The sequence below is a fragment of the Eutrigla gurnardus genome, assembly GCF_963514095.1.
Source record: "Eutrigla gurnardus genome assembly, chromosome: 1".
Classification (NCBI taxonomy): domain Eukaryota; kingdom Metazoa; phylum Chordata; class Actinopteri; order Perciformes; family Triglidae; genus Eutrigla; species Eutrigla gurnardus.
The window spans coordinates 25,910,166-26,054,344 of NC_139915.1; the positions used below are offsets into that span (position 1 = coordinate 25,910,166).

Sequence of the window (144,179 nt, forward strand, 5' to 3'; positions counted from 1 at the left end):
AGCCTCTAAGTTTGGAGCTAGCATGGCTGTACACTTTTAGTCTCGTTTCATCAGCACGAGATACCCCCACTTGTCTTGGCACATTCTGAAAGAAATAGATTAATATAAACTATATATATACAACATTTTCAAAACATTTTAAATAACTGTGATGATGCTGGTTAGTGCTGTTGCACCACAGCAATAGATTTCTGTGAGTTTAAATCGTCTTGCCATGTCTGCAACAACAAGACAGTAGTGGACAGAAAGAGATAGAGAAGGCCAACAGCAACTTCCTCACTTCAAACACTCCATCCAATATGGTAGTGTAAAAGAATGTGGTGTTTTACTGGAGTAGACTATCAAGCAGGGAGCGCTGTGAGTCCAGCTGTTAAATACTCAACAGTGCGAAGTGCAGATGCTCATGAATTGACAGAGACAGGTTGAAAATGTGTGTTCTCCATGTTATTCTGATAAATTGTTGCAGCAATATTAAGAAATGCTGAATACCATTTGAATATTTTAACAATTAATTCATTTGTATACATTTGTTTCTTGAAATAAATCCATAGACCATGATCGCACCATCAGATACTACAGCAAATGATGGAGCGAGAACTGTCCAAGTTTCCTCCGAGCCTCGGAGGAGACGCAGCGATCCGCTCTGGCCCGGTGCGGATTATACCTGTGTCAAAATGTTCGACACATCTTCACAGGCCCTTCACAAGTGTGGGCTCTGCCGAACAGTGAGATTTCAAAGAGTTACACCAAGAGCTGTGATAGCACACAAGACTGCCTGTGTAAGTGATGAATCCTTACAAAGAGGCCCTCGGCGTCCCAGGAGGTGTCCTCATGTTTGCGGAGAGAGGTAACACGGAGGACAAACCATTGCAAGTATACAACAACCATCCCTCTAATCTATATTTATAGCACTTCACTTGCATTTAAAAAAAGTTTAAAAACCTATCTAACAATGCTAAATATCTTTGATCTTCTCCTGAGCATAATGCAAACAGATAATCGTGGCTACTTTTTTTCTGCCTATTGATATATACACAGTTTTCTTTATGAATGTAACAAACAGTATCAAAGATACGTCTGCTCCGACAAGGCAGCTTTGTGACTGCTCTCTAGTCTGCAATTTGTCATTGTGATATTTATATTCCCTTTCATATCTCCCCGTGCACTAACGGCTTGTGGTCCAACAAACGAGAAAAACACACTCCTATGTGAATTCATATGTTTTGCTGTGTACTTCCTTTTTTCGTGGTCCCTATGCTTTTGTTTCTTATTATAACATTCTAACAGTTGGAGATGGTCCACAGGTGGGTTCACGGCGAGGTGAGCTCGCCTTAACGAAGTCAAAGCTGCGAAACGATTGATCCGTTAACGCTTTAAACACAAAGCTTTTAGGTCCTTCCACCGGTCGTCGGCGGTGCCGCCGCCCCGTCTGTCTCCTCGGTTCTACCTCTGACAGCTGATCGGTCGCGCTCCTCCTCCGGAGTTTGATCCAATCCCCGCTGCATGCTAGTCAATCATCAGGAACAATAAACCCCGAAGTTGCTGCAGGCGTGATGGCGCGGAATGCGGAGAGGAGAGCATGGCGGCTACTCGTCAGACTAATTAACCATACAGACAGGGCCCAGCGCCATAACCCAAGACAATTCCAATCTGAGGGGCTGTAATTGAAGTGACAAGTTAATTACAGGCTGATATTATCGTGTGTTCCTTGTAACACCCCTCTCTAACCCCCCCTCCCCCGCTTCTCCCTTTTTTCCTCCCGTCTCAGTCTCTTCCCGTTCTCTCAGACCTGCTTCAACTTCCGTCCTCCGATGTGTTAATTAACGCTAGCCCAACAGGTTTGGAGCTCGAGCGCGTGCCCTGCTGCACCCCTGCCCTTTTCACCTACGCCGGATGTATAATTAAACGGAAATAAGTCCACTTTGTCTCATTTTCATTTACAACATTTATGAGCTGCACTTTGTAGACTCGAAACTCCCAGCAGCCACGGCGGCGGCTCCGCCACAGGCCCCCTCGGCTCAGCCCCTCTCTCTGCCGGATCCCACCCAGCACCTCTGTGCACCTCTGTAATTAGCGTTAGCATCTTCTTTAAACAAGCTACATAAAGTTTAGTGGCAGGATTAAATCAGATCATTACCATAATATGGCTGTGCAATTTGCCCCTATCTCTCTGCTTTTCCGCCACATCAAAGCCCGGCGGAGCACTGGTGTAATTGGGCCATGCCGCCTTGTCAAGATGATTCAGCCTGATGGCTGCTCCTTTCCCTGTAAAACCTCCTGGGCATGATAATTAATGGAGAAGAAAGTCAAGTCATCTGGAAGAAAAGAAGAAGGAGGAGAGAAAAAAAGAATACAAAAAAAAAACTTTGGACAGCTCCACATGAATATTTCACACCACTGACTTATTCAAAATTAACATTATCAATTTGATATATAATGGATATTAACTTTGTCGGCGTGGTTTTCCTTTTAATCCAGCGTTTGTTTTTCATGACGTTCCTCATCTGACTCCTTACGCTGTGACCTTATGAGTGGTTCTAATGATGTAAGTGAAGTGAAATCAAAGTTTGTTTGGCTTATTGTACCCCTCTCAGATCAGTGTTGTCATTTCTGACGAGGTGTCGACATGAGGACAGCTGCCATTCAAGGAGTTCACATGCAGATGATTTTGAAGCTGATTTCCCTTTGGAGTTAAGGTAACAAACAGTGCCTTGTGTATCTATTATAATTTTTCCTTCTCAAATAGTCTCGTGAGACCAACGCCAATGGCATTACAACAACCCCGGCGTCTTACACAAAATCAGTTTTTTTTTGATAATTTACATCATTATGTCACCTTGTATGAAGAATGCAAATTACAGGCCTGCTGTGCCTTTGTTGCCACTCTTTGCCAGTACACTTTGGTAATGAATAAGGCAAGGCTTCAAACACAGACAGGTGCTGGGCGTCTAGTAACTTGTCACTATGAATATCCGGAGTAGAAAGTCGGCCTGGGTCACCGTTGATTTGTTGCAAATTAGCACCATATGTTTTATCTCTGCGTTTACATATGAATGACTCGAAAACACAGAGAGGGAGGCCGGAGGTGGGCGAGGGGATGAATATCGATGGTTCCTCTGTATGGTGGCGGTGTTGGGGGGGCAGAATGGTGGCTGCCATTCAAATGTCCGTCATCTGTTCAGCCAGTGAGGGAGGAGAGACAATGCTGGTGACAGTTGGTGACAGAGACAGCTGGTTGTCCCACTATGCCCCTGCCTGTGATCCGCTGTGAGGTGACACCTCGGCCCCCCGGAAAAAAAGAAAAAGAAAAGAGAGAGAGAGAGAAAGAAAAGGAAAAAACATCTTTGACTAATCAAAACAGCAGGCCAGACGCCCTGCCTGCGCCAACAGGACACCAGTGCCACGAGGACGCCCGGGTTGGCATGTCACACAATACCTTCTCTGTCACGGCGTCGCCACAACTCCTTCTTCCTCCTTCCATCTGCCCTTCCCAGAGTCTTCACCCACCGCCGTCGGGGGGCACTGGGGGTTGTCAAGCTAAACCAAGTAACCTTTCCGCTCTTTCATTCCTCCCACCCCAAATTTGAATATGAAAAGGGACTCTCTCGTACCCAGTCAAAGACCATCACTTTAATGACATTTGGCAGTCATTTGATTTATTAGGTTTTTAGAGGGAGGGGAAAAAAGAAATCCACTAAATATTTCATATGCCATGCTAATCCTTGTAATATTGCCGGCTGAAGCCATGTACCTGCACCGCTAAGACGCGAGGCACAAGGATTTCTCGCAGTCAGATGGCTAGAAACGCCTGTGAGTCTACTGAATAATAAAATAGCTGTATTGAAATATTTAGACTTTGATTCCCATTAAAAGAATCTTTAAAACATGAGATTTACGTTTGGGTTGTGGGGGGGGGGGGGGGGGGTTGGATTGTGATAGTAGAGACAGCAATCACAACACACTCCTTACAGAACAACCTTCAGCCAGTCTGGATAACAGCATCTCCCTCTGTACTCCCACTAAAAAAAAAAAAAAAGTCGATTTGGGGGGAAGAAACAGACGCCGCAGGTTCAAACAAAGAGCACGCATGCCACGGCGGAACAAATGGCTCACAAGGAGCAGTTTGCGTGATAGCACGTGTTGTGTTTCCTACGGTTAGATGTTGGGGTTGAAAAGCGCCGAGTGACGAGAGATAGGACGTATACATATATAAGACGTTCTGTGACAAAAGTAGCTTCAGAACCGGCGGAAAGAAAGGAAATGAGGTGTCAGCAGTTTTCATTCCACTAGCGACACTTCTCTCATCTCAGCCCTGTTTGACATTTCCGCAGCTGCTAGGAGCAGCGAGCGCCGCCGCCGAGGATACCGGCGCTCTCCCTTTGTTCGCCGAGCACTTTGTCCATTTGACTACGTTCCAGATAGACTGAGAAAAGGAGACAAAGAGTGACTGAGACATAAACGGAAGCATGTGGTTTACGATCTTCATCCCCGGGCCTGGAGGCGTAGGATGGCTTCGCCGTATAGGCCTCCGATGCGAAGCCGCGTGTAAGCGAATGTGCCACATGGTACCTCCTTGCCTCCCCATCACAGCGCACTTCTGGTTAAATTATTTTCTCCCCACACGTCCTTGGCAGCCCTCGTCTCCCCGCTTTCATATTTGACATTGACCTCGCCGTGACATCGCCCCCTCTGGGCACCGTGGCATCACTGGGAGATATGATGAAAGCATCCAGAGGCAGGCCACCATGACTACACACAAAACAGACACCACTTTGAACTCTCTGTCTCCTTTTGTTTTCGCTGCAGTTTAAGAGCGGGGGTGGTCAGAGGCCAGCGTAGCTCGCCGTAATGTGCGGCTCACATGTGGCCAGAGCCTGAGTAATGCTGCTTCTTTGGGGTCGGGACCATGTCGAGAGACGCGCCACAAATATCCACAGACTTAAAATAACAACAACTGTACGACAGTAAACGCTACAGATCTGACATTTCATTTTTAACCAGGCAAAACCAGTGTGTGTGTGTTTTTTTTATATTCTGTTCCACATAACCGCGCCGCTGTAGGCTATTTGCAATATGCAATACCCAAAGGCTTTGGAGCTGGTGAGGGGAGAATTCATTCTGTTGACTAGAGAAGAAAACTGTGATCTTCTGTTCCCCGCAGATTCTTTTACTTTGGGAATATGTGTCATAGTGGCATGTGTCACATATTAGTATTGTTTGTAAGTGTGATATCTATGCTGAACTGCATTGCCTTTAAGGAGAGATGATGCGCCTTAGATGTGACAAAATATATACATTGTGTTTATATATATGGCTTGTCACTTATTAGCCGATAGCTTCCCTCATCCCTCATTGTGCTCCAGAATGAGGGCCCCTAGGACGCTTAAAGAAGGAGATGAAAACCCCAGAGGAGACATCGTTCTGCACATATCTGTGTTCGTTTATTTGTGTGTTCTCTACGTGTGCAAGTGCATGGGTGCTGGTGTTGCTAGTTATACATGCTAATCACAGCTACCGGGTGTGTAATTGGACATAACAGGCGTCACTCGGGTGGGGTGGGCGGGAAGAGGCGATGTGGCTCCTTCAAGGCCCGGCTGGCTAATTTGCACACAGTGATATTCCCGCGTTGACAACTGGAGGCAAAATAAATGAGCCGGGAGAAAAAGGCAGCCAGACGATGTGCCACTGTGGCACCCGCTGCTTGATTTGCCACCAGGGCTTCTGCACCCAGGTAGCGCAATTACTGCCCATCCTCTCTCCCTAAATTGTGAAGCGGAAGAGAAGTGACACCCATACGGCGTGCATCACTGTAATCGAATCTAAATGAAGGCTGCGCATAACCAGAGCTCCCACCTGAGACAGTGGGAGAGATGTGACCGCGGCAGCCTGTCAACACCGTGTCAACACACCCCGTTCACAGCCCCGTCCGCATGCATAATCACACCGATCATTACAGTGTCAATGGTGATAATGTAAATATAAAGAGTGGAGGCAGGAGACGAAGAGGAGCGGAGCACGGAAACGCCGGGCAAAGCCTCAACTCAGTGACTGTGACCAGGAACAATGTAGTAACGGGGAGAAGAGATGTTTAGTTTAATTTTGATGCAAGGTTACTTTATATCAGGTATCAGGTAGGCCTATATCACGCATTTTCAAATAACTTTTAGCAAACGTGTCAACATCAGGATACAGTCGGTTAGATGACAAAACTACAGCACATCCACTCATGGGTGTTTCCACGAAGCCAATATACCTCGGAGAGTACAAAATATCCTCCTTTATAAACCGACGTACATTAGTAGCGCTAAGCTAATATTAGCGGTAGGCAAATATATGGCGAAGAAAATGTTCAATAATTGACAGGAAAAAGTAGCTTATAATAATGTTCACAGTTTATTGATGTGCATTGTGGCAGCCTAATGATGAATTGTAATTTGACTTTTTTTAAAAACACAACCGGATTGCATGTTACAATCTGAAATAATGAGCTATATGCATAAAATATGTCTGACTGCCGGTGTGACACGCTTAGACTCTGGCATAGCACAGGTCATTGCACATCGTCGTGTCTAAGAGCTGGTTAGCAAGGTAGCTTGTTAGCCCAAAATGCTAAAAAAAAATGAAGGACTCCTGTCACAAAGCCAATTACTCCGCTATTGAAATCCATCCAAAAGAGCAATTCCCGTTCATACCTTCAATATTTTCGCTGTTGGTATGCTGCAGCATGTCAGAGCTAGCATGCTAACTGGCAATAGGCTACTACAGAAAACCATTTCTCACATAGTTTGGCTTCATGTAATTATAAGTCAAGCAATTTATCATTGAACCAATTGTAGCATGCATTTGTTTGTGGTGGTTTAACTGCATTTAAACAGCTCATTGGTTAGACCTGGCAGGTTATGTGAGGCGTCATTGTGTGTGTGTGTGTGTGTGTGTGTGTGTGTGTGTGTGTGTGTGTGTGTGTGTGTGTGTGTGTGTGTGTGTGTGTGTGTGTGTGTCTGTGTGTATCCATATGAACCCGCTCACCATTGCAGGAGTTTTAAATCATTGCCGATGTCAGAAGGGACACGCTCCATGCCACCCGGCATCATTATCAGCACTTCCTGGTGCCAAAGGGGAAGCATTAAATCCTCCGCACCACCCCAGCGATTGAGACTGTCACTGTCATTAACCTGAGGTGACGTCGGCGCAGGCCCCGCTCAGCCTGTTAGCCACTATCCCCGTTGACATCTACACACTGCTAACCTGCCAGCAACACAGAGACGCGTGTCTGTATATCGCTCGAGCCCCGAAAACCAGCCGGTCTCAGTCACTGCTGCCTTCTCCAGCAAAGCTTCACTATCGCAGTAATCTCTATCGGAGTCAACACTGATGATCTCAGTGAGTTGCAGGTGTTGGATTGTTGTCACGGGGCTGTGACAGCTAAATGAACAGCATGTAAATAATGGATCATAACAATGTGAGAGATCTATGAACGTCCAAATCTACATGAATTGTTGATGCTCTCTTTCAGCGTCTTTTATTCCAAAAATTATGACATTTGAAAGGACTTGGCGAAAAAAAAGTGTAATGTTATATAAATAATACCGTGAGGCTCACTGTAACGTGTTAGAGTGTTTTCCTTGACGTCACCTCTGCAGCCCAGCAGCGAGGCGCTTTGGTTTTCAGTGTTTTCATTCCATAATCCCATCATGCTTGTGTTTCAGTCATCCGACTGGCCTCTAAACAGCCTCCTCAGTGAGCGATTTACTTCCCTGTCATGAACACCAGTGGGGGGGGGGCTGAAGGAGAAGAAGAAGAAGAAGAAAGAAGAAGCTATCGACAGAACAGCTCTGGTTAAAAGTGAGGATGGCGACACCCTGTTTAACGACGGTGTGTATACTTTATGACGTGATTTACAGCGCCGGGGATTTTATTTTGAGGGATCCGACTGCCTTTCTCGCGTGATGATGAAGTAGCAGCGCGCGGATATAGGAAGTCGGCCAGTCTCCGGAGGCTTTGACCAGACATGTTTCCCCTCTTTCTTTAGCCCACAATTAGAAGCGATAGTCTCCCACTCCTACGACGGCTCCCTCTCCTCGGCAAGAGATATATTTATCTGAGGATAATTGGCCATTAAATCCTCACTTGACAACTGTGAAAATGCCACCCCAAGAGTAATCTGGCTGCCAGAAAATGACAACGGTTGGCAGAGCTGTCGACTGCTGGGAGCCACATCAGGAATGGATGGATCTATTCCACACACATGCACATGCAACAGAGCCGGCTGTCCTAATCAAATTCTGTCCTGTTCACAGGCTTATTTTTTAAAGGAAACCCCTCATTATGATCCTTATTAAAAGACAGGTCTCAGCACTGAGGATAAAACAGCATCCTTTTAAACCCTTCTGTCACTAAAGAGAGATGCACTTTTTTTTTTAGCTTTATTTATTTTCATTAACTTTGCAAGCTCCCTGCTTTGATCACTTGATCGGCGTACTCTATATTCAATTACGGGTGTCGCACTTCTTTGAAAAGCCCTTATGTAAAAACAAAAAAAATGGATTCTTCTTAGCATAGCGTCTGTCTGACTTGAGCTGATCCTTATCACACGGTTCAAAGAATCTGAGCTTACTAGCTTTTTTTTTTTGAGGCTGTCGAGAGCCTGGCCAAGGCAAATGAGAAGACAAGCGTTGCGCTATGAATTTCTGTCCTTTTTTCCGTCCAAGTGCCTTGGCTGTCTCACAAGCTGCTAACATGAATCAGCCTGAGCGGCAGATACAGTAAGTGTAATCATTCTCAAAGGATGAAGGCAAGACCAGATCTTTGATGGTGTTTTCAAACACTGGCCATAGTTGTTCCCCAGGTTCACATCTTCCCATGTGTGTGTGTGTGTGTGTGTGTGTGTTCCTGTATCACATCCACATCAAACCACTTCTTACATTTTGCATAAAAGGAAGACATCGACAAGGACTTCATAGAAAAGGTGGTTTCAAAAGGTTCAGGTGAGATTTGTGTTCGGGATCAGATGGTAAGGGGTTCCTGTTGTTGACATCTCGGATAAGCGCACGGCATTTGTGAGTTTTATAGTCTGGCAAGAAACCACTGACCATGACCGAGCGTTTGCCATGGGAATGCGAACATTATCTCTCACAGAGGAGGTCGAGAGGGGGGGGGGGTCTCCTTTTTCTTAATCTGGTAAACATGTGTTGGAAACGAAAGGCTGATTGAGTTACTGTATTTGTTCGGGGAAAGTGTGCTGTTGCGGCAGAAGGACGAGCTTCATCAAATAGGCTTTTCTGTCTAAAAGACTTCCCACTCCGATGAGAATGCCGTGTAGCCACTCCACTCCCGATCTAGTCCACAGCGTGACTCAGACACTTACAGCACAGCACCTGTGTATGAGGGGGATGTTGCAGGCTTTCAGACAAAGGTAGCAGATAGAATGGAGGGGGGGGGCACCGTGGTTTAAGTGTAGCCTGTCTTTTCAGATGTCACTTGCGTGGCAGATTCAGGAGGGTTACTCAAATCACAGCGCCCTGCCAGAGCATGTTACAGGAAACACCCATCTCAGATCCCCCCATTCCTGGAAGCTGAGAGCTTTCTCTGATATTATTCAGATGGTACCGGACAACAGGCCCCGAGGATGAAAAGAAATATTACTAATAATACAGCAGGCAGCAGGGAGAAATAAAAAAAAAGGGGTGGATTCCGCTCTAAAAGCTCCAGACTGTGTTGTTTATTAATTCAAAACAGTGTTTTCAGTTTCACAATCCGTGTTATCAAAAATTCCAACACTGGCTTGAGTGCAATCTCATGTCGGGGGAGATAATGGGACAGAAAGTATACGGCAGAGGTGAATAGAAGGTACGCGGCATAAACTATTCACCGGAGCGCATTAGGTATGAGGGAGAGGGAGCCGTGTTTCTGTATTTCCGTACCTCTTACCCACCGGTGACAACACCCAAAAAACAGACGCACTCGACGTTTTAACAGTTTGTCGAAGAAGCTTTTGTTTGTTCCATTGTGTTTTTTTTTTTTTTTTCTCCCTGTTGTTTTTCTACACTCGCTCCGTTCACATCAGTCCCTTTTACTCTGGAGGCTGCCTCGCCGCCCGCAAACAGGCGCACTCTCCCACTCGGCTCTGTTTGATGACCTACATTACATTCTCTTTGCATGGAGGTACAACGTGGCTTACATGTTGTGTGTGCATAAACTGCAGTGTAAATGACTCGAAACAAAAGGGAGGAGCAGCCGTACGGGGAGGGGGGTGGAAATGAAAGTGTGCGCCGTTGTAGGGGACACATTGCATCAAGAGAGCTCGGTGTAGTCTAAACACCGCCACTGAGGGTTTGTGTCACTAATGATGGCTTGGGCGGGAGCGACGCGTGTGTGCGAACGGCGCCTCGTATGTGAGCATGTGCTCATCACGAGTCCGTGCCTCACACATGAAACACGCAGCCAACGCTCCTTTGGGACCAACTGGCAGCCACTTCCTTCCTGTGGGGATTTTTGACAAGTTATATGTAATAACAATCCACAGCACATCTTCTACCTCGTTGGTGTGGGAGGCTTGAAACCGACGTGCATCCGTAGATGCAGGCCTCCCCCGAATGAGTTTCATCTGGATGGATGGTGAGCATATTTGGGTGGGCTTTGATCGCGATGCGAGACCCACATCATGGTTAAATCATGCACTCGCTTCTATTGTACGGTGATTGTGCTCAATAACCCCGGCGTGCTCCCTTAGCAAAAACCACACATGTTCAGCACAAAGTCAATTCCGCGATGTTCATCCAACAACAGCTCCTTTGATTACTGCTTCTTCTTTTTTTCGAGGCATGGGGCAAATTTCACCATCTGAGACCCAACGTCTCTGCAGTGTCTCAGAATACACCCGCGGCACTGGTGCATCTTGTGTAACGTGTCATGCGGACGTCTGTTCACTTGGATGTAAAAGCTCTGTTTTCTGAGAGAGCCATCACAGAAATTAAGCCCCTTCGTTTCCCCTCTCCAAAAAACTAAAAGTTTTGCTGTTATCCCTGATAGCAGCACTAAAGCAGAAAGCCAGTTAAGCTCCATTAGGAGCCCGCGCGCTGTGACGATCTCATTGGAAGTGCTGGATGAAAATTGCCCGGATTAATGTGTTAATCCACCTCTTTAAAATGCTAATGTCCATTTTATGCCCATTAAATCTCAGTGTGCGTTTTCTTTGATGCGTGCAATTTCTATCAATTAAACACAGAGGAGTGAAACAGGCAGGAGGGAGATTAGTTCCCTTTGCTTCGAGCATGAATTTCTCCTTTTGGTTTCATATTTATCTTGAACGGGGGAGGAGGGGGGGAGGAGGTTGTTTGGAATGGGTTTGTGAAATACAGAAGGAGCAACGCTGTGATATGAAGAATTCTGGGAGCCCTGCGAGCCTTTCACAGAGCTTGTAACAAACCCCCAAACATTCACTAGCATTCGGGAATATGTAAACATATTACTGAAGTGATTTTCCATTTCAAAACTGTAACATAACAAAATGCTTTCAATTTATTTTCTCCCTTTTTATCTGTTCTTTCCTCTCCTGATCTTACGTATATTTACCCAGCACACCCTTCATAACATTTTGTTTTTCTATGTTGACAGTTGAGTTAAGGGGGGAAAAGTTAAGTATATTATATTATAATTTATCTACCATTCATTGTTTATTTAAAATATTTTTTGTTGTTGTTTACCACTACAACATCACATAAAAACCTCCCCAAAAACCTTTTATCGAAAATGTCTATACAGTGTATTTTATAGTGAATTCATTTTGAATCAAGTGTATAATTCATAAATAGCTTCTACTTACATCACTGTTTTTGCTTAACAGAAACTTGATGTAATGGTAATAGCTCAATAATATAATGTAATAATGTTTGTGCCATATTGCCCAATGACATTCCTATAACTACCATTATTACTTAATGTATGCATTTCCCTCTGTCTCTACATAGCATATTTCAGCTCATTGTTTTGGTTATTATGGCCCACAACTTATTTGTTCTCAGACGCACCAAGCAGCTGTGACGAATCTCAGATGATGCCCTACACCAAACAGTATACAGAAAAGTTAGCAACTAACAGCAACATTTAGCAGCTAAAGCAGCAGATGTTTCTCTAAGAAGTTGGTGGAGACCAAAACGGAGGCTGAATGTTGGCCGTACACTTGTTAGGTGGCAAAAACACAGCTCTTAATTTGTGTTAATGTTACTTCTTCTCTTCTGAATGTGTTTCATATCTCACTGCAAACGCATATCTTAAAGGAACAGTGCGTAGCATTTAGGGGAATGTATTGGCAGAAATGGAATGTAATAATACTTGTAATGTTTCCAAATAAGAATTATTATGTTTTTATTGCCTTAGAATGAGCTGTTTATATCCACATATGGAGTGTCCTCATCATGGAGCCAGCCGCCATGTCTCTACTGTAGCCAAGAACGGACAAACCAAACACTAGCTCTAGATATGGCCATTAACCATCCACCAGTGTATTTACATGCTTGGCACACGGAAGAAGTTTCAGTTGGTTGCAATCTGTACTATGTGTCACCAAATCCTACACACTGCACCTTTAAATGTGATGTCAATTTTGTGTTTACAACTCAATGCACCCACAGGTGGCAAAAAAATGTTTAAGGTTTAAAATGTGAGTGCAAAGAAAGAAGGAGAGGAAAGGGGAAATACTGACTTGAGATGACAACTAATAGGTTTGCGAAGTGATAGTAGTAGTAATAGTAGTACTAGTAGTTATCGCTGAGGAACAGCTTGTGAATATTCAACTAATGCCATGTGCTTATACTGTACCCTGTCCAAGTCATTCAGATATCAAAAATGACGAAGTCCACAGTTCACAAGCTGTCGTTCCCATGAGTGCCTGAGTCACAATACTAATATACACACATCAGAGTGTTGGTGATGTGATTCAGAGCCATTGGCCCGTAACAATGACAAATCCATTTCCAGATTAGTCAGTGTGAAGCTCCAGAAAGCCATGGGTATTGATTATGGACCACGATCACAAATTACCGAGCTGAATCATGTGTCTGCGACAGCCTGCGGATAGAATAAGCAGTTTGGATAGAAACGAATTGCATGGTGAATCCTGTGGAATTTCTCTTCCCACAAATGGCGGGATGACTCGCGGATGCCCTCGCTGTTGTGCAAAGCCTTTTAAGACCAGGAGTGACATAGCTTGTCCAATCACAGAGGCCTCTGCGGCTGACCATAAAATGCTTCCAGATTTGTCACACACAGACACACACACACAGACTCATTGTTCGGAGTTAAAATGCTTCCAGTAAACTCGCATTTATCATGTGAGCACTATTTTTGAGGTAGAACGCAGGGAATGATTTATGGAGGCATTTCGACTTCTCCCGAGCTCGCCCTCCATCATGAGCAAAATATGCTGCCGTAAAAAGTAAAATACACCCTGCGCTACATGGTGAAAAAGTACTAACTCAAATTTTATTTACTCATGCGCTGTGTGACAAGCCGCTGTGTGCCAATGGAAGGGCCTACTGGCATTTTGGGAGGTCCAGGAAGCGATGGAAATAGATTATTTTTTTATGTGGACCGTAAGCAGTCCATAAAGACAACTGGAGATAAAGCCAACGCCTTAATTGCTCCCGTTTGCAAGAACTCCAAAGTCTCTTAGCTTAGCCAGGAAGTGCTGACATCTCTTATTTCTCCACCTCCTCCACCGCCACTCATCATCAACATCCTTTAATACTTGTGTTTAAACAACTAGGCCTCCCACTGGCAAAAGCAGCCCGCCCCCCCAGCGTAAGCATATGTGGACTATTCAGTGGGATGGGTAATTTATTAAAATCTACCTAATTTTCCGTGATATATCAAATCTCTGCTTCAGTAATCACAAGCCCCATTTCATTGAGCGAATTAGTTGCCCACTGGTCGGTGCGATCAGAGGCCTGGAAAATGAGGCCCGGTCTGGTATTAGAGAGTGTTCACAGCCTGCTAATGGTCGGGGGATGAAATAGACCTCCACAACATTCATTACGGCTGAGCGACAAAGTTGAGCGGCCGAATCACACGCGATCATTATGGAGGCCTCTTTAAACATACATGATGACAGACAATTTGCGATTATGGAGGTGTGTCGGGCTGAGGGGAAGATTATACTGATATATTGTTGCCGTATGATCAGAAACCAGGTTTGGGTTTCATATGAATCTTTCAAATCAGAGAGAAAAATTAAAACATTAAAGAGCTTCTGAATTTCAAGCATTAGCTTTAACTGACAAAACCTAGGGTGATTAATGATGTACCAGGTTCAGCATTTTGAAGTGAGCACGTTACTGTGTGAGCTGGAGGCAATCAGCTAAGATTCTAGCATAAAGAATGGAAGCAGGGTTAAACTCCACCGTCCACAGTTCAAAAACACTCCTACCAGCACCTCTAAAGCTCAGTCGTTAGCATAGTGGGAGTGAGCCTGGCTAGCTGTTTCCCCCTGCTGCCAGTCATTATGCTATGCTACACTAATTTCCTCCTAGCTTGCGCTTCTTACTCAACACACAGACATGTGAGTGGTACCAATCTTTTGAGAAAGCAGTACACATACTATCATATACACATAAAGTTGGAATATTTTGTTTTCAGACACAATTTAAAACAACATTTAAATGCATCACTTAAATCATCATTTTTGACCAGGTGCAATGATTACATTACGAAAAATGAATTCATGCATCACATTTGTTTGCCGCTATAAAAGACAAGACACATTTGTTCCAACTTGATGGTTGACCCTGTATTTGCATGATATCTGAGTGTTTTGATCATTTGGCAACATAAAAACCTGATTTTATGCATGGAAAGCTTCTTGGACTGGCATCCTTCATGTCGCCATTGATCTCTTATAGTATATAAATTGTTGGAATGCGATGGAAAAGCCACAGAATCGGGATCAATTTCAAGATATCAATGGCGGGCAAGACTATATCATTTGACACAGCTGGATGGAAAGACGACTGAGAACATCACTCTTTAACATTATTTCTTCCCGTCTTAACCCCTAATAGAGGATGACAGTAATCTATTCCAGGGTCCTGATCGGCAGCATAAACACTGGAATCCAGTTAGTGGTGTGGTCTCTCACACACTATGGCGCCAAACTGACTTTCAGCTTCTTTATACAAATGACTTACATTCAAATAAAGGTAGAATAACATTTTTACTTTTATTTTGGTCACATTGAATGCAATCATTCTTTTAAAAAAGAGCCCAGCAGAAAGTGGATCTAATTACTAGTATAGTTCTCTTCACATCTAGCCAAACCTCACAGACCATTTTTGCGTGGAAACAGACAAAAAGCCTGGTCATTGTCATGTTGTTCTGCTTGTTTTGGGGTTGAGGCTAAATTAGTTGCAACTGAATTTTGAGGTCACGAGTCGGCACGCTCCCTCGATGTTCGGGCCACCATTTGTCATTATGCAATTTGTCTTGCGCTGTTTTTCAACAAACAGGAAGTCCCCCTAAAACTAGCGGAGGGGCCCTGGCGAGGACGCGTCTCCTCCGACAAGCTCGCAGAAGAGGACTGATGGGATTGGACAGATTCAAGTTCATGTCTGATGGCTGGGACTTATCCCGTCCCCACTTTTCTCTGAGGAAGGAGCCAGCGCACTTGGACAGCGCTGCCAGCCACAATAGCACGTGAGAGATCTATCCCACATAAAAAACAAAAAAACATTGTCATTCTCGTACTCCTTGTGTCTCTGGTTTCTCTCCTGAAACACAAGCATCCACGCATTCCAATAAGTCAAGCAGCATTTTCTGGTTTTTACTCCAAGATTTCCATTACTTCCACTCCCCGTCTTTCCAGTGGTTCCAGCTGGTGTTGTGGGATTGCATATTGCAAGAGTGATCCTTAGGGGGAAAGCATTGTTATGGAAGTTGGGTCTACTGCACTAGAATCTATTCTGACTTCATTCAGCAGCCTCCCTGTCTTAACACCACAGCTGTCAGCGATGTCACTACATGATGAGCCGTGACACCGCCGAATCTAGCAACGCTTTGTCACCCTGATACATTTAAGCATTGGTTACAGAGCTCTGGCTCGACAAAGACATGCTGTCAAGTAAGGGAAGACCATTATCTGCAATAGACACAAACGTACAGGGGATCCCTGCAGACAGAGATGATTAAGGGCTAAGTGTCACACTGTCTTGGTGTACTTTTTTGAAAGAGCTCTTTCTCTTACTGTCCTCTTTACCGTAGCGCATCAGACTTATTCCCCCATCCCCTCGTGGCTGCTCTGAAGGGACGACCATGTTGGCGTACGATCCTCAAGTACTGGACACACACACACACCACTTCTCCATGAAACGACCAAAGATGGGCAAAATAAGGATTAACATACATGTGGAAATCTATCAGCGATGAGCACAGGGACGGCTAAGTGTGAGTGGGATCTGCAGTGATGGGAAAGTATTTGTGGAATTCACACGCAGGAATCAGAGTCTTGGTTCTCGGGGCTAAAATGATGCAGCTACGCCTCATTGACATGGGTCTGGCTGTTGGTATCTGATTTCCAAATGATGATTTCCCTCGCAAACTGCCAGATTTAGAAGTGTGATTCCCTCTGGGGCCTTTCACGGCACTGTGAGGCATTTGAATAAAGATGCCTGATTTGTATGTTGTTTTTTTTCATAGCCTACTGTATGTTTATCTAGGGAAAGATTGCAATCTGCATTCACACTTTTTCAGGATATCATGCCCAGAGCTATGACAATCCTGCTGCTTAAGGAACCGTGGTATTTGAAACAATAGTATTTTGAGAAATGCTTTGCTTTCTTGTGTCTGTCCAGAGCTAGCAGATGGTTAGCTTAGCTTAGCACAAATAATGGAAGTAGGGGGAAACTGCTAGCATGGCTCTGTTGGCAGATAACAAAAGCTCACTAATTAACTAGAAGGGTAAAATTGACAATTTTGCTAAGAGCAGTAACTTCCCGTCTCTGATGGTTGCCCAGCAACCGAAATAATAGTCATAACACCCTGTAAAATAGGACATTAATTAATTTTACACTTTACACTAACAACTAACACACAATAATGTGTGAATGAATTAGATGTAGTGCTGCTGATAGTAAGTTTTTGTGCTAAGTAAAGTTTAAAAATCGTAGCCCTATATTTACAGACACAAGAGTGGTATTGATCTTCTCCTCTAACTCTCCGTCAGAAAGCGAATACACTCATTTTCCAACAGTTTCTTAACGTGAGCGTGATGATTTGCATAACTTTGCCTGCCCCAGATTTTGAAGCCAGTTTGAGTGAGTGGGAAATACTTCAGTAACAAGTCTGCTTCTCCAACCTCGAGGCTACCATGAGCCCACATAACAGTCTGGAAGAGTGGCATTAGTATTCACAGAGACAGACAGACAATCAGGCTCCAGTTTTATCACTCAGCATTTGTAAGGATCAGATCAGAGACACAGCAGCAGTATCAATAAAAGATCTAATTTCCAGCTGCACATGAACAACTGCGTCTCTTTCAACCTACACTGTGGGTATCAATTGTGCACTGAATAATGAAAAGCAATTATGTAGCTAAACAAAGCCACGGCGGTAATAGGCTTTTGTTTTATTTTTATCCACAAAATGAAAATAGATTCTGCGGCTGTGTGGTTTTTCTTTTTTTGGGATCACTGTAGGTCACGCTCAGGACAGGCTCTTCCTAACACCAGTCTGCCTACAGAAATATCGTGATGAGAATCCAACGCAGATGAATTAGACGGCGACTTAGCACGGAATGACGGCGGAGGGAGGGGAAGTGGCAGACGATCTGGCTCAAACGGTGGAGGAAACAGAAGTAGGCTGCCTTGATTGTGTCTCGATTAATTATTCAACGGCCAGATTCTCTATCCAATGACCCTGGTAAAGAAGCACAAATTATTTAGCAAGCTGCCACATCAGCGCTCGGTGTGAGGACATGAAGCGCGGGCTCTCACTGAGGTATCATAGGAGGCATGTGAACCTCCGCTCGGGCTGTTTGCCGCATGACACACGGCCTCGTGGGTATTGATGGCTGCGTCGGGGCACGGAGGTACGGTGTCTCTAACCGGTCAGCCTGATAAGCAGGGTAAAATATACACTGCCATTCTTACCAGCGGTGAATGTTGAGATGCGACAGATGAAAGGGCGTCCTTCCTATCGCGTTTGGAAAAAGTGACACCAACTGCTTCGGGACAACTTGCTTTAAACAAATGTTGCTTGTTACACGGCGGGGAGTGGCACAATTACTCCATGGGCAGCATGGTGACATTGTTTGCAGATCAGATGCGTTATAGTTTAGAGAGGGGTCATAATATAGCATTTTTAAATACTCCAGCATAAGAAAGTGCGGCTAAAAACCGAACCCTACCCCGCATGGTCGTGTCTTTTTTTGGTGTCAGCTAGTCATGCGAGTGCTAAATCCAAATCGGAAAAAAAATGGTTTCATGTATAACAATGAAATATGTTGATGTATTTCTGCAGCGGTGTCACCGAGACAAAGTCCTGAACTTAATGACATACAGTGAAATGAGACAGCCACGTCTGAGAGCGTGATTGTCACCCTGTTATTTTTGTTGCTCTTAAAAAAAAAAAAAAAAAAAGAAGCCATATACTTTCCACAGCCACTCAAAATGTGTTATGATTTCAGAGCGTGCCAGACAGAGGACGAGAGAGAGAGAGTGAGAGAGAGAGGTTGGTTAGAGAGGGAAGGGGGGCAGGCTGTTTGCATACACATGTGCAGGTGTATGTGTGTTTGTACACTGTGCATGTGATCAGGAGTTAGCCTTGATCTTGTTAGTGGTGATTGGGGTCTCTGTGAGACCTCACACACTGGGCTGTGGGTGTAATTGCCCCTGGCAGGGCGGCCTGTAACCATGTGGAAGCTTAGGGAAGAGGAATGGGGAGGAGAGAGTACGGGGGCCTTTGTTTGCGGCAGCCGCCACATGTCTGCCTGTGTGGCAGTGCCGAGCTCCCGGGTGTGGAGGTTTGGCTTTGGGAGATGATTGTTATAGCGCTGGTGTCGGCTTTAAAAATGCCTTTTTAATGGGGGGAATGCATTGCACAGGCAAAGAGCAACGAGGTCTGGGAAGCCACCATCGCGGCGGCGGGGGTACAGAAGTTCAGCATGTGCTTGTGTTGGAAAAGGTTGGTTCATTAGTGGAAACAGCCTGCCATCTGCTGCTGGACACAAGAATAGCATGCTCTCCAGTCTCACGTTCTTAGTAAAGTATTTTATGCGATTCCTGCATGTGAAAGAGAGAAGAAAGAAACCTGAAATTATATGTAAAATGATCCTGAACTCAAATGCATACTATAGACAAAAAAGTAACATCTCTTATAACTTATAGATAAACTTTTTTTGTTTTTGGAGGTCATTATATTGATTTAAAAAATATTTGTATCAACTTCAGCCAGCTCTTTTTCACTTATTGTCTTTCCACACTCTAATACTGCATGTAAACAAACATGATGCATGTGTCATCAGTCGTGTAACTGTGGTTGTAAAGTAGCTTAATTAAAGATCCATTCAATACATGACCTTTTCCCACTTACCTCAAGCACTTCCAATGCTTTTCCTTAATGAACAAATGAATTATGCAGTAACCAAGGCTCCGCCAACAAAAGGCATTTGCTGCCTAATGTGTTTGCCTAAATAGCAGTGAAGAGCAGGCCTACCTTTTAAGTGGATAAGGTACCTCTGTTCAGCTTGCGGTAAGTGTCTAGTTTAATTTAATTCAATAATCCTGATAAATGAAATAAATCCCTTCTGGGACATCCATTCCTTGAGTAGTGAGATAATATAAAATGAGATTCGCCGAGAAAAAATTAGAACATTACGGTTGATTGAGCTTTTACAAAAAGCAGAAATATTAATACAGAGATCTTCTTTATGTTTATAATTTTGCAATAATGAATGAAGGCATCCATGTGGAAAACAATCAGAGCTCGAAATGGATGACAGTGATTGTGAGGCTTAGTGAAAGAAAGCATTAGCATTTCCACACACTCCCAATGCAAATTGTTTCACTTAAACTTTTTAAATACCATTTTGTGTTCTGACTTAATTTTAATAAGTTTGCAGATAAGGAAGCATAAGCATTGACTTGAAAGGCAGATCGTGAGTGTCTGCAACGCATTTTATTCACTATTTGACTCATGAGAGGAAAGGGGAAAATTGCAAAGAATGAAAGAACATGATCTTCTCCGAGAAATAATACATTTCTTGCTGAATCGAGATTATTTAAATATAATTAAAAAAAAATATCCATATCAAAAATTAATTTGAATTCAATATAGATGCTTGGATAATTGAATGCACTACTCGACACAAATTAAAACAGGCCTTTCTGGAGGCTGGCACAGCTTGTATTGAAAGTGTTTTACTGACATGCAGTTTTGCTTGGGCTGAAATCCATTTTTTAAACATATTTTGTGCTGTATATATATTTGTCATATTAAATGGCCAAACTAGCTCTATTTGAGTAATGACTAGGCTAAATTATTGTGGATTTTCAGCACCAAAACAAATATGATTCATAGTTCTTCAGAATGTTTACTTTAATAAAATGATCACCTTTATTTGTATATAACAAAGGGTGAGTTTAAGTAATGAGTTTAAGTTAATTAAGCCTGTAGAAGTAATAATTGAAATGGGTTTAAAGCAGTCTACAGCTAAAATGGCAACACCAAATCTTTTTGGACATTTTATAAACGTTAAGAGCATTTCAATTAATTAACGGTGGGTTCTAATCTTACAGAACCTTTTAGACATTTTACTCTAAATAATGGACCCAGTGTAGGTCTAATTCTGCTGTCCCTCTTTACCTGTGCAGAACTGTTTTTATTTAACCCCCGTCCCCCCCCACCTTACAGACTTATCACTTGTTTCCGCCAACTGCAGCCTCTTGTAAGTCAAATTGATTGAGTCGTCCTTGAACATCTGTTGTTCAGCCAAGCCTCAAAGGTAATCCCGCTAATGGCCCTCTAAGCTATCCACATAAACACACACATAAATAAAAAATGTTTCCAAAGAGATTTGGTCATTGACTTGCTGCTAATCAATTCTGCAGCCACATCTGTTGATGAAGGTTTGGGAAGTACAGAGCAAGATATATGTAGCGATCAATGCCTGGCACTACACCGGCCGGCCAATGAGTGACAGTCACAGCTCCATCGGGAGTCAACATTTACACACAGATGGACCGGGCCCGTCGGATGTCTTGGCAAACGACTTCTGTACACATTCACTCTCTCTCTCTCTCTCTCTCTCTCTCTCTCTCTCTCTCTCTCTCTCTCTCTCTCACACACACACACACACACACACACACACACATGCACACACACATGTACACAACAGTGAAACACTGACCAACAGAATGTTGTCCATCAACGACACAAGGGGGGAAATTACGGGGGCTTGTGTGAAGCGGAGTCAGTAAAGTGAAGAAGTGGCATTCCATAATTTGAGCTCTGGCACAGACTGATATGACTGCTGTTGGATGAATGCCACCTCAGAAAGCTTTTTTTTTCTCTTCTTCTTTTTAAAGGGAAAAAGGGGCTTTTCAAATAGCTGGCCAGGTACATTTAAAATATTTTGTCACTGTCACTTAATATAATTTTTATGGTATGGTGCTTTCTAACTGTATCCAAGATGTACACCCTCAGTTTAACAAGAGGGAGAAATGATGATTACTCAAACTGAGCAGCATTATGCTTAATAAAGACTAGTCGCCATATGGGGAATGATGATGATCACATCATTCCTGTGCAGAGTGAAGTAGCCGACAGTATGGCTTTCTACTTTTGAACGGAAGGACTGAAATACCTACCTCGACACAACCCTGAGAAAGTGTCAGAAATTTCTCACCTGGTCTTACAGGTAGAGAAATATCTGACAGACCGCGTTGAGCTTTTTTTGGGGATAACTCCTACTGCCGAGCAATATTCATAAATTTAATTTCCAATCTGCTCTCCTTTTATTAGTTTGGGTGTTATTAAATGAGATTGCTTCATCTTAATATATTTCCACGGCCCACGAATGTGGCTAGGAGCTGATATTCAAATGCAATAACATGGCCTGTACTTAGTGCATGGCACTAATAAATGCCAATGTATGATGCATATGAAGACGGGGGGCTCAGCGCGGGGAAGTCGCAGTGGGCAATAATAAGGCTGTGAATGTCGTTCGGAGGTGAGATATGCCTCTCTCCACCGCTCCTACTGCTCATATGCACTGAAGAAGCCCAGGTGACCTACATACGGAGATAGGCAGGTTGGGTGTGCTGAAGAGAGGGGAGGTGGCTGCTCATATTTCCGTGTATTTTATTAACTAGACTAGACAAATCCCAGAGGATTGTAGACACTACCTTCGGTGCTGTACGTCAGAGAGAACTATGTAAATCACAACTGTGTGACTGACCTTTAACCCCTCCGTTGGACGCCGGAGGAGCCTGACCTGTGGGATCCATCTTTGAGCAGACACCTGCACTGTTTGGTGGGAGAGAAAGACAAACAAATGATGAAAGAGCTACATGTATGTCGTAGTGTCGCACGGTCGCGTTGTCTCACCTCTTGGCCTCCGCGGGGTTAAAACTTGACGTCTCTCCCTTTTTTCCTATTTTATCGCTATAACCTGACAACTGCTATTGCAAAGATTGCAGCTTAGGAAGCTTAGCTGCAGCAGCGAGTGACCTTTACTTTTTATTATGAATATTTCTATTTCATCGTTATTATGGAGTGAAATCTATGCATATGATCAGCACAATGGATTTCTTTTTCATTAGTTGTGTAAAATGCCACTCAGTGAGCGGAGGGGCAGCCGGCCAGATTACCCCCTCTCCCCCCACTGGAGGGATCTGACAATTAGAATTAATATGCGTGGAGCTTTCCCCTCTCCATTTGTTGGCCGAGGTTTTCCTGGAAACTTTATCAGGGGTAACATTATCGAGAGCTTTGCCAAGAGCTTCTTCATCATGCTCACATCCGAGCCTGCCCAACACTTGTCACTGTCAATCACAAGGTGATAATACACCGATGATTCTCTCATTTGGTTTAATAAAATCTCCAGGCTTATTTGAACTGCAGTCATTACAGCAAATAATTGCTGCATTGAGGTTTTAGCCAGGCCATAGCCTCGGGGATAAAGGAAGACTATTGCTATATGAAGGGTTTGGCTGGGGTTTTTTTTACCCTTTACTCCCTTGTTGTTCATATTTCTAAAATGAATATTACATTTGAATCTAGATTTGACTTTCTTTATTCAAACTAACATTGTTATTGCATATTATCTATGTGGATTCATATTTTTTCCACTTTTTTATGTCTATGCTGTCAAGACAGCTTTCACCAGGGATCGCCAATTGTAAATTTTAACTGTCATTTAAACCACATTGGGGACCTGAATCAGTGGGCCTTAAATTCTCTGAAGACACCGACCGAAAGAAGGGAACATATTTCACGTTAAATTTGAATTCCAGCTTGAAGGTAGCTGGAAAATGCGGCTGAAAGCCACAATCTATAAATCTTTCAGGAACAATCAGATGAAAAAATATCTTATTACATCATTGAGCTACATGGCAAACATAAAAAGGGATATGATGCTGATGCCTTCTATTCAAATGTGTGCACTAGATTTGCTGTAGGGTAGCTTCAAGCTGCACCTTAGTAATGTCAATACAGTGCTTCTTTAAACTTTACTATTATTTTAATCAAACTTAATTGAAAGGGAATGTTCTTTGACCTCCTCCCAATAGCAGTTACTGTAGAAAGTCCAGTATAAAAGACAATCCAGCTCCAACAGGTCACATATTCAATTTGTTAATCCAATCTCCTCAGTTTAATTACATTCATTAGTAGATCTGTTTGACCAAACAAGGTCACAATAGTTGATGGGATAAAAAAAATCAATGTCAAAGACGGGGAAAAAACTCATTACGAAAGCAGTGGTGTGGATATTTGCACCCTTGTTTGTGTCAGACAGTTTATCTCAATGTCGATGAAGGCAAATCAGGCATAAACTTATTTGTTTTGAGGTGGTCTTTGATTTGTACATGTCAAAAGAGTGATGGTGACCTTGTGTTGTTGGCTGCCCCAATAAAGAAGCAGGACACTAATTACCTTTGTCAGTGAAGTGTACTTGGAACAATATACAATCAGATAATAATAATGGAGTCAATAATTTGTATTTACTCTGAAACTTGGACAATGTCATTTCTCCCAATTAATGCAGTCACCCATGCATTAAATTAGTTTTTTTTCCTCACCCAGAAAAATAATTAGGGGTAATTGTTAGGAAATCAATCAATCAGCAGAATGAACTGCCAATGAAGCGTGGTCAAAACTAAAGAAATGTGTGAAACAGATGGCTTGGATGCTCCTTCCCCTCAAGGGACTTTTGCAGTGCAGTACACGGACACATTCAAATTAAGGCAAGAGAAAAGTGTGTTTTATTTTTATATTTATCAAAATGCCCTGAAGCACGTTTGCAGGGAAACTGAACAGATAATGTAAAAGATGAAAATATGCATCAAAAAAGAAATAGAAAAAGAACAAAAGAACACAGTGATCAGATTGACTGAATGTGCAATCCTCTCTGTCAAAAAGCTCTTTTTATAAAATAAAATCTCCTTTTCATACAAGACAGAAAAGATTTCATAGTTAGACTTTAACAGGATATTAAATGTTTTAATTGGTAGCTCTACTGTATATAACACCCAATGAAGCCCATATGATAAAAAAGTGCAATAGTTCAAAATTGACCATCCAGAAGAAAACAGCAAGACTTATTTTTTTCAAATGGGTCAATACAATTTGGGGGAAATTAATTAGCTATTAAAACAGACATAACAGACTTTTAATAACTTAACTTTTTCTAAGCCAATCAATTAAAACATGGTCAACCTGACAGGGTGGTCACGGGGTGATAGATAATAAACCAACAGAACTTTTTCACAGCAGATATCGTGACATTTCATATTAGAAGAAGCACAGGTGTAATCAATAACACCACCAAAACTGCATTCTTCTTAAATGTGCTAGGTTCAATGCCAATAATGTTCAATGTTCAATAAGTTCCATCAGTGTTTTTCCTGCTATTACAAGACAAATGTCTGCTGTTAAGATAAAATGAAATCAAATTTTGTTTTTTCGTTCTTTTTATTCACAAAAACAACGGTACTTTCCGTTTGATTGACAGCAAAACAGTCTCCCATCAGCTACTTTTTTCCTTTCACGTGATGGAATCGGCAGCGAATCAAATGCGAGAATGTTCACCCCGTAGACCAATGAAAAGCTACATTAATACAAAGAAACGCCCATCCAATGTAGATTGACCCAAACTCCCGTATGTGTATGTGTCTGTCAAATTATTTAGCTAGCCCATGTTAGCTGGTTAGCCGGAATGACACCCAAAGCAATGGCGAGCAGCTGAGCAGTTTCTGTGAAAATTACACCGGGACACACGTTAACATCTCTGTTTAAAGGGACTTGTACAGCTATATAACAAACACGGTAAGTTACATCGCAAAGCTTTCTTAAACGCAAGGGCTAAAATTAAAGAATTAACGTTAGTCAATTTGTTTGCAACGCCAAAAGGTAGCATATTACGCTAATGCTATATATAACCTTAAACGAGATAAAGCAAGCAGGTGAGACAACGTCAATGTGTTGGCATTGACTTTAAATAGCCTTACGCCTCGAAGGAGTATTTAGTCAGATATCCAATTGTCAGACAAAGTTAATTTAGTTAGACTTAACTAAATGTAGGTCAATATCGTTTGCTAACGTAACGTTAGCACTGTTACGGTGAATGACACGATAGCTCGATATCCTGTCAGAAATGTCACGATATTAACAGCATTGTATTTAAATTAAAACACCGATCTCTACTGTTGCCACCATATAGCAAGCCTGCATAAATGAACGACCGACTTTTTGAGCGTCAACCACAATACAGCTGCTAGCATAACGTAGCCATGTTAGCATGAAGCTAAGCTATCCCCAAACAATCCCTCGTTTCAGACCTGCGCAGAGTTATAGCTGAACGATTGTCACGTTGTACCGTCAGCGCTTAACGTTAGGACTTTTTAATTTTAAGTGTTGGCTTACGTTAGATGACATTTGATCGACATTAAGAACTTGTGTGTGTGTCTGTTTACAAGTGTGTATTTGACCTGAATTGCATCAGCAGTCACTTCATCGTTTCAAGTGTCTTTTTTTTTTTTAAATCCCCCCTTCTCCATCACAGCAGTGGATGGCCCCGACAGCACTTGTCGTGGGACCTACATAGAAAGAGGGACACCAATCCGAACCTCTGAATGAGTAATGAACCTAAACCCCTTCTGGAGCATGTCTGCCAACACAAGTCGTAAGGTAAAGTTAAACATTGAACCGCAATTTGCACATGACAGACTAAACATTCAACTACTTTTCATTTTCAAGAACATGATCGTATGCTTCACTCTTTCACTGTCCAGATAAAAATATTTTATATTGATCTTAAGATGATCATATGCCTGCTGACTTAGTTAAGAGATTCCTCCAAAGGTCTTATAGCATCATTTGTAAAAATTAGTATGTTTGTTGGAAAAACCAGGGGAGATGAAACTATGGATGGGATGATATAGGATTTTTATCGCGATATAAGACACTCATAATAATCATTAGTTGATTGTGATGAATTTCCGTTGTCAGGGTAGTCTTAAATATCGTCACGACTGACTTCTAACTTATATTTAATCTCGTACATCTTATTTAAGATGATTTCATCCCTTTTAAATCTTATCTGTGATGCAATAAAAATTAACAAAATGTAAAATGATTTCAGAGTTTTAAGCATATTTAGATGATTTTTGGGATAAGATAACATCACGAATATCGCAATTATTTTGGCCAGGATAATCTTGACATGAAATTTCCATAGTGTCCCATGCCGAGATTAGCTGACTTGTGCCACGGGATTGTGATGTTCTCTCTCCCAATTAATCAGAATATTATCACCTTCAATCACACCAAGCGGCCTTAATTATCTGTTTAATACTTTGTTCTCTAACAGTATTTGTTTGAGCACAGCAATTTTATTTGTGAGCAACCTTCATCTGCACCTGTTTCCACTTGTATGTATTTTCCGCGGAAACTCAGTAAATGGGGAATTAATAATTAAGTTGAGGGTGTTCTCCACTTTCTCTATTCTGTCTCTCAGTACAAACTTACTTGTGTTAGTTGTTTAGTACAGTCAAACAGTGCTAGACTGATTTTCCACAAACAAAGGGGAGGGGAGGGACATTTTAGTAAACTTGTGCAACCCGAGTGAGGTAGGGAGGAGGCAAACAATGTACCTTGAGCATGGGTGTGAGTTAATTTTTTTCCTGCCTTGTCACTGGGGCATTTCAAACATTATGTGGGCAAGTCTGACTTCAATGAAAATGCTGGCTACATCTCATGCATTAGCACACAATTAACTGTGAGCATTCCTGGCATACTCGTAGTAGTCATCAGCAGAGTTGTGGCTCTCTGATTCATTCCTGGCATCCAGCTACTGTGTGCTCAGTGAACAGTGACGCTGTACTGTTACTATTACCATTTTGAACAGCACTAATAACATAAAATGATCGCTGTCCTTGGAAGTATTTGCCCTCGTCTAGACATTGCTTCCTGATACACTGCAAACCAGATGGTCAGTGTAACCGGAGAGTTTGGTCACAGCACATGGTGAACTTGGGCACATTGGTCTACTCCTGAGTGTGCATAATGGGTCAAATGGTTAACTTCCCTAATGACCGACATGATGTTTTGAGATTCCTGTTATATTTCTCCTTCAAAACAGCAGAGAACTGACAGCGAGGAACAGAGTGGGCACGGGGAGCAGAGAGCCAGCCCAGCCCGACTGCCCTTTGGCAAAAAGCAGCTCCCACCCATTCCTAAGAATGCAACCCCGATCACCAAACCTGCGTCAATGGGCACCCCAGTCCAGTCAGCCAATGGCACACACGCCTCCTATGGTCCCTTTTACTTGGAGTACTCTCTGCTGGCTGAGTTGTAAGTATTGGACAACTGTCAGCATATGGTTCAAAGTATCACTGTAGTCTTGTACCCAAGAAGAAAATACCTTCCATGGATGTTTCTATCCCTTTTGTATTGGTCTGACTTCTTGTCATGTGACCTACAGCACACTGGTGATCAAGCAGAAACTCCCTGGAATTTATGTCCAGCCATCCTACAAATCGGCACTAAGTAAGGCCCTTCTCTTTAGAAGTACATGCCTTTATGCACTGATAAAAAGCTACTTGTGGATTCCTTCATGAATGTTGAACATCTACTTTGTAAACCAAAATATAACTACATTAAAGCTAATTGTTATGTGCATTTACACTGGTTAGTTATTCTATGTTGATGGAATTAAATATTCTGAAATACCATGTGTCCCATTGTTTAGTGTGGTTTGGGGTCATCTTCATCAGACATGGCTTGTACCAGGATGGAGTCTTCAAATTCACTGTGTATATTCCCGATAACTATCCAGACGGAGATTGTCCTGTAAGTATATTGTATTTCTTTTTTTTTTTTTTTTTTTTTTTTTACTGTTTACAAATCATGTCATCTGGGAATGTGTTCAGTCATTTTTAAATTGTTAAACTACACATTACTTCAAGATAAGTTTGTTGACCATTAAAGATAAAATGATAAGTAGGACTCTTGAAAGTCATAACAAGTGACTGTTGACTTGATCTTTTTAAATAACACTTTGTCTTACATAACGGTCATAAAAATGCGTCAACCATCTCTTCCTTATGCTTTGTTTCAGAAATTAGTATTTGACATCCCAGTCTTCCATCCTCTCGTGGACCCTGTGTCTGGAGAGCTTGATGTCAGAAGAGCTTTCACCAAATGGAGGTACACTCGTTGCTTTTATGCTTATGCAATATAGTCTATATTCTTTTAAAACATGAATTTTTAAGTGGACACCAAAATTTGTTCTGATACATTTCATCAGTCAGAGCAACGTTATGAATGAACACTTTCAGTATTAGTTGTCTCGCATGAAAAAGGGCACAATCAAGTCATGTGATGCACCCGTATTACTGGCAAAAAGGTTTAAAGACGCTGTCAACTGCTTGTGTTTATTCTTGTAGACGGAATCACAACCACATCTGGCAAGTCTTGATGTACGCACGTACAATCTTCTACAAGATCAATACCAACGAACCACTCAACCCAGAGGCTGCTGTGCTGTGAGTGTCTCAAGAGATGAACCATAAAAAAGTGATACTCCTCCACCCTAGTGCTGTCTGAACTTACTGAAGAATAAGGATATCTTTTTAACAATATATAATGCGTTTTCAAAAGATTTTCTTTTACAATCAGAACACACGCATAAATTACCAAGCCTTTCATGAATACCATTTCATTTGTACATTTGTTCATTCAGTTTGTTTGACTAATGAAGAAATAGATTGTATTGATAGCTCAGTTCCATCATGTATCCCAGTAAGCCATGCCAGCGAGCGCAATACCAGGACCCTCAAATAGCTCACCTAAATGGAATGCAGCTGTCGTTGTTCTCAATTTCACCCAAGCCTTTCCTGCTGACATGCCAAAATGTCTGCTGTGAAATACACTCACTTGCCAGTTTATTATGTACACCTAGCCACATGAATGCAGTCTAATACAACAGTCCTGCAATAAATTGTCCCTTCATAAAGGTAATAATCGTCAGCTTTTGCTGAAACCTTTTCAGAGAGGTGTTGATTCACTAGTACAGTCATTGAGACTGCAGATGGTGGTGCTTTTGACTTGTATTGCATAGTTTTTGTTATTCCACCTACCCTCATTGATATGAATGTAAAGAATAATGGACACGTGTCAATATAATGCAATGAGATGGAGCAGCAGTATCACACCTTGTCACTGCTTTTTACCATATAAATTCAAATAAACCACATGTACGATAATTACTGTGTACAGGCCTTTGCGCATGAAATTCTAAAAAAGATGAAATGGTCTTTACTCTAATAGAAAGGGACATATTTCCCATGTTTCTATTTATTTTTCTTTCCGGCTGCCTGCCGCAGCTTTGTACATGTAGCTCTATTTTTCTCTTGGCAATTCATATTCCAGAGGCATATGCACTTCTTTTAACCTCCTTGGCAACAATATTGCTTGGAGTTTCTTTAGGTTGTAATTAGAACCCATTTCTCAATTGTGTCATGAAGCCTAACTGTTTTATTTTCTTTCCAGGTATGAAAAGGATGTGCAGTTGTTCAAAAGCAAAGTAGTGGATAGTGTGAAACTATGCAACAGTCATCTTTTTGACCATCCCAAGATAGATGATCCCTACGCAATAAGGTGGGTATTATTCGAACATTCCACAACCCCTCACCACAACAAGAAAACACACCCTGTAATCCGATTTTGAAAAATGTTCTCTCTCAATCTCATATGGCCACTGGTATCCCTTCCATAGTTTTTCTCCATGGAACCCAGCTGTTCACGAGGAAGCAAAAGAGCGGATGTTCACATACAAAGTAAGTTTATTTATTTGTATTGTCCTCTCAACTACATAACTTAACCATCTCAGTGTGTTTTGATTGTTTACAAGCAAGACGGTGCAGTCTACTGCAGTTCTCCTCTCACAATTAAAACCCGAAAGGTTTGGGTTTACGCTAGAGTGTGTGTGTGACCTATAAGTGTTTTGATTGGCTGAGTCGTTCCTGTTATGCAACTGCTAATTTGCCTTTTGTTGCCGTAGAGACGCCCTGAGGATCACCATAAGGGAACACAGGTGTCGGGGCTGTCTTGGGTGAAGCCTGGATCAACGCAGCCCTTCAGCAAAGATGACAGTCCTCCCCAGAGCTGAACCTGGACTGTCGATGTAGCAGTCACTAGAGGGAGGCCCATGCATTGGAGGCCACGCAACTGGCTTTCCTCAGCTGTTGATGTGAACTGGATCCTTGAAACAGTCGGGAGAACTTTATGTTAAACCTCCACATTAAAGCGCAGCTTTGAAGCTTTGTAGGCATCTCCTCAAACAGCTTTAGGTTAAGGAAACAACATTTTTATTAAGTAAATTGACGATGACAAATGGATGTCCCAGCAACCTCGTTTAGGCTGTGATGCAATCAAAGAGCTTTCTCTGTTAGATATTCAGATCCATGCACATGTTGGGCTAGGTGATACAACATACTGTCCCAAAAGGAGCTGAAAAGTATGAGTAAAGCATTCATGCGGTAAGTATAGTGGACTACATCATCTCTACCACTTGTTGAAATGGGCTCAGGACTGTTTGTTTGTCAGACTTGGAATGTCGTCCGTCACAGCTGTGTGAATGAAACCTCTTAAACATCACCCCGCTCGTTACCCAATTAGATTGACGAGATATGTTTTATATTTGTTTCTTGTTGGACAATGATTTCTTCTTAATCCCACTGTGTAAACTATTGTCTTACATAGTTCCTAATATAAATATATATATATATATATAAAGCAGAGCAGGCAAGTGTGGTTTTAAATGGGATTCTCAATAAGTAAGCTCACGTATTTTATTTTTGGCAGACTTTAAATAATTTTGAATGTTTTCTGGAACCTTATGGCTAATGGTTATTAAAGTTATGATGTGTAAATAATTGATGCTGTGCTAAGCTTTTACTTTTAGAGACCTATGTGCATTGACTTTGGATTTTGTGTATTTTTTTTTTTATTATTATTATTTTTGCAGGCTTCCTTACAGATGTTTTTATCACAAGACAAGTTTTCCCACAAAAGTAAGAAGGAAAATCAGAAATCTATTTTGACAGTTTAGTTATCAACCAGTTTATGTGCAGCACAAAATGGAGTTTTGTCCAGCTTTAAGAACATACCATATATCTTTTCTGTCCGTAGGCAAATGTTTCATCTGTAAAGGGCTCTGGCTAAATGTTGAGTAATGTTGCCCAGCCACTTTCAATATGCAAATATTGTCAAACTAAGGGTCTGGGTGGAAAGGATGGCATTTTTTTTAATGTGTGTGAACCCTAGAAGGAAATGTCTATTAGAATGGCAGATACGGTGCTGGAACCCGTTAGATCTATTTATAGCTGCTGTGAAAGGCAAGGATGTGAAAATTTCAGTGTACATCACAGGCTGACATTTGGGCAGTCCACCTCTTCAAACGTGTGAGTTTTAATGAGTTACATGTGGATTCATTCCTGCTCCGGTTTGCTAAAGGTGTTGCTGCGTAGATGATGAGGTTTAAATGCTTTTCTCTGAAATCAATAAACTGATCAAACGTCAAAATTGGAAGTGTCTTCCGCTTTTGTCAGACACCGCTTATCAGTTGACTCAGACCAACTCTTGCAGTGGAGGTTGTAAGGGGGTCAAAAGTAATTGTTTATATATACTATATATGTATAGTCTACCTAGGACGGTTTCACTTACAGTATAATGTGTAGTCACTATTGCACAGAATCATGTATTATATATTTTACATACAATTAAAAAAAATAATTATAGGAATATTGAATTTAACTATTGAGAATACCTATCCAGAATACCTCCGGTCACTGCTCGTAAAAGCAAGACATGCATTGCATCAAAAATGCATTCAAATTGTTTAGTTTTAACATGAACACACTTTTTTTTTTAATTAAGGACGAGTAGCCATCAAATTGTGCGGTATGTTGCGCAGTCAGCCACCAGAGGTCGCTATGCACCCACAGTGGAGAGCGGCTCTCCCACCCATGTCACGTTTGCATTATGGAAAGACTCCGGTGCATGTGCGAATGTAAAACCTCTCCGGATTGGCTCTGGCTCGTACGCGGCCATCTTATGCACCTTGTCAACACTGGGACTTTACGCACAAAAGCGCGATTTAATCAGCCGCATTCCGGTGCCGGTCGGGAGCGGCATCGCACCAAAAGCGCTCGCGCCGTGGGAACCGGTTCTCGATTTTACGCGGAAATGGTGAAATCTTGGCAACTTGTCGGCGCTCCAATGGGAGGAGACGTCACTAATATGCAAATGCGGTGTTGTCAGAGTCACGTCAGCAAGCAGCGGCAGAGCGGAGCCGCCGCTGCGCCGTGGTCGCCAGCAGGAGTACAACTAACAACACAGTCACAACTTCGCCTATAACACTCTTCGTCTACGTCGACGTCCGGAGTTCGCACTTCGCGGTTGGTGTCGGGTAAGAAATTACACTTTTTTCTTCGAGTAATTCTTTTTTTTTTCGAGGGACCTTTCGGACTCGAGGGTTTCATTTCATTCAGGCAAAAGGAGCTGTCAAATCGCTGACAGTGAGTCAGTGGGGCTCGCCTCAGCTGTCTGATGACACACCGCCTCGCTGAGTGACTATCTTCCCGGTAGAAGAACGTCCACTTAGCAAACTTAGCCCCGCGTTAGGATTTCGCGCGAAGTTTGCGTCTACAAATGACAAACGTCACCGCACTTTGTACACAGTTTTTGCTCGAAAAAAATACGCGCGTGGTTCGAAAAAAAAGTAACGTTAGGTTTCCATTTGGTCATGGTGGTCCTGAACTGACAGCGACCGGCACGGGCTCAGTTAGCACCGCACTTTGCAATGTGGACCCGGTTAAACTGTTAGCAATCACAACACGTCGGTACTTTTTTAAATTAGAAATTCAAACGGAAAGTCGGTAACAAACTAGTTGTATTATCACGGACACCATCACTGTCGACCTCTTCATCCATCTCCGGCCGCCTCCTCCTCCCCCTCCTCTTGCTCAGCGTGGGAGCGTCACGACACCCTTTTTTTTTATTCTGTGTTTTTTCCCCAAAGTGGAGGTTTTTCTTGGGAAGCACGTGTGAGCAAACTCAACAGGCCGCGGCTACCAATTTGAAAATCTGAAAGCAAACGCCCCGCGCTGTGCATTAATCTCGCTTCCACTTGAGCGAGCAGTTTGTCTGTAACGCTACATTGTCGCCTCGCTTGGCTTATCAAACCCTGCGTTCGCGTTGGGGGGCGCGAGGCCATTGCTGGGGCAGAAGATGAAGAGGATGCTGGGAACTTCAGAGGTGAGCCCCGGTGTCTTGTCTTAAATGCAAGACGAGACTCCTCCAACAAACTTATCAGAGCTTCGTGTTGTGTCGAGTGTTACACGAACAACAATTAAAATTCGTAGCGTTAAAATGAGTGGAAAAGTCTTTATTAAATTAAACGCGCCTTCGGTTTCAGCGGAGAAGAATAGCGCCAGGCTAATTTGTTGCCACCAACGTAGCTAACTTGACGAAATACACATCCTCGGGATTAGCTGCAACTTGTTGGTGTTTGTTTGACTGAGGTGACGCAGAAATGGCCGTTGGTTTCAGGATTAAATGGCAATGTCGGGACAGTAATGTACATGGACTTCTTGTTGATATTGGGCATGAGTTGCACGTGCCTGGATGGCATTTGCAACGTCATGATTATAAAGGAAACAGCTGGAAGGCGACTAAGGTTTAGGGGGGATTCGTTTCTGTCTCAGGGCCAGATTGTGTGTGTGGGGGGGGATATGTTGCATGGCACATGGGGAATATGATATAAATGTGTGTACTTTTTTCAAACCCTTTCAGATTACATATGGTAGGTCTACATACAGTTTAAACCCCCGCTTTACTGTTGTAAATCCATTTTAAGCTTTGGCTGTGTCTCATACTTAATTTGAACGTCACCAACAAGATAATATCTGTGTTAGGAAATATTTTTAATGACGCAAAATAGTTTTATCAGTTTCATCACATGTTTTTTTCAGTCACAGACTCTTTAGTGTCATCCCAAATGATTACTGCACATTTTTTAAGTGGGTGTTATCATCAGAAACATAGTACGTACAAAAAAAAAAAAAATTCTATACTTTCAGACCCCTTTTCCCGTTTTTTTAGAGGTGGCGTAATTATCCCTTGAGTATGACTGGGATCCTTTTTATTCTTGCGATAATAATTGCCTCTTGAGAGAGCGGCCTTCAAAGATCCTTAAAAGAAATAGTCACCTTTCGGGACTATCACAGGATTCTTCAATTCCCCCGAATCACTATTTAACAACACAGCCTAAATGTGAAAAGTTGCTAATTAATCACATTTTAGTGTAACACCTCAGGCATGTTTTTTGTTTGTCAGATATGAGTTTCCAGTATTTATGTTTTCAAATTCACAGACTGGATGCATTCTATCGTCTGTTGCCTGAGGGGATGTGTATTTGGTTTTAAGGAAGTTCAGCCACTTATGTAGGAATTTGACACTGAATTTGCCACTACTGACTGTACTCGTTAGTCGCTTTCAAACCTTTAGTGATTTATCCGGCCTGTGATTACGTATTATATGTACAGAAGTTGAGTCATGTTCTAGTTATGTCAAAGTTAACACCCAGTGTATCTAAGAGAATGTTATGCAGAAAACATCACTTTGCTATACGTTTAACCACTTTTCAGACCGGCAAAGATATAAGACAATAAGTATCTCTATGAGTTAGACTTAAGATACTGGCGAAATGGCTTTTCACGTCTGTTCTTTTGTGTGCCTGCTTGTATGCAGAGCAAGTCAGCACATAATGACTGACCTTGGTAAGCTTCTGTCATCTTCCGCTGGTCTGTGGTTGCCGAATACTCACACACACACGCACACACAGACATGCACGCACTGGCACGCTCACAAGCTCAAAGAACCTCATCTGCCTCTGTCCCTAGCTGTTGAAATTCTATCAGCTGTTTGCACCTCCCACACATTCTGCAGTAGCAGGGCAGGCGGCTTCGTTGGTTGTTGGGGGTTGAGGTGTGTTTGTGTGCATGTGTGAAAGGGGAGGGGGGGGTACAGGAAGAGGCACCTGCTGGTGGCTAGCACTTGGTTTGCACCAGCCTTGCTACATACATGAAAGGGAATGCTTATTAGTAATTAACAGTACCAAATTTCCCCATGACTCATTTGACCTAGCCATTAACTGCCTGAATGCTCTTACACTGCATGCGCATTCATACAATTCTACTAGCATCACTGATGATGAAATGGATGATACAAGTAGATATGGTGGAGAAAAGTAGCCCTACTTGATAAATTGTCATGTAGTCTCCGCCTGAAAATGATCTGTGTGTGTAGTAGGGCTTCGGTATGAATATTTTAATGACTAGCTTGAAGTTTTCTTCTATATTGCGATCCGTTTTCCATCTCGACCAGGGGTTTCCAACAACAAGCTTGCACGCTGCCAGTGGCTTGTTACCTGTTTGAGTGGCTAACTTAAAGTTCAAAGAATATCTACATATATTTGATAACAAAAAGTAGTTTTAAATTTATATCCATTAAAATGCATCATATTCGGGCCCTTTTGGACAGAAAATGATTTGCCAATCAGCTGCTTCATAAGTCTGGTGACGTGTGACGCCATAACACAAGCACACCAGATTTAACAATGGCAGCAGAAAACAATAAAAGGCAAAATAGTATTTTCATGAGACACACATTTCACAAAAGTGTTTACTAACCTGACAAAGAAGGCCAATGAAGTAGATGCTTTGTTTAGTTGTGTGCGAACACATACACACACTCACCCACAAATGCCTCTGGCAGGATTGTAATAGAGGTGATTACTGTTGAGGCTGAAATGTTACTAAAGTACCATAAAAGTAAGACAGAAATTATCTGTTATTGCTGCGATGAGTAGCTCTTGGACACTTTTATTTTGTCAAATAAGCATTATACACTACTTAGTTAATAACATACGGTCTTCACCTTCTCATATTAATGTTGTATTTGATTTTTTTTTCTCCTCTGTTTTTTGGAAAGGGACACAATTTAATGGACATGCTGTAGCTCACAGTGACGCTCAGTGGGATCAGCTTGGATCCAGCGGAGTTCCAAAGGTTCCAGTTACCCTCCGGGCTCTGCCATGGACTTCTTTAATGACCCCAACCTCTTTGTTGGAGGTTTGGATGGGCTGGACGAGGATGGCTTCCCCTCAGCACCATCACTTGTGGATGAGCTAAACCTCACAGGTGACTTTGAGCCTCTCCAAGTGGAGCCACTAGTCCCAGGAAAACACCAAGACATGATGCCACCAGTTACTCCCCAACAAGCTATGCCTGCTTACAGTCAGCAGATGGGTCACTACATCGGCATTAAGGCACAGACTCCCATGGGGCAGCCATTTTCGGGTCCTGGGAGCACAGGTGGTGGCATTATTGCAGACCACCATGGCCAGTATCATAATGCTGCCATGAGCCAAGTACCACGATCCAATGGGCTGTTCTGTAACAGTAGCAGTCCAATGTGGGGCAACCAAGACCAGAACGGAAACATGTACCACCCCTTATCTCAACAGCAACAGCAGCTTGGTCATCATCAGCCGCAGCAACTGCACAACCAGCAACTTCATGTCAGACAACAAACGCAGCAGCAACAACACCTCCCGTGTCATCAACAACAGGAGCCGCAGCACGGAATGCAGCAGCTGCAACAACAACAGCAAAGACATCAGCAACAGCTGTTAAACCAGCGCCAGCACCAACAGATTCACACTCAGACTATGCCCCTGCAGCAACAGCAGCATCACAATTTCTCCTTTCACCAGGGAGGTCAATCTCAGAGCCAACAGCAAGTTCACCATACGCCGCAGCAGATTCAACACCAAATAACTCTAGGAGGACCCCGGTTCCATTCGAGGGCTATGCCATGTAAGCCTTATTTGGATCGTCAAAATCCTTCTTTGAGTGGGACTTGCATACAGACACAGCCCCAGCAGGGTAGCTACCAGATGACAAGGGGAGGTCAAGCCTTCTCTGGATCAGGAGCGGAAGACCCTAACCTGCCCTTCCCCATGCAGTCGTCTTCTATGGTTCACTCCCTGCCCACATGCTCAGTCAGTTCTGCCACTGCTTACCAAGCTGCTCAGTACCCTGCCTACCCTGGAGAGCCAGAAATGTCCAGTCTAAGTCAGCAGCCTTTGTCCACAACCTCAGTGTCCATGCCCACAACCACCGCACCCCTCACTTCTACAGTGCCTGAGCTCTCAGGGGCAGTTTGTCAGTTTCCATCCACAGCAGTTATGAGGACCCCAGTAAGCCAGGCAGAGGAATGTCCTTTTCGGGCCCTACGTTGCGCTGCAGAAACCCAGGGAAACTGCAAGTCATCTGAGATGTTTGGTGAGTCTATGAACTGCTTCCCCAGTATGGTCAGCCAGCTGCCCTCTGAGCAGCCACAGAGCTGCAGGGCCATCAACACTAATGGATACCAAGCATTGGGAGAGAATCTCCTGCCATCAGAGGCTCAAGACGGAGACTTGGAGGGTCTGGAGCCTCCCGACCTCCTGCCTGACCTCCTGCCCCAGCTGGAGGCTGCTCTCAGCCAGCATGATGAATCAAACTGTTCTTGGGTCGATTCCAGCCAAGAGAGGAAACCACCACCTGTTGAGTGCAAGGATGAAAAGGTAATGCAGTGTTACAAACTCAAGTGTTTTCCTTTTTCGGTTATTAAAAATTACAAATGCATATTTTTTTAAGCACATAAGTCATCACATCAGTCCATCTTATACACACTGTAGTGGAGCAACTCTCGTAATGTACAGCCTATGCACTCAGTCCTTTACGCCAGTTTATTGTCAGTATGGATTAATGAGGGAAATTGGGGGTGAATGTTGATGCGTTGAAATTAATTGTTATAATTGCAAATACCTGCTATACTAATGGAGAATATTTTGTTGCTGACATTAAGAGAATTTATGTATTTTTCCCCAGTGTGTCATGGCACAGAATCTGGCCACTCGTGTAATGTTTAACTAACTATCCCAGATAGAACATGTGCCTGTCTAGTAGGAAACCTGCAATCAGTGGTGGAGAGGGGAAAGGTTGAGAGGCAGTACCTAGGGCCATCTGAAAGCCTTCTGAAAATGATAATGGTCTGTCCGGCCTGACCTGTCTATCTGCCCAGTGTGCCGACAGCAGGTCAGGCCTGATTAGGCTAAGAGTGGCAGGAGTGTCTTCAGGACTTAGCTGTAAGCATACTTAGGGCTATATCAAGATGTGGGTCAGGGCAAGCCAGAGGCACTTGCACACTGCCTCCATGGAGTGTGGGGGAGGTTGCACACTGTTGTGGTCGCTGCCACAGTTTCTCTGTCTGTGTGTGTGTGTGTGTGTGTGTGTGTGTATATATATATGTGTGTGTGTGTGTGTGTGTGTGTGCGTGCATGCGTGCGCACACGTGAGAGCAGGCGGGAAGAAAAGGGAGGGGGAGGGGGTTTGGTAGATGGAGAGAGCTGTAGCTCATGGAAAAAAAGGAGAGCTTAGGAAAGAAAGGAAGGGAAAGAGACAGCAAGGAAGAGCATGAGAGGGAGAAGAGAAGCAGAGGGGGAGGTTGGGAGAGAATGTATTAGCTGGCTGTAACAGGCTTCAGGCTGTTCCTGGACCTCAGTTGGCTAGTAACTTAGCAGCATCCACACAGCCCTCTTGGCCCACGAGTGACACACGCCCAGCAGCAAAATGATGCAGATGTTTCGTCCTGGTTTGCACATTTAAAAAAATACATCCATGGGTTCCTTTTTGATCATATTTTTGTTACATTTGAGTAATATTACAAAAGCAACATATGTTTTGCTAACAATTAAACAGATTTTGTTGATGGTAGTTCATCTCAAACTAGCATGTGTGGAAATTTCACACATTTTTCACGAGAGCATTTATGTACCCCATGGTCCACTACTGATAGAGCCGAGTCTTCCTCATTGCCACTGACGGCACTTACCACAACCCCACCTTTTCTGCATCTGCACTTGCTGTAGTATAGTAATGAATGCATGAATGATCACCATTTTACCGTAACAGTTTGAGTGACTCATTTCAATCTCTCTAAACAGTGTACTGTTACTGGCAGGACAACCCACTAATTAAACCGTACCCGAGCCCATAAGCCAAAACAGGACAAGTACTGTTTCTGCTATTCCCAAACAGGCAGCAGGTGAAAACAAAAAAACGGGTGGCATGTGCGGATGAGCTATGGTTAGGCGGACCATTTGCCAGTCTGCAAAGGTCCTTGATTGAAATGAGGCCATACGAGTGAGCCTCTCCCTGTCTGTGTCAACATCCAGCCCTGTGTTGGATGTTGGCACTGTGCTATTCATGTGCACTGATGTGTGAAGAGCCTGCTGATAGTGTGTTTGCTGAACAGGCAAGGCATCAGGGGCTAGCTGCCCACTCTTCGCTCCCCCGCGGTGAATGTGGCTAATTAGGATTTTCTATGGTTGTAATAGTCAGCTGCAGCTGTGATGAGCACCCGGGGTTCAAGATTGAATAGTTTTCCCAGGTAGCCAAATTCTTCACAATTTAAATTAAGTTAATATAATGTCTAAGACCCTGTTGCAATTAATCTGAACCTAATTGTACAGATGTGCATAGAACTGAGGAGTTAGTTCAAGCCTAAAACGCGGGTATACTCTCAAACGGATGCAGATGTGCAGACACCTTGGAAGGGTGGAAGTGATGTGCGTTCCACACATTTGCAGTAAATCGCTACTCCACCACTCGTGACCAGTCATGACAAATCGGCAGTACGCGGATATCAACAAGAAGAGCCCACACAATGTACACCCTCTGATCCACGGGATATTGTAAGCAGCTGGTAGAATTAGCCTCAGATTTAACATGTGGTTACATTTCCTAACTGCTAGCTTGTCACTTTTACATGGAATTGAGTGGTAAAATGTGCTCAGTCAGTTTGTCAACTGTGAACATGTGAAATAATGCATTATGTCTTATTTTAGAATTGTGTAATTTTCTGGTTTTGCATCTGTGAAAAGTAGCTCGCCCACCATTCCGTCTACCTTAAACGAAAACGGCACTGGACATTTGATCGCTAGGCTCTGCTCCCCGCTGCTACTCCTTCAAGCTGCCAGAGCTACCGCGAAGCCCGCACTGTCTGCTTGAATATTATATACTTTTTGGAAAAAAATAAATAAAAACGATTTCTAGTTAATGATGTGCTAATGTTAGAGCCACAGATTTTTTTATGTACATCTCCTTCCAACCATCACTTTTACACATTCTCCAGGAACAACCATGACTTGTCCGAATTCCACAAAAGCAGCCTGAATTAGAAAAGCTATTTTGTGATAGTCTATGTGCACAGCTGTATAGTTGTTGGAACTTGGCCGGAAATGGATGCTGCTATGCTATGACTGGCCATACATTTAACATATATTATACTACAGTATTACATATTGCATTTTCTTTCAATATCAACCCCCCATATTCAGTTGTGGGTGATTTCATGTTAGATTTGTATCTTCCCCATTTTGTATTCTTGATCACAAACGTGTCTTAATGTGGATGGGATAGAGCTATATATGGATATGAAATAAACTCATTCCCAAAGGCAAAAATTAAACTGGTTTGGGAGATTTATGGGACAACAGCAGTACATTCAAAACAACCCTCCTAGGTGTATTCAAACTGAAAGAGGATGTCGTTCACCGTGGTATCAGTCATGCATTGTGGTACATAAGGAGACATTATTTCAATTTAAAACTGAGATGGGTCACTGCGGGTTCTTGTGCACATAAGAAACCTGGTTCCTGAGAGAAATAAGTTGGCACAAGAAACCTTGAATGTGTTTTTAAATGAACTGCAAACAGGTGACTCCGAAATGTGTCTACAGTTGGATTAGTTTATTCTACCTCTTACCACATTTAAAAAAAAAAAAGAAGAAAAAAGTGAATTGCTGCAGATAAAACAGCGTGAACAAATTCATTGTTCAGTTTTGTGATGTATCAGCCAAACTGCATAGGGGGGCAATTTTCTCCCTTGCTAGTACAGAAAAAAGATGAACAGACACAGAAGTGGAGACTGACAGATACTGATGTCCTGGGCTGCAATAGCCACGACAGGCCGTGACACTGAGCAGGTGCCTCCTCCCTGCCCGCCTGCTGGCTTAGATTTATTATCTGGTACTGGGTATTGCATGCTCTCTACCCTTCCTTGGCCCCTGAGCTGAATTGCGAGTACGCAGCAACTTATCTGTGCGTGCTTGCAAGTAGGCTTTAGCACGTTTATGTGTGCTAAGTTAGCTTTGTTGCTTTCTGACCCCTTTGATGTTTATATAACTCTTAGCTAACCAGCGGACCAGACTAGACAGGCAATGCCATAATCAGCCCTGAAACTTGACACCATGCGTCACCCCAGCCCTCACCCCACATGTGCTACACATGCACATTTTGCACACTCGCACACACCCCTGGGGAAACCTGCTGCTTCTGTAGCGACATGGTGATAGGCTGTCATTCACACACTTTCCCTGATCACCTCCCCCAACATCCATACGCAACACATACACTCTCTGTCCCTCTCTCTCTGTCTCTCTCCCCCCCCTCCCTCTCCGACTTGCTCGCTGTGTCAAGTGTTCTGACTGTTTGCATCCGGCCTCATCAGCCTGTCTGTTTGGACGCCTGCCAGATAAGGGTGGTGGATAACTATGGGGTCAGAGGTAAACAGGAAGTCAGGCGGTCTTTGCTGTAGGCGGAAGGGGAGGGCTCTGAGGAGGAGGCAGGGGAGGAGCTAGGGGAGGAGAGGGAGGAGGGAGTTCAACTTGGATTGAGCGTGTCAGCAGCATGTGGGAACGTTGCCAGCCCAAACTGTCAGTAGGTCTGAATTTAAATTGTTAAATCTTTTATTCTGCTTTTTCTATCCTCCTTTCTCTCTCTTGCCTCTTTCTCGTGGGATTAAATGGCTTTGAATATTTTTCGGGGGTGAAGGGTGGGTGAGTGTTTCCTCGTTGGTCAGATGTGGAAGTTCTTTTTTTTTTTTCGTGTGTGTGTATGTGAGTGGAATGCAAGGCTTTTTGGTTGTGACGTGAGGCAACCTCCTTGAACTTGTGTTAACCTTTGACTAGCGGAGAAGAGAAGGCTGGGTGTTTTTAGACTACCATGCTGTCTCTGGGTATAAAGAGACTCTAAACTCTTGAGCAAGACAGCATGAAAATCACTTGTAAATTAGCCACAGTGCAGTGTGCCACAGAGGAAATTAGAAAAGGCATGAAGGGGTAATGACCCCTTTGCCCTTGTGTTTACAACTGACACAGTGGTTGTCTTCTTGTGGTCTGCGGTAGGGATTGTCTGAGGAAATCTTGGAATTGAAACATGTTAATATCAAGTAAAGCTTCAAATTAAGAGCTAAAGTTAGTGTGGCTGCAATAAGTTTCTCCTTCCATTCCACTTGATTCGTGGTTTTCTTTAACACAATTTGACTTGCAGAACTTATAGTAGTGTCGGTCACATTGTCCACAGAGACGGCAGTTGGCTTACTGGTTACTGATTTGTAAGTTCAGCAAACAGGTTTGTGTCAGTAGGAAGTCATTGTTGCCATGGACACCTATGTTGCAAGTCCAGTCTGTTGTTTACTGATTGTTATACCTGCATTTTACAACACTCAGAAGAAGAAAGTTCACTCTTGAAACACTCATCACTCACTCTGTTATGAGTCAAGCTACTGTTGCATCGTACATGCTCGTAAAAAGGTCAATATAAATCAACAAAGACAAAGAAATTATACTCATGCGAGATGTGCTTGTCATTCTTGACAGTCTTTCCTGAATGGTCGTTAGGAATAAGTTTCATCAAAAGTGTTTATATTTATCATTTCTTCTTGTTTGCTTGGTTGCATTTTGCAAAAAAGTGTAATACATACATAATATTAATCATAGCACGGTTGTTCTTAAGGTATTCTTGCTGAACAGCTACTACTTATTCAGACGAGGACCTAACACTTGTTTCTATTTTTTCGCTCTATATCGGCAATGATATGTTGTGGTTTCTTTCTTTTGACAAATGTACTCATTGTAAGTATGTCGCTTTGGACAAAAGCGTCTGCTAAATGTAAATGTAAATAAGCATCACACAGCAGTCCAAGAGCCCATCTTGGTTCTCCTGTTAATGTGCAGGTTTCTGTGGTTTAGTGAGGACAATGTGTCTAGACAACTTTACCCTTCATTAGTGGTGCCACTAACCAACACCTACCAAAGCTACTGAAATAAATAAATAAATGACACATTGTAGTTTTACATAAAGAAGATAATTTTACTCTCCTCAACCCTTGTGTATTGTATACATATATTATGAACGCATGTATGCGCACCGCTCTGTTTATATATATGATGTATTTACTGATTTTATGTATCTTCTTGTTAACCGGATCTCCATTTTCACACAAAATGTGTATTTTTACTTTTGAAAACAACCATTCCTAACACCAGTCTTCTAACAGATTTAGTTATCTATATATATATATATATATATATATATATATATATATATATATTTTTTTTATTAGTATTTTATAGAAATACTCATGTAAATGATGTAGAGGTGATCCTGTTAATTATGTATGCCCGTATGCTCGGCCACTGCCATTCAAGTGGAGATTCACTCCATAGACCTGGTCTCACATTGAGCAGGGTGTAGAAACCAGAGCAGGGGGAAAAAATCCTTACTTCATCATATCTTGAAGGCTGCAGGTCGACTGCGCACACTGTGTGTGTGTGTGTATGTGCATGCATGCGTGTTCACATGTAGCTAGTTGCCTGTCTGTGTGCACATTCGTGTGTTCACATGTACCTGTGTGTGTGTGTGTGTGTGTGTGTGTGTGTGTGTGTGTGTGTGTGTGTGTGTGTGTGTGTGTGTGTGTGTGTGTGTGTGTGTGTGTGTGTGTGTGTGTGTGTGTGTGTGTGTGTGTGTGTGTGTGTGTGTGTGTGTGTGTGTGTGTGTGTGTGTGTGTGTGTGTGTGTGTGTGTGTGTGTGTGTGTGTGTGTGTGTCTCCCTTTGCACTGCCCTTATAATGAATGAGTTGTGAAGGTCTGGCAATAAGCCCCTTGCTGGATTCCCCTCATCCTTCCCTCTTTCCTCCCTTTGCTCTCGGTCTCTGTCTGGCTCTCTCTCTCTCTCGTTCGCATCCTAAGGGACCTCCTCTCAGCTCCACTGCTCAGTTTGCACTGATGTTCCCATTAATGAATGGCATCATCCGGCTTGCTTGTTTTGCAGAGTTCAGCTTCACTTCACTGCCTGGTGTCTGACCTGCTGTGCCGTCTCTGATTCAGAGAGCACCACGTCATTACTCAACCGCAGTTAAAAAAAAACAGTAGGCTATCGAGGAAAAAGGTTCATGATTTTGTTTGTGATTCATCCATTTAATTACACAATAATCATGAAGTGTTTAATGTGCAAAAGACAATCATACAACATCTGCAAAATTGTCACTTCTGTGGGGTCCACGTTTGCTTCTTTTAAGTCCATGATATAGTTATTGGTAGAAGAGATACACAGCTTACCTTCCCACAGTCTTAAATACCTCCTGAACAGATTAAATGCTACTTTTGTTCAATAAAATATTAGTATACTTGAGTGTTTACTTGTGTTTGAACAGGAAATTAACCACAACTGGCATGTAGGATTTGGGAGTCGGCTACGAATTGTGAAGGGTGTCCCTCGGTGGATGGATGGCCTCCTGCTTCCTATTTGGCTCACGCTCGGTGCTGACAATTAAGAGATACAAGAAGGGCAAATGTCCTAGTTGGAATCACTGCATTCTGTATTCTGCACAACCCACAAACCTGAAATCACAGCTGTTTTATAACCATTTTTACATGGTTATTAAGAAAATTATCATCATGAGGAAGCCAAAATAAAAAGACACCAAACCGAGGTCACTTTACATAAATATTGATATCACAACTTGACTTATACGAGTGTGAGTCGTTACTTTTCTAACTTCCTCTTTGTATTCTTCTGATGTGACAGCCAGTAAAAGGTGAAGGCAGGCGTCTTCTCTCTTTGCCGTGCATTCCTGTACTTTCTCCTGACAGTCACCCCCTTGTGTTCAATTCTGTCCTAGCAAGATCACCAAGCACAACTTGCTGCACTTCACATGGCTGTGTCTGTGTTCATAAACATTTTGATTAGCTATAGGAATGGCTCTCTTTGCTGAACATGATTAAATAAGGGGAGTCAATTAGCTGACTGCATAATGGCTAATGGGCTGTCTGTGTTTAAGCCTGTTGGCTTGGAGTTCATTGGACGTGCAGCAGGTCCGTACTGGTGACACATGTCAACGGATCAGCTGGATCAGTTAGTTAATTGTATCTAGTGCGCTAATTGCTGTAGCTGCACAGTGTAAATGATAAGTGTGTGTGTGTGTGTGTGTGTGTGTTTAGAGAGGGAATGTGTGTAAAAGAAAAGGAATGAATGAAACGGAGTGCTCACATTGCTCAAATACTGCTGACGGGGATGGTGGGCAGCACCCAGGTGCAAAGGTTTGTAACTGACTAGGATAAATGCCCTTTTAAAGAAAGTATGGAAATATAATTTAGTTGATTTCTTATGATGATATTGCAACTGAAGTGATATTTCTTTTTGTATAGTGACAATTCTCAGTTAGGCTTTGTGCAGCTTCTCTGGAGGGCACAATGCTCGGCCCTGCTACTGTTACTCCTGACCCTGAATAAAGGATCATTAATGCATGGTGCTGTATTTAATTGGTCGAGGAAGCATTGCTGTGCCTCACGTCTCCTTTAATTTGTCAACCCTGCTGCCGCCTCACGATTCAGTGAGGCCGCAAACTGGCCTGTAGCCGTACGCCTAATTAGCAGGGCCTAATCTTTTTGCACCTAGACATAACAGTGCATTCTATGTGTCATTAGCAAAGCGATAAGTATGAGATCTGGTGATGGGTGAGACGATGCATTCTTGGTAAACAGGCAACAGCACTGAGAAATGTTTTCGAGGAAGTGTGAAATGTGAGGCAAAGGTTCAGCCAAGGTTGGAGGTGAAAGTACTTTGTTTACGTCTATGTATTTTGTGGTGGAGTTGTCGAAGAACACCCTGATTTTTGGTGGTTTGACATCAAACACTTGAGTCGGCTGCAACACTGTGTAGCATTCACAACATTAACGGCTAATTAGTGAAGTTATTTTTCTCATCTGTTAAGACCAGAGACTGCTTTCTGGAACCTACCTAACTTCTTTCCTTCCTTTGAGATTGACCAAAGTTCCCAGAATGATCTGACAGGAAAGAACAAACTGTTAATTTGTGAACACCAAGTGTTGGATGTCAAACCACCACAAATCAGGTCTGAACCTGTGAAAAAACTGGTGGCTGTCTGACAGATGTAGTGCTTCATTATTGTGTCAACAAGGGCTATTTTGATTTTGTGATTCATCGATCAGTCTGGAAGTTTTGATTATAAATGTATATATTAATTTGTATCAACTAAAAATAAAATGACAAAGTAAAAGATTTATGACGGGATTAGCTACAGAACAGTATCCAAGATTTTGTGTGTGTTAGATGGCGAGGACAGCAGAGAATCATGTACTAATTTACCTACCACTTAATTGCAAATGTTGAAATTGAAATAACCAATAACCCGATCAAACACATTGTCTGCTGCAGTATACGTGCGTACTAGATCAAACGGCCTGTGGAAAATATTGTCATCAACACTGGGATGACATTATATTCCAGTTTGGCGATGGGTTTTCACCTCCTGTGCAGCCTCAAGTGTAGCAGCTATAGCTGTAGACTGTGAAGCACCAGTGGGTGCTAGCCATCTTGTCGTTTTCAGTTCATTGCTAGCTTTCAGCTCTCATTTCCCTAATGGTGAGTTAGTGGAGACTCTCACGGTGGCACAGGCAAGAATTGAGAGCAATGGCGCACTAATACAGGCCCTTTGATGAGGAAGTAATGGAGTGTTCAGAGACAGACACCTGTGCCTCTGCAGCAACCCTACCCCCCCCCCCCCCCTCTCCCTCTCTCTCTCTCTCTCCCCCTCCCTCCCTCCCCACACACAATTTTTTTTCCCCCACTGCTTCCTTTCACCAGCTCTGCTACTCCCCTCCCCTTCTCTACATCCCTCCCTCATCTGTCCTAAAGGAAGCCACTCCTCCTCGTACAGAGCTGCCTGGCTTGTTTGCATATTAACTGTTTGATAGCCAAGGAGCAGTGGCTTCATGCCATGTGACCGCTGAAGCATGTATACGATGTTATATGCTGTTATTCTCTTTTCTTTTTTTTCGTTGCAGTTTTTCGACACACGCACATAAGCAAACCTTTTCAATGAAGACAAACATGCATTTTTATGCTTTAAATAAGATGTCACTCAGACCCATTCAGTAATTCTTTTGCAGTCATTTAATGTTTCTAAACATAGCTAATTTGTTCCACCTTTTACAGTGAAATGGCCTTTTTGCGTTGTTGCACGGCAGATGCAGTATGCAGGCCACAGTTTTGTTGTCATTTGGCACTGGGATGAGTTTTAACACTCATTGCACTGTTGATGTGTTTGTAGTCAAAGCTTCCCCCCAGGTGCTGTACAGTGTTGGGAATTATCTGACAGTGGATTTGTTTAGCTTGGAAAGGACACTGTTGCTCAGCTCCCAGTAAAGTATGTGTGTGTGTGGTCTCCTTTTAAAGTCCAAACTCCAAGGCCTGGCATGGCAGGTGGATTTGATGCCTGCTGCTGCACACACTTGGAAAGGACGGCCATTTTTAAGCACATAGCATTCGTCTCTGTTTCTATAGGAGATATAAAGCTGTAAAATGTAAAACACATGAGAGAGATAGTGAGAGAACTTCCACCGTCATGCCTGTGTGTTTGTATTGATCTTGTATCCTCCCCCTCCTCTACGTGCACATTCATTCACTCACACACATTTTCAAAAAGGCTTTCCACACCATTTCAGTTGGTCAGTTGCATACATTTTATTTAGATTTCAGGTCAACATAGAATGTAAAGCACACAAAGAACATTTCATATTTATTAACATGTTCATCAACAAATTCCTTGGAGATCTTTGCTTTTTAAGATGTCTTGCTGTGCATGTTGTATTCACTCCTGATAGGGTTTTCTAGTCTATTGACTTGAAGGGATAATACGTGGCACTAAATGCGTACCCCTTCCTAGTCCGGTTCGACTCCTGGTATCACTGGGCAGCTCACATGTCAATGCGTGTAGCTGCATGAAAAGTGAACAGGGTGTTGGCTGGGGAAAGAAGCCTGTTCAGCTGATTTAGCACTGTAAATAAAGATTTAAAAGCTGATTGGATAACGGTCAAACTGAACCAGTAGTGTGGCGTGTACTGTACCTGGCTTCAGGCCAGCCATGTGTCTCTGCATAAAACCAGATACCATGTGCCTACTGGTGCACATGGCCCCTGCATCAGACTGTCGAAGTCCCCTGAAATACCGGCTCGTTCCTCCTAGAGGTGATGGTGCTTAGGAAGGGCTGTATGTCTTGGACAACAGCACCAACATACCAGTTTCCCCTCTTGAATTTTTTTTTTTTTACAGAGCAGGGTCACCAGGCTTTGACCTCACAAGTGCTTGAACTCACCACTGGAGACTCAGACTCAGCTGCATGTTCCTGGTTTGGTTGGGGAGTAGAAAGTCTGCTATATGGTGTTCATTTCTTGGTTGCAATGTTTTGTGCTGCTTGGATAATATTTTGATAACATTGTTAGCCTTTGGAGATTTGTTTGTCTGCTTGTTGATCTAGACTCTTCTGTATGATGCTGTTCTATAAGTACGTCAACATGTCATTGGCAGTAACCTACCTGGGGGAGAAAAAAAAAAGAGCCATGATGTTGACAATCTGTGGTGTAGGCAAAATCCGGTACTTCGGGGGTTAAGTTGTGAAAGTTAATGTAATAACTGCTAGCACCATCTGCTGGCCTACTTCCTTACAAAGAGAGAGAGAGTGAGTGAGTGTGTGTGAGTGAGAGAGAGAGAGAGAGAGAGAGAGAGAGGGAAAAACGAGTCTGGGTTTTAACGACATCTCTAATATTCATGCTGATGCATTTTGCTGCTTTGTGCTTTCATTTTCCGCCGCTCTGCCTGCCAGAGTCTCAAGCTCGCCATACGCGCCCCAGCCAGGGAGAGGTGAGGGCAGCGAGGACGAATGAGGAAAAAGACAAGTGGGGGGGGGAAGAGGAGGAAAAGACAACAGGCCAAACAAGCGAGCTAACACAAAAGCCCTTTTGTGTGTAATAAAAGGAGTAACCTACCTTATCCCAGCTGGTGAAGTACACGAGGAAGAGGCGCAAAAAAAGGGAAACGGCAGAGTGGAAAGACCGAGAGAACGCGTAATAAGAGGGGAGAAGGCTCGGACAGGCAGAGAAGAGCGCGTACCAAAGGCAGGCGGAAAGAGGAATCAATGAGAGGGGAGGAGAGAGGAGCCAGGGGAAGGCAACTCTGACACACACGCACAGAGAGAGAGAGAGAGTGAGGGAGACTTGGGTGAAGCCGGACGACAGCGAAGCAGCGCCAGAGCAGCAGAATGAGAGCTTCCTGGACTGCCACGCACCTCCTCTACCGCCCACAGCGCTGCTCCCTCATCACCCTGTGAAGAGACAAACGAGGGTGAGAGAGAGCGAGAGAGAGGGGGAGAGAGAGCTCCCATGCGCTCCTCTTGAGCCCTGCCTGCTGGGGGAGGAGGAGACGGACGGGTCCGGCGCTCTCACACTGCCTGAGGAGAAGAGCTGACCGGGGAGGAGGAGGAGGAGGAGGAGGAGGGGAGGCAAAACTAGGAGAGGGAGGGGAGAGAGAGTGGGGGGGGGGGGGGGGACGTACGGCGCTCAAGGAAGAGTGAGAGAAAAAGGGACTGTTGAAAGGGGGAAAAGAGTGTTTGGAAAGAGAAAGCGTGAGCGAGCCACGGAGAGAGAAAAAACCCGGCGAAAGGGCAAGGCTTTTGTTAGCTGGTTGGAGAGGGGGAGGAAAGAGGAAGAAAAAAACCCCACCATGTCTACAGTGAAGAGGCCAAGAGGAAGGGTAAGTGAGCTGCTCTGAGAGCTGGGAGGGAGGAGGGACGAGAGGAGGTGGGGGGGGGGAGGAGGAGGGGCCCGGCAGGAACTGAACAACCTCCTCTGCTACTGGCTCATGCTGCACTGCCGCCATCTTGAACTCATTGCTGCTTTATTTTCCTCCCCTCCATACTCATTTGCTTTGCTGTGCTAGACCTTATCAAGCCACACTGGATTTACAGTTTTATCTTCCCCCCCACCCCCACTGTCTGCTCATTCCATACAGCTCTTTCCCACCCGCTCTCCACGCCGCGCTGTAGTTTGCGTGCAGTGTGTGATGTGTGTGTGTGTGTGTGTGTGTGTGTGTGTGCGTGTGCGTGCGTGTCCTCCATGAGTTGAACCTGTCAGTCAGCAAGAGCTCACTACATGTGGAAATAAGGGGGAGAGCAAGGGAAAGCTGGCCGGTCCCAAATGGAGCTTACTCTACCTTTTCATGGACCGTAATGGTCCCCACCAATTTCATGGGACTACGTGCTGCTAGAGAGATTGAAATCACTGCAGTGCTGGCAGGCTGTAATTTCAGTTATTTATAGATGTATTACACAGCTGCAGAGCTCCCAGTATTGGTGCATTTTATCTTTTCTCCCTCATCTCTTTCTCCGTCTCTCTGATACAGGCCTGTTTTAATATTTTTTTGCTGTTTCTTTCATGTGCCGTCATGTTCTTCCGCTCTTGAGCGTTACTTTCAACCCCTCCCCCCTGTCTTTTACTCTTTTTTTACCATTAACTTGAATGAGAACATTCCAGCATGATCCAGTAAATTTCTACCTAATAGCCTCAGCAGCGTTGCACACGTGAAAATTATAATGCAGCTCTTGTGAGTGTGTGTGTGTGTGTGTGTGTGTGTGTGTGTGTGTGTGTGTGTGTGTGTGTGTGTGTGTGTGTGTGTGTGTGTGTGTGTGTGTGTGTGTGTGTGTGTGTGTGTGTGTGTGTGTGTGTGTGTGTGTGTGTGTGTGTGTGTGTGTGTGTGTGTGTGTGTCCCGTTTACTTCCAAATGAATCGCTAGTTATTCAACTCCCTCCCCCCACTTTGTTGGCGAGGTTCAAGCTAATTCTCTTTATTTAGCTAGCAGTGTGGAAAAAATGCAACCGGGCTGCGCCTGGGCCATCTACGCATACGCAACACATTTTTAGATTAGGTCATCCATTTATGGGTTCCCTCTCACCACAAGGAGCTTGTGTAGGCATAACCGCAGTCACATCATCTATTATTCACATATCATCATGTATCAGCCAGACTGGATAATTTATTGTCTGAAGGGATCCCTGTAACCTGCAACATTGAGCCCCTGTTTACCCGTACCCCCTTTTTTTTTTTTTTTTTTAGCTCACTCCACCTAAAAGAATTTTGTGTGTGCTGGACTCGGAGAGTTTCATGTCACATGGTTTCTCCCCCATCTGATCTGAATGAAGTCTTGGTTAAGGCACTGGCCAATCTCACGCTGAAGGTGCGCTGGTAGAATTATAAAGGAGGCTGAGCGTTGAAGTGAGCATCACCCCCCTTCTACCCCAAGCACCTGAGATGGGGATTGCAACAAGCTTTGCTGTCTAAGAAGTTCACAAAGCCTCCAGAAAGGTTTTATTTTTTTTCTGAATGAGTGACTGTTCAACCATTTTCTATAAAGGTTTGCTTGTATTTCTCTCTTATAAGCTGAGCTGTATGACTCTATAATGGCCTCCTATGTTCACATCAGCCACAAATAACAAGTTATTTATAACAAAAATTGGCAATGTGGCAAAAGGCATAGAATGATTTTCGTCTGATATTTTGGTTTTGTTTGCCCACTTCTTGTGAGAGATCCAGTCACGGTTTGCCTTTTGTACAACATCGACTTCAGTCACTCAACTCTGCTTCAAAGGTCAGGTGTCAACTTCATGCGTCTTGGTCCCTCTATAGAACATTTAGCACGGCTTCTAAGTTTAGGGTCACGCCATCTACAGTAGATGTCATAATCTCTGTTATAGTTGCCTTTTAAAGAGGGTCGTAATTCTTATAAAACCTTTTTATTTTTCTGCCTCTTTCCTCAGCCTCGAAAGAACACTAATGGTCCTGGTAGTCAGGTGCGGGTCCTCAGTCCCCCAATGAAGAGCAGCTCATCGTCGTCGTCCTCCTCGTCTTCATCATCTTCATCCTCATCCAGCTCCTCATCGGAGAAGAGGGCGTCCCGGATGACACATCATCAGATGGAGTCAGGTTCACTGGACAAGCAGGAGAAGGCTAATAGGATAATATCAGAGGCTATTGCTAAGGCCCGGCAGCGTGGGGAGAAGAACATCCCCAGAGTTATGAGTCCTGAGAGTTTCCCCAGCTCTTCCTCACAGCACAAGCACCGCAAACGTGAGCACAAAGGAAACGGCAAAGCACGACCTAAAGAGAAGACCTGTAGGAAGGCTTGTATTGTACCCTCCTCCAAGCCCAAGCAGAAGGCCAAGATCGGGTATGTAGTCACAGCCGTTAATACTCTTCTGCAAACCACTGAAATGCACCTTTTTTCACACCTTTAAACTGCTGCAGCATTTAATAAGCCTGAATGAACAAGTGACATATTCTACAGCAGTAAGGAAACACCCTGACATACTTTAGGAGATTTATGCATATGTGACCCAGAAATACTGGACTAAACTGCAGGAATCTATATTTTCCAAATACATTTATTTTTTGTAGTGACTATTTTGGTAAATCATCATAGAATGATCAAATGGACACAAAATGTATGCATTAAATACATTGATATGCATATCCTTGTGATTGATATTTATATCAGTGTGAACAGAGAAGAGTTAAGCTTTTAATTTCTTTTCTGAACATCAAATAATCAACATAATTTCACTAGTATTTTGTCAGTACAGAAAAAGGTTTCTTCGCTGCAGACTTTCCCTTCTAAAAGGACATTTGGATTCTCTCAGATCATCTTCACTTCATCCATTTTCTGTTTAATATGCCAAACCAACCGCAGATTGTTACAAAGTACTCTGAGGACCAGATATTCAAAGTGCAAGGTTAACGCAACGCTTTCACTTGCTCTGATATGTGGAAAATACTAACAAAACAAAACCTGATCCAAGAAGCTGTAGGGGACAGCTGAGATTTATTTTTAAATATGAGATGGTATGATGTGTTTTTTAATGTGCATCTTTAGAGGCCACATTTGCTGCTGTTCATTAATATCTGGCAAGCTGCTGAATTGCTAGGCTGCCTCTCTGCACATGATCTATTGATAGATAGATAGATAAAACCATAAATAAAATCAGAACTATACTATTAATTTAAAATCTATCCTGTTAAGAGTCAAGTTGGGTTGAGCTGAGAATCTAAGCGCTATTACTTGATGATTCAAATAATATTGTCTTGAGAATGCTCATATTAAACAATGCATACATTTGAATATGTTAGGATTGATCAGCTCTGCCTGTGCTGTTGCCCGTTTTCACTTACTGAACCTGCTTGTGTACCGGTTGATTTTGCTGATGCATTGTTTTACTAGCCTACATGTTCTGTCTCTTGCCAAGATGGAAGCTCAAAGTTCAACAGAATTTACAGCACGCCATAACAATAAAGCAGGCTCTGTCATCGGCACAGACATGGGAGGAGCAAACAAAAGACTGCATTTACATGTGAGACAGTGCTGCAGAGTATATTTCAGGCAAGTAGTGCTGATGTTTAGATACCGTGATCTGCCTCCCATCCCCCTGTTTAACTGCTATAAGCAGTATGTAGCTATAAGCCACACCCAACGCAAGCTATTGAAATATCAGCTGGTGCAGATGTGAGGGGCAGAGGCAGGGAGCTGAAGGAAAATGGTTTAGATGGAGAAATGCCAGATTGTGCTGCTGAAAACACCCATGGTGTTAGTTGTAACCATGATTGAGAAAGCGTGTGTGTTTTTTAGACTTGGTGTGAGAGTGACTGACAATGGTCAACAGCATTATCTGGCTGGCAGCTATGTTGATTAATGATTCAATGAGCTAAATGGAGGGAGAAAAGCTGTTGCAGACAATGGATTTAGCTGGGTGTGTGCATGTGTGTGTGTGTATGCTAGTGCGTGCGCGTGTGTTTGTGTGTGCTCGTGCATGCGTGTGTGTGTGTGTGTGATAATGTCAAAGTTGTGGTAGTGCTGATGTTTGAGAAAACGGTGAGATGATGGAGGAATCGCTCATAGTGATACAGCTCCATTGGCTTTCTAGCTTTAGCTGCATGTACGCGCCTGGTGATGCTGCCGGTAACTCGGGCCTCTTAGCTGTTTGGTTCACTAAAGGATCGTTAATCTGGTGGCATCACTGAACACGCTCTGTCTTGATCATTAAATAGAAGCACAGTTTGATCATGTAATTTAACTTTGAGGCAAAACACTTTGGAGAACGGGGCGCTTAACACCCTGCTCTGCACACCCAGATACTTATCCCCCTACTTAACCACCTTTGCAGTCGTGGAGACAAAAGCTGATGAAACAACCAGCATTTAATCAAATGCAATCCAAGACTCAATCTTGAAAGGCAGCTTACAACTGGTCTGCATTCTGTCATTTAAATATGTTACTGATAATGATCCTTGTGGTTGCAAGTAAATGAGCTGTGTAGCCCATTTTTATTAATGTTAACTGTACTTGGCCTGCAGAAAAAGCATCAGCTTAGGCTACATAACCTGCTTATTGTCTTTCTTTTTTTTTAATGGCATTAATTACGTCATGCATTCCGGCCATTTTGAAACATCAAATTTATATTCTTCTTCCTGCTGTTATTCAGCCTGGCCAGGTGGAAGACTGGCATGAAATCTTACATAAACTTTTATATAAGCCATGACCTTTTTATACTTGTTCGATAGCTTTGTTTCTGTATTTGTTTAGTCTCTCAACCAAATCTATTTAAGTTTCTCAACACAGACGAGTGCGTTCTGTTTCCGTGGGCTCAGTATTAATGCCACTATGCTGTGTTTTGTTGACCTCTTTCGAGTGTAATGTAATATTTAGGATGCATTTGAACTTGTAACACTTTGTGATTTAGGCTGAACTTTCAGTGTATTAATGTCATACTCGCACTAGATACTGCTTGAATTAAATTTAGAATATCTCCCACATCTAGTAGGCTTTTAAAATTCAATTACTTTCTCCAATTTTGCCATGACTGTTAATATTTATTTTTTCACAGTCCTTTAGAATGTGGCCGTGATCATTTACAGTTGTAGCACCGGCCCCCTCTGTCTCTCTTGCTCTCTCTCTCTCTCACTCTCTCTCACTCTCGCTCTCTCTCACTCTCTCTCCCTATCCCTCTCCCTTTTTGTTTTAATGAGAAAAGAAGTTCAGATGTGCGGGGCATGTGTGGAAATGTGGCAGTGACGTACAACTCTTGTCTGTACATAAGAGGCTTGTGGGAGTGTGTGAACATTTTGTCTGAGGTGTGAAAATTCATTGCTTGCAAATGCTCGTAGTAGAGCTTTAACTAATTAGAAACTGCGCAGTAAAGACAGAACGGACCATTTGTAACAAATCTTTCTCAAGAGCTTAATAATGATGCTTAAGGCCTCAATAACTAACAGAAAAATATGCTTACTGGAGTATAATGTCCATTTCCCCTTTTTTATTAGAAATGATCAATTATGAAAACATGAAGATGACAAACCTACGTATATCATGTTCTTTCAAAGCACAAGGAGGAGGCTTTTCCCTCTCAATCATAACTTGAAGTCTGTGGCGGTGTCTTCATCTGCAGATGCAGATGCCAGTTGTGCCTCTTTTCTTTTAATTTGACTGTTCTGGGCGTCAACCTCCTATGAAAACCGTAGCGACCAGGTGCCAGATTGTAAGCACGCCTCCTCGGAAAAAATCAAGGCGTAAAGCGTAAGTATAGCGAGGCGAAATGCCAAGCCAACAGAGATTGTTCCAAAACGAGGGTGAATCTGGGGTTGGCTTTCACCCGGCTGGCGAGCACCGTAACCCTCGTTGAGCTGGGGGAGGAGGGGCCGACTTTTGGATGATGTGTTAACAAACCGCAACTGGCAAATCTAACTCATTCTGCCTTTAAAGGACAGTAACGGATCCAGCAAGTTTCACTGAGGCCGGCAGTTTTAGGCCTTGAATCGTCAGAAGTTGGAGCGTGATCAATCACAGGCTCATGGCACTGTAATGTAAACATGAGAACTAAAATGTAAATACTACTGTATTGGCCTGAACACCAGACGACCGGATTATAGCCCCTCTTTTTCAACACTTGCTTTCTGACTTTTTAATGCATCTACGGAAACTGAAGTAAGCAAAGTAGGCAGATGAATAATAAAATGATTAAAATGTGTTTTCACTTTATAAATAAATAAAACAACATCAGATATTGATTACCAGACAGACAGGAGGAAGCTTGCCAGACTAGCGCAACAATCAGTCAAGCCGTAATATAAGACTGACTTAGTTTCACAGGTGTAACTAATAACAGTGTTGCAGTGGCTCACACAGACAAAAGGGGACATGCTTCCCTGAATTTATAAAGATGATTATGAGACATTTGTTATGTCAGTTGTTTTTTTTCTTCTCTCAAACGTAACATCCAAAAAGATTTGAGCCAATGTATTTGCATTAAGCACGCTGCAGCGTTGTAAGTCTACCTTGTACCTGTATTGTGCGTCTATACGGTGACAGTGGGAGTTAGTCTTCCGTTACTAACGTGGCGTAATGAAAACGGCCTACTTGACGAGACGCTCCGGGGAGAAATTCATACTGGAGGAGAGTCCTGATCATATGCACACACACACCACCCAGGATCTCCCCATTAAATATGAATGCAGCATGGCAGCACAAGGTACTAACCTCCTACTAGGTTCTTTACTTCTGTCTCTGCTCTGTTGAGGGTGTGTGAAAGCTTTCAGATGGCTTCAGGTAACACTTCCCACTCTTTCATTGCATCTGATTCTCCTTTACGCTGGGAATGGGGCCTGAGATAACACCTGTGACCCTAATTGTCCGAGTACTTACCGTACATTTCTGTTTCTCTGAGACCACTGTGCTTTTCTGAGTTTCTATTTGAAACTGCTATTCTGCTCAATTCAAGTGTCTTCTGAATTACTTTGCTACTTTACTCTACCAGCTGCTTGGCAAGCGATTTAGGGGTCATATCATCACATGGAAAATCTGTCTCACTGATGAGAAACATAAATGAAAGCAGCTGATTAAAATATGGATGCAGCAGCCGCTGCAGCAGGTGGACTAGCAACATGACACGTATCCAAGAAAAGATGTCGAGTAGTTGTCAGCCATCCTTTTCTTGGCTATTAAAGTGATTTAATATCAAGTAGGGCTCCTGATCAGGGTTTGTAAATTACTAATCTCCCAACGGATAATAATAATACAATTTTATAATAATAAATAATCAAGCTACACATAGACTGTAAGATCCAAAAGCCTTCAAACAAAACATATCGACATGGAAGCTCCTGTGCATTGCTGTCGAAAGAGGACATTACCCTCGGGAATCACTAATCATCCGTTTATAAAATGTTGTTTCAAAAGTAGCGCATGTAACTTCATCATATTCCCTAATGCATAACAAAAATTGTAATTGGCTGTGTGAGATCCATGCTGAACCATAGGCCTTTTCGCTGCAGTCATTTTCACTTGACATAGGCAGGTGTTATTAATAACAGTAATAACCTAATGTTCTCTCAAGAATAGGAGTCAAGTTGGTTTTCCTCACCTCAAATTGAATGATCTATTTTCATTGAAAGAGAAGAAGTCTATGAAAAGAGTCTATGGCAGTAAAAGCATATTACAAATGTCACCTAAGCTCTTTGGGAGGGGGACCACAAGGCCTTCGACTCTAAATCAAAGGAGGAGGAGAAACACGTTTTCAGTTGGGATATTGCTGTAAATTGTGAAAGTTTAGCATTTACATTTTTTTAATTAATTAAAAAAAGGCACTGGTAGATTTTAAGTTTGACCCGCTGTATAGGTACACATTGTGTACCAAAGAATTTACTAGCAAAATCTACCCTTTGGTGAGGCAAGGGTTATTTCACAGGCCAGGCTTGACTGATCACAGCTCTCTCTGTGCTGGAATTTTGCTTTTCGAGGCAGCCTACCTGCTGAAAAATAAGCTCCTATAATCATCAGATGAAAGCACTGTGCCGCTCATTCCCCCCCTTTTTTTTTCTTGTTTCTCCCTCTCCCTCCTCCTTTACATTTTTTTCCCTAATATAAATTTGGTCCTTCCAGCCGTGCATCCAATGTTTCCTGTGAGAAGGCATACTCTAAAAATGCTGATACAACAAAGCAGCAGGATAGCAGGGAAATATCAAACAAAATGGTGCTCGTGAGATCAATTACATGATAGAAAATGGAGGTTTAAGTCTCGCGTATATGCAGCAGCGTATAGCTCTTCATATTTCAGGGCTTGCCTGCTAGCCATCTAATCTCCTTTCCTCACTTTTTCATTAGGAAGAGCTAAAGCTGTTTTATTAATTGTGCGTTATCCTGGTAAATCCCTTGCAGGGTGTGTAGGTGTGCATGTTTATGTGTGCTTGTGTGTGATATATAAACAGGTTTGTGGGTCTATGTTGCTGGTCTTTGAGTTGAAAGTCATATAAAATGTACACAATCTTGTGACTGTGTGTGTGTGAGAGCGTTGCACATTTTTTGAATGTTTGCTGAATAAAGCCAAAAACTCCCCTGTGTGGCCATGTGCACGGTGCTGATACAGTATTTGCCTTTTGAGAGGGGGCCTGATGCTGCTGTGACTACTGTTTCCAGTTGTGTGTTGTGTGGCACTGAGATTATAGCCTTCCATTCATAAGAAGGGGGATTTCCTGACAAGGACCAGCGCTACTGTCTCAATAAGCCCCTCGGGATGAGAAATGCACACACACACACACACACACACACACACACACACACACACACACACACACACACACACACACACACTTAACAGCGGTTTTGAAGGATACTCCATCACACACAATCAGAATTCCTGAGAAAGACGCACTTAAAGGCGATGACTGCCTCTCTGAGACGCTAAATCACCACATTGCGGTCTTGGCCTGCAAAGCACCATCATATCTTGGTTCTATTTTAATCAAACCCTCACATATACACTCTCAGTGGCGGCATGCCAAGTAGGGCAGGACAACACTAGGGGGACAAGGGATGGAGGTTATTTGGCACAATAGGAGGATGGGAGCCAAGCGAACCTCCAACTGCAACCTCTCTATCTCCCTCTGAAGAATAAAGCTAGTGGTAGCCTATCATCGGGGATCACTCTGTAATGTCGGATTGGGGGCAGTTGTAGTCTAATTAGAGATGATTATGTCTGGAGGATGGCCTCTTTAATACTTGGTGTGGAGGCAAATAAATCACTTCCCTCAGGTCAGCCAGCATCATCCAGGTGGAAATGGACCTAAATGTATGATTTTGAAGCAAGGTGGTGTAGGAGAGTGTGCAGTTGGTAATTAGAGAAGATTGGCTTCTATCGAGCGGAGGACATCTGGAGGAGAAAAAAGAAAAAAATGGTGTTTATCGTGGTATCTATTATAATGTAAATGTTATTAATACAATAAGATATTAATTTGTGTCTGGATCAGGGGAGTTGTACTGTGGAAATAATGAAAATAATGGCAGAAAATAAAAATTAAATTAAATTATTGTTTCATTTCTGGTTTCAAAATGATTAAACATAAACCAAGCACAACTTCCCACTCATACCGGAGTGCTGTCAGCACTTCGATCTCCTTGTGTCATTTACTATTTAATTATAGAAAAGCAATCATTTCATTGCTGCCTAAAGTCAGAAAAAAAGTAATTATCACAAAGACATTACTGGAAAGCCTTAGTCGTACACATGTAAAGTTTGATTATCCAAATACTAAGCAATGATAATCCAGCTAACTAAACTGTGTATTTAATTTTCCATTTTTTAAATGTAGGTTTATCTGCAATGTTTTGTTCTTGCACTGTCCCTTAAATGGTGACAAAAACTGGACTGGTTACAATTCTTTTCTTTTTGTCTTCTTTTTATTCCACAAAAAGTACATGGCAGTTGTCGCACAGCTCCCTGCCAAACGCTTTGGCATTTACTTATGTACAAAAGCCAGTTTTAAAAACAGAAATCTATACAATAGCCTGCCTGTTGAATTCTATGTCGAATACATACTGTTGTGCAGGCCAGACATAGCTGGGTATTGTGTCAAGAAAAGTGTTGAGTAACATTTGAGTCGACTTTACGTGTGTATTTCTCTGTAATTGTGTATTGCAAAACATTTAAGGTCCTGAATGTCCAAGACGCGTATACTGTGCTTAAAAAGCCTATGTCAACATAGTTTTATGTATTGATTCTCTTGACATTTACCATTTGAGCTAGACCGTCTGAGAGTTACATGAGGTTTCATGCGTTCAATAGGTTGTCCAGAAGTCCTGTCTTCACTACATAGTTTTGTGCAAGATGGGTTTTCTACTACTTAGCCATATGGTAGGATTACAAGAAGAGACTTATCTAATAAACTGTGTTAAAATAAATAAAAGGCTTCTTGAAATCAGACGCAGGCTTGTTTGATACAATGTTCAGTTTATCATACAGGCAGTGTTCTTCTACAGAAACTAGTGTAAAGCAAACGGTGGTTATTTGGTCAATTTCTCAATGTTTCTTTCGTGAGCTTATTTGAGTGTTACCCTTCTAACCCGCTAACACTTATGTGATATCACTTAGCCATCCGTCTCTTATAATTCAAGGTCAGCCGGTATCGTTGCTATGGAATGTGAAGTGCCTGTGCGAAAGCCCTAAAGAGAGTCCTTCAGGCAGACTTGACTGTGACCCTGAAGAGTAGACATGACTGCTTTTCAAGCTTCTTTCTTCTCAGTAAGAAGTTAATTTGAAAGTCCTCCCTGTCATTTTAGTTGTTATATTTCAGCTTGTGGCGTTCTAGGCAATGGGGGAGCGTGTCCGTCAGCATTGTCGCTAGTAAACCCCTTGGGTGGTCCTCCTCTGTATCTGCCACAGCAGGGTGGAACAGGCTGTAACCATCGCTAAGATGTGGTTTATGTGTGTTTCTGTCTGCTCCAACTATGCCATGTTTCTCGTGTAAAGAGAATGCATGCCGTACAGTATATGTACAATGCATACTGTACAGTATATGGCAGTACCCAGCAGTCACCTCGCCAGCAGTGTTGTCTGTCTGTACCGGCTCATTCGATGATTTCACAGCCGTCAAGTATCTCGTTTCACAGTTCAGGTTTTTGCATATGGGGATCAGAGAGATTCTTAGCCCTGTTATATGCTGTTAACTGCTGAGCGGCTGCCTGGTGATGAGACACTGGTATTCTGCTAGGCCCGTATCCCAGCCAGCTTTTATTTGGTAGAGGAAGAACGTTGTGTTTTGTCCTATTCCCCACAGCTGGTTATTTATTTATTCATTTTTTATCTTGTCACTCTGACATGGCACATTTTTTAACCATTCATAGTGTGAGTGGACGTGTGCCGGTGTTGTTTTTCCACAGGAAGTGATGTCATCCTGAATATTCCCACCCACGTTGTCAAATACACTCCCAAGGGCATGTTGCATGGCAACCATAAGGTGTCATTGTCGAGAGGATTTGTGAAATGCAATACCATCCAGAGGGGGCAGGGACAGCTCTTCAGCCGTGTTTGTCTCTGCTCCACCCACAGTATATACTTAAGTCATGCTCTTATAAGTTGGATAAAAGCTAGATTTACAAATATTTTACAATTCTAGCTCATTGTGCTCTATATAACACAATGTGTATAGCACAGTTTAGTGCAGAGGTTCTCTGGCTTTTTGGGTCCAGGGACCACTAACAGGGGAGAGCATTGTTTAAGGACGCCCTCATAATTGTAACAGTTACTGATTTGTGACAGATCATTCATAGCAGAGGGTCCTGTTGCCACAAAGCTAACGTGGGTGGGAGTAATGGACACATTACGTTTATATTTAGACCCCACTTTGAGAATCACTGGTTTACTACATGGGTCATTCCGTGTCATTTCATCAAATGCCTCCCACCTGACCATCTCAGAATGTCCTGAAAAAATTTGAGTACAAAGACACACTTGTTAATAGGACAAATCCAAAATATTAGGTCTCTACTGTCAACAGTTTCCTCATGAAACGTCATTGAATGAAGGGTAGTTTAGACGGTTTTTGGCATCATACTCTGAAAAGCCATTTTTAAACGGCATTATCTGGAAAACTATCTCACCTGTGGCCTTCAAAATTTCTACAGTGTATATCTGTTACTAATAGCCTCCAAACATGAAATATCAGGGGTGTAGCTCATTGATAAGCTAGTATGGTAGGTACTTAAAAAGGGGCTTGTTGAAATAAAGTAGTACATTTGAAGAGTGGCTGAGCTCCCATTTTTACAGATAAAAGACTTCTATCACTTCTGCCTCTATCTCTGGTGTTAGCTTAAACATTCTACAAAATATGGTCTCTCTTAGATTATTAGTTTCACAGATATTAAGGCTCAAAAATGGAAGTAAACACATCTTTGCCCAACTTCAGAGTCATATTCCAAAAAACTGACAACACGTATCAGGTCTAAACGTACTTTTTTTGAAAGATCATATTCTTGTTAAAATCATATTAAAAAATCAGGAGGGTGTTTTGCCTCATTTTGTCGCAATGATTTTTTAAAATCCTGATATTGGTGGGGGTTTTGTGGCCGGTTGTGGTACTGCATGTCCTACAGCCTACCAGTAAACATCACAGGAGGGCAATTCAAATGTGTTTTTTACCATTTACCAAAGACTTACATGTGACTAAATGCTACTGATAAATTTAGCCTTACGAAAACATTAAAATGTAGCACAGTTGTAGTTACAGAGGCAATAAGTCCTTGAATGTGAGTTAAACATGGTGAAAGCAGCTTTTAATGTCTTAAACCATGAACAAAAATAGCATAATATTGAAGACTGTACATTTTGTCATACTTTAAGTATATAAATACCACAACCAAATCAAATAATAATCTTAATTTGAGCATAAGATTTTACATTACAGTACAAAAGTCTCCAAAGTTTGATATTGAATAACAGTTTGTCTCTATGCTCACTGTGAGGGATCACACATTTTTCATCTTTTAGATCCAATTCCTTCGTCACATTCATTAATTTGGCAGTCACTTTAGAAATTGTCTAATGTACATCTCTGCTCTGTTGTGCTCATCTTTTTTGATGGCATACATGCACCCAGTTACTGTAGAGGGAACGTCAAATCTTGCAATTCTATGCTGCAGTGAGACATTGCACATGTCTTCTCTTCTTGGCCAGTAGAAACTCTTGGCAGGGCCATGTGGGTGCATGAACTGAACCAGTACATCTTCATCTGAAACATCTCTGATACTTCCTATCCACCATTTCTGATCATAACTCACATATTGTCTCATAGTGAGCATAGAGACAAACTGTTATTCAATATCAAACTTTGGAGACTTTTCTACTGTAATTCAAAATCTTTATGCTCAAATTAAGATTATTATTTGGTTTAGTTGTGTAATTTATATACTTAAAGTATGACAAAATGTACAGTCTTCAATATTATGCTATATTTGTTCATAAGACATTAAAAGCTGCTTTCAGCATGTTTAACTCACATTCAAGGACTTATTGCCTCTACAACTGTGCTACATTTTAATGTTTTCGTGAGGCTAAATTTATCAGTAGCATTTAGTCACATGTAAGTCTTTGGTAAATGGTAAAAAACACATTTGAATTGCCCTGCTGTGATGTTTACTGGTAGGATAATAAGACATGCAGTACCAAAAACGGCCACAAAAACCCCACCAATGTCAGGATTTTAAAAAATCACTGCGACAAATTGAGGCAAAACACCCTCCCGATTTTTTAATATGATTTTAACAAGAATATGATCTTTCAAAATAAGTAAGTTTGGACCTGATACGTGTTGTCAGTTTTTTGGAATATGACTCTGAAGTTGGGCAAAGATGTGTTTACTTCCATTTTTGAGCCTTAATATCTGTGAAACTAATAATCTAAGAGAGACCATATTTTGTAGAATGTTTAAGCTAACACCAGAGATAGAGGCAGAAATGATAGAAGTATTTTATCTGCAAAAATGGGAGCTCAGCCACTCTTCAAATGTACTACTTTATTTTCAACAAGCCACATTTTAAGTACCTACCATACTAGGTTATCATTGAGCTACACCCCTGATATTTCATGTCTGGAGGCTATTAGTAACAGATATACTCTGTGAAAATTTTGAAGGCCACAGGTGAGATAGTTTCCCAGATATTGCTGTTTAAAAATGGCTTTTCAGAGCATGATGCCAAAAACCGTCTAAACTACCCTTCATTCAATGATGTTTCATGAGAAAAGTATTGACAGTAGAGACCTAATATTTTGGATTTGGCCTAGTAACAAGTGTGTCTTTGTACTTTAATTTTTTCAGGACATTCTGAGATGGTCAGGTGGGAAGATTTTCAGAAATTTGATGAAATGACACGGAATGACCCACATGTCTGTGTTGATGTGGGTTTTACTCTGTTGTATCTCCACACTGTGTGAAGATTTATAAGAATGATACAGAGAAAATAAAAGAGCATGTCTGTCTTTGATAAAAGCAAATGTCATCAGTCAGTGACAGTCTACGATGGAAGCAAACCAGGATGCTACTGCGAGGAGCTCTAACAGAAACTATTTAAAAATGATGAAGTTTAAAGACATTCAGCCCCTAAATCTAAATACATGGAGTCTTTCTTTTAAATGTCTTGTTGAACAAGCTAATATGTTATGGTAACAGGTTGGCGTCCTGTTCCATACAGTACCTTCTCCTGTGTAGTGGGTCCACTTGTCGTTTGAAGAACCGACTTGCTGTCCAACAGCGTGAATGTTTGCTAACAATAGAAGATATTGGCAAGCGTGGGAATCTTTGTTCACACTCGATACAAGTCTCTAATGTACTCTCATATGAACAAGCCCTACAGGGACATCCTTCTCACTGGAGACATACCTGCTCATGCCACAGTCTGTTTGAGTAGGCCTTTGATTGTGAGTGAGTGGAGAACAGAGCATGTGTGCCTTTTTGGAGCAAGGCTTTGTGGGTTTCTGTCTATGCAAACCCATCGGAGAGTGAGCGAGTGAAGATCTGGTTGTGCGTCAGTATGATAGCCGTGTTTTTTATTCCCCCCCTTCCTCTTAACATCACACCAAGCCACAGATTTGGCGCCTGTGGCTTCCAAGAGATAATGCATGCGGAGAAGCGTAAGATAGAATGTGCGTGCATATGTGGTGAGAGAATATATGGGGAAAGGTCACAGAAATAATATGCGACTGTGTGTGAAAAAGAGAGCTCGAGGATGAAGCACTGGCGAAAAAGGAAAAACCATGCGTTTATTCATTGTGCAATCTGCTGCTATCTGGGCTCCTGATATCACCACATCTCTGCAGTCTGTCTTGGTGCTTTGAATGGTCATGAGGTCACAGTGAGAATTCAACACTCGCAAACGAGCAATGGAGGCTTAAAGGGAAAAATATTTGCCAAATTATGATCAAATGATGTTCAAGGTGGGAGCTTAAGCAACACACTGAATTCCTGTCTCCTGCAGCATAGATTTGGAGATGTTAATATGTGCAAACATTTTCTACCATATTTCAGATGGTCCGGCATATAGAGGAAGATTACTACCAGAAATCTTCTTTAGGGTTTGGCAAAAAGCCCTGAGGGTGGACATTGAGTGTGCTGGCCCTCCACTAGCCATTGTTGCATATATGTTGGATTCAAAAATTGCACGCTGACGGCTCCAGAGAGAGATTCGTATGGAATATTAGCTACTGCTGCACATGCATGTTTTTAAAGACAACACAACGAAATGCTGCTTATTAGTTTGTCCCCCATAGTCTCTTAGTGTAAGACTAAAATCTGTATGACGACCAAGCGCTTGAATAATTGTATTGTTTTAGAACTTTTGATATGAACACTGAGGCCATTTGTGCATAAAAATGTACCTGTCAAATACCTAAGAGTGTCTGTGCAGACGGTTATGAATCACCTGGGCGTTGTCAACACAAAATACTCCTACTGATAACAGTGCAGTAAATATCGCTGTATGTACTTTGATCGTGTTTACATTACTCTAGCGTGCACCTCATCATATTCATGGTGTGCTTCTTCCTCCCACAGGAAAATTGTCATCAAAATTGGGAAGAAGAAGAAGCGAAAGCCAGTGTCTTCAGAGGATTCGGATGATGAACCTCCCCCTCGACATGCTTCTAAAGAAGACGACTCTGTAAGATCCAGCATATACACACTCACAAGCTGACACAAGTCACTCTTATTCTAACTGGGGCTTTAATGCTTGGAAATAACATGTAACTGTGAGGGAGTGGTGCTAGTTTGCCTTCATTTGAATGTGTTTTTAATGCCCTACCTTATTCAGATGAGGTGTTGGTGTAATGTAACCTGTGGTGTGTCACACCTCCAGCTTAAAGAAATCAAGTGGAAATCCTGTCTCTTTTTTTCTGTTGCCGTTCCAATACAAGGCATTGAGTGAAGTGGTGTCCTCAGTCTGATTGTTGACACTGCTGCTGAGCCTAGAGGAAGGTTTCACAGATTTTGTTTGAGCCTGGGAGGATTGAATCACCGGTTCATGTGGGGGTCATGCAGTGGGTGGCTATCTCAAGTACACATGCTGATCTGTGTTGATGACGGAGATATGATGGCGACCTCCTCGACGCAGCATTATCTAGGTCAAAGCACCAAGAATAGCACCCTTGCATGCACACACCTAGATTTAACAGTTTGTCATTTAAAAGGGAATGTTGTTGCCACAACAGCCAGTGAATTTGAAATCGTCCAGGGATTTTGTGTTTTATGTTTGTTTGAACATAACACTTAGCTAAATCACACAGTTCTTTTTTTTTTCAAATTCAAATTAGTGATTCTATTTTCTACTTAACACAAAGTACGGCTGTGGAAAATAAGTGATTGCTCACCAGAGGATGACATTTTTTTAATGTACAATGAAACGTACCAGGGGCCGGATATAAAAATACAATGAATCCTAATGAAATGCGCAGAGATGCGTGCTGGCTATTTTCTATGTGATCTGATCAATAATGACGTAGGTGATACACACGTTTATCTTCTATTCTAACACAAACCTGTGCTTCTTTGCTCCCAGCTAAGTCACGTCAGATATCTGCCATGTTAACAGAGACATGTCTGGATGAGTGGGGGGAGGACAACAAGTGACTTTGAATCCTCCTCCGCCCCACCACCTCTCTCTTCTTCCGTTTTGCCTCCTTTCCCGACCATTGCCTATTATATAATGACGCTCATTAATCGGAGCCCCTGGCCTTAATTAAAACAGTCTGCTGATGACTCATTTAGGACGATCCGGTGGAAGAAGTCAAAGTAGCATGACTGACAGCTAGAAAAAAAAAAAACCTTGGCCACCTCTATCTGAAGCCTTTCCATCCTCTGGCCAGCTTGGGTTTGAACATGTGAGGGTATATCTCCATGGGGATATTATGTTCCACACCTAATTAACTTGGCTCAGTGGCATTTATTCCTAATTGACTACATATTATCATTAGGTGTGTGTGTGTGTGTGTGTGTGTGTGTGTGTGTGTGTGTGTGTGTGTGTGTGTGTGTGTGTGTGTGTGTGTGTGTGTGTGTGTGTGTGTGTGTGTGTGTGTGTGTGTGTGTGTGTGTGTGTGTGTGTGTGTGTGTGTGTGTGTGTGTGTGTGTGTGTGTCGCGAGGGGCTGGTGGTTCTGAGGATTTTTTTTTTTTTTTTTTTCAGAATTTCTTCCATGCTTTATTAAACTTTAACAAGGTCATTTATGGGTTATGTTTTTTCATGGGCTTTGGAATAAGGCTCGGTGATCATTCATACATTATTTTGCACAAAAAGTTCTTAATTAAATGAGAAAATGCTCAGTACTGTTCATTTATCAAGCCAGCCCCAACAAACACACCAGTGGAGAATATTCACACACATGATGTTGCATAAGTGTGCAGTAACTAAGCATGAGTGTATGGTACATCAGTCCAGATCAGACCGCCCCCAACTTTAAACGTGGACATTGTCAAGTTATGACAAAAAGGTTTTTTATTTTTCAGTGGTGAGATTGATGCTTGAGTTGACAAATCCCGATCCGTTGAATATTTTTGAAAAAAATGTGTTTTGCTTTTCCAGAAGAGGCGATCAAATCGCCAGGTGAAGAGAAAGAAATACGCTGAAGAGATGGAGGCCAGGTTGTCTGACGACGAGGTCAAGGTTATCGTCAAAGCCAAGAAAGCCAACTCTAGCGGATCCAAGCAGCCTGCTGTTCAACTCTTTGTAGTAAGTAGTTCTGCCTACAGCTATTTAGAAAACATGAAATATACTGTACCACAGTACAGGAAGAGCCACATTGTACTTTTTTTTTTTGGTTTGCAAACAATCCATACAAAGGATATTTTTGTGACAATAATGCGCGTGAATGTTGTTGAAAAATAACTTATTTATAAACTGAAAAACAAGAACACGTTTCATAGAGCAACAGCACAACATGCTCAGTGCAGCACAGCCTGTTCTTTTCCCCAACACATTGTGACGTCCAAACCGGGACCCCTGCGGTATGCCTGTACCAACAGGGAGGATGCATATTCAGTGCCCATTTTTAATAATTTAGATGCAAAGGCAGAGAAATCAGGATTATTGTGACCACGGACAGCTCTGTTCAAACGCATTTTTTTTTTTTTTACAAAACGTACAGGCTGTTTTCTGCCATCTAAATCAGTCATAGTTGTTCAGTTGCGCTGGAGTAGCAATCTCAACCACCTCAAGTTTATTATACAAAATCAAATCACAAATATGCCACCATATGACAGCCTCTAACCACAAGTCCTCTATTCAGATAAGGAGCAAAACGAGTAGACACTTCATGGAGAGCACAGTTTTGTGCACAATGTGTAGTTTTTATTTCCATTTTTTATTATTGCACACTGTGGTGTGTGGGTGTTTTTTTATTATTATTTATTATGAAGTGTCCTGAGGCTTATGCAAATTTCTGCCGTAGGAGAGTATGTAAGTAATATGACATTAAATATTGTGTCCCCTGCATTTATAGGAGAATCCTAGTGAAGAGGATGCTGCTGTTGTCGACAAAATCATGTCTTCTCGTGTCGTCAAGAAGGAGGTAATGAATTGCTGCTTTTTTCTGTTTTGTAGTGATTGTAAAAGATACAGTACATTACTGCACAATTACAGATATTAAATTAAAGATACAATTGCAATTATCTTATTAAAAGAATAAGGCAGTTGATAGTTTGTCGTTAATTCTATATTCTGTCATTTTAACAGGTCTCTCCAGGAGTGGTGGTTGAAGGAGAGGAGTTTTTTGTAAAATACAAAAATTAGTAAGTTCACTTTGGTTTGTTTAATTTAACTGTTAAGCTGAATAACAGCATGAACTATAACTGACATATGCAAAAGAAATGATTGTACAGGCATAATACGCGCAAATAATCACACCCCAGGTTAAGTACGCGTGTGTGATCTGTTCATAGATTGAGTTCCAGACATCACTGTGCCAGTTACACAGAAAAACACACATTTTTAAAACTAACATTGGCTAAAAATAGAAAGCAGATGTCCTGAAGGCTTTGTAAAAGGATGCTGAATAAGAGCTATTTGATTGCACCCGCATGCAAGCTTCTCAGGCATCCTTGGGACAACTTTGGATACTGTGATTACATTTCTCTTCTATGAACTCAGGGCCGTTATTAAAAATCATAGTTAACCTTAGGTTTACTACCACAGCCTTGGAGAAAAATAATTTCTTTTCACTTGACACTTGAGCCGTCATCAGTCAGATCCCATTCATTATGTTTTCAGCCGAATGATGAAAGGTACTGAGACATTAATGTCATGCTAGCATTTGATGAAAAACCAAATATGATGGAGGAGATCAGTGATTTCTGAACAGCGTCAGTATAAAAGACTCTGCAACCGCATCTGTGACCGTACCTGTGACCTCAGCAGTTTCCCCAGATGCTGTTTAGAAGGTGTTTTTCAGGGTTTCTCACCTTAGTCTGAATGTGTTTGTGTGTGTGTGCGTGTCCGTGTGTGTGTGTGCGCGGGTATCAGCTCCTACCTACACTGTGAGTGGGCCACAGAGCAGCAGCTGGTGAAGGACAAGAGGATCCAGCAGAAGATCAAACGTTTCAAGATAAAACAAGCACAGAGGGCACTCTTCTTCGCAGATGTAAGGCTGTGTTCTTGTCCTGTGTTTATTATGTGCACACTAATGTTTGGGTAATTGTTATGAGCAGTTGTGTGTTGTTGTTTTCTTTTCTTTTTTACAATGTATTTATTGCCTCTAAGACTTTAATGTACATGCATTTGAGTGTGTGTGTGCGTGTGTGAATGTTTAATTACATTTTTGTGTTCTGTCTGTGTGGGCGGACACATCTGTGTGCATATATTTGAATCTCTTTGCTCCCTTACTGGATACAGTAGTGATACTTGTCTCAGATTCCAGATGGTGAGTGGGCATTCAGGTTCATTCACTCCTTTTTTTCTCATTTTCTTTCCCTCTTGTCTTTTTTCTGTCACTCTCAGATGGAAGAGGACCCCTTTAACCCTGACTATGTAGAGGTTGACAGAGTGCTGGAGGTGTCGTATTGTGAGGACAAAGACACAGGCGAGGTAAAACTGAATCCTTTTTCCGCTTATTAATCATATCTGTGAGTAGCGTGTGTGTGCGTGTGTTTATTTATATCTACGTGGCTGAACATGTTTTGCTCTTTTTCAGTTTTTTTGTGGTTTCTGTTCCTTTCATAATATTCTCCAGTTTAGTGATGTCTTTGTATCTCAAAAGGGCCCAAGGCCATCCTGACGGGCTTGCTCGCAGCCTTTGTTAATATTATAAAAGCAGAGCTTGGCCTCGTTCTAGCCTTTTTGCAGTGCTAATTCTCCTCTGGCTGCTGCAGGAGGTGGTGTACTACCTGGTGAAGTGGTGCTCTCTGCCTTATGAGGACAGCACCTGGGAGCTGAAGGACGACGTGGATCAGAGCAAGATTGAAGAGTTTGAGCAGCTGCAGGCAGTCAAGCCAGACTCACGCAGGATGGTAAGCCATTCCCACTCACATTCCTCACTTATCACCGAGTTTCCATTTTCCTCTACCGCCCTCATACTGTATACATATATTTGTCTTCTTTTGTTGCTGGTATTCTGAAATGCTGATAAGGGAGTTAAAACAAAATTACGTTTCTTTTGTATAATGATGCAGATTTGTTGTGTAAACTACACATCGGATCACACTTTGCATACATGTTGTTTTCCACCTGTTTCCCAGTATTGATGCAAATGCATGACTGCTTATGGCCATGCGCCTACAATATAACAGGGTTGGTTCCAGAGAGAAAAAACCTCAGAATACAAACACCACCACACCAGTTCTTTTTCTGTTTCCCTATTTGTCTATTTGTAAAATATCAGCACTCACTGGCTTGTTTCATCTTGTTTGTCAAGTTTGCCCCTCATCTATCATTGCCATCATAATTAATGAGATGTTTTTATTCCACATCTAAAATGTACTCGTTGAGTTGATTCCAAACCACTCATTTTCAACTCTCCATATAATATTTCTCACTTAGGAGCGGCCCCCGGCCAATCTGTGGAAGAAGAGAGAACAGTCGAGGGAATACAGGAATGGCAACAGCCTCAGGGACTACCAGCTAGAGGGGGTTAACTGGCTCCTCTTCAACTGGTACAACAGGTCAGTTTTAAATATATTATATGCCTACATGTATACACCTACAGCCTGTTCACACTGAACGGAAGTCATGGGAATGCAATGGAAATAAAGGGCTTATCTGCTCAGGCGGTATTTACCATGTTTTATGCAGATATAAGCAATCATAAACAGACATAATCCATTAATTTGCCAAATAAATCCACAAATTGCTCAAAATCCATACAATGTGAAATGACCCAGCAATGTGGACTGCAAACCAAGGATTGGAAGAGAATAACTAATATATAAAATGAATGTTTCACAATAATTAATGAATGGAAATAAAATCATAATCAGTTCAGTGTGCTCAATCAAGCTACATCACGCATTGGTAACAGCCAGTTGGCCAAACCTAGCAGGAGGCCTTAACAAGTTATAAACAGCGTATTTTGCTTTACTGAAATATCATAACAAATAACTCTAGCAATATAATCAACACTCCTCTGAAAGCTCGCTTGGCTAAGTGCAGTAGTGTGGACTGTACATGTGATGGGAGAAGAATGCACTGTGCATGCAGAGTTTTATTTTATGGGATGCTGGCAGATTATCTGATGGACAAGTGTGCTGCTGTATGTCGTGCATGTTTGCAATTCAGTAAACAGGTAGATAGATAGAAAGATACCATAAGACCTGGTGTTGCTGACTGAACTGAGCTTAACTTCCCCTGGAAGTCTTTCAGAGATGTTCCGACACTTTTGCAACTCTAGACATGCAACTCTGCCACTTTGCAGAGTGAGCTGGCTTCAGTAGCTTAGGCACACTTCTCTACTGGAAGCACAAATTGTAGATTTTAGCATATACATATATACTTCAAGCAAAATGGCAACTCTTACCTACTGAATTTGCTTGTAAACTTTCAGGAATCAAATGGCAATACTAGAGCATATTTATTGATTCAGAGATTTTACATAGGCAAAGTGTGTTTCGAGAGGAGTCCTCTGGGTGCTTTGGGACTGCACATAATGAATAATGAATCGCTTTTCCGGTGTGTGTGTTTGGACCACATTGTGATTTGGCTGTATTCACATTATTTGGCTGGGCCTGCGAAGGGAGTCAGATTTCCTGTCAAGGTGTACACTGCTGCAACAACAATTGCTTTTCTTTGCCCACAATCGCAAAATAAGTGGTGCACACAGTATATCTTGAGTACGACGTGTCAGTGTGCCTGCATTAGTCCTGGGAATTTGCTTTATGGGAGAGCATGCAGGACTTTTTGTATGCCTACGCAGAGAGATTCATCAAAAGTAGAGAGCTGCTTAAGAGGCCAGTGGGAATATCTGCACGTTGCAATTAGCATCAAGACATAATACCCCCACCCACTGGACAGCTGAATAAATGGTTTGCTGGATTACACCACGCAGCAGAGGCAGTAACATTTGCCATTATGTTCGCACCTCTTTGGTCTGTTATTACTGCTGATGATGTCGTTTTCTCCTCCATTGTTCGCTGTTTATTATTTTACTATCATGGGATTTTTGTATTTTCCTTGTTTTTCTTCGTCTTCAGCCCCCCTCCCCCCTTTCTTTTTTATCCCACTACACATTTATTTTGTTTACTTTCAACCAGTGCAAGGGTTACATACACCAGAAATGCTCACTGTGAATATATGCTACTTTGTCTTGATGCTATGGAGACATAACATATCATTCCATAACAGACTGTTAAAACATCCTGGGGGTATAATGTCATTTTCACACAGGTGTCAGTGATTTATAAAGGGTTTATCACCTCTTGTGTCAGGTGCATCTCCACTTTTTCCTCTTCTAACCCTTTTGTTATCTCCATCCGTCAGACGAAACTGCATCCTGGCAGACGAGATGGGCCTCGGAAAGACCATCCAGTCCATCACATTCCTGGAGGAAATCTATCGTGTGGGCATTAAAACGCCATTCCTCATCATTGCTCCGCTCTCCACTATTGCCAACTGGGAGCGTGAGTTCCGTACTTGGACCTATCTCAATGTCATCGTGTACCATGGAAGCATGGTCAGCAGGCAGATGCTCCAACAGTATGAGATGTATTTCAGGGATGCACAGGTAAATGGACAGAGATCTTTTTTTTTTATTATTTTTACGAAAAAAATACATTGGTATAATTAAATATATTGTAGCTGAGATAATTTATAAATCATTGTACATTTCTTGTTAGATGCATATTTCTTCTCTACATTATATACATTTTAGGTTCTCAGATGAAGTTATTGTAGCATTGCAACTACTGCTGTTGTGTGTTTTAAGAATGAAGCATGTTTTCCAACCAAAGTAGTTGTTTTGGCTCGAGAAAAGGAAATCTTTTATTTTTGATGACTCCGTTGTAGATGTGCAGCCAGGCTTTCAGCTCGTCTCGCTCCCCTAACAAACATGGAGTTGCAAGGATGGAGAGGCCTTTTAGTTCATCCTGACATGCCTAATGGTCCCCTTTTTTTTAAAGACAGACAAGCGAGAAAGCGGCATGGCTGTGCTTACCTTCAGACTGGAAAAGCAGTGATTCACTTCGATTAAAATAATCACTATGCCGCTTTTTAGAGAACAGCAGCACTGTGTCGGCAACATGAAGTCCTGAGTAATCTAATGATATGTTTGAAAACAGGAGACCTGCCCTGTATACAACAATTGGAGTTGGATATTGAAAAGCCCGAATGTGATTACCGTGTCTAACACAAAGCCTAGATGCACAGGGACTCTCTAACTAATGCAGGAAACTAATTTACCACAATGTTTCAGAGGAAAAAAGCACCTGTAGCAAGCTGAACGCAGCAGTTGAAGGATTGTGAATATCTCAGAAAAATGTTTTCTGTATGTCTTTGTTGAAAAATGGCTGAAAATATTGAATTTCCGTTACATTAGTCATGTTAAAATATTGTAAAATCTACAAAATATGTACAGTTAAATAGCACTGCTTATTTTGTATAATTGTATTATCTCCGTGATTTCTTGCCGTGTTGGGTAAGAGAACATTTTTCATGAATAAGTGGTTCTAACATAACAAATAAGCAGATTCAAAGAAAGGCACGTGCCCGACCGTAAGTAGGCTTCTACGTAGTTAGTGAGCCTTGGGCAGAGGCTTTCTGTGGTTGGCAGGCCATGTGATGTGTCACAACAGGCAGTTGGAAGCCCTCAGTATTCAGACGAAACCGTAGGAGGAATTAAAGCGAAACAAGAGCAGAACAGAGCGGAGCCGCCACCAGGCTGTCTCCCAGGCAGCCTGTGATGTCACAGCGGCCCCCAAGGGGAGCTCTCTGTCAGCGCCGCTCAGGAGGGAGAGAGAGGGGGAGGGAGAGAGAGAGACTGACTACAGCAGTCGGCTGGCTGTGGGAGGGGGGTTATTGGATAACTGAGTATCCCTTGAGGACTGTTGTCAAGGCAATAGATACAAATCGAGGGGTGGGGTGAAGAAAAGCCTCCGTTGACAAACAAACAAATAAACAAACGGCATAAAGACTCACTAACATGTGTGCACTCAGTTGGCCTGCAAAGTATGAGGAAGATATACAATGTGCATTTACTTTGTTCAATATTGCGATGAATACACATATACGGAAGTGTGCATATTGGCTATACATTTCCTATGTCAGATTTGGTCGCCTTTAATTTCAGAACTGGATAAGAATTTAATATTGTGGTACAATATTACTATACACTATTTTAATAGCAATGTGATTTAATCTCACTGGAAGCTAATCTAAAATGTAAAAAATAAAATCATATTCCTGACATCAAAATACTGAGTAAAGAACAGTCATTATTAGTCTTACTTCTGTCCTCCTGCTTTATCTCAGCCAGCAACTATGCTTACAAGAATTTGTCATACGTGGAAAATTAAGCTAAACTCTTAGACTACATACAGACAGCTATTGTTTTAGCTTGTGTAGCCGAGGGTTACGTTGTGCCTATACTTTATGAAGGTAATAAAATAACACGGAGGCTCCATAGTCTGCGGCTTTATTACTGCAACCTTTTGATTGAGTACTTTCCTTCACTTGTATCGTGTCTACTCTTGTTGAACAGGTGTATTGATAAATTATTGGCTTTATCCTTGGGAAGGTTTTATTACACTTACTTACAATAATGAGCGTAATTGTTGTGGACTAGAAACCGTTAATCTTCACCTCACTTCCTGTCACGGCACAAATATGATTCATTGGTCAGCGTGAGCATTCATTCCCTGGTTGTATTATAGATAGCTTCACAATCAAGAGGTGTGTTTTTAGATTGTCAGAAAAATCTAAAAATAAAGTAAGCTGCCATGTGTTTGCTATCAACAACATAAAGCTAGTAGGTTTCTAATATGAATAGTTACATAGTTGTTTTCTCTCGTTTTTCAATGCATTCTGCATAACAGATTTGGTTTATTGTGCATAGAAACATCCAGCCTATCTGACTATTTGACCTCACTTTGTCTTAAGGGCCGTGTGATACGAGGTGGCTACAGGTTCCAGGCCGTCATCACCACTTTTGAGATGATCCTGGGAGGCTGTCCTGAACTCAACGCCATAGAGTGGCGCTGTGTTATCATCGATGAGGCCCACCGCCTCAAGAACAAGAACTGCAAGCTGCTAGAGGGCTTCAAGCTCATGAACCTGGTACACAAACCATCAACTTACAGAGAGACGCAAATCTAAAAAACAAATTTGACCTATTTTCCATTGAGACTGAAACATACTCTTCTGATGCATGTTGTTGTCTTTCAGGAGCACAAGGTCCTTCTCACGGGTACTCCTCTGCAGAATACAGTGGAGGAGCTCTTCAGCCTGCTCCACTTCCTGGAGCCTGCTCGCTTCCCGTCAGAAACCACCTTCATGCAGGAGTTTGGAGACCTCAAGACTGAGGAGCAGGTGAGTCCTGACATTTATGCGTTTTTGTGATTATTCAGACTTGACTTGTCATGTCACACGATCAGATCAGACAATGTTTCGGGCTTACGGTGCTATTTTTGTCACTTTAATGTTAATAATTGTAAACATTAAAACATATTTTTTCATTGTATGTGAATTATATGAAAGAACCGTCAAATTATTCTTTTTTTAGAGCTGCACAACACACATTGTTGCTCAGATACAATAGATCCTGCTGGTACAGATGGAACCCTTGAAGTGGAGCTTTTTCTAACTAGGCCACAGTGACATTTTGTACAACACACACACACACACACGACATATGGTGGACAACGATAACAGATAATGGGGTATTAAGCTACTCATTGTTGGACAATGTTTTGACAAAATTGCATTTGTGTCATTTTTACTTTCCTTCCACATATTGCTGTTTGGCATTTCATTTTTAGGCAGAAGCACTAAAAAGATGCTCAAAGAAGGACCGCTAAAACATGTTTTGAAGAGTGGCACTCATGCTGAAAGTCAAAATATTTGGAACAGCTCGTACTTAACACTTACTAAATGTAGAAGCTCTTTGTGCCAGTGGGAATGTGATATCCTTTTCATAGTAAAGGTTGCTGCTGCTTGTACTTTTTCAACACGTGATGTAACAGATGTTGGATAACAGCATCCAAGCTTTTTCACTACTAGACCCCCCACAAGTGGAGCAGCTTCCCCCAACCAAACTCGTGATTTGGGAAATGGGGTTCTGCATCAAATGAATGACAAAAATATAATATAATTGGGCATTGGTAGAAAAAAAATATTTATCGATCTTTGCATCTTCGTCACTTGGCCATGAACACCCATGAAGTGAAGGGTACGTTCGTGCGTTTTTACGTAAATTGGAAAGGAACTGCTGCAAACCACCCATACCTGTGTAGTATACAATATACCTTACAGCATTTACTGAATATGATAACTAGAAGTTGTCTCTCATCTTTTGGACCCACAGGTACAGAAGCTTCAGGGCATCCTGAAGCCCATGATGCTGCGTCGGTTGAAGGAGGACGTGGAGAAGAAGTTGGCTCCTAAAGAGGAAACCATCATCGAGGTTGAGCTCACCAACATTCAGAAGAAATACTACCGTGCAATTCTAGAGAAGAACTTCTCTTTCCTGGCGAAAGGAGCCGGCCAGCAAAATATGCCCAACCTGGTCAACACCATGATGGAGCTGAGAAAGTGTTGCAACCACCCCTACCTCATCAAAGGTACCTTTTTATTTCAAAGGGTAAAGATTTAGGTGCTCATTATAATTTGATACATAAAGTGATTGTTCAGACATCAGGCTCAATCGATTTTGGAGACATTGCATATGCAATGAAATGAGTCGAATGTTTTATTTGTTGTTCCCTTTTTTAATTAAACCACAGTTTCTTCTTCAAGGATCCTTTTTAATATATACTCTTAAATGCATAATATACACTTAATATGCTAATTTATTTTAGTAGAGCAGTGAAGCCCAAATCTTCATGCATGTACATGTGACATTTAGGGAAATAGGGCAATACGATCTTGAAGAAAAAGCATGAAAAACTACGTATTGCTGATGTATCCATATTCTTTGTGATGTCAGGGGCAGAAGAGAAGATCCTGGAGGACTTCAGGGAGGTGTACAGCCCCACTGCCATGGACTTTCACTTGCAGGCGATGGTGCAGTCTGCTGGAAAGCTGGTCCTCATCGACAAACTGCTGCCCAAGATGAAGGCCGGAGGGCACAGGGTGCTCATCTTCTCCCAGATGGTGCGCTGCCTGGACATCTTGGAAGACTACCTCATTCAGAGAAGGTAATGGTGACAAACGATGTAGGATTTGTTATTTATAGCTCAGTCTTAAGAACTCCCACACAAGTCTGAAAATTTGATTTTTAACGTAAATCTCTTTCAGATGCATTAAAAAAAAAAATACATTAAGTTACTCCTAGTCACTAAATGGCTTCTGTCATAATCATAAAATCAAGTTTTTATGTTGTTTTTTTTTACCTTATGAAGCTTTTAATTGTTAGCTAGTCACTCGTATCCTCTGGCTTTCTAAGTTCCATTATGATTCAAAGCAAAACACTAAGTGCTGAGATACAACATACTGGAAACACTCAGTAGCTGCTACACATGTTGTAAAGGATGATCTGACTCCTATGGCTGCGAATGTCATGACGGTGTCTCTATAGCGGTGTGTTTTAGCATTCAATACATGATCGCCATTTGCCTGAGAGTAGTTGGCAGCGGTATTAATGACTAGAGAGATATGGAGCCGGGTGTTTATGACATGAGTCAAAAAGAAGTCATCCATCCATCTATTTCCAAATCAATTTAGAGTGTGAGCATTAAAGTGTCCAGTTCATCAAAACTAACTGCTTGTCTGTTGGACTGGAAATACACAAAAATACATAAATCCTGTCAAAGCTTTTTACAGATGGTACAGATGCTTTTTAAATGTACATTTCATTTCACTTTCCTTCAGCATTGTAAGTCTATAACGTGTCAGCTCCAGAAATGGTAATAATTAATCATATTAGTCTCAGTATTTTAGATATTTATATAGTAAATATTTTTATGTTTTAAATGCAAAATGTATGAATTTAGGCCTGTAATTAGAATGAATGAAAAGAAGGAGAAAAAATGCATTGTTGGGCCACCTGCAGAGAACAGGGGAAGCTGATATAGATGGACAGGTGGACAATGATTTGAACTTGTATCATGGCCATAAAGCTTCTATATACAACCTAAGGCTCTGCCAAAGTACATCATTGCTTTCAGAATCAAAGAGCTCTCATTTTTGTGTCCCTCGGTCTGTGTCAGCAGTGTCTTAGGTAATGGCCTAAAAACCCATAAAAAGCTGAATTGCAGTGAGTGGTCAGGAACATTTAGCACGACTATCATGGGGGGAAAGCTTCCTCCTAGCCATGAGGGTTAGAATTTAATGGCATTTAGGAATTTGATGATTACAGATAAGAGTTTGGTTTTCTGGTGCTCAACCTTGTCTTTATCTTTATTTTTATTCTTGTGTCTTCCAATTCAGTTTCCTTTTCCTTACTTTCTCTCTCTGTCTCACTTTATTTCGTTTCTCTCTCTCTCACTGTCATCCTTTCTCTTTTTTCTCTTTTTGTCTATCCATCTAAACTATTGTAAACATGTGAGGTGCTGCGCAGCACAGACATGGTTCAGCAGCAGGTTATAGAAGCCCTCAGGGCTCCTCTACATTTAGACAAGCAGGGCCGTCTGTGAGGCTTCTCCTGACTGGAAGTGGATTACCCCTGGGGTGGTCACAGGGTTGGATCGTGGGAGTGCATGAGAATGGACACAAGGATGAAAGAGCATAACCACTCCTTATAGAAACCATTTTCTTTATCGATCTAGGATTCAGTTTACAGGTGTGGAAGGGAAGGAGAATAAAAGTTGGTTTTGCTGTGAATATCAAACCCAGTCCAGAAGTTATATGGTTGACTTATAAAATTAGTCACTAAACGCTTACTTCACTAAATAAAAACTGCAGGAAAACATAAACGTGATCACTAGTTTGACCTTGAGCTTCAGGTGAAAGTTTATTTACAATAAACAACAGAGTCAGCATTTAGCCAAGTAGGTTATTCACATACAATTATAATTATTATAATAATGATGAAGATAATAATAATACTTATGATGATGATAATAATAATAATAATAATAATAATAATAATAATAATGGAAATAAAAATAGATTATATAAAGAATAGAAATTCTGGTAAAAATATTTTAAAAAAGATACTATAAATAATACTATCAAAAATATATACAATGCAACTCTATATTGAAATTAATTAGCTCTACAGATTAGTGCAGAAAGTGTAAAAAATATTGATCAGTGGATGTGAACCTTCACAGTGACTGTAAGGTAATAAGTCTTGCAGAATAATTCATGTATTCAACAAGTTGTATATATACATCATGGGTATTTTATGTGTGCTGCAGGTACTTGTACGAGCGAATAGATGGACGGGTTCGTGGGAACTTGCGGCAGGCAGCTATAGATCGCTTCAGTAAGCCGGACTCGGAACGATTTGTTTTCCTTCTGTGCACACGAGCTGGTGGACTGGGAATCAACCTCACAGCAGCAGACACCTGCATCATCTTTGACTCAGACTGGAACCCTCAAAACGACCTGCAGGTACAACACACACACAAACACACACACACACACACTCACACACACACACACAAACACACACACACACACACAAACACACACACACACACACACAGAGACTCACTTAGCAGTGGATGCAATAAGTAGTTACAATAATTTATGATCAGATGACACTTAGGTCAAATGAAAGCTTCTATTCCTAAGTGTAGTGCATTAACAAACTTTGTTCCTGCCCTTCACAGGCCCAGGCACGTTGCCATCGGATCGGTCAGAACAAGGCAGTGAAGGTGTACCGTCTGATCACCAGGAACTCATACGAGCGAGAAATGTTTGATCGGGCCAGCCTCAAGCTGGGTCTGGACAAAGCAGTGTTGCAGAGCATGAGTGGCCGAGACAACAGCCTGGGAGGAGGCGTCGGCGGAGGGGTACGTTTAAGAATTGTCCAAATGGTCTGGAATAGGAATGGGGAAATAAATAATTTAGTCGTATAAGTTATGTTCAGTTCATTTTCAAAGTGAGGTGCTTGTTTACAGACTGTGCTTGTGTTAAAACATTTTTTTTAAATAACTCAATTTCACAAGGGGCGCCCAGCTAGACGTCAAATTGTTTCAGTTCAACTATCTCATCATCAAATTATTATGAAAGCAAGAAGGAAACAGCAGAAGCCTGGTCCGGCACTGAAATTACTTTTTTAAGAAAGGACTCATTTCACAGAACACAATTACAGGCATGTTTCTGACACTCACTAACCCAGACTTTTCTTTTGCTGGCAAATGAGAATGAGGGAAGTTATAAAAATATAAGGCTAAAAATGTATCATTTTTGTCTCTCCAACAATAATAAAAATCAACATTTTCTGATTATCAGAATTATATCAGAGGAACACTGTAACAGATGGCGGACGCCAACCAAGATGCCAAGCAAAGAAGAAGAACTGTTGTCACAAACCCTAAAACTTGGAGCTCTCTCTTAAAATTTCCACATGAAGTGCAACCGATCCTATTAGAGTCTAATCTCGTTGTGAGGGAGTGTGTCAACAGTGTGTGAAGTGTGTAGGCGGATGTTTTGCTGCAGTCGGTGTCCTCTTGAGAATTATCAGAAGTATAAGGAGGTTGAACGATTAGCGAGTCTCCTCATCCGGTTTCACTGAACATATTTGCATTTTAAACATCTGCAGGGGTTAGATACGGGGCTACCGCTGCTGGGTGGTTCTTATTTGTGCTGTATATTATGTCATATTATTTTCCATACTGTTCCAAGTCTTTAATCGTTTGTTTGTATTTGTTGTAAATAATTTCTTGACCCTAAACGTCCATGTCCTTGTTTGTACTTCTCAGGCAGCGCAGCAGCAGCAGCTGTCTAAGAAGGAGATCGAGGATCTACTGCGACGTGGTGCGTACGGGGCCATCATGGATGAGGAGGATGAAGGGGCCAAATTCTGTGAGGAGGACATCGATCAGATTCTCCAACGCAGGACGAAGACCATCACCATCGAGTCTGAGGGACGAGGATCCACCTTTGCAAAGGTGAATAAAAAACACTAAATGATGTAGATCCAAACTTTATTAACCGGCTTTAAATAGCCATGTAATTAGTGGCAGCTACATTTAACATTTTACAGGTCACTGGCTGTTTTTTTTTTGTTTTTTTTTTCCATTCCTTGTATGATGTATCATGGCTGTTCCTGGTTTAATATGATTATGGTTTGATATGATTCTGCTGTCTGCTTTCAGGCCAGTTTTGTGGCGTCCGGAAACCGCACAGACATCTCTCTGGATGACCCCAACTTCTGGGACAAATGGGCCAAAAAGGCTGACATTGATATGGAAATGGCCAACGGCAGAGTATGTGCTTCACTACAAATCATTCAAATATATAGTGCATAATTAAGGACCTTTCTCACAAAGTAATAATGGTTGGACATCCAGAAGGGTTGCAGCCTTCCTTTATCTGTGTGTGTATAGACCTTGAAAAAGCCCTTGACGCTTTATTTGCCCTCCGTTCCCTCGCTACAGAACAGCTTGGTGATCGACACCCCCCGCGTCCGAAAGCAGACGAGGCCGTTCAGTGCCACCAAGGACGAGTTGGCGGAGCTTTCCGAGGGCAACAGCGACAGTGATGACACTAAACCTAAACACAGGCGAAACCACGACCGCCTCAATAGCTACGGACGCACAGAGTGCTTCAGAGTAGAGAAGAACCTGCTTGTTTATGGGTAAGACTATTCAAATAGTCCAAGGCTTTTACAGCAACTGTGTTGATTTCAGCTGAACTTGTTAAACAGAAATAATGTTTGTGACTAATGCTGGCTCTATAGAAATTACATCATCACTGGAATAGTTTCACAATTAAAGTTTCCTTTCAAGCTTAGCAGGTGATACTCAAAATCCGAGCCCACTTTTCTTTAATGTGGCTTTTCCCGTATGTTGTCCAGGTGGGGTCGTTGGAAAGATATTCTCAACCATGGGCGTTTTAAGAAGCAGCTGACAGAGAGGGATGTGGAGTCTATCTGCAGGGCCCTGCTGTCTTACTGCCTGGTCCATTACCGTGGGGATGACAAGATCAAAAGCTTCATGTGGGACCTGATCGCCCCTTCAGAGGACGGACGCACCAAGGAGCTGCAGAATCATCTCGGTGAGTCTCCGGACCTTCCAGCCTACATTTGAACTCATCTTAATATATAAACTGCACATGTGACTTTCATCCTCCTCTTGTCCCACTAGGTTTGTCTGCTCCGGTTCCTCGGGGCAGGAAAGGTAAAAAGATGAAGACCCAATCCAGCTCTTTTGACATCCACAAAGCTGAGTGGCTTAGGAAACACAACCCAGAGCACATGCTTCAGGATGACGGCTACAAGAAACACCTCAAACACCACTGCAACAAGTAGGTGTTTCAGTATATGTTATGTATTCCCTTGACTTTTTAAAATTGATTGAGGAGATATCTTATATGCAAGCATTTAACATGCTAACAGTGCACATGGTGACTAATAGTATTGTTTGGTGTTCCTGTCTGTGTTTAAACCGTCATGCTGTTATAGCAACTGGCAGGTGGTTATTCTCTTCTAGTGCAGATTTATTTTAAAAAGAATAAAGCCTAAGTATTTGAAAATCCAGTTTGCACATGGCTAAAATTTTTAACTGGGGCACCTCCAAGCCACAATAATTAGGAGGCAATAAAATGTCTATTGAAGCAGACAGTCGACTGATTCATTAACGGACGTGCATTACATCAAGACCAGCTGACTGATAGGATCCTTAATGAGACTTCAGCCCAGCTAATGGCTGTCATAGATGTCTCTTATTTACAGACAGAGGGGGGAAAGATGGCTGCTATCAAAACATGGGCCGCTGAGATATAAAGCGGAATAGATGGCTGTTTCATTTTAAAGGGGGGGCTTGTGTCTGTAGGGGCTTTTGGACGCAGAGCGCTGCAGCTTCCATAGAAAGTTCTCCATTGTTCCCCGGTACAGTTGTGCTGAATCCATGGATTGTCTGATATGTGACACGCCAGGCAAATGGGGACACACAGTCAGCAGGGTTTGCTGACTTCTGTGTTTTCACTTGGAGGACCTGGAATGTGACTGGTGGGGGTTGGGTGGGGGGGGGTCACTGGCTTCCTTAACAGGACCGTAAATGTAGGCCTCGTGAACAAGAATGGAAATTACAAGAAGTAGTGGGAATTATTCTGGAAGTTTCCCGAAGTCTTGATAAGTGTCATGTCAAATCTGATCAGCATGGAAGTTGTGTATTTCTGGTACATCTGTTTGTTTGTTTTTATTGTAAAAATATCAAATATATCCTTTAATGCATAATGGAGTAAAGATGTGAAACTGTGATGACCAAATCTGCTTTGGCATGAAGGACTAGGTTTAGATGAAGCCACATAAAATGTTCATGGTGTTTGTGTGTTTTGAATCAGAATAACATCTGTGACTCAGTATCTTCCCGTCGTGCCGGTTTTTGATGGATTGTTTTCCGCGAAAAGACTATGAGGGATTCTATTCATGCCATTCATGTCATGCATACTTGGCTTATTTGCTTGTGAACGACTGTTTATGATGGCGCTGAGATCCTCTGCAGCCTCTCTCTCGACTGAACCACATCACACACACATACTGAGTAACAAAGGCTTGGAAGGAGAGTGATGAAGGGCTGTGCTGACAGGCAGCGGAAGCAGCAGCTGCTCCTGGGCGCGTCCAGTCACACAGGAGGATCGAGGGTGGAGGAGGAAAGGGAGGAAGTTGAAGACTTTGATTTAACAGAGCTACAAGTCCAGACCAGTCACCACCGACATCCATCACTCAGACAGACAGACACGCAGACAGACCTGCAGGTTTTCCTTGTCCTGTCAGTGCATCAGGGAAGGATTCGGGGCTCATTCATTATTATAATAATAATAAAAAAAATGTATGTATGTATGTGTGTGTATGTGTATATATATATATATAGCTGAAATACTGTGTGAAGAAGATGGAATGCCTGGCATGCTATATTTCAGAGTGGCAGTCCACAACTCTCACAGAGCTCTTAGTAGAAGAGCGGTGCTGTAGAGAAGCCTTGGCAGGAACAGAGGCCACAGGTTTACGCGAGGTTATAGATATATTTTTATATATATATATATATATATATATATATATATATATAGTTGCTGTAAATAGAAAGTACAAAGTTAGAGATCTTCCACTCCATGTTCTTATGAAACTTTCAGTGTTCAGACATGAGTATTCTGGCAACAGGTGCTTGACAATTGTGCTGCACTATTGTGCTTTTAATAGTGGGACAAATATTATATTTGTCTTTGATCTAATCGGTTTCAATACATTTCCTATTTAATATGGGTGTTTTAGGGGCTTCCTTCAGAAGAGCTGGATCTGTCAATTTGGATGTCACCTAAATTTCACTGCTCATTTGGCAATGTGATTGGAGAATACTGTATCCTCTGGGATGTAACCATTCTGTAAAGAGTAATTGTAGGACAGCTAATAACCCCACAGAGAATTGTGCCCCAATGCCAGAAATCCTTGAAACGTCTGCGCCGCATTCTTTTCCTCCAAGAGCCAGAATCACACAATGGAATTTCAAATAATGTTGTGTTTAGACAAAATCCTTACACAGAACGCCTTCTGCATCAAGCAAAAAATGTCAAGGCATGCCAGGCGTTACAGCCTGGCACACCAGCCCACCACAGTTTCCCACCACTTCACTGTGTCCTCGCTCAAAAGCTTTCGCTGGCTGTGATGTGTGATCATGCATCACAGAGCTAATGTCTCCCCTGTGAGTCAGCCTCTCGCTACCTTGTCAGCTTCGACTTCCCAGCCTTCATCTACTGCCAGAACACGACCACATGTCGACTGGAGAGAGACTGTTGTCTGTTCATTCGGTCCTCAGGGGGGGGGGGGATCCGCAGCTACCCATGACTCCCTGTGTGGTCTATACATTAATCGACTTTTAGTGAAACTATAATTCATGATCAGGCTTAGTGTGTGTATACCTGCTCTGTGGCAGGCCTGTACAGCTAATGATTTATAGCTGTAGAAAAAAGAATAATTTCATTAGAGTGTGTGGTGTTTGTGTGAAAGGATAGGACAAGCACTATACAGTACAATTTTAGGATTACGGCTGTCACACATTTCACTCTTTTGCATTGTGTTCAACAGGTTGCTGTGTGTGTGTGTGTGTGTGTGTGTGTGTGTGTGTGTGTGTGTGTGTGTGTGTGTGTGTGTGTGTGTGTGTGTGTGTGTGTGTGTGTGTGTGTGTGTGTGTGTGTGTGTGTGTGTGTGTGTGTGTGTGTGTGTGTGTGTGTGTGTGTGTGTGTGTGTGTGTGTGTGTGTGTGTGTGTGTGTGTGTTCGTTCGTTCTGCTCGCTCAGCGTTTGTGCATGGTCAGGGCTTTGTTGTGACCGGTGGGTTTTCTCTTTGCAGGGTGCTGCTCAGGGTCAGAATGCTCTACTACCTGAAACAAGAGGTGATAGGAAGCCAGGCCCAGACTGTGCTAGACGGCGTGGACTCCAGGTGAGGCTGACGTTACCTTACTTTCACTTTCTGTTTTTATAAAAAAAAAAAAAAAAATCCTATACAAAGGTGACTGCTTTCAAACGCATCACTTTATTTAACAAATATAATACAGTGGATGTTACAAAACACCCTGTCTAGTTTGTAGAAATCCTGACCTGCTCAGATAATAGAAAAGCTGGATCAGATGGATTAAGCAGCTTTAATACACTATATACCCGTGCATAGGTGTCCATTTGCAACAGTGGAGTTTCTGTATCAAGGTGAAATAACTGCCCCGTAGATATTTCTCCTTGAATAGCGAGTGTGATCTTAAGCATATGGTACCAACCTGTTGATGGAAGAAACAACTGATCAGCCAAATGATTAAGAAGGTTGTAGAGCTCCTCCTGCTGGTGAAAGATGGGACATTTTATCTCCTGTTTGCTGTTATACAGCACGGTTGAAAATGGTTAATAAAAAATACACTGTTAATGAGAAAATCAGCACAGGAAGTTAAAGAAGAGTTTGATTGTCTCAATCACTTCAGAAGTTGTTTCACAGTAAAAGCCCTTAATGGGGAGCTATGTGTTGTATTAACACCAAATTCATACAACAAATTGGAGCATATTTAGAAAAAGGTCAGTAAATGAACCAAATCTATAATAAATCCCCCACATACTATCTGTCTAAACCTCCTCCTCCTCCTCCTCCTCTTCAGTGAGATAAAAATCTGGGTGCCAGACCCTGACCATTCGGAGCTGCCAGCCTTGTGGTGGGATGCCATCTGTGACAAGTGTCTGCTGCTGGGTGTCTATAAGCATGGTAAGAAACCTCAGCTCCTACTGTGACTCGTTTAGATGAATAAAATAATCCAAATGAGAAACGTGTGCTCTAGAGTTAGTCTCGACTATACCTTTTAAAAGCATCTGTTTTACTTGCTTTACAGTACTTACCTATACAACAGCATTTAAAATTATTCAAAGAATTGTTTTGAAAGTTAAACATTATTTTGCTTCACCATTTTCCGTTGGCACCAGGTGTTTGTGGGAAATCATCCAGCCTGTGTCGCTATCTAAGAGTTTCAATGCATTGCCCTTTTGCTAACTTTTGGTATTTGCTTATCCTGCTGTGCCCTCGCAGGTTATGAGAAGTACAACACTGTCCGTGCAGACCCGACCCTGTGCTTCCTAGAGCGCGTTGGGCGACCGGATGAGAAGGCCATCGCTGCCGAACAGAGAGGCAACGATTTCATGGATGGGTCGGTACAAACTTTATGTGGTCCTTTTGTTTTAATGTGCTGTGTGTTTGCGTGTTTGCGTTTGCGCGTGTGTGCGTGTGTGCGTGTGTGTGTGTGTGTGTGTGTGTGTGTGTGTGTGTGTGTGTGTGTGTGTGTGTGTGTGTGTGTGTGTGTGTGTGTGTGTGTGTGTGTGTGTGTGTGTGTGTGTGTGTGTGTGTGTGTGTGTGTATTAACAATAATAATGACACAAACTTTAAATGCGTGTGTAGGGATGTGGATGACCCAGAGTACAAGCCAGCTCCAGCCCTGCTGAAGGATGATATGGAGGTAAGACCACGTTGGCCCTGTGATAAAGCATATTAATCGGACTCGTGGAGGGAATTAGCCCCTTTGTGTATTTAAGATAATTTGTGATTTATTATGAAATTGCATCACAGTCTGTGTTTATGACGGGATAAAACATACTCAAACCACACTGTCTCCTCATGCAGGATGATGCCTCTTCTCCTGGAGACTTGGTTGTCACTGACAATGCCGGAGGTGAGTATTAGATGCTCTTAATCCACAGTGGATTATCATTACTGTGATGATTATAAATACAGGCTTCCCACAGATGGCAGAAATCTGGAAAATGTGTGAAATTTTATATTAGAATGAAAATGACACATGCATGACATGCTTCCTACAAGAAATAAACAAAATATGGCAGGACAAAAAAATGTTGAATGTTCTTTATTCTGTATATTATTCTCTGATCCAGACGCAGTTCCTGTGACAGGAGGTGAAACTTCCTACTGGCCCTCGCCCTCAGTGCTGACAGCTAGGCTGAGGCGACTGATCACAGCCTCTCAGCGCTTCACCAAGAGCCGGCAGATCCTTCAGATCCACCAGACTCAGGCTCCCTCTCCGTCTACCATGATCCTGTCTGCTCCGCTCTGTCCGCTGCCCCCCACACTCAACGACACCCTCAACCCCAAGATGGTTGCTAAGATCGAACGGCAACAAAGGTCAGAACACGAAACGGGGTCAATGTTTGTGAAATAAAATGCATCTTGATGGTTTTGATCAATTAGAAATAATATTATTATATGTGTATGAAAACTGTTACTACAGGATACATTTTTTACTTCACACCACAGATGGACCAGGCGAGAGGAGGCTGATTTCTACCGCGTGGTCTCCACGTTCGGTGTAGTTTTCGACCCAAACCTTGGCCGGTTCGACTGGGCCAAGTTCAGGGCCATGGCTCGGCTGCACAAGAAGACCGACGAGAGCCTGCAGAAATACCTGTGTGCTTTTACCGCCATGTGCCGGAGGGTGTGTCGCCTGCCACCCAAAGACGGAGGTCAGACGTCTACTTGCTTATTCCGTCATGTACACGCAAAATGCAGATCTTTATTTGTACTCACCTTAGTTGAAGAAGTCTGAACTCTCAGACTTTCTGTGGCCGTTTAATCCAAATCGATACAAAATGTCAATCTGGTGTCATCGTGCTATTCACTTTGAACACAAGAAATGATTATTGCCCAGTTTAAGTTAATTAAATATTTAGCATGTTATGTTGTATGGATATTGTGTTGTGTGTCTGTCCAGCAGTAGTTTGTGTCTGTTTAAATGCCACATGAGGATGAATTACGTATTTGTACTTTATTTTACAATGCCCTGATGTGACATCTGATGATGCCATTAACATTCAGGTTACTGCAATATAACCTGCACTCATTCTTGGCAGTAAATGGGTTTTATTCTGGAGAAAGGTCCATAGCACCATAACAAACAAGCCAGCTCAGCAGTACTAAGGTGGTGGGGCTGATAAGGTTAATCATTTGTGGAAAGACAAACAGTGTGATATTTTAACTCCTGGCAAAAACAGGTCTTTGGGTTGTACCCGAAGAGCAGCTTTTATTTCAACTCTCAAACTCTCTCTCACACCTTCTTCTTCGTCTTTGTTCCAGACTCTGCTGTGGACCCATCTCTGACCATCCAGCCGATCACAGAGGAGCGAGCGTCTCGTACACTGTACCGAGTAGAATTGCTTCGCCAGGTGAGGGAGCAAGTCCTTCGCCATCAGTTGCTCTACGAGCGCCTGCCGTTGTGTCAGATGAGCTCCGACCTGCCTGTCTGGTGGGAGGCTGGTACCCACGACCGTGACCTGCTAATTGGAGCTGCCAAGCATGGAGTCAGCCGCACAGATTATCACATTCTGAGAGACCCTGAGCTCAGCTTCATGGCTGCCCAACGCAACTACAGCCAAACGAAAACTGCGCAGCAGCAATCACGCACACCCACCCCGCTCCTCCATCCTCAGTGCCAGGCCACGAGCTCAGTGTTGGCAGGCTCTCCGCTGCCTCCACCTGCCCAGAGAGACGCCGAGTCTGGTGGGGTTGTACCCAAAGTGGAGCTGGCGTCAGAGGGGGAGGAGGGCCAGGAGAAGCAGGGGGAGAGTTGGAGCCCTCCTCCAGCACCGGCTACTCCCACAGGTCTGGAGGAGAAGCCGGTGTCTGAGGCGAAGGAGAAGGAGAGGCAGATGGTGGCGGCACGAACCAAACCCCTCACGCCCAACTCCTCTGAGAGGAAACCTAAGAAGGCCAGCAAGAGGAGCCGCAGGGAGGCTAGGCGTGGATCAGTGTCCGACTCGGATGGCTCCTCCTCAAGCTCTTCGTCACGCTCCTCCTCGTCCTCCTCATCCTCCTCTTCTTCCTCGTCACATTCCGGGTCCAGCTCCTCCTCTTCTTCGTCATCTTGTTCCTCTGGCTCTTCGTCGTCATCGTCCTCCTCATCTTCTTCTGACAGTGACAGTAGGGGAGAGGAAGGGAAGAAGAAAGGTGAGTGCCTTAAACCCAAACTGTGTGTGTTGTAATGTGTTGTAAAAACCTGAAATATTTTATATTTGGTTTGGAACAAAGACATATTTCACTACATTACTAACCAGCTAGATTATATCTTCTATCTGCTACTCTTTTTTTATTGGCTCTGAAGGGTTCAATACACAAATATGTATGTTTCTAATGTCTGTCTCTTTGTTCTGTGACGTTCTCAGTGCCTGCAGTAACGAGTATAAAGGGCTTCGATGAGGACAGTGTGGCGTCTCTGAGCACTACGCAGGATGAAACTCAAGACACCCATGTAGCTGAGAACGGCGTCGTTAACAATTCCTCACATCCTTTCCAGGGAGGAGGGTACATGCTCGCTGCATCCTACTGGCCAAAGGTGAAGTGCTGTTCTGTGTTCATTCCAATCACTGTTACTGATGCATAACAACATCGTGAGGCTTCCAAAGCTTCAAATCAAGTATTCAGCTAAAAGGGGAATGTTTAGATTTAGATTTGATGATGGATTTTTTTAATGATGGAAGTTCGAAAAAATCAAATACAAAAATTTGCAGCATAATTGTGGGGAGAAGGGAATACCAAAGTGATGCAACTTGTCTGTTTATTTAGGATCGTGTCATCATCAACCGCCTGGACAGCATCTGCCAGGCAGTGCTAAAGGGCAAGTGGCCAGGAACACGTCGGGTCTACGAGCCTGGAGGTGCGGTGGCCTCCTTCTACACCACCAAGCTGCTGGACAATGCCAACAGCCTGTGCGAGGACCCCTCTGCCTCACCACAGGGGTCAAAGGTGACCAAGCATGTTGCAGAAAACAAGGAGTTCTCAGTAAAACTCAACGATGTATGTTGATTTCTCCCTTCCTCCCCTCCTTCCGCCGCTTCGCCCTAACCGTAGGACCCTACCACTTCCGCTGCCATGACTGGTGCTAGCTGCCGTGTTCAGCATGTTGCGCTGGTTTTTCTTCCTCCTTTCCTTTGGGTGTGATTAGTGGATTTGACTGCCTGGCAGGAGGAGAGATTAATTTAATAGCAGCCTTCCTCCCTTTTCCCACACACTCAATTTGAATTGGGCTCTGAGGCCGTGATTACATGAGCACAAATCACTCAGTCATGAGAATATAATAAGGTTCAGTTTGAAGCCTCTCTAGACTGAAGGGGTCTTGCTTATAATCTGATTGAAATGGAGACCTTGGCTGTGGGTGTTCTCTAATATGCTTCTCGGCGACGTGGCTATTAACTTGGCAGGCCTCTGACTTGCTTCCATTTGTTCCTTGCTTTTGTGTTGCTTTTTTGATAAGGATCCTTTTCCCGAATTTGTTTTTTTTCTTTTATTTATTTTTACCATTACAGACCCTCATATAACTGCTCTTATCTATAAAATATTGATGTGCTGACAGCAGCTATCGCATGGCTTCTCACTAAAATCCAAACTATGAATAGACTTTACCTCCTGTCCTACTAGCCACTGCCCTGTCTGTCCATGTGTCCCAATGCTACTAACAGGAAAATACATGCAAATATTTTCTTATTTTTGTAAGAAATTCTAAGATATTAGATCATTCATTATATAAATTGAAATTCAATACACCTACAGTGATGTAGCATTAAAATACATGGAAATAACACAAGACAAATTAACATAATGATTTTTAAATCACTGCATAGACCAACAGACAGAGAAAGCTCCCAAACCAGAAAGAAAAAACAATAAAAAGCTAAATTTTTCTCCTTGTTTACAACTCTGTATGTGTTTCCTGTGACTGTAAAGCATCCTCGATGTATCCAACACCTCTTTTGTCTGTGTGGCAGGAGGGAGGTCTAAAGCTGACCTTCCAGAAACAAGGTCTACCTCTGAAGAGGCCCCTGGAGTCTGAGGAGGGTCCCCAGGCCCAGCAGCAGTACCTGGCCCGGCTGCATGAGCTGCAGAGCGCCTCGGACACGGGTCTGGCTGACATCACCAAGGCTCAGTGCAGCTTCCAGACTGGTGTGTTTATTTTTTTTTAAAAACAGCAACTACTGTAAGACCTGTGCATACAGAATGTATTGAGAGCCTGGCCATTCGGTTTTCTTTTACCACCACTAGATGGCAGCAAAGCATGGTTTTGGGGACTCATCTCATGTAGCCTAACTGCCTTTTTCCATTTTATATTTCCATGGTACAAAATTATGTGAAATATATCTTATGAACCTTTTATGAAAAACACCTAACAGTAACTAGAGAGGTGTGTGTCCTTATAAGCTGATTTAAGTCTGAAAGAGAATGTGCCTAATATTTAAGACAAATGTATCTTGAAGCTTCATCATTTTGCTTTAAATGATGCAAAACTCGACACATAGTTCACAGCTAACAGGGTGCTTCTTCGGCAGTGACTCCAGGTTTTACTGGTCAGATGAGGCTGAACGGAGTACTGGATGGCCAGCCGGTGGTTAAGAGGCGGAGGGGAAGGAGGAAGAACGTGGAGGGGATGGATCTGCTCTTCATGAACAGGAGTAGGGTCCCGGCTGTTCCCGATCAGGTAAGCAGTTTTCCTCGGAGCTTGTGTGCCTTTTAATACAGGTTCATGGAACCACAAAGCATGTTCTCAAACACTGTTTTGTATTCTTGTGTCTCCAGGTGCCTCCAGGGTGGGGCGGTATTGGCCAGGTGGGTATGGCTGCTGCCTCTGTGCCGGGCTTCAGCCAGAGCACCAGTCAGATCCCCACAGACACTGACAGCAGGGTCCCTGTCATCAACCTCAAAGACGGCACCCGGCTCGCTGGCGATGACGCTCCCAGGAGGAAAGATCTAGAACAGTGGCTGGCAGAGCACCCTGGCTTTGTAGCAGACACGGGAGCCTTTATCCCTGTAAGTCCAGCTTTTATGTGGTGTTACAGTAAAGTTGACCAAATAAAGTATTTCTCTAATTAAAGATTTTTTTATGGATCAGGTAGTAATAAAAATAGATAGTTGGAATTAAGAGTCAAGTGAATAAATGTGCTGTACAGAACATGGCTGTCACATAAATCCACCCACAAGAGCAGTTTGATGATGCAATTGATGCGAAACCTAGTTAACAGATAGCTAGCTTGTGTGGAGTCAGCACACTTAGACGTTTTCTGTTGACGTGACTTATTTTCCCATTTTTATGTCCAGGGTGTAAATAAGATGCAAATGCAGTTCCACTTCCAGGATGGTCGGCCCAAGCAGAAGAGGCACCGCTGCAGGAATCCCAACAAGATCGATGTGAACAGCCTGACGGGAGAAGAAAGGGTCCAGATCATCAACAGGAGAAATGCACGCAAGGTATGTTTGAGGATGTTCCTAAACCACACACAAACATGACAAAAAACCCGGTATCATAATCACTAATGATGCCATTAATGGCCAATAATTTCACAACACAAAACCTGGGTTGTTTTGAGCTCTGTCAATAATTAGTTTGACAGACTGCAACTTTCACATTGTCCAAATGAGAAGAATTCCATTCACATACCTGAGATGAGTGTTTCCTAAATGTAAACTACGTGTCTTGCCTGTGGTGCACTTTGGTCCATGTTGTCTGTAATCTGCTTTGTAGGTTGGTGGGGCCTTTGCTCCTCCTCTGAAGGATCTGTGCAGGTTCCTACAGGAGAACCCTGAGTACGGAGTCCCACCTGAATGGGCTGATGTTGTAAAACAGTCGGTGAGTCACAAAGTCACGTATTCATCAGAGCAAAACTTGCCAGAACTGTTAACATTTTGAAAGGTCATTTTAAAAATGTTGCTATGCAGTCAAGTTGCCAGTTTATTGGGTACTCCTAGGCAGCAACCTCCGGGTTCTGAGAAGTGAAGGCAAGGAGGAAGTGACTTAAACGTGCACTCCCTCTACTGGCCACCAGGCGGCTCCTCTGGTTTTCAAATCACTTGGTCTTTGTAAACACTGTAAACATTAGTTTGTTTATTAGTTTACTTTTCTTCAATATAGCATGATGTCCATGTCGTAAATAATGGTCCCATTTAAAGTAAAAAAGATGATATACCAAATAACCTAGCAATGATCTTATTTGTATTATTAGTATTATTATTATTATTATATCGTGTGTTTTCCACATTATTATTACTTGTATCGATATTTGATATTTACGATGAAGAATAATCTTCAGTTGTTGTGTGTAAAACTGCTAACCGTGCATATCTTCCGTGCTCTACCCAGGGTTACCTTCCAGAGAGTATGTTTGACAGGATCCTGACGGGACCCATCGTTCCTGAGGAGGTGAGCCGGCGGGGCCGCCGACCCAAGAATCCTCTGGCCAAGGCAGCAGCGACGGCGGCTGCAGCTGCACCCAACCCAGCAGCCTCTGCCCTGGGTCTGAACCCCCTGCTGGCCAACGGCCTCCTCTCTGGAATGGACCTGTCCAGCTTGCAGGCCTTCCAGCAAAACCTCCAGAGCTTACAGTCTCTGCAGCTCACCGCGGGCCTGATGGGGCTGCCGTCCGACGCTAGCAACCTGGCTGCGAGCAACCTGGCTGCCATGTTTCCCATGATGCTGTCTGGTATGGCTGGATTGCCTAATCTGCTTGGCATGAGCAGCTTGCTCGGGAAGCCTGCTCAGGAGGGCACAGGAGGCTCTGAGGAGAAAACAAAGGGAACCGCCAGCAGCCTAACGGGAGAGCCGTCTGCCTCTAAAGCCCCCTCTCACACCTCAGACACCAAAGGAGAAAGGACAGAGGGGTCAAACACAACTCCTTCCTCCACTTCCAGCTCTGCCTCCTCTGCCACCGCCCCACAAAGTGCTTCAACTGCCTCTGCAGCCTCCAGTCACCCACTGTCTCTTAACCCCATGTTACTCTCCAGTATGCTTTACCCAGGGATGCTTCTCACTCCAGGCCTTAACCTTCCTGTGTCTGTCACACAGCCGCAGAGCTCAAACAGTGACCCCACCCTTTCTCCTGCTCATCCTCCTCCGCCCGCGGCCTCCCAGTCGTCGCCGCTGGAGATCGAGAGGCTAGCGGCAGAGAGGGGCGGAGAAGAGGACGACGAGGCATTAGACGACGACGAAGACGACGAAGACGACTCAGCAGAACAGAAGGAGAACAGTGGTCCTGAAGGTTCGGGGAAAGCTGAGTCATCTTCATCCGAGTCTGGGAGCTCTTCTTCATCAGATGATTCAGACTCCAGTGATTAGGACTGAACCTTTGAATATATAATTATAAATTTATTTATGTATCGCCTAGAAATGTATACATATATTCACATATATATGGATTTTCAAGCACTTATGTTACGATTTCTTTACGTGTAAATACAAAAAAAACGAACTAAAATGTTGTGTAATAAAGACTACAGACATTAAAAAAAAAAAAAAAAAAACAGGAAAAACTGACTTAAATAGAACTGAAATAAAATTTCAGTGTTTGGTCACAAGGTACAGTCTTGTTTTGAGACATTTTGCATGTCAGACTTTAGTAGATTTCTGAACTCTGTGAACCACAATTATGTACAATTGCAACAAAAACGGCATTATTGTAATTATGTCAGGATTTAATTTTATTAAAAAAGTGAAACTACATCAACATGCTCGTTGAGCTGTACTATTAATATATTTTGATTGTCGGGGTTTGGGGGTGGGGTGACACTTGACAAACACTTTGGTTTGTCTTGTAAATAGTCGGTACTTTTACAGGTTTGTTGACACTTATGCTTTGCAGATCATACGTTGGATATGTCAGCAATAACTTGGGCAGCTATTGAATGTCACTGAAGCTGTAGATTCTCTGTCTGCCATGTTCCACGCCAGTGCACAAGTCACGCCGCCTCACTTACCTGTCACTTACCTTCATATCACGTCAAGTTCGTTCCTGCGATTTCAGTTCTCATCCCCTTTTTTTTGGAATGCAAATTAACTGAAGCTCGATTTTTGATATCACTTTGATAAAAGGGGAAAATATGTGGAAGTATTATTTCTTTTAAATCAAACACAAGCTTAAATCTGGCAAAATGGATCATAATTTAATTTATCTGCTGTGAATTCTTCTTTTTTTAGTCATTTATCACATTGATATCTAATTTTTAGAAACTCCTCATTTTCACCATCACCTTACAACATGTCACAACATGTCCAAGGCGCACTTTAGCCACTCACAGTAGGCATACACGTTCACTTGCACATCACATTGTGACCACAGTGTCGGAGGGCGATAAACTCCTTTGAGCTGTGGGGACAGAAAACAAACCTTCTTACTGTGTGCCAAAAAACTGCCCTTTGACCCCTCTTTGAGGTCCCGACTTAGTTTTGTGGTCTCCGTGTGGAAGAATAATTCAGGATTATCAATGACGTGGATATAATTACTACAAGCCCGGCATATTCGACTGTATCTTACCTCAACTGTGCTAGATGGATTGGCTTCACTGTGCAGATGTACATGTGCATGGGTGTGTGTTTCTTGCTGTTCGTGTACATAATCGTCCTCGTTTCTGTTGGAATGCGTCTGTCGGAGGCCTTTTTTTTTAACCAAGAACTTCCACTGTCTTGTTTTCTTTGACTGGACTCACCTGGTATCTCCTGCTTCCGTAACGTTCCAGTCTGAATGTTGTGTTTTGAGGCTTGCAAAGCTATCGCCAGTAGAAGACTACGACTATTACAAGTGTTTTTTCACCTTCAAACATCTCATCCTTAGAAGGAGACGTCAGTCCGTTCGGATTCTGTGTTGCATGACCACCTGTCTACCAAAGTCTTACACAATATACACGGCACAAAGCACAAAATGGTTCAAACTCCTCACTCAGATTGTACTAATTGTCGTCATCTTTGATTGAGTATTACATTTTGTTTTACATGGTGCCAGACGGGTTCGCTTCAGGAAGGGCTATAGCAGCTTGTGTTGCTGGGAGTCTGTGTGTCACTCGTGTCTAGATGTAGAAGTGCCCTTATCCTGTACCTCATCCCCGACTCTCGGTGTCCACACGTTTGCAATTGTCTCTCCCCCCCTCCATCACCCTGTTCAGCTGTAACCCCGGATACACACAAAACACTGGAGTTCGCTCAAGCCGAAGTACCTTTATTTGTTGTTATTTTCCTCTAGCACAACAGTGCTTGCTTTAGTGACTGCTGTTACACAGTGGACTGTTAGATACACGTTTCATGATACTTTGGTTTTGTTTGGACCGGGTGCAGACGGAGCCCCACTGAATGAACTCAGTCTGTTTTAGTTCTTAAGTATTGCTGTAGCATCGTTGGGTAGTGGCTGAAACCGTGAGCAGCCCCGTCACGGTCTGAACACACAGACTGAGGACACGTACTGATTTCTAATGTTGCTTTAAAGTGATTTCCTTGTGTGTGTGTGTGTGTATGTATATATATATACACACACACATACAGACCTTGTCATGGGTTTTGCTTGCAATGTAATCACTTTTTTATTAATATATAATTACTAACCGTATGAGTATTTTTCTATGTCTGAGCAAAGAACTTAAACATGCCACTGTCATTTTGTATATCTGCACCTCTGCTCTCTTTAAACTCATAGTGCCCTTATGCAAACACCCAGCCATCGCTACTTCTGCTCTAGGTGATTTGATCTGACGACGTTTGCTACTTTTTTGTTGTTGTTGTTGCCCTACATCCACTGGTTGAGGGATTGATGACTGTGCTGAGCCTCTTTAGGACACAAATGGGATTATACATATATATATATATATATATATATATATATATATATATATATATATATATATATATATATATATATATATATATAAATAATGGTAGACATAAGATTTGACTTCTTTTTTTTTGCTTTAGTTTTGCTTGTCTTTTTTTTTATTTAAATTCTACTGTACAAGGACTCCCATAGCACTGCTAGTGCTGGAGAGGCAGTGTTGAATCTGCGTTAAACACAAGTAAATGATGACCAATATGCAAGAGGGATGAAGAAACACACTACTGCTGTACAGGGAGGTTTTTCTTTCCATTTCCATACGTGTAATCACTGAGATGACAAAACTAGCATCATTGGTTTTTGTATTTTTTTTTTTTTTTCAAGCTTGATAATATCCTAAATGTCACCATGGTCAGTTGTCTTTTCTTTTTATTCTTCTTCTTCTTTTTCATTGGACAGTTGTAATATTTGCAAGTTGTGGTCTGTGTAGTCAAAATAATTCTTTATGTAGTGCAGGAAAATGCCTCCTAAGTCATTTGTAATTTATTGGATTACTTTCTATGGAGTTCTATAGAGGAAATTTGAGGTTTAATTATTTTTATTAAACATATTCTTCTGACTATCAAATAAGTGTGCCTTTGCCTGTTGCTTTGTCCAGCAGCATTGTTCAAGAAACCATCAGCATGGTCCTCATGTTATCACCACACTGGCACCCGGAGCAGATTCAGTGGCAGCGTTCAGGAGAAAACTAGAGAGCAGACACACATTTATATATAATAATAATTGTTGCTTTAATTGAGGTAACCGAACCCTAACATAGCATTTTGCTCCCTACTTTTTTGAGTTGAATTGTTTGCTTTGCACGTTTAAATGTAGCTGATCCACCAAATCCTCAATTCATCTGGCAATATGTAATTGGCTGATGTATGTTAGTATCTCAACTAAGTTGGTTTAAAATCATAGTGTTTTTTTGTTTTGTTTTTTCTTCATAAATACACTGCTGAAAGTACAAAGGTTTAACCGGTTCTCCTGCCTACTGTTATGTCCGCCACTCCTCCTCTTGGGGGCGCTCAAGGGCCCGTTTGTAGGTCATCGCGTCCCATAGCAACAAGACCCAAGTGACAAGTCGGGGCTTGTCTGAGAGGCCTATGATCTGAACTTCCTCATGAGTCTGCAGAGCAGCAGGTTGGCTGCTGCGAGCCATGCTGCACCAGCAGTCCTCTACACATACGGGGGATTATTCGGTCAGAAGAGCCTCAATCTCAGAGCAAGACGACACACACGAGTAAGTTTGACTTTGACCTTCTTTAGTTGTCAGAAGTTCAACTAAGATAACAGGGTTGACATAATTAATGAAAAGTTATCCTATTTGACTGCAAGAGTTATAAGCCTAATAATGAACTATTATAGATACAGCCTTAAAGTACTAACAATACAGTTCTATAATAATGAAAACAATCAACATTAGTTCAGCTGACTAGCATAGCATTTAAATGTTAAATCACCACGTGTCTGAAGTGAAACTAAGGCAGATTTTTGATGTAACGCCTGTCAGTGAAGAAAACAGGAAATGGGTGTCACCCATAAAAATGGCCACAGATTATGCATCTCAGAGTGAACATTGCTTTCTGATATACGAGAAGAATTAAAAAACATTGAATATCATTGAGTGTTGAACGACATGATATGGAAAGCTACTTTCATGCATTTTATTATATTAAATGGGCCTTAAGTGCTATTTCTCGACCTAGATTAGTATTATTATTATTATGGTATCAGTTTCCCCTCTGTAGAGATGTCTGCCATCTCTGGAATATAATGCAGGGTTCCCACAGGTCAGGGGATTTATAAAAGTATTTTCCAGACACGAAGTCAGGGGATTTGATCTATTTGGGGAAAAGTCTTCGAAAATCAGGGAATTTTGTTTCAATTAATCAAAATGCAATACTTTTCCATGCTGTGTTGTTCTTCACCAGGTTATTTCGCAAGTTTACCCCTATTTCAAGTGGCTTTTAAGGTTACTTGGTTTTTCAGTGCCACTTGTCCACACAAATAGCACAATAAATGTGTACTGTTCAAGCAGTGAAAACGTTATAGTGTACTCACAAATGGGTTTTAAATACTGTGGCTGTTTTTGTCTGCTCGACACGGCCTGTTTTTAACCGTTCATTATAGATCGTGAAAATTCAGCTTCTTTTAGTCCGTGAAAGTCAGGAGAAAGTAACAGGAAAAAATATTATTTGCTTTAAAGACAAAAGACAGAATGAGGAAGACAACAAAGCATGACAACACTGTTACTCGTGTGTTTGTTTCAGTCCACTTTTTATGGCTGTTGACTCACTTTCCTGATTTGTTTTCTCGTTTTTTCTGGGACTTATGGCACCCATGCAATTTTATATCAACCCACCTGTTGTAAAGTGAAGATAAACATACAAATCGGTGCATTGTAAAGATAATGAGCAGGGTCTAGAGGTCAGCATAAATAATACATATAAAAGGCAATGATGTCATAAGAGTAGCTACGCCTACGTGCATGCACGCATGTGCTTCCAGGTGGGTGTTGTCTTGCAACAGAGATAGATATGCAGCTGTGGAAAGGTGACCGCGATTACGTGGCATTATGCTGTCTTTACTGCTCATAATTTTAGAATCTGATCTCAGGAAAGTCTTCAGGGCCTCTGCTGCCTCCACACAGACCTGCTTCTCCTTCAGGAGAAACGCAGCTGTTTTACTGGAGACAAATCTGTTCTACGTGATGTTAAGATGTATCTTATGAGTGCCAGTGTTTCTTCACTGATACTTCTCAGGGGAAATAGTCACATACTACATCCGTACAACAAATCTAATCACACTGGTAAGACACGATTGGAGGGGAAACCTGAGGAAGGAAGGAGTCGCATGTAACAATAGGAACTCGCTGAAGGCCACATGTTGCATTTACAACACGAACCAAATTTGTTGTCGGCCCGAACACAACAACAGCACGAGTGCAGGAATTTCTTGAAGCCAAGTAACGGAGGAGAATTTCCTGAGCTTTGGCCGGAGCACCAATGGCTTTTCAATGTATCTAGCGAGCCGCACCACATCAAGAGATCAAGGTTTATCTTCAACAGCCAGGTGAGCGGAATAGGTTTATTATTTTTTACGAGAGAAGCCGGACCCGGATACATAGCCTACCAGCGGGGATATGTCTAAATGATTTATGATTTAAGTACACAACTATCTGTGTATCATATATTTAAAACAGCAGTACTGTCATTAAAATATGTCCAGAGTCCTAAAAAAGTCATAGTGTAGTATGTAGAAAAAAGTCCAAAAAAAGTCCTATTAGAGTATGTCCAAATAAGTCATTAAAAAAGTCCTATTAGGGTAAGAAAAAAATGTATAGTAGTAGTTTAACATGTCGAAAAAAGTCCTATTAGGGTAAGAATTTTTTTTTATAGTAGTAGTATAAGATATCAAAAAAAGTCCTGAAAAAGTCCTATTAGAGTATGTCCAAGAATTCATAAAAAAGTCATAGTATAGCATGTCCAGAAAAGTAATAAGCATGTCAAAAAGTCCAAAAAGACATAAAAAAAAGTATATAAGCATAAGCAAAAAAATAGTCATCAGCATTTTGAAAAAAGTAATTAAAAAAGTAATTGTATAGTATGTCAAATAACGTAAAAATAAAAAAAGTCATATTATAGTATGTCAAAAAAAGTAAAGAAAAAGTCACAGTGTAAAATGGGACAGTAGAACAGAGAAGTTTCAGTTCTATTAGACACAATCATGTTCCCCAGGTCTAGGAATTGAACTTATGACCTTGTGTTCTTCATCCTGCCTTCTATCACTCTGAGCTATTTGTCTCGGCACTCCTGAAAACTACTTCTTTGGGCATTTGGCCTCTGACATTCAGATATTGGCAATTAGATCTCACTGTAACACATAAGAATCAAACTTACACTCTCCAGTGTTCAAGGCTGTCTTCGATCAACCTGCACTATTTGACCTGACACACTTTAATTGTTTATGAAAAGTGATATACAAAAGTCAAATTATAGGATATCCCAAAAAAACTCATACTAAACTCATATTACTGGATGTCCAAAAGTCATATTATTGGATACCAACATTTAAAAAAAAAAAAAGTCATATTATGTAGAATAAAAAAAAAAGTAATATAGCTTGTGGAAAAAAAGTGATACATAGTCATGGCATGTAAAAGAAAAGGTTAAAAAATCATAGTATAGCATGGGAAAAAGTCATAAAATCATATTATAGCATCTCGGAAAAAAGGCGGTATAATTTGTTGGAAAAAGTCAAATCAAATCAATAGGATCTATTAAGTAATTTGAATAATTATGTTGACAGTTTTCGTCAGTTTAGTAACTGAAATGAACAAATGTACGATCACATACATGTCAGCTAGAACGTATTTAATATTTTCATATAGTTCCACTAGTAGTAGTAGTTGTGGTTGTAGGCACACGTGCGTGCTGTGATGTAATTTCTTACGTCATGCAATTCTTCTTTCCCCGTATGACTGCAGAGTTCTAAAACTGAGGAAGATGGAGTTTCTTCACTTCATCCACTTTCAACATCACACCATCGATATGATCCAAAGTCTTCTATTGTATGAACTCAGGCGTCTTAACAACTTCTTGTTTTGTAAAAACGATTAAAAACTTTCGGTTTTCAGTCCTATTACCCCCTGCTTCTATATGACTTATGTTTGACTGCTTCACATTGACTGGTAGACCTAAAAAAAAAATGTCCTACATGTTAAGATACATCTTTCGTGGTCCTGAGCTACCAGAAATGTCTTTCTTTTCATGCTGTACCACTCCTGTTCCAGTCTACGTCAGAAGATGTGTCGACTTCCTGCTGTCTTACCATAAGGTGGAGCTCAGGTTGAAACAATAATATAATGAACTTTATTTATAAAGCACTTTTCAAGGTTACAAAGTGCTTTTCAGAACAAAGCTGCAGATAAAAAAAATAAATAAATAAAAAAATTGGAACGGTCTGATCTGAATAGTTAGAGCCTTCGGCGGTCTAACAACAGCAAGACAGGCCGAAGTTAATAGTACGACTTATGACATTTGTTTGTGTTATACCATACATACACACTATGATGGATTTTAGAGACGTTTTACTAAGACATTTTTATTACTTTTTCATGACATTTTGTACTATGACATTTCTTAGAACATTTTTATATAATAATATACTTTTTTATGACAGTAGTTTTTATAATGACAATTCTATATCTTTTATGTAATATTAAACTGTGAAATGTTTCTTCTTATGTTACTTGATACTTTTTTAATCTCATCTCATCTTCGACCGCTTAAACGGTGTCGGGTCGCGGGGGTAGCAGCTTCAATTTCAGCTTTTTTTAATGGCATATTATACAAAAAACATTTTTTTATGACATACAATAATTACATTTTTATGCTACTACAAATCTCACAACAACTAGTAGTGCAACAACTACTACTAATACTAGTAGTTGATAGTTACTAGTTGTTTGTTCGGTGCACTCCAGTTCCCCGTTGTTCATTCAGCCGGTTGGACAGAACACATTTACAACAGATGTGAGGTCTGTCCTGTTCCTAGAAAAGAGCTTCACCACTTCATCAGCTTCCATGGAAGATAACTCAAAACCTTGTACAGCACAGGTGTAGGTACATCAAAATGTGATCATGTGTATTGTTATGATGACAAGGAGTTAAAATTTGATTGCATTTAGCCCTTTAAGTAACATAATCACTCACAATGAGTACATGACCTTCACAGTCCACATGTCAATTAATTTGGTTTCAAGTAACACCATATACTATTAATACAAATACATATCTATTTATTTATATAAATATCTTTAAACCCCAAACAATAATCAAAGTATGAAGAGAATATTCCATAGCGTGTCTTTGCTTTGCGAGTTCGTCCAGCGTAGATCTTATTTCGGAGGTGGTCAAGCTGCTTCTAATGGGCCTCCCTGTGGTGGGCTGCTCATCCAGTGGTTTCTGGAGGATGGACACTAAAAAACATTTAAATAAAATAAACACATTACAGACAGACATCATTTTAATTTAAAAACAATTGCTGTGTCCAGCAGGGCACTACGAGGATAGTTACATAAATAGTAGGCACAAAACTTTAATATATTTTATTAGTTGTTTTGTTTTGCCACCCTGCCATGACGTTGGCCTGTTTTCATGATATAACCATTTATTGGCTGGGTCAGTGACTTGCAATTCAATGACTGAGATACAGGAAGTAACAACTATATTGTGGTTGTATAGATTTGTGTTTAAATAGAGGAAAAATAAAAATATGATGTATTTTATCATTTGTAAAAATTGTATGTAAATAGTGGTTGACTTCCGTTGATCACTGATGTTGCTATGGTTCTTCTCCTCGTTTAGGTGCTCATTCCTGCTCTGACTCACATCCTGTGTGAGTGTGGACGTCACCATGGCAACCGCGCCTCAGGGTAAACAGGGACAGCCACGGTTTGGCCCAAGTGACGGCCTGATTGCAATGTTCAGGTTGGCACCACAGTATTACTCACGCAGGGGTCATGTTGTTGGTATGGAAGTTCAGAATTACAATGTCATCTGTGTAAGTTAGAACAAACAAACACTAGAACTGACATTTACAAGAAACCACAAATCAGATAAATAATTCATCTGTGTGACAGAAAGAATGCACTCGCCACCCCCCTCACTTACCATAAATGTAACAAAAGCTACTTTGTAGACTACTGTATTCAACATGTGGTATATTGGTTACAAAAAAAGAGACAAAGGACTGTGGTTGTTTCTGTATACAGGCTTTTAAAAACCCTGTTTGACCTTCAGATATTTACAGATGTTTCCATGACAAAATCCCGTTCATTTAACCGTTATGCGACCACACTAACTACCATGACTCCTCTGATTCAGGGCCGGCTCCAGAGATCCATCCGAAGCCATCAAAACGAGACTGAAACGTATGATGCACACATTTCTGCAACACCACAGGGACACTGAAGGAAACGACAACACCAAATGTATGTCATCCCTACATTATCGGAGAGCTGCCCTGGTTTAAAGTTGATGAAACATGTCACATATAACCCGTGTGGTATTGGTTTGCAGATTTGGCAACAAAGAGCTGCTGTGAATCTGGGATCTGGTATTACAGGATCCTGGAGAACCTCATGAGTCAAGAGCAAGAGAGGAAAAGGCTAGGAATCAGAGACATCTCGGTGAGTGTTCTGCCCCCCTGTGGCCACAAGTGGAACTGTTTCTGACAAACACCTATTCTGCATACTAGTGTCACAAAATGTGTTACACTTACATATTTATATCCTTCTTGAGCCTTTTTAAAAGTTAGTTACGATCTCTTATTACAGCACTTGTGCTCAGGATCTCCATGTGTTTGTCTCAGGTCATCTTGGAGGAGGAGCTTTTCCAATGCTGTCTGGTGGCCTGTTGTCTGGAGATCACCACATTCTCAAACCGTCTACCATATGACTTCCCTCTGCTCCTTCAGATCTTAAAACTGGCACCGTACCATTTCCTGAAGGTGCGTTTCCACGATATAAGAGAATGTGCACCGTCAAGATTTTGCACATAGTTGTCATCATGGTTTGCATTCGCCAATATAAATGGTAATTTCAGTGTTGGTAACTTTAAAACAGAATTATTTTAAGATTATAAGACAAGCTGCGCAGCAGAAGATCTGGTTACATTTCTACCTCATGGGAATCTTAACAGTGTTTTTTTGGAGGGAATTCAGATACTTTCCATCTGGTTTGAGATTCCAACCAAAGCAACATCCCGGCTGCCTCTTAACTCTGCAGTAACCTCTGACCTCGGTTTTGTTTTCCCATGTTCCGACAGGTGATCGAGCTGGTGTTGCGGGCTGAAGAGGGCCTGTCTCGTGCTGTGGTCAGACACCTCGCCCAAGTGGAAGCGAAAGTTCTGGAGAGCTTGGCCTGGACCAGCAACTCACCGCTGTGGGAGGGAATTAGAGCCAACGGGAGCCATCTGCCCACCTGCCAACAGGTTGGCAAAAACACACAAAAACAAGATTAAATACTCTAAGTTCTTCAAAAGGTGATGCTGGTGACAGTTTCTGAGAAAGATTAAATTAGAAATATGATTAGAATGTTTCTTTCTCCTGCGCTTATGGACCTTTATCAAAACGTCAGGAGCATTACAGTGGTTCTTGACACTTACGTGGCTTTAATGAGGGCTTTGTGTCGTACGCAGGTGATGCTTCCTACACAGCTAGAAGATCCAACAAGAACAGACTTTCAACCTGACAGAGAGCAACCAGGAGGTATGCAGCAAATGATTGTATTTCTATTGCATTTAATGCATTCCTTTATTCCAAACCTGCCACGGTATTCTTAGTATGGATTGACTATTTGCAGAGGATAACATTTCGGGAGAGGATCAGTCCGCCAGCAGAGACCAACCAGCTGGAAACGGGCCTCGGAGAAGCACCACCCTCCATGTGTTTGCTCGCAAGGTCAGTTCATCCGCCACACTATTACATTCTACCAGAGATATAGAGGTATTTATATATATATATATATATATATATATATATATATATATATATATATATATATATATATATATATATATATACACACACACTTCTGATTAGTGTGGTCATGCATGTTCTCTTTCTTATTGGCCCAGCTTTACAGCATGATGGGGATGCGTCTGAGGATGTTGTGTTGCGTGCTGGACATTTCTGATGAGCTGCGGCTGAAGATCTGGACCTGTTTTGAGTACTCTCTGGTTCACTGTACTGACCTCATGGTAGACCGGCACCTGGACCAACTGCTCATGTGTTCCATCTACATCATAGCTAAGGTGAGAAGATCTGAGAGAAGTCTCAGCGGTCTTCATTGCTGTTTGTTGATATGCGTTTTTAATGGTTACACTGGATTACCATTTTACACATTTGTGTTGTTAATAAACCTGCATTTTAAATTTTTTTCTCCCCGGGAAGTCTGATAGTTTCCAGCATGCACAGTCCCAGCACTTGTTTAATCAAGTTTTATCTTATGGCTTTGCTTTTACAGATTACCAAGGTGGAGATACCCTTCAAACACATAATGAACTGCTACAAGTCTCAGCAGTTCGCCAGCAAAAATGTAAGTTGATTTTTTTGTTCTTTTTAAATCATCCTGGTTGTCATTTTTGACCCATAAACAAGACAGTGTGCTTGATCCATAAACCTGAAACCACGCTTGCCGTTATCTCAGGAAGGTAATTTGCTTGAAATGATTGGACAGTTCAAACTCATCAAATTGGAGTTTTGATATTCACTAACATGTTAAGTATAATTTTAACAAATGAAAAGTGTATTTGAGGGTTTTTTTGCGTGTTTTTGTGGAAATATTAATTTCGAATTTGAACATTTTCTGTTCTCAGGTCTGCAAAAATGTGCTGATGTCCGGAAGAGACGGAGAAAATGAATTCACTGGAAACAACAGTAAGAAACACAAATTAAAATAATATACATGCAGAATAAAATAAAATGCAGCTAGAAATGAATCCCATTACTCAGATTGGAATTCAGTGTGTGTGGTTGATATGGGACCACATTTATAAAATAATACATCAGACATAAGAAATCCATCTCAACATACAGTACATTCATGTGTTCAACTTGTTTTTGTCCATACTCATATTATTGTAATTGTACCTATTTGTTTGTTTGTTTAGCCTTATAGTCACAAACGTTTTTTTTGCCCAAAGTTTGCTAATTTAAATATTAGATTAGACATGCTGTGACTTTGCAACGACACATCCTGTTCGTCCAAATGAAACTCTTGCTACGCGTAAACCTCCTACACATCTACAGCTGGACTCACCAACATCAGCATCACGTTAGAGAATTCTTTGCCAGATATTTTCCCTCCCTTTGGCTGCCATCTGGCTCTCATTCCCTTCCCTTTAACCGGAGCCCTTTAGGCAGACATCTGAGGTCAGCCATATGTCAAGTGTTACGGAGCTGGAGAGCGACATTACAGTACTGACACATTGTATAAAAATATTATATACATCAAGTTACAACAATAACTCACAATATATTACCTGCATTATAGCGGTAATATAAGAGGAGACGATGTACTGTACGATGAGAAAAGCCCATTTATGACATTGTTGATTACAGATAATGGAGACTACGGGGTCAGTATCCCGACCCCGGACACACCATCGGTGCATTACCCAGGACCTAGTCAGGAGGAGAGGGGCAACCTTATTCACTTTTACAACCAGATCTTCACCACGAGGATGCAGCACTTTGCCAAGCAGTTTGCCCCAACCTCTGGGGTAAGTGAACCATTAAAGTCTGAATATTTAACAACAAGGCAAAAACCCAAACAAGCCCATTAATGGATATATAAAATGTTGTAATACACGGTATGAATTCATCTCTTTAAGATGGGACTTTCTAACAAACGTTGTGTCCCTTTGGCAGGGAGACACCCCCCCTTTGTCTCCGTACCCCCAGCAGTGGAAAGGGTCTCCACGCCGACGGCGGCTGTCCAACATCTACGTTTCCCTCCGGGAAACGACACAAAGCGCTTTCCCCCGTACACCCGGACTCTGCTACTACTTCAGCTCGAGCCCCCCAGAGGTCTGTAGGGCATAATGTTGGGAACCTTTTAGTGACCAAGTTACCAATCAAAATTCAATCCGTGCATTCACTCTCTAGCTCGCCCGACCACGGTTGCGCTCTCTCTCGCGCTCGTTGTGCCGGAGTGGAGGGTGCTGTCTTTACACACAGTAACTGACTGTGAACCCCTACAGGGTCCGCAGAGTTACTGCAGGGGGTCCCCGAAATAATTTGATTGTTTTTTGTTTTTTTAAATTAACATATGTTCAAAAATATACATTAACATGAATACAACCTATAACCAAATAAAATTTTTCCTATTTGTTAAATGTTATGTTGTGAAATTGTGACGTAGAAATGCTAATATAGAATTATAATTTCATAAAAATATGAATCCTTCAACAATTATTATTTTAAAAGCTTAGCATTGTATACGTACACCATTACAAAGTCCTTTTATATATGGCACTTTAGGCTGCACTACACATTGTTAACACAATTGTATATGATATGTAGGTGGTCCCTCCACTCTGTCACTATCAGCCAAGGGGTCCTTGGCCTGAAAAACATTTCTGCATTAAAGCAGCGGTTAATATGAAGTCAATAATTGAGTCGGTTAAATATTGCTACAAACATCCCTTCTATGTCCACAGATTCTGCGTAACATCAATAACATGGTCAGGAGGGGCAGGTCACCCAGCAGGCGAGGCTATGTGGTGGCATTGGAAAGAGGAGAGGAGGAGGAGGAAGAAGGGGAGGAGGAGGAAGAGGGCCGTCCGGCGAAGCGGCTTCGTTTGGACGATCAGTCAGCCTGGCAGAGGCGACTGAGGAACGTGGTGAATAATCGCGTGGCGAGACGGGACCCGGACCGACCGTCTCCAGCTACGAGGGATAACCTGCACTAGAGCAGAGATGAGCATGCAGTCTCACTCGGCTCCCGTTTCTGAGACTGGACTAACGATGTCAGGTGTCAGAGGAGCAGCACCGAGCAGCTTTGTCTTCCTTTAAAAGATATCCGTTAACAATTCCTCTGGGGCAAATTATTTGTCAGCTCAAAGTCTTGTCTGCAGCCTGTGCTAACATTCTGCCCTTTTGCCCCCTGCACTATTTTCTGACATGTACCGAACCCTTAGTCAGTGGCCAATGGTAGAAGATGTGATCGTTCAGAGCAGCTCCCTGGTGGAGTTGTATAAATTTGAAGTAGGGCATGGCTAACGACAATCATGGACATAAGCATACGTCATAAGCAGAGTCTATGGCTGTAATGAATTAAAGGTATGGAAATGTTTCGATTCTAAAAAAACAACTATTCTGCATCGATGCAGTGAGAGAACAGTGTGGTTTTATTTCAGCTCAGTGTGAGTCTTTACTGCGTTGTCATTTATTGTCGTTTCTCTCATCTTTCTCTCCGCCTTGCAAGGTTACTTAGCGCCATAGGCATTGTGTGAAACCTTGTAGTTGCTGTACTGAGATGTGTCACACAGACACGTGTATTTTAGCTTTTTAGATCATGTTTTTAAGCACTTTCTGTTTTTAAGCTGTTTTTAAGCACTTTCCAAATAAAGAAAAGGGATTTGAATGTATCTGACTTGCTTGTATTAATTGATGAAAAAGAAGCCATGTGTAAAGAAAATAGAGGATGTGATACCATAAGATGCATTGGAATAGGTGTGAGGGACTGAGCACTAGATATGTTTTTTTTATTTTTTTTTATTAGGATATGTTAAAGACAAAATAAGACAATAAAATAAGTAAATAATAATAATAATAATACAAAGTAAACAAGCTTTGAAAAAACATCCGGCATATAGCAAATCACAAAATCCCAGAAAATCAAACAAATATTTCATGTCCGAAAAGGAGCAGGAAGGAAGTGTGAACGTTTTAAACCTCACCACTGTGATTTAGCTGTCATATAAACCAAGATATATTTGGCTCTAGTAGCCCAGATCATATTAAAAAACATCATTAAAAGTGCATAAGACATTTTTACAACATCTAGGCTAAGACTAGACTTCTACTAAACTTTCATGTCTACAGGGATGGATGGATAGATAGATAGATAGATAGATAGATAGATAGATAGATAGATAGATAGATAGATAGATAGATAGAGAGTACAGTAGAGTACAACCTTAATATTTTGTCTGATTCGATAGGATATTGCATTTTAATAAAGCCCTCCTCCACTCGGAAAAGGGTTTGACTTATCGTTAAATCATTTGAGTGTTTGGCCTTCGCGGTGCAGAGTGATGTATGTGCAACTCGACAGAAGGCAAGTTTCTCTAAATTAAATCTGAGTTTTCGATAGGATATTTGACATCACACAGACACACACAGAATTCACTTTACAGTAAAAATGCATTTAACAAAAAAAAAAAAAATGTATTTGTCAAGCTGTCTCATATTTATGTCTCATCATAACATGCTTCGTTTTCAATAATGAATTATCATTATTCTTTAACACAATTATTGCAGATATTACCAGCCCTTATGGATAGTATAAAGCTCAGCGGTCATGGCCTCCCTCTGCTGTGCTGCCTTTTTTTCCCAGAAAGCTAATGAGAAGCAACCAGGAAACCTGTTTTTACTTGGCAGAGTATTTCTCTGTAATGACCCCCAAAAAAGAAAGTAATGACCTAACAGCAAGGGACTCACTAACATAATTTATAGAATAGACTGTAATTTTCTGATTAAATAAAATTGTGTTTTCAGTGATCTGACTCACACTCCCTCCTCACAAAAAGCTGTGTATCAATTAAACTAATGGTCTATGGTGCAGTTTTACTTTCCTAAGACCCAGTAGACCTGTTAATAAGGATCTGCTCTGACATTAGCTGACAGGTGATAAACACAATTTCTAAATTCCTCTGACTGAATGAAAGCAGAAACTCCCATTGTTGGTAACCATGGCTGCCCTGTGTTTGACACGCGAGTCCCTTCAGTGTTTATCAGTAACCATGTTTTGGCATGCTACCAAGTTAATTCTCAACCAACGTTGCTTAGGGGGTAATTAAGGCAGTGGGGCCGGAAGACAAAGGCTCGTAAAACCAAACCATCACACAGTCGAACAAACTCAGCAGGAAGTCCTGGGGGTTGCCATAGAGACAAAGGCACCTGAGCCCACAACACTTATACAGGTCTTAAGGTTATGACCAGGGTATCAACACGCTACACGCTCTTAGATTTGGCAAAATCATGGGTTGCAACACAAGCCGCGGCACCACAGTGGTGGACCCTTCTGAAAAGCCAAAGGAGAGGCCGAAGACAGCCACTTCCATCAAGGAGCTGTCTGCAGAGGAGCCAAATGAAAGGACAGACAAAGACAAGGAAGAAGAAACAGAGGGTTCCAGCTGAGAGCCACCTTGACGCCTAAAACCTCCAAAACTCTTCTCAAAGTAAGAAATATGATAAATAACCTGAAATTGATTTTTTTGGTTTGTTTTTTTTACAACTGCTTCTCTATCCAATATTATTCATAATCTACATGAAACACGTTTTCCTATTTTTACTTATCAGCTGACTATGACCTTTTCATTGTTTTCAATTCTGTCAATGGAACGGGATTATAGTGCCTCGCCATAAAACAAGCAATTTATGACCATCGCGCCGGGGTCACTTTGATACAATCACCTCTACAACTTGACCGCTATGTCTCTCTGAGGCTATTTGACATGACAAATGGGCTGTTTGGTGACTGAGATGGGGCTCTGTGTGTGTGTGACGCTGTGTGTACAGATTGGCCTGTCCGGGGGTGAAGGAGGACCTGTCAGCAGCAGGAGGCGACACTGCACTACTGTCCATCAACCTCCGTGTCATCTCGGCCGGCCACACACACAAAATACACACACTTTGGAGGAAAATCCAGCTCTTATGTTGTTATTCCAGAAACTATTTTGTGATGAATACATTCATTCAAATACTGCATTGTGTCACTGTGTACCTGTGTTGCCTGAATATTCTTTTTCTAGGCTTCGTTTAGATCCTCACAAAAGCCCCCGGCGACACACTTTGCATCGTCTTTGTTTTCAGTCGCTATATGTTCATCATTCTCCTCCCCTCCTCCTATGAAGCGCTCACGCACACACACACACACACACACACACACACACACACACACACACACACACACACACACACACACACACACACACACACACACACACCTCTGGTCAGAGCTGATAGTTACAACACACTCTTTCAAACACTTCCAATTCTGCTGCAGGCTAAAGCAGCAACCCCCTTTAAGATAGTCAGCTTATGTTTCAGCTTTGGGTACCTCGCAGCTCTCCGACTAGATAGTATTCTCTGCATATCAGAGACAGCGAGTGCTTTAAACATCAAGTGATGAAATGCTGCCAAGAGTTGGGTTTTACAAAAGAAATCTTCACTTTCCAGCCTTAGCCACCAGGGGGCAATGGGAAAACACTGTAGGAGTTCTCTCTGCTGCCACCAGGGAGCAGAAGTGATCTTTCCACATTGCAATGAGACATCTGAGGCTGGTTCCATTTGCTGAAGACATTTAATCTGAAATATAGGTTGTAAGTTTATTACCAGCAATTGAATGGATCTGGAATGGAATAGCCATTTCACAAAGCCATATCAAAAATACCCATCTCAGAGGCAGTGGGAAATTACATGAAAATATTACCATTATACAAATGGAAAGTATGATTGAATAATGTGCTGGAGAAGATAAATGAAAAGCACTTTGTTGGAAAACGTGGTACTGAATAGGTTTTTAATTTCAGTAGTGGGATAAAAGAAGCACATTTTTACCCCATTTCACTGCCAATTGATTAGCAGCTCCACATCTGCAGATAGAGAGGGGGCCTTATCGTCTCATTATCAGTTAATTAATATGCATGCACACATGCCAATTATCTTTCCTCTGCCATTTAGCAGAAATGAGACATTGATGTTTTAATGGTGCTGGAATGGATAACTCCTCTTCTGTTGCTTTAAAGACAAGGCAGGCACATTGATTGACATGTGAAGAGGGACAATTGAATTAAGAGCAACCTGAAACACTTGATTATTATATTAATACTTCTCAGTAGCGTAGCCATTTTTCTCTCCCCTTACAGGTGCTGTATGTGATCTGACCTGTGATCAACCACAGATGTTCACTCACTCACGCAGAGATGCAAAAAGGCTTATATATATATATATATATATATATATATATATATATATATATATATATATATATATATATATATATATATATATATATATATTCATCCACACACCAATGAGAATCCATTATTGAAACAATTTAATTTGAAGGACATGCAGAATAGCAAGATATTAAATTTTACCACTGTGCTATGACTATTAAAAAGCACCAAGGCCACACCAACGAAGCAAACCCAGGATGAAAGTTATATTAATCATTATATGGTTTACTGTACTGTGTGGACTGAATTTATGTTCATGAGTCACAGGCCAGTGTTATGTGCCAGTGAAATAGGCAATATTATGGAAGGTAGCACTATTGACATTTTTCAATTCTGCATAAATGCTCCTGGTTGCACATTATGCCCAAGGCTGTTTTTCTTTTTTCTTTTATCATTACTTTGAGTTCATTGCCACGATGCTATAATGTTGGAGAGACTGTGTATGATAAAAAAAAAAAGAAAAGATAGAGCTCTCCCGGCTAAATCCAAACTGAGGACCCATGACTTTTCTACACATAAAACATCACAGAGGACAAACCCGTGCCACTGGAGGCAGCTGCTCACAGGACAGTGCCAAAAAAGAAAAAGAAAAAAAGAGGGCAAACAGAAAATGAGAAGGGTAACTAAAAAAAACTCTCCGGGGTGTAATCTGCTTACTTAGTAATGGATCATTTATATGATATGTATAATGGGCTGCCACAAATATTCACAAGTAGCAGTCTTATTTTCAGCCAGGCTCTCTTTAAAGATGTGTTCTTCACAGGGTATCTTTTGTGAATATATGATCAGAGGCACGACAGCCCTGGTCTTTAATCTTACACTGGCCTTGAAGAATGTCACTGATTCCAACCACCCCCACCCTCCCTTCTCCTCCTCTGCACCCACCATCACCACAACTGCAGGCTACTGACACCACCCTATTCACACTGCCGTGCAGCAACGCATCTCTGGTGGTTCGGAAGGGGACGGGTTTCTGTATTTTCTCGTTTCTAAAAAGGAAACCAGCTATTCATAAAAACTTGTCACAACCATCTGATCCTGCAGCGTCACTAAGGCCTCTGAAGTGCTGCTTCCTAAACAGTTGATTGAACACAAATAGCAAAGCCTCTCTCAGTAAGCTACCCACTTTGAAATGTGTTTTGTTGACCTCTGTGGGAGACGCTGGGTTTCAATGTCAGGGCAATTTGTGCAGAGACGTCTCTCTGTTGTGAGATGATATGCAGGCTGAGCGCTTTTGATGTTTTTAATTCAAATAATTTGACATATAATCATAATCACTAACTAATGGTAAAGGACATTGATTTGAAGAAATACTGTGGGTTTCTTGACAGGTTTAATTGAACTACTTCAGCAACAAGGAAATGCTGTGAAGTGATGCATCTCTTTTTTATGTTTACAGTATAAACACCTTATTAGGAACATCTGTACAATCTAATGCAACGCAATACAACAGACCTGCCATAACAACCACCTTTGTGGGCGCTCATACAGTGTTTCGTAACATTGTCAGAAATATGTAAAGTAAGAACTTAATTATCTGCACGGTGGTGTAGTGGGTAGCACTCTCGCCTCACAGCAAGAGGGTCCTGGGTTCGATTCCCGGGTCGGCCTGGGTTCCTTCTGTGTGGAGTTTGCATGTTCTCCCCGTGTAAGCGTGGGTTCTCTCCGGGTTCTCCGGCTTCCTCCCACAGTCCAAAGACATGCAGGATGGGGATAGGTTGATTGATGACTCTAAATTGCCCGTAGGTGTGAATGTGAGTGTGAATGGTTGTCTGTCTCTACATGTCGGCCCTGTGATAGATTGGCGTCCTGTCCAGGGTGAACCCTGCCTTCGCCCAATGACAGCTGGGATCGGCTCCAGCCCCCCCGTGACCCTAAATACAGGATAAGCGGTAGAAAATGGATGGATGGAAGAACTTAATTATTGTACATTATACAAAGGTGCATTGTTTATCTTATTTATTATCATTTTCACACGTGATTTTTTATATTGGTTGACAACGATGCACGTTTTAGGGAATGCCGTTATACATACAATCTTAACTTCATGCAATTAAATAAAACTTTGCTAGTTCAGTGATCTGTTGTGAAGATCCAAATAATACTAATAACTAAACCTATATCATCGTACTGAAAACTTTTCACCTTAGGAACATCTCGCCACAGAACTAAACTATTTCAGCTAGTTATAAGCTAGTTATAAGCTAGTTATAAGCTAGTGAACGCTGTAGTAACTTTGATGAAGATTGTCTTCTTTTTAAATTTGGTATCTGTGATGGATGTGGTGGAACCCCCCATGTGGACTGTGCGTTTGAGGAAAATAATAGCAAGCAGTGTGAGCCCATCAGACACGTTTGCCTTGTGTTAACTAAAGCCTCTGATTGCAACAGGAAGTTAAAATGCCATTTTAACACATTTAACACTGCAACATGCTAAAACCATGGATGTATAAACAAGAACAGCTGTCTCTGTGCAGACACAAGTGGAGACAATACTTTTGCAGCGGGTTTTGAGGGGTAAGGCAAACTCCGGAGGCTTCCGCTCAGCCTTCCATTGGTTGCATCGGTGGGTTACACATGCTAATTTGGTGATGCCGGCACCAAAAACCACAGATGGACGATTCTACGATCTACACAGCGTCTACTAGTGGTTTTGCTAGTCAACTCTTACACGAAAGCTCTGATACATTCAACTAAAATCATTTGTGTATTTTGCGTTCCAGCATCTTTTGGATGTAGAAGAAATGAATCGTCACCTCATTTTAAGTGACGGTCAAACAAGAAACAGTGGTGATTCATCCGTTTGTTTTGTAGCCCATTAGTAGACAGTAAACAACAGCATCTCCACAATTTCTTCTTTTTGGGGGTTGGACGTCAGTATTTTTATGACTTTTGGAGCTGCTTAATGGAGTAGACATCCAAAAAGGTAATCTTCTTGAAGTATGGGGAAAATGTCCCTGAAGCAAAGCTGCTCACAGTCCATCTACCCACTGCTTCCAAAAGGATTCACTCAAAGTCGACAACAAATGAATACGAGGGACTGAAATATCTTACCATTACATTTTTTTGTCAAATGTCATAGCAATGAAAATTCTGTAGGACACTGCAAATAGATTATGAACGAGTGGAAAACCCTATAAAGTCCTGAAGGCAAATAAGATTTAGCCGAAGATAAAGGTCAGGGAGCTGGAGGAGAGATACAGGGAGACATGTGGACAAGGATGACTTGATTATCTGGGAAAGGGGCACAAAGAGACGTGTCCTTTTGCAACAGGGTTAGAAGAAATACCATCTTCTAATGATGGGAGGGAAAGTGCCGACTATAAATGGTTGAAAATTCATATGTAAGGAAGTGAATTCATACTCAGTGATGTAAGAATTCTGATGCTGTAAAGTAAACCACACACATATGAGCACTGAGTCAATTTGAACGACTGTTTTATTTAACTTATAGATTTACATCAATCCAGTTTGTAGTGTTTCTCTATCTAATGTGCACCAATGAGAGTGGATATTGAGTCTGGGTCTCACCCCCAGTCATGGCAGTAAAATACTGAGAGAGCTCAGTGACAGCTGAAAGACTACAGTGTGTGTGTTCACATATGGGTGTGTGCAGGCGTACATGGCGAGACATGTAGAGTAACGCCTTTTAAAGAAAAATGGAGAAAAATAGGAAATTGTACTCTAAATGTCATTCATTCAGCTCTGATGTCGGGGTGACCTTCAGCAGAATCAGCTCGTCCTATTGTGAATGTGGATGAGTGGGCTCTGTAAAATATCAAATTTGATAAGAAGAAGAAAAAAAAAAGTCAGCGAAAGCAAACTTGTGATAGTAGCCACTGTATGGTCAGTATGGGTCCAGATGTGACTCTCTTGTTATCGACATAGAAGGTATGGGCGTTTACATTAAAAAAATGCCAGGAAAAATTGTTACACAAGCTACATCGCTTCTATCTCCTGTCTGTTGTCAGGCAATCTGGTCAACATTTATCGTTTCTTAAATGTGCTCAAAAAATAAATTTGATTCATAAATCTGTTGTTATCATTATGTGCATTATTTGTGTTCTTTGAATGTATGACTGTTTGGTTGTATGTCCCACCTGTCACTACGGAAAGCATCCTTGGGTTCCTTGAAAGGCGCTATATAAATACCAGTTGTTATTTGTATCATTATTATTATTATAGGTGGCATACTAGCCCAACTTGACAGTTGTAGTATTAGGTGACTAATTGGTCGGTTCAGGTCTTAGACGACTAAGATCTATTTAGCCGATCAAAAACCATTAAAGTGGCGCTTTTGTGCGATTCGTTGTGGAGAAACTCAGTTTCACAGATCTGTCAATTAAATCAAATAATCGATGAGTCGGCAAAATCATAGGGGTGTTAGTCGACTAAGAATTTCTGTGGTCGAGGAAAGCCCCAATGTCATAAACCAGATATCAAAAGCAAATGTTTACATTTGATTGTATGTACTTCTGTCTGTTTGTTCTCTTTGTGTTTGGCTTGGCGTGTTCATCATTTAACATCACATAGAAAACAAACCATTAACATGAGAAAGGCTTATTATCACAACAATTATCCCCAACAGTTTACTGGAGCCTTTGTGTTCACCATGACAACAAGCCTAATACCCCTGAACATTACTAAGCCATCTGCAGAAAGGTTGCTTAACGCACATCAAATAACAATAATAGTCTGCTAATGGCATTATTGCCCGCTGTGTCATCATGCCATAGTCCTGCGTGCCTCAAGGGGAAAGAGCAAAATCTGTTCCGTTCTGCCACATTAAAAATCTCCCTGTAAAAATATTACGATTTTTTTCATACAAATATTTGTTTACCTTAATGCATTTCTACATTTGTTTGCTTGGATTTGATCATTATGACGAGAATTAAAACATTCAAGGGCGTAAGCTGAATGGATGCCTTTTACACAGCCTGTTTGTTTGTCTGCAGATTGTTAATAACAAGCTCTCCTCCAGCCGTGATTGGGCCATGAAGAATGTGACCTCATCTCTGGGAAAAATAATTAGGACTGCCATCCAGAGCATACTGATACCCCCCCCCCCTCACTCTCTCCCAGGAGCAATGCTGCACAAAGACAGTCCTCTGTTCCTGATGCTAGCCTCGCCTTCATATTTCTGCCTCGGTTCTGGTTAAATAGTCTCAGCGCGGGTGCTAAATACTGTAACCAAGTTTGTGACCTGTAAGAGGGCAGCTGCAATTAGAGTAAGATTAGCCAGACGGGGAGCAAGTTCCGTACCGAATGCACAGGCTGATTACAGGTTTCATAAAAAAAATTAAAATAAAGGCTAGATCTATTTTTTCGGCTCATATTGTGTCTCATTGTTGCAGCACGCTATCAGTGTCCGCTCACAAATAAATACCACAAGCTGCTCAGCGACACGTCGTGAAGAAGAAAAAATAAATGAGGGTCACGGGAACATTTGCTTTGATAACACAATATATGATCTTCTAGACAGCTACACGAGGAACAATTTCCATCATTTCACTCCAGATATGATTACTGGATAATTATGAGATATGTGCCACTGATGTTTTCCCATAAAGTGCCATTATGTCACATAATTACTGCCTGCCTTGTGTCTCCTTTAGGCTCATTTAAGTTATTACATATTCATATGGAAACAAACTGCATGCCCCTTGACAGCAGACCATTAGTAGAACATCTTTGATGTTGCTTCAGAATTTCCTAGCATACACACACACACACACACACACACACACACACACACACACACACACACACACACACACACACACACACACACACACACAGGTAAAGCTTTCTGATACCACAAATTAATGGCATACAAAAATGGCATATTTGATGTCGCCTGCTTTCATCTTTCATGACGAGATATACATCTTTGACTACTTTTCATATGAGGCAAGTGAATCCTAATGGTCATTTGGAGGCTACGTTAGTCTTTTAATTAGCTGGAAAGCCTTTGGCCAAAAACTACTCTCATCCTTTACCATCCTTCAATCTCTACATGCATCGAGCTGTTAGAGGAGCCTGTTGTAAACGGTGTAATAGCCAAGGTCCGCAAAGTGATACATAGATAGATAGATAGATAGATAGATAGATAGATAGATAGATAGATAGATAGACAGACAGACAGACAGACAGACAGACAGACAGATTTCGTTATATTACTGTCATTGATAGGGAGGCCAGGCCTTTCGTTTGTTTACGTTAGTTGGAACTGCTGGGATAATTTTCGCAACATGCGCAATCTATCCTCCCGAGACCTTGTGCGTCGTGGCAATGACGTCTCGTTAAATAAGGGCGTGAATTGTTACAAGATAGACAGACAGACAGACAGACAGACAGAAGTACTTGTATGTTGTTGTTAACATTAATATTTTTCCATCATACAAACAAAAAAGATAATTGGGTTTGAGTTCCAATACACACTGACAACTGATGACATAAACGCTTGAATGTTTAATGGTTTAATGGCCAGTTCAATCATTTATCCGTGTTTTGGACGAACTTGGTACAAACGTGTGTGGATTTGGTTTGTCGCGATGTTCTCATGGTTTCTGGACGTCCACCATTTTTTCACTCAGGTGACTGCTAAATCTTGTGTGCATGCACCCACTGACGTGCCCACGTGTGTGTGCATACAGTATTGTTTGCATGGGTGTGTATACGTAGCATCTGCTCAGCGTCGGCTGAGTAGTGCGCTTGTGTGTCGTCGCTCAGGTGCAGCTGCTCTTGTCTCCTGTTGCTGTGATCTCTGAGCTGAGAGGCATTATTAGCAGCCTGCAGCTCTCGTAGCCTTTTCCACTCTAATTACATACCCATCATTAAAATGCTAATTCATACTGTTAAAGGGGCAATTAGAAGGGTAATTAAAAAGGCTTTGTTCCACCAGTCTACCTGCGTGAACAGTCTGACCGTTGCTGGTCCTCTTTTTGATCTTTACTATTTCCATAATGCCTGAGGTCTAATCCCCTTATCCAGGTTCAACTGGGTGTCACTGGCTACTGGTGGAGGCAGCTTCAGAGGCTAACGGATTATTATGTAAAGGACTCAAAATACAAAGCAACTGATCAGAATACTGATATTAAAAGAAAAAAAAAGGCATTGACTAGCAGCATAAAATGAAAAGGAATCACATCTATATGCTTTGTTTTGCATTATCTACAAACTGAGAATCTGCCATGATGGAAAGAACTTGCAAGAGATTTTTACTTATTATATTACAATCTATACAATATTTCAAGCGATATTTAGGGTAACCTGTGGACAGTGGATGGATGACAAGCACCCCATTTCATTCTCTTCTTCCCAGAGGATGTTTGTAAAGCCCTCTGAGCTTCCTCTGAATTTAATTTATCATTGGTTCTTTGAATTCTTAGTACACTGAGTTGAATGACGTTGAAGCCCATTTCAGACTGATATGATAACATTTCCAATACTAAACAAAACCTGCTGAAAAACAACAAAACACTTTTTTTTGGGATCCTGTTTCAAAGAGCAACAAATCATTTCTGGGAGGTGGGCTTATTATAACACACAAATGAGTCATCAAGGAAATCATTTTATCCATCTGCACCATTGAGTGCCAGAGTTATCTCATTTGAATTGGAGGAAAAACAACTTTGGATGGAGTTGTTTTTCTGGCGAGACAGGAGTCTCACTAACTGTGGCACACACTGATGTAAATAATTATGGCTGATCCCCCCCCCAATTTTACACACACTCACTGTATGTTTTCATGTGACATCAAACAATGGGCCCTGGTGAATAAGTGATGGTGGTGTTTATCTATTAGAAAGCAGTTCACTGCAGATACAGCCAGTGTTAATGAAAGTTAGCACAGATGGAACCCTCTAAAAATGAGAAATGATGGATTCGCTCCAGCTTGCTGATGCTGCGGGCCCTATTTGGTTTCAGGGCCGGTGAAGTGTCAGTGGTTTAATTTTATAGTGCGTAGTTTTGCCTGATTTCCCCCCGGAACGGAGAGCTGCTGGAGAATGCGGAACATCTGCCGCCACTCAGAAAGTGATACATATAAAAACCATCATTCCTATCAGTGCTAGTTGCAGCCGAGTCAAGTAAGAGAGCCAAGCACACATTAGAATAGCTGCCTTTTTTCTTTTTTTTCGTCTCATGTTGGCTCCTGGGGATTGGCAGTCAGAAACCTATTAAATTATCCTGTGTTGCTACCGCATTTGTAGCATTTTAAATATGAGCCCTGAGGCAATGGTGACTATAGGTACAGTATCAAACACTGTGAAGACAGCTTGCAACCTCTGTAGCATATCATTTCCAATAAAGTAATACTTTTATCACACAGCCTTCCATCTTTGTGGGAGCTTAAACATGTTTAAATATTATATCACAGGGTCAATGCGTCATTGCTAAATGAATGCTCCAGCTTATGAATACGACTCAAAACAACTTCATATGCCAATAAAAAAAGAAATGGAAAAGCATTTATCTTGAGCACTGATTCATTTATATAATAAAGTCATTAAATGCTAATACATTCACGCTGGAAAAGATCTGAAACGTTGAATATTTCCAAAGCTGTTGATTCAACTTTGAAAAAGGCTAACTTCATAATAAATCATGTAAGAAGAAACTTTCCCATTCTGTCTGATTCACATGTTTCTATTTAACCATGATCTATCTCAAACATTCATAAAAATGTTTTGATCAGTAAGTTAGTTAGTTACCTTTTGTAACAAATTAAATCTAACATATTAGCAGTAAATGCTGTTCAATGTGAAGGTTATGAAGTAAAGCATTACAACCAAACTGTGTGGCATCAGGTTTCCTCCTGTAATGTCATTTTCCAACACTAAACACTTCCATTTGAACATCATTTGTGGGAGATAGGACATTGTATTGTTTTCAAATCATGTACAGTCCTTGAAAAACATGTACTTGTACTTGTCCAGACAATAATAACTACTTTCATTTTGATTCCATAAACATAAATCACATATTTGTTTTAAATTGCATTTCTTGATAGTTCTGCATGCTTCTTTATTTGTTATTTGTGTGTGTGTGTGTGTGTGTGTGTGTGTGTGTGTGTGTGTGTGTGTGTGTGTTTCTGAGGGAATGTAGCTCGACTTCAGTTCTGCTCTGGAGAATTGAAGTAACTTAGTCTGTCATGTCTGCTTTCATTTCTGGCAAATCAGACAGAGGAGCCTGCGAGTCATTAGATGAGAATGAAGCAATAGACTGTGAAATGTAATGTATACAAAAGAGAGGAAAGCAAACGGTGACCTTCACAAGGAAAACAGAATGAAAATGAAGATTAGCACGTCTGCGTGGAACATCTTTTCAGGAATAGTAAACACGTATCTACGCCCAGGGTATGAGTACCAAAACATCATGTGGTGCTACTGCTGCTTTTTTTTTTTTACTCCAGTAAGAGTCGAATCATGAGAGAGAAAATACTTAGCCAGTTTAAGATGCACTTAGAATAAGGATTACAGCAATAGTAATCATGTTTAAGAGTGGTATTTCGACTTTAGTTCCATGTGCAAAAACCTCTATCAACAACATTCCTCCAGGTAGACTGAGCAGATGTTTCTGAACAGACGAGCCTTTCTTCTCTAATTTCTCAGCCCAATGTAGCCACTGCTCCGAGGAAGTGGCAGAATAGTAGGAGTAGTTTTAGCATAAAGTAAAAACGACAAAACTTATGTGTATTAGCTTTTTTCTAAAAAGTAGGTTTGTGCTGCAAGGCTGCTGTGTTTGATTGCATTGGATTATACAGGTGTAACTAATAAACAGCGAGTAGCTAAATGAGCCGTGAACCTTTATTCTATTTGTCCACTTTATAATTCTATATTTTGAAACCAGCGTAAGCCCAGTGACATGTTTGAATAGTATTATTAGGAAACAATATTTTGCTGTGAAAAACTGTTGTGAAAAACTTCCACTGAAGTTTATCAGTTTTTTTGCCGTCACTACGAGGCACCAGGGACGCGTCACCAGTTAACACGGTCACTAATTAAACCGAAACACTGGCTGTAAGCTAATAAACACGTTGACTACCACTGGACTGATAACACTTGTGTTGGTAGCGACCGTTTTACAACTTGATAATGGCCTCACGTAGCTGGAGGAGCTATTGCGTTCCACCGTACTTCCCTCGCCAGACTGCGTTCGCACACTTGCATATGTCATCATTGGTCATGTCATGGGTCTACTAACCTAAGTCGTGCCAAAGACCAGCTGAGAGACCCAACTTCTATCTATGACAAGTACAGATACTGTGAAACATTTTTTTAATATTTATGTCTAAAGCAGAAATTCATTAAACACTCAAATATCTTTGTTTTATTACCCAACACATGCCTTCATACCATCAACTATTAAAACCACAACAACGAACGAGCTAAAAGCAGTAGAACAATAGTAGTGAATAAACAAGCTTCTTTTTTTGCCTCTCAGATATGTTGGCATAAATAAAACCACTCTTTTACTTCCTTGTCTTCTTCTGTCAGTTTGTTTTGCAGTAACCTTTACATCTCCCTTTAAGCATGCCTACGAGCTTGTCCGTTTGTCTGATCATCAATTCGATGTTTTTTTTTTCCAGCCAGGTCTGTTGTCTGGCTCGTTGTGCAGCTGGACCTCATGTCTGACTCATACTTTGCCAAACATCGGGCCCTGTGGAATCATGGGATATTTGCTCTCTCATCTGGCTCATGATCCTGGACCAATGCAATGTGGACAACATTGTCCTGTTTGTGGGGAAAAAAGTCTCTATTAAAGGTCCATAGATGCTTTCGCAAAATGTCAAATTGGTCATGGTGCAGATTGGGAAAGGAAAAGACAAAACAAATAGACAGCTGGTTCCAATTATGGTTTTACTAGGCGCTGATGGGCCAGTAATTACAGGATTAGAGACGTGTAACTGCACACAGCTTTGGGTGCTGCTCTCCAAGTTTGGAGAGGCACAGAGACGAGTGCCGGCCAAAGCCAGAACAGCTCAAACAGTAATGTTTGCACATTACAGCGGCAGAGACCCCGTATACGTCACTCGTTGTGTCATTTGGCCAAGAATCTGCCGAGGCCGTGGCATTTGAGGTTTCTCTCTCTGTGAGGGTTCATTCCACGCTGCAAATAGATCATCTCAAGCCTTTAAGTCCACTTTATGGCCAATGAAGCTAAACCCTTGAAACTGTTTTAAGTGCAACCAGATTGTTTTGGAAGAATTTAGTTCCATTTAATGGCAATAAGTAGTGAGAATTAAATTAATGAATAGCAATCAAGTCATTGCTGAAAAAAATTGAATCAAGGACTAACAATATATTTAAGTGCAGACTTCTTAACAAACACTTATGAGTTTCTGGGTATCAGAATTTACACACCGAATACTTTATAAACTCTGGTTCAGATGGAAGGAATGTATCATTACGTCATTAGTACAGTTACTAATCTTGTGTCCTTGAAACCAGTGCAGAAACTTGTTTTGATTCTTTTTTGTATTACTAATACTCCAAACACAAGCACAACAATATACAAAAACACTATCATTGAATGTAATGTCGGGATTTGCATAATCGGCATATAGCGGTGCAATACAGTGTTTTTTTTTTTTTTTGGATAAGCTTAAAATATGGTTATTACTTTACTTTTGTCATTCTCGAACAAAAACAAAAAATATAGCATTAACCAACTCCCCGTATAGCAGAGACTAAAACAATAACTTGAAGCTTCATTCTATGAAATCACCAAGTAAGCAAAATCAGAGCTGTGGCTACAATGAGGGCCATCATCATGCAATCACAGACTGGGAGCTTTAAACCTGACACAAGTTCTTCCCTGAGGTCCTAATGGATAAGAAGAATAGCTGGAGCTGTGGACAGGCCAGCCTGAGGTATCTTAATAAATTGTAGACAGAAGGGGACTGAGATGTCTGGAGGGCTCTTTTGTTCTAATGGGGGGCTGCAGAGAAGCAGGTCCGTGGCAGCTCTGGAGTCGTTTGACTGCCCAGTGTCGTGTAAAGTTAACAATGGTGGATGAAAGATTATGGGTCTTGTCAGTGATGATGTTTAATGTTTCTATCGGCTACGTATCCACTGGTGTGAGTGATTTTTAAAATGGCCTGAGCTCTGAAAAAGCGGACGACCCAAACGTAATACTGTTGGAGCTGCGCTTAGCTCAATTATCATGTAGTACCATCAAAAGAAAACAAACAGTAAAAAAGAACTAGTGTTTTAATAACTGATCGTCATTTTACAAAAAAAAAAAAAAAAAAAGATTGCATTAACTGTGAGAAACAACTAATTTGAATGTTTGGCTCAGGGAACCTGTGGTAGCAGTTTTTGCATATTTTCTGACATTCAAGTACAATTGAGAGAATCATTTTACATTTTTAGTTGAATCAATAATGGAACTTGTCATTAATTGAGCCCTAAATACCAACTAATCAGTGCATCCCTGTATAGGGGTGGATATATGTGCATGTGTAGAACACATGCATGTTTTCTTGTGTAAATTTGTCTGTAAGCATGTGTTAATATGCTTTTATAAATACTTACATTTGCATTTCTCCTTGTGTTGCATATAGATATACATTTTAGTAAATTAACCTGCTAAGAATACTTTAATATAAAAACCTTGTTTGTATTATCAACCCAAGAAACCTTGATCATAACAAGTAATACTATGAAAGCATATGGTGCAACACTCTAAGGTCATTAATGTGTGGACAAGCTCACCATGTGTCCACACACATACACATAGTGTGTTTACTTTTCATTACGGACATATGCAACCATAAGTACATTCCTACATATGTGCAGTTCATCTGTCCGGTGCAGTCCGTCTCCCTGCTCAGTGAGCACACAAGACGGGGACGGTGAAGACGATCTCCTGCCTTCTGAAGGGCCCCTCGGGCTGAGCCCCGTGGCCCCTGGGACCATGCTCCATGTTGTCCCCCTGTATCATGTCAGGGGAAGTCTCACTGCATGTTCCGCAGCTCAGCCTCCCTCTGAAGGGAGAGCTGCTGAGGAGCATATGTTGTGTGTGACACATGGTCGCACTGACACACAGTGCGTGGCCATGCATTTATACAAACAGCAACCCCCCTACCTCTCTAGCCACACACACACACACACACACACACACACACACACACACACACACACACACACACACACACACACACACACTCTCTTGCTAAACCACCTGGAAATAACCACAAACACAAATACTTGCACACCAACATTGAATACACTGTTACCAAGTTATACACACCCACGTAGAACAGAGACTTGCTCACCACCATCTACGTACATCTCCAGTTCAACAAATCACTGTTTTCCCCAGCAGCACATATCCTCCCAGCCACCACCACCAGCACTCAACAATACCATAGCAACCGGCTGGATTACATCCAGCATACTATGTATTAGATTTGATGAAGTCAAAGCGCTGGCCGCAATCTAATTAAAGCTAATGTGTTTGTGTTGTGTGCTGCTGATTGCAGTCTCGGTGGACTGGAGTAGGGCTAACGCGGACATGATGAGGCCAGCGTTTTGGCTGCTCAGACGTTTCCCTGTAATTGAGGCTGCTGAGTTAGCTTGCTCCGATTGGTTGGCTTTTGCTTCTTCTTGGTAAAACCAGACACTGTGAAAGTATAAAGGCCTGTGTCCACCAGGCGTGTGTCTGGATCCAGTGTTTGACATGCATATGTTGGAGCCGACACGCGGGTCACTTTGTTCAGCCTCGCCTCGTCCACCAGGCATGGATGTGGCGTGACAGCCAGACCGGAGCCTCGCGGCAACCGCTCCTCTTGTTCTGGTTTGGTTGTCTTCTGTCTACGCTGGCCGTAAAGTGCAGTATGAGCAGTATTACAAGATAAAAGAGTTGGACATTATGACACAAGACTATTGTTCAACACATTAGAGATTGGCTAGGATTATGGTCTCCACGATGACAGAATGATATTCCATTATGCAATGCCTGAATTGTGGGCTAGCCAATATTGAGACGCTGTATGGATCGTAGTGTTTGCTTTGTGCAGAAATCATGAAGAAAGAAAGATGAACAAGAATATGGAGAACAGGTGGCTGGAACATGCACACAATATGGTCTGTAAGAAGATCAGTTTTATATCAAAGTAATCTACTTTAAAGTCTATCGTTTCAGCCTCCACATGTAAGAGACTACTTCAGAAAAAGAAAGGCTCACTCTAGTTTGTAACATATGTTTAGACAGCAGCTGTGTGGAAAATCTTACCGTGGAACTGCTTGAACTGCAAGACAGTCAACTGAAATGTGCTACTAGAAATCAAGTCCAATTATTGATTGTTCAGGCAGCAGAATTGGGGCAGAAATTTTCCTCAATTCACAAAATTGGGCTGTAGTCTTTTATGACTGTTAAAATATAAGTATGTCTCTATCAACTTGGAGTCTGAGCAATTGTGATAGACATTTTTTTCTGTCAGATAAATCCATTGATTCAAACAATCTGCATCTGAATGATCTCTTCTGTAGTTACATACCAATTCATCATGTGATTGTATTAGTAGTTATGTGTCCTGACTGAAGCCAATCATTATAACCGATTTATAAATAGATATTTAATATAGCCCCCATTCATGGAAAAATTAAATGTGCATTTGTAGATTGTGAAGACGCGACTGATTTATTAAGATGTTTAAATGTGTTTTTTCAAACCACAATGTGTGTCTACTCCAATTGATATTTAAGAAAAATGCACATCACCTTAAGAGACATACGGTATATCATCTTCACAGTGTAAATAGGATAACTCACGCTGTGACACTCCGAGATTCTCATATCATGATGAAGCAGAGTCAATCTGCAGCAGAGTGCAGTATTAGATAGAGTCACACGCTCCCCTCAGCCTTGTAAAGTACAGAGTGCCCCGGCTCTCGCAAGGTAACCATCTTTCTTGGCCGTCCATCTCATTCACTTGTAAAACATAGCTATACTTTATAGGCTTGTTACTGCCACAGGGTTACTCTTTTATTTATTAGCCTGTCCACGGTGAATGGATGTGTTTCTGTCTGTGATGTGAACCTCTTGAAGTGAGCCTGACTCCTGTGTTGCTTCTATCAGGGTTGGACAAGAATGCTAATGCTATCAGACAATCAGTCCCCTGCCTGTGGGTGGATAAGACCCACGTCTGTGTGTGTGTGTGTGTGTGTGTGTGTGTTTGCATCCATGTAAGAGGAATGTGATTAAGACACCAACTCTGGCATGTAAATTGTTCCCTCATGTGTTCCTGCCTGTTAAATACTCACATAACCGACACATTAAAGGTTTTATTTTTGACCCACAGCTGATATTTCATCTTTATACTTATCTGTTCAAAACTGTTTCACTGATTGAACCGTCTGAATATTTTAGCTACATCTTTCCAGAGGGGTTGCATTGCCTGCCACGTATGGTGACTCAATACATCTTGGACCACTGATTCTCAGCACATTGAACTCTAAGATAAATGATAAAAGGGAGCTAATCTTCAATGGCGTGCCATCATAGCTAATTTCCATGGCAGCCTCTCTCTCTCTCTCAGTGCAGCAGGACCAAATCTGAGCTGGCACAGAACAGTTGTTTCCATTTGATATGCCCCATCTGCCCACTGCAGCATAATGGCTGCCCTGCAAATAAGGATATACATTGTGATTGCCAGCGAATATCCTGCAGGGATTCAATGCTATTTTCCCTTTCTGACGGTGAGCACACAGCCCATTCTGCTCCTTCAGTTGAGTTCATCTCGATTTGGACAGGGAGGCAAAGGATGGAGGGGAGAAGAAAAGAGATTTTAGTGCACTCTCTGTTCTCCGCGATAATGAATGCTTTGTCAGGGAGAATCCATCAACGGTCACTGTGGGGGGAGGAAATGTCAGGGAAAGTTATGGTTTGTTGGCTTTTAACCCACGTGGCCCAGCCCTGCAAAGTAATTGAAGTACAGAAAATGTCATGTTGTTGCACTTCATCTATTTGTATAGCTGTCTCACAGGATAAATAGAAATATTGCTGTGGCAACACGACGAACAACAAGCGCAGTATCCGTTTAGATCTGCAAAGTGTGGGTGGAAGGTTGCCCGTATACAATAAACCACATGGCACATCCCTGATGTTGCAAAAGAAGAATCTATCGATTCTTCCACTATTTGTGTGCTTTTTATGCTCTTGTGCCTCTTTCAGAAAGTTTCTTCTTCTTTTGTCAATTTGATATTGCAGATACAGGAGTGAAAAATCAGCGCTTGATGATTGCAGCCTCGTTGAGCGCAGTCGGTGTCTGTGTGATACGGACAGGAACGGGATGAGTCGCTCACGAGGCATGAAAGAAGGAGATCTGTGTATGCCGTGAGCACACCCTCTCCAAGGTGTTCCTCTGTGAGGGAAAGACGCTAAAACAGAAAATCTTTCCCGCAGGGAGAGTTACAATTATTGGCTCCTGCATTTTTATCATAGGCATTTTATCTTTCTACTGTAAAATTTAACACCATCTGACTAAATGTTATCATGAAGCAGCATTTACTATAAACATAATCTATTATGCAAAAAGTATTTAACTCAAAGTCAGAAACCTAGCAGGAATTCAAAATAAACATCTAACTTCAAGCACTTCCGTGTCCTTAAAGATTTGCCAGTTTAATTCTATCCACCTTGATCTTCATCTAACAGTATACCCATCCGTGTCTAACTAAGAGCCAGCGGAAGACGGGGCGGATACATTGCAGCCAGTTCTAATTGGAGAGGGCCTGTCTGTCTCTGCTGTTTAGTGATCCATGGACGGACCCTTTCCTCCAGTTAGAGTTAGCAGGGCTTGAATGACACCTCCATGTTAGTGAAAGCTGCACAACCTCAAACTGATCAGCCTCTTTAACTGTTGAAGCATGGCTCCGCGTGTACCCTTCCCCACTTCCAGCTTGTCTCGTTGCAAACCTGAGGCCAGAAATAACTGTCAGTGTTGGCCCAGTTGGCTCCTGGAATCCATCGCCGAAGGGCTGACATTCCTTATGTGAGTAATGGGAGAATGTATGTGGCTTTATCTCCCATCCATCCCGCGTATTGTTTGACTACCCCTGCCTCAACAATGCAAACGCTGTAGTCAGAGTTCAACAAGGTCATGTGTGGTATTTATTGACCCGGAGAGAAAAGGAAATAGGGAGGAATATTTTTTTTAGTGGTTTTAAATTGAGGGGAAACTGAAACAAACATAGCGCCAAGAACTGCTTTTCTCTTTAAAATGGCCTGTCGTCGACGTCACATGATCACAGCACTCAGCGGCTGATGTGTTTTGATTCTGACTCTGTATGTTAAGCAGTGCACAATGATTTGATTCAATGTTATGATTGGAAGGATGAAAAAAAAAAAAAGGAAAAAAAAAATCTGCAATCTTCAGTAATTGTTCCCCGGAATGAAATTGATTCACACCCAACCGAGCATGAAATAACATTGGCAGATGACACTGCTGTTACTGTGCCTGAAACACAACACGATTCTCTGCACCTTCTTGCAGAGCAGACACACACACCGACATCCATACCTTCAGCTGATTAGTTGATGCAGACGAGTTTAACAGGTGGGGCTGTAAAGGTATGAAATAATCCTTAAATGGAGCTTTAGAAAAAAATAAAAAATAAAAAATAGGATTTTAAATCTTTAACCCAAAGAATTAGTCACATCTCTTCTCACCTAAAAGAGTGATAGGGACTGTGAGGGCTCTCACCACATAGGCTATTCTTGTTATGACACAGCAAGTCAGAGATGACAATTATGGAAAAATTCTGTCTTGTTCTGTGAAAAAAATGTCTTAAATGCAACTTCTACTGCAGTAGTCTCATTTTAGACAAAACAAGTGGGTATCTGAAGTGTCAACAGTTCCCTATGCATTTCCTGGATAGTGCTTCCTTGCTGAACTGCTGTTAAGCTCGCTCTCTGACAACTGACAAATATGTGGAATATAAGTAGCTCATGTAATTTAAAAACTGCAATCATAAACAGCAGTGACACCATTTCTCATAAATAGTGGATGGGCAGAGTGTAAAATATGATTTAAAACACATCTGTGTAATTAAAACTCCAGGGGAACATCAGGAGGAGGGGAAGGAAATGACAAAAGCCTTGGCAAGCACGCATATTTGGTCATATATCAAAATCAGATCAGATACATATGTCTATGCTCAAATCCCAAACTAATTCCTGAATAATACCTTTTTGTTAAAACCAAGGGTTAAAAAAACAACATATTTCTGATGCTCTTCTGGCTAACAAATGTTTACTTTATATTCCAGTCAGTTTTCTAGATGTGAACCTTCACCTGGCATTTGCCTGTTTTGTGTCTCTGCTGTTTTGTATAGTGTACAGTTTGATCATGCTTATATAGGATAAGTGGCTTCCCACAGTTTTATATTATGTGTCACAGTGCAGGCAGCTATGATTGAAGGTCAGTGTAAAAAGCTAAATGCTATGACAGATGGTCCGGAGGGACAAATGGTTAAGGATAGGATAGCCTATTGGTCAGGGGGATAAAAAAAGGAAGAATTGAGCACAAACCCCTTTGATTCATCCTCAGCCATATCAGAAAAAGTTACTTAGTAGAGTGCTAATGTGTCACAAGATAGCCTCGGCACAAGAATGTTTCATGTTTATGAATTGTCACATCTCATCGCATGTCTATTTTTCCACTCAAACATGCTGTTAAGGCTGTGCAGCCACATAACACATTACTATTTATCAGATGTGAATGGAATAATGTACTAGAAACACATTTACAAGTGGTTTAGGAAATAAATGGGTGGTAGCCTAAAGCAAAAACACTAAGGCTAGAAGCACTACTCACACTATTGCACATCATGAATACTTAGGGCATTGCCAGTATATATCCATGAATGTCAACTTTTCCGACGTATGGTCATTGCATTAAGAAATGATGCTGGCGAGTTCGGCGGAGGGTGGTGAGTACCTATAGTACATGGGATCTGAACACTTTACACACTGCTGCACAGCACTGTTAGCCCACTGGCTCTCTGGAGGCTCAGGGCTGATCGGTAAACAGTCTGACCTGATTCTGATGCCATGCCTCCAGCTATTCAGTCCAGAATCACTGAGCACAGCTCCTCCCATGAGAAGACAGGCACTACATGGTCCTGGTATTTAGCTGGCCACTCCATTTCTCTTCCTCCATTCAACCCACTGCAGCAGCAAAGATAAATGTTTTTTTCAAATGAGAGACTGCAAGTTGGTGTATATTAAGCAAGCAGAGATTACTATACCACTTCAGTAAAAAAATCAATAGCCCCGATCGACTTTGCCCAAGAAAAGAAAAAAGGTGAGCCATGCTTTGAACAAATAGACACATACAGATATCCATTTGACTCCGTGGTTTTCTAACCTAAGGTGACTGCAAACCTGATGTGGACATTTTCTTTGGAATATTACTTTAATTGCATTTATGCTTTATTCAATTGCATACAGTGGAGAATGACAGACCAGCAGATGAAATCCAGCTCATATCTTTGTTGGAGGTCATCTGCTGTCTTTCCACTGGAGGAGAAACCCCATTTTTATTAATACTTCCTGCCAAAATCAATGAGCTACTGAAAGTGAATATTCTTATACACACACACACAGAATACTGAGGCAGTAATAAAAGCAAGCCAGGACCCATGTCAACACCAAAATCTCATTGTACGCGAGAAAGTAAACAAACACTCCACATGCGTCTGCTGTAGCACTGATTTACACGGACAGCTGAAAAACACACACAAACACATATCTCGCAGGCTTCACTTTATAGAATTATTTGTTATTATTTAGACACTCCCCAAATGGGAATAACTCGTTTTTTCCTGTTCTTTTCATGAATGCAGCATTACCTTTGTTGTTACCTGAAACAGGCTACGTTTTGGTAGGAGGCAGGAAGCAAAGTCACAGTTTAAAAATGCTGTGCTTTTTCCACCATCTTAGAACGAATGCTGTGATTTCTCTGGTAAGTGCAGTAAACATAGCTAGTGACAGTATATTGTACTTGATGCCCTCCATAGCCACACAAATGAACCCATACGCAGCCAAAAGATGCACTCACTCTCTGTTGAATGAATTATTATTAATTTAAAAATCATCTCCATCCATCTCGTATAGACTCGGTTAATGTGCACACAGTCAGATACACCGTATCTCTATCACCCTGTCATCAGAACGGGCTCAGTCCCATGAGCAGTCAGAGCAGAGTCTCTATTGTCTCTCCTGGAAATTAGTGGGGGGTGGAATTAAAGAACAAGGTTAATTAAGAAAGAGCTTAAATCACAGCTGCTAATCACCGCGACTCGCGTACTGAGAGCATTATCTACAGTCTTTTTTCGTTGAGAGCGAGGAACGGAGATGCGTTCCCAGAGAAAAGTGCATGAAACAATAGGTGAGAGTCTCATTAAACTGCTGACAGCATCTTAATTCTCTCTCTATAAGCACAACACATGAAATTAAGCGAGGGAGATGTTTCCCTTCGCAAAGTTACTCTTCATAGTTCAATTAGAGGTCACGCCGTGTGATCATTATGCATCGGCACTGTTGTGTTGAGTGCGTTGGAGACATGAAAAACAATTAGCCATTATAGAAGTTCATACACGTGGAAAAATGGCACTACTGTCCATGAATATCCTGTTGTTTCTCTGAAAACTTCTTGACCTCTTGTTGGAGGCAACAAAGAAGAAACTTGGATTTGATATGACATGTTTACGCTGAGGTAAAATGACCTTTTGTAGGCACAATGAAAGCAAGTCACATGAGATAAAACAGCACATCTCTACAAGTCCAACTTGGTTTAATGTGATTCATAAAATCGTCTCTTCAAATAGATAAACGCTGACATATTCATAATTATCACTGTATTCTGTTTGTGCTATACCGTTCTCAATCTTGTTGCTGGTATTCAAGAAAAAGCCAATCACGCTGCGGCCGTTTGCAGGTGGGAAACGAGGAATGCTTGGGAACAAAAAACCTGCAGCTTCATTGCACTCCGTTCACAAGACCGGTAGGGTTGGGCTCTACCAGCTGCTCGAGAAAACCCCCAGTGTGGGAAATTCTCTCCTCGGCTAATGGAAGACAAACACCTCGGAGAGGCAGCAGAGATAGCATGAAAACGATTAAAGCGTGACCCAGATTCTGTTGTGTCTCTGGCCTTTCACTGCCGTTGACATACAGGAGGGGACCTTGCTTATGGAAACACTGAAGAAACACTGGATGCTAATGAGGACAAACAACCTCATCCCAAGGTGCAGCTGGCACAAGGCTTTGACATGAAGGAAAGTGCTCATAGACCTAGAATATTAAAAGGTTGCTTTTACCACAAAAAATGCACTACTATTTATAATTGCAAATGCGTATTATTCTAAAAACTCCTGTCATACTCACAAATATTGAAGTGAACAAGCAGCATCAAACATGCCTTTTTGTATGATGAATGTGATGGGAAGGCAGCAGGTGACAGCATTATTCAGTTCTCAGGCTATCATGAACCGTTTGTGACATTTCAGCGGTTGGCATTTACTTTCGACAGAACAGCTTTACATTATCTTGGGTATTCATGATGATGCAACTTCTTTAAAAGGCTTTTATGGCATTTCTATGTATTCATTAGTGTCCAGTCTAGGGCTGCACGATGTGGACAAAATATAATATCTCAATATTTAAGCCAAATAGCTCGAGAGCTTTACGATATGACTATGATTTCACATTTTATTACAGACCAATCACTGTCTTAAGCTGCATAGGTGAAACATGTTAGTCGTACTGCCTTTCTTCGTTGCGACTTTAAAGTGATGGTTCGGAGTAAAATGCACCCGAGGTAATTTCCACCATGACATCCAGCCAAATACCCCTTCGGAAGCATTTTTACCGATGGTCAGCATTGGTCAAGTATATAGCATAGCGCTATCAGCCGAATGGCTTAGTACTAGCGCTATGGTACAGAGGGTATATCTCGTAAATTACCCCACTAATAATGCATGGAATGTTACCAAACTTCTGCAGTAGTACACATAGGGTCTGTACTTAGTTAGCGTTAGTAGCCGAGGATAGAAGCTATCAGGCAAGTGTTCTTTTAAATAAACTCCTGGTGTACTTACAAACTTTCAAATGCCTCGTTTTGTGAGTACAGACCCTATGTGTACTACTGCAGAAGTTTGGTAACATTCCATGCATTATTAGTGGGGTAATTTACGAGATATACCCTCTGTACCATAGCGCTAGTACTACACCATTCGGCTGATAGCGGCTATCTTGACCAATGCTGACCATCGCTAAAAATGCTTCCGAAGGGGTATTTGGCTGGATGTCATGGTGGAAATTACTTCGGGTGCATTTTACTCCGAACCATCACTTTAAGGAGGCAGACCCTACACACAACACATCTGTCTCTTGGGCTTCCTCCTCCTGTGATGGAAGGAGCATGAGAAATGGAATATAGTCCATATTCTATGTTAATATCCAGATATAGATACGATAAGGATATATCGCTCAGCCCTAGTCCTAAAAATGACACTGCCTCTAATGAAACACTACTTCAAAAATTTGATACAAGAACCATATTTTATTTCGTGGTATAACCTGTTTGCCACACTGTTGGCTGCATCTGATCATATTTATGTCTTGAGCAATTACATCTCAGTGCTTGCAGAGGTCCTTTTTTTTGTTGGTCTGTCGGTATCCATTTGTCTTTGGGGAGATACATAGCAAAAATACATTTTTTTCTCACTCTTTAATCTCCAAGCTTTAGCTCTCGCTGAGCTCTCAGCAGTTGAACATTCCTAAGTGACCTGAAGTTGAGTGCTAATAGAGCAATAAGGCAGTGTTTGTTACATTTTGCGCACCCTTGTGCAACTCACTTTTTCACTGTTGAGATAGGAGAACCGGAGAGAGAGAATAAAACATAAAAAGAGCAAAAGCCCCTTGATGTGTGCTAGTGTTGTAGCAGTGTGTGATGGGACTCCAGGGAGACATGCTCGCATCCCAGCGGGGGAGTCATCCCCCGCCTTTAGTGGCAAACCTGCCCCTGTACTCTGGTGGGTTAACATCAATGGAGGGCATGAATGATACACGGCTGATCAATCTTTCTGCTGTATGGACAGTTGAGCCCTCAGCCCTGCGCTAAAGTATACAATGCAGCACGTAGCATTTAGCAGCAAAACACAGATAAGGAATCCTCACTACTTTATCTTCATCCCCATTCAACCCCCCTTTGGGGACATTAAAAAAAATACTCATCTCTTTATAAGATGTCAGTCCCCCCTTTGATTCATATCAAATCTACTACAATTTTTTTTGCCCTTTTTTGTTTACATTATTTGCAGTCATAAGAATATAAATGTGCATTGACTTTGCAAAAAAAGCACCTGAACCATAAACATGCATGTAATGTAAGTGATCTTGGAGATGAAGCACGCTGTCCTTCAAAACATTAAGCTAAATACAGATAATGTGGAGGTAAATTGGATCTGTTCTTTGTATGTGCACATAGCAGTACACTGGCAGAGGAATGCCAGTCATGAGGGATTCATTTAGCAAATACTCCAGCAGTCCAGCAAAGAATCTCGGATCCCATTCCACTGTGTTTCCAACAGCCCCTGATGCCATACGTGCCTGGAATGAACAATGGTGCACTCCCGCCGGTGGCCAGTAGGGGGCACTGATATAATACAGGACCCTGCCAATCTGTTATGCCTGGCTGGCCCACAGAGATGTTTGCAGTAATTTAGTTCCACTGCCAATATATAAATAGGAATTCTGCTGTTAGCACAAAAGAGTGGGGGGGAGAAACATACTGCCGAATGAATGTGAATTGCTCCCCTGCTCCCATTTCAACATCAAAGTAATCAAGGAAAACAAGCTTTTTTAATCGAAAGTATGCAATTAGAATAAAGCAGAACTGTCCTGGCTGTGCACATTGCCAGAATGAAGAGATTAAATGGGTGAGGAGAGAGAGAGGTAGCACAATCAGTGTACCAGCAGCCTTCGGACTGCAGTCAGAACAGATAATGTAACGCCTTTCATTTCTGTTCTGCCAAAAGACTGACTCAAATCTGGAACACTCAAGGGCAGAGGAAATGCCAATCATTGGACAGCAGAGTGATGAACTTTGTAGAAGTAATATGTTGTCCTTAGTTACAACACTAAAAGGCACCTGAGATTTTCAAAAGACCGCCTTGTTGACGAGACACCACAATTCTACATCGTGCCCCGGGAGGAATTGCACAGAAAAATAAAACCGCCGTGTGTTACAAAGAATTGTCAAGAGAGTATAGTAAATGGTCTGCTCCGCCATAGAACTAATTTGTTTCTGGAGCATTAATGCCTTGTACAACCCCCTCCACAAACTCGACACCGCTATCTATAGGCACACACACACACACACACACACACACACACACACACACACACACACACACACACCCCATGCTGTCCTATCCTATGTAGTGTCAAAACAATGATAAACATTTGACCGCTATAGGAGTGCTCTGGAAACCAGCCAAGCTGAATGGGCTGTTTTGTTTCGCTGAACAATAGCTCTGCTAAAAGTACTTAACAGCTGTGCTATGCTCCCGGTTCCCCACAGACCAAAAAACAGTACAACATACTAGGAAGTGTTGCTTTGTGCAGTTGCTCATTTGTTATCCAACTGGGAGCTACAGTGTATTAAAAATGTAGTTTTCTTTTTTTCTGAATGAAGAGGAGGGATGACGATTGTCGTTTCAAGTCTTTTTTATTGTATTTTTCCTTTATTTAATGCAGTATAATTAACATAATAAACATAACATTAACATAATAAAGACAGACAAGGTGATACATAGACATAAAACAAAGTTAGAAATTAAAAACAGCAGCAGACCATTTGGAATGTTTGGTTGAGATATGACTTAAACTCTGAGTGAAATGAAAGCCGTAAGTTTGAGTGATCTCTGAATCTCATTCCAAGCAGCTGGTGCACTATAAATAAAAGCAGTCTTTCCAGACTCTGTCTTCATTGATGGAACATTTTAAAGAATATATCTACTTGAGCGCAGATAATACTCTTTTCTATTGACTGTTAAAAGGCTAAGTATATACAAAGGAAGCTGGCCAACTACAGCCTTGAACACAAGTATTAGCCAACGCTTGTGCCTTCTTATATAAAGTGATCATTTCATACAGTTTGCTGTGATGAGTGGAATAATGTGAGTCATAAATATTACAGCAGAGTGATACAGAGAGCCTAATGCATGTGGATGTGGGTTTATTAACACTATGCAAGGTATCTGCTTGTAGATTAGTCATCCTCCCCAGATTTATATAGTATTTGGAAAGAAAGTACTTATTTCCTGTCAGTAAGCGATGCAATCTGATAGCTTTATACACTGAAAGAACACTTTCAGTCTCCAGCCCAGAGTCCCTACCTTCTCTCTCCATCTCTCTGAGTTTTATTCATCCACTTCACTGATGCCAAGCGTACCCACAGTTGCCCTCGTGCCTTTTACTTCAATCAGACATCAAATGATCCATAAAGATATCAAATTAAGTGCACACTATATATACTGTTGCACATAAAGATGGAATATTTTGTTTTCAGACACAATCCTCTGTTTATTCCCATTTAAATGCATCAGTAATCCCTTTTGACCAGGTGCAACGATTACATTATGGGTCCCAGGTGAAATGAATTCATGCATAATTTGTTTGGCGCTATAAAAGACAAGACATTTGCAAATGATTCCAACTTCATGGGCGACCCTGTATACATAGAAAACAACATAGCTAAGTGAGTTGCATGCACATAAATGCCCTATGTGCCAGATATGCATACAGTAGAAGACTGAAATACACCATTAATGTACACATACTTATGTTTGGTATATTTTGCCTTGGATCTTTTCATCTCTTTAAATGCATTTATGTTTAAATCCCCCCGTCCTCAGCCTGTCACCCTGGACACACAGTAACTTCAGGTAGATCCATCACTATATGCAGGTCAACTTCACTCTCCACAGGCATGGAACTAGCAGCTGTCATTTTAGATCGATTTCTCCCCAAAGCCCAGTGTAATAAACACTTGAGAGTATGGCGATGTGTGAGTGTAATGAGGCTCCGTCACATGACTGACAAGTAATGTTCCTGTCTCCTCCTCTTTTTGTGATTCAGAGGGTCCCTATGGAAACCATGTCCATCTTCTGGCCGGTATATCAGTAATTACTGGAAAAAAGTCCAGTCTCCATGTAGCCCCCACATAAGGTACATTCACAAGGTAATACCAGTGTTTTTTGTAAGCGTATGCTGATTATCTGGACTGCTCTGGCCTTCAAGTTAAGCTCTGCAAAGTGTTTCTTTATCTAATGCCATTTAGATTTTGTACAGAAACATCCACTTGGAAATTGCCCATGCTAGATAGTTTATCAGGGTAAATACGATGCCTTCATTTAGTTAAGTGTCTGTTTTGTTGTCTTTTCTTTATGCTGCAGTTTTGTGTTTCTATCTCAGTGGGCACATTATTTTATGCAGTGCTTACTGTCAATCACCTGACACCCACGGGAAGAAATGGAAGTCTCTGCCAGAAAATAATACCTCAAAACAATAACAATAATAATACTTCAACATGTCACCTTGCAAACTTGTCACATCCACGTCTCCTTATTCAGACTGTTCTGCGAGACGGCACTTTATTCATTGCTATGGTTTCGCAGAATAATGTTAATCTTTAAAAAAAGGGAACAAAAATGAACAAATATGCCATGAATTGCAAAATGGGAAAGAGGAATTAGATAAACACAATATAGCATATATGCTATGACTCTAGCTGACACCCCTGTTGTCATTGTGAATATTCTATATGTGGGTGTTTGGCAAACATATGGTTGCAGCGGTAGAGTTCATCATGTGTGGACTCATATGCAGATGTACACAAATCCACATAATTTATGTACACACATTTCTCATATCTGTTGATGTGTATAGTACTTTGTCTGGTTTTGGGGGGTTCATATTTCACCCCTTTTCCCTCCCACTTTCTATGGTAACCCCCCCCCCCCCCCCCCCCCCCCCCCTCATTTAGAGAGCTTTAACAATCAGCCACACTACTTAATTAATTTCGCTTAATTAGCTTTATAGCTCTGGATATTTAAAACATTACATCATTTAGCATGAACTGCTTTGTTAAGCTTCCATGCACCTGACTTTAAGTTACTACAATCAGTATTGGTTGGTCTCAGCATCAACTCAACGTTATCAATCCCTAAACAAGCCTTCACTGACTGATTTATTTTGCTTCTAGTTTCCTTTGTTCCGCAGCTTGCAATTTCTAGGTCACATCTGAAAAGTTTCTAAATATTGACTACTATTGTATCTAGACCGGGCATTGCCTTTAATGTGTGATTGACAAGTACATTCATTATTTTTTTAAGATCTGGAAGAATGCCGACGTCCTGACAGAGAGCTGTAGCGTGTTGAGCGGTGCAATGAGAGGAATATTTTGTATTTTTGTGACAGACAAGAATTGAGCTGTGCTGAAAGAGTGGGGTAAGTGTAGCACTGGTGATCAGTGTCCTCTTGCAGCTGGAAATACAACGATGCTTCAGGGACGTAAAAACAGTGTCAGTCAGTTTAAAGAGATGTGTTCCTTGGCTATAAGTTGGTAACCGTATGGCCATTAAACGGCATGCTTACAACACAGTTTAACATATGATAATGAGTATAGTGATAAAGTGCACCTTTATTGATGCATAGTTGGGTGATAATGTGCACTACTGTTCATCTAATCTCGGGTAGCTTATGTCTTCTGACTGCCATTCAAGACGTTTGACTCCTCATTTGATTTTCAGATGTGTAGCAGTCAGTCTACACTAGATCTTATGAATATATACTTGCAGAAGATCAACTGCTGAAGTATCAGGCTGTGCACATACAATATCTAGTGGAAAGCAGGTCGCCACAGGCAGTGCACTTCAACATGTCTGGCAGTGGCGGGGAACGCAGAAAGAGCAGGCATTTCAGCAGTAAGACTCATGATGTCAGCGCCCCCCCTTTCCCCCATCAGGAGCCTTTCAGAATAGGTCTTATGTCTCCAAGCTTACAAATATGTCGATTGGGGAACACTCAGTAACCTCTACCGTGCCTCAGGAGATAAGTGCAATCTGGTGTATGTATTTGACATCGTATGACTCTTTTACAAATTTTAATTTATTCAATTTCCTTGTTAAGTGCAGTCTACAAACACACTTTTTTTTTCACAATAGCACCGCTGCTATTCAATTCAAACAGGGACAAATTATGGGGCCAGCTGTGCTGTTTAACCCTTAGAGCATAGTAATGTCAGCGTGTAGTGCACTTGATATGCCATTTTGAGCCAGTTGCTCCAATGACAGTAAAAGTGTAGAACTATGCAGAATAGAAAGGATAGGTAGATCATGAAAAAAAAAGCATACAGTGAATATAAGCAAACTACTCAGTTAAACCAAGTATTTTCTCCTCAACAATAACTTTACTCAGAAAAGAGAGCAGATGAAGCATTCCCTCCACAGACAGACATACCAGTGGAAGCACAGCGGCCACACACATAGCACCTCCTCCGTCCTCGACTCATATTCCCCTCTTTATCGTATGCACCGATCGTCCCTTTCACTCCCAGAGCGAGGGGACCTCATTAGGGCAGGTTAAGACAACCCACTAATGGTTCCTCTCAGTGCTAATAACATGGGGTCACTTAATATTACACACTGCTTTGTTCCATTCATCCAGCTATTTATCATGTATTATTAACGGCCAGGTATCATGAAATCACTGCTATAATCATAATGATGTTCTCATGGCCCAGGTTAAGACAGGCAACTCTCAGTGTGTTAGCGGGTGACTTATTATGGGCAGGGGAGTAGGTGCTCCCTGCACCTGATGAATATTTCACTGCAAACCGAGTTACATTGCAATAGCAAATCAGTGTCAAGCTGTGTGTTTGGGTTCGCAGTGTGAATAACATGCCGTCGCTTTTGAATTAAACATCGTCTCATGTATGTATGGAGAAAAGGGATTTCTTGCATATATTTATTATCAGACACTCAGCCAACAATGTTATTCAGTCAGTTGTAATGAAGGCACCAGTGAAATCATTTAAAATCCACATTCCGACATAATGAACAACTGTATGCAGTAGAGAATACCTTTGGATGAG

The 144,179-nt window shown here is 41.7% G+C and overlaps 3 protein-coding genes across 8 annotated transcripts; all 3 read left to right on the top strand.

Moving 5' to 3' along the window:
- The first annotated feature begins 25,372 nt into the window (after positions 1–25,372).
- aktip (akt interacting protein) lies at positions 25,373–32,289 on the top strand. 3 transcript variants are annotated; one of them, XM_084017403.1, is made up of 10 exons: positions 25,373–25,530; positions 26,267–26,391; positions 27,845–28,056; positions 28,187–28,251; positions 28,454–28,554; positions 28,823–28,911; positions 29,151–29,249; positions 30,256–30,363; positions 30,482–30,542; positions 30,767–32,289. In XM_084017403.1, the coding sequence occupies exons 2-10, from the start codon at positions 26,344–26,346 to the stop codon at positions 30,872–30,874; spliced, it is 891 nt and encodes a 296-aa protein (XP_083873529.1). In that variant the 5' UTR covers positions 25,373–25,530; positions 26,267–26,343; the 3' UTR covers positions 30,875–32,289. The 3 variants fall into 3 exon arrangements, with proteins under 3 accessions (XP_083873529.1, XP_083873531.1, XP_083873530.1); XM_084017405.1 differs by having other exon boundaries at positions 27,848–28,056; XM_084017404.1 differs by having other exon boundaries at positions 25,406–25,530; positions 26,270–26,391.
- A 739-nt stretch (positions 32,290–33,028) lies between these two features.
- On the top strand, positions 33,029–97,126 carry chd9 (chromodomain helicase DNA binding protein 9). 4 transcript variants are annotated; one of them, XM_084013864.1, is made up of 39 exons: positions 33,029–33,175; positions 36,760–38,398; positions 52,827–53,236; positions 66,931–67,036; positions 68,949–69,095; positions 69,865–69,933; positions 70,098–70,153; positions 70,884–71,001; positions 71,358–71,444; positions 71,729–71,866; positions 72,396–72,517; positions 74,328–74,571; positions 76,941–77,117; positions 77,226–77,369; positions 78,364–78,619; positions 78,985–79,195; positions 81,359–81,554; positions 81,776–81,958; positions 82,871–83,059; positions 83,267–83,377; positions 83,549–83,748; positions 83,968–84,167; positions 84,257–84,416; positions 87,456–87,545; positions 88,246–88,349; positions 88,668–88,785; positions 89,034–89,091; positions 89,256–89,304; positions 89,525–89,771; positions 89,904–90,109; positions 90,720–91,589; positions 91,805–91,974; positions 92,205–92,384; positions 93,404–93,578; positions 93,962–94,110; positions 94,209–94,439; positions 94,728–94,877; positions 95,152–95,256; positions 95,767–97,126. In XM_084013864.1, the coding sequence occupies exons 2-39, from the start codon at positions 36,863–36,865 to the stop codon at positions 96,736–96,738; spliced, it is 8,934 nt and encodes a 2,977-aa protein (XP_083869990.1). In that variant the 5' UTR covers positions 33,029–33,175; positions 36,760–36,862; the 3' UTR covers positions 96,739–97,126. The 4 variants fall into 4 exon arrangements, with proteins under 4 accessions (XP_083869990.1, XP_083869989.1, XP_083869992.1 ...); XM_084013863.1 differs by having other exon boundaries at positions 33,030–33,175; positions 92,205–92,435; XM_084013866.1 differs by lacking the exons at positions 33,029–33,175; positions 36,760–38,398 and adding an exon at positions 42,518–42,591 and having other exon boundaries at positions 92,205–92,435.
- A 3,237-nt stretch (positions 97,127–100,363) lies between these two features.
- Positions 100,364–111,414, top strand: LOC311013689 (retinoblastoma-like protein 2). The gene is made up of 14 exons (XM_084009833.1): positions 100,364–100,499; positions 105,628–105,750; positions 106,147–106,253; positions 106,342–106,451; positions 106,634–106,771; positions 107,089–107,253; positions 107,461–107,530; positions 107,625–107,722; positions 107,899–108,075; positions 108,288–108,359; positions 108,640–108,700; positions 109,385–109,545; positions 109,694–109,852; positions 110,485–111,414. The coding sequence occupies exons 2-14, from the start codon at positions 105,677–105,679 to the stop codon at positions 110,734–110,736; spliced, it is 1,644 nt and encodes a 547-aa protein (XP_083865959.1). The 5' UTR covers positions 100,364–100,499; positions 105,628–105,676; the 3' UTR covers positions 110,737–111,414.
- The last annotated feature ends 32,765 nt before the right edge of the window (positions 111,415–144,179 follow it).

Excerpts from the sequence above, each read along its gene's own strand:
- chd9 (XM_084013863.1), top strand. The coding sequence starts at position 36,863 with ATGGACTTCTTTAATGACCCCAACCTCTTTGTTGGAGGTTTGGATGGG. Across the intron at positions 69,934-70,097 it reads CTCGTGTCGTCAAGAAGGAG|GTCTCTCCAGGAGTGGTGGT; the intron begins GTAATGAATTGC and ends TCATTTTAACAG. Across the intron at positions 89,772-89,903 it reads AAGATCGAACGGCAACAAAG|ATGGACCAGGCGAGAGGAGG; the intron begins GTCAGAACACGA and ends TTCACACCACAG.
- LOC311013689 (XM_084009833.1), top strand. The coding sequence starts at position 105,677 with ATGGCAACCGCGCCTCAGGGTAAACAGGGACAGCCACGGTTTGGCCCA. Across the intron at positions 105,751-106,146 it reads GGCCTGATTGCAATGTTCAG|GGCCGGCTCCAGAGATCCAT; the intron begins GTTGGCACCACA and ends CCTCTGATTCAG. Across the intron at positions 108,360-108,639 it reads AGCAGTTCGCCAGCAAAAAT|GTCTGCAAAAATGTGCTGAT; the intron begins GTAAGTTGATTT and ends TTCTGTTCTCAG.
- aktip (XM_084017403.1), top strand. The coding sequence starts at position 26,344 with ATGAACCTAAACCCCTTCTGGAGCATGTCTGCCAACACAAGTCGTAAG. Across the intron at positions 28,252-28,453 it reads ATCCTACAAATCGGCACTAA|TGTGGTTTGGGGTCATCTTC; the intron begins GTAAGGCCCTTC and ends CCCATTGTTTAG. Across the intron at positions 28,912-29,150 it reads AGAGCTTTCACCAAATGGAG|ACGGAATCACAACCACATCT; the intron begins GTACACTCGTTG and ends TTATTCTTGTAG.